Source organism: Hyperolius riggenbachi, chromosome 7 (assembly GCF_040937935.1).
Source record: "Hyperolius riggenbachi isolate aHypRig1 chromosome 7, aHypRig1.pri, whole genome shotgun sequence".
Taxonomy (NCBI): Eukaryota; Metazoa; Chordata; class Amphibia; order Anura; family Hyperoliidae; genus Hyperolius; species Hyperolius riggenbachi.
In genome coordinates this window covers 301,228,842-301,373,020 of record NC_090652.1, presented here as the reverse complement: position 1 = coordinate 301,373,020, position 144,179 = coordinate 301,228,842, and the positions used below count along the sequence as shown (strand labels likewise).

The window sequence follows — 144,179 nt, the reverse complement described above, 5'->3', positions numbered from 1 at the left end:
GTAAAAAATATTGTGTTTGGTACTTATTTATATTTATTTGAATATTTTGTGTATTACACAACAATCGCAAAAAAAAAAAAATCGGAAACATGTGAAATACATATAAATGTAGGTTTCTCTCAGAGTAAAATACTCTATGAATTACTTTTTTGGGGTATGCCCCTGTCACTTACAGTAAACGGTGAAAATCTGACAGTTTTTGGACTAGTCGATATCCTCATGGGAGATTCTCGGCTATTTATTTATCTACAAAAGCACTTACTTAACTGCAGTTACTAAGTCCAACTGCCAAAGTAGTGTGTAAATGAGTAGGAAAGCTGCCTAACATCCTTTCCAGGGAGGCTTTTGTAAAGAATAAAGGTGATACTGTGAATCTCCCTTGAAAAGATGGACTAGTAAAAAATCTGTCAGATTTGACAGCTTTTTACTACCAAATGTAAGGCTAGGGTCAGTACCTATTCAGTAAGAAGCTCTTGGGCAAGGCTCCCTAACACTGCAGAGTGGCCTCTTGAGCGCGCCCTAGTGGCTGCAGCTCTTGAGTACTTTGAGTCCAACAGGAAAAAAGCACCATACAAATGTTAGGATTATTGAAATGGACTCATTTATGGCAACAGTAAGGCCTCTTCCCCACATGTGCGATGCTGTCGATTGCGTTTCCAGAAACGCACAGTGTGTGAGATACACAAGATATCAAAAGTGCCTAGACAGCGTCTGTCTTGTGTTTCCAACCAAATGGCCAATATGAGGAGGTCACCTCCCATTACAGAATATTTTGTTTGTGTTGGAGGCCTTCTGAAGCTAAACAAGAACATTGGATACTTTGCGAAATCCAGGAGCCCTACAATGACCTTTCAGTACAGCTCCTGCAACTCCTAGGATGAATATTTATGAATTAATCTACCAAGCCTCCAGTGATGTGAAATCCAGACCAGGCACCACAGACTGATAATGTGGACATATATCGATGGCAGATGGAAGGAATTCTTGCAGACTCTTCTACACAACTCCATCAGAAGCCAAAACAAAGGGTGGGCAGCACACACCATACAATAAAAAGACTACATTGTACGCCCTTTCAACAAAAATGATCAGTTGAACAGAAAAGTGCATATTTTGATGATAAGTGATTAATCCTAGCTGCAGAGATAATAGTTTTATATATGTATATTCAGTGAAACCCCCATTATCCGGCTCCAACGGGTGGAATTTGCACATTGTAGCGTCCTGCTCAGGATCCCTTTAAGACTCAATGTTAAAGTGAACCAGAGACGAAGCACCCTGATGTATTTTTCCATATATATCAATGGAAGCATTAGAGAAAACACCTACCCTGCTCTCTGTTTCATCCTTCACTGCTCAGCCTGCTTGTTATCAGCCTTGATAAAATCCCCGACCGAGCATTCAGTCTGGCTTTGCTCAAGAATCATTATAGCTGAGTCATTACAGCAGAGCCAAAAGGGGGCAGGCTTGGGCTTGAAAAGATATCAGAGAAGACAGACTCATCTATAATGTTTCCTGAGCAAATCTGACTGAATGCTCAGTCGGGAATATTATCAGGGCTGAAAAGAAGCAGGCTGAGCAGTGAAGGATGAAGCAGAGAGCAGGGTAGGTGTTTTCTCTAATGCTCCCACTGATATATATGGTAAATACATGAGGGTGCTTCGTCTCTGGTTCACTTTAAAAATAGGCCTAGCTAAAAAAAACAGTCCTATACCCCATACTGTATACTTACCATAAACTCTGTATTCATGTTGAAATACAGAAATTAAAAACAGACTTAACTTAATGTAACAGAGGTTTATTACTGTATAGAGAAGTGTATAAGTAGATTTGTGCATCTTGCAAGGCCAGCCCAGAATTTATTTTTTCTGGTTGCTTGAGAATTCTGGTTAACTGAGTTCTGGATAATGGGGGTTTTAGTGCACAAAGTGACCAAGCGAGACATGAGGACAGCTTTTGGAATAAATATTATAAATATTTCCTACAATGCAACAAGGCTCCCACAGTGTGATGTCAGGACCATGGTCCTGACATCACACTGTGGGAGGGGTTTCACCACAATATCAGCCATACAGAGCCCCCTGATGATCTATTTGAGAAAAGGTAACGATTTCTCATGGGAAAGGGGGGGATCAGCTACTGGTTGGGATGAAGTTTAATCCTTGGTTACAGTTCCTCTTTAAAGACTTGAGCCTTGTTTTAACGTGGCCTGTATGATTGGCTCACAGTGATCGTCTGTTAAGGGGCCAATGAAACTGTCTCGTTACCGATAGAAAAAAACCTTGATCCCCTGAAGACGCAAGATTGCGAAACCGGTTGGGAGGAGACAGGCGACACCTTTTATTGCCTTTTAGCTGTTGACCAGCACATACGCGCAAATTCATATCGGTGTTCCCAAAATCTTGGGCCCGTATGTAAGTTCTTATTCTTTTATCCATTTATGGTTTACACATATGTTTTTTAAAGAGACTCTGAAGTCTCTTTTTTTCCCTTCTTTTGTGTAACTATCCTCTTCAGCTTTAATGCCAAAGTGAAATCCCTGCATCCCCAGCTGCAGAGAAGTGATTTATTACTAGAGATAAGCCCTGCAAAGCCCCAGGGACTTCCTCAATGAGGCAGAGCTTTAGGCGGTAGCTCTGCCTCCTCCGCTCTCAATCTCTGCTGATCGCCGCCTCTCCCTGCCCCTCTCAGTCTTCTTTCACTGATAGGGGCGGGGAGGAGGCGGAGAGGGGCTTCCTCAATGAGGCAGAGCTTTAGGCTGTAGCTCTGCCTCCTCCGCAGTCAATCTCTGCTGATCGCCGCCTCTCCCCGCCCCTCTCAAACTTCTTTCACTGAGAGGGGTGGGGAGGAGGCAGAGATCTGCAGAGATTGATTGCGGAGATTGCTGAGCTACAGCTGAAAGCTCTGCCTATCCAGGAAGAGAAGCAATGCATGTCAGGGCAGCATGATCTGCGACCTGCAAAGTCCTAGAACTTTGATGGTCGTTTTCTAAGTAATAAATCACTCCCCTGCCGTTGGGGATGCGGCGATTTCACTCTGGCATTAAAGCGGAAGAGGAATGTTAAAGAGAACCCGAGGTGGGTTTGAAGAATATTATCTGCATTCAGAGGCTGGATCTGTCTATACAGCCCAGCCTCTGTTGCTATCCCAAACCCCCCTAAGGTCCCCCTGCACTCTGCAATCCCTCATAAATCACAGCCACGCTGCTGACAAACAACTTGTCAGAGCTGGCTGTGTTTATCTCTATACTGTCAGTCTGCTGCTCTCCCAGCCTCCTGCAGAACTCTAGTCCCCGCCTGCATTCCTTCCCTCCCTGCTGATTGGAGGGAAGGGACGGGGGCAGGGACCAGAGCTATGCAGGAGGCGGGGGAGCAGCTGAGACTGACACTACAGATGTAAACACAGCCTCACAGCATGGCTGTGATTTATGAGGGATATCAGAGTGCAGGGGGACCTTATTGGGGTTTGGGATAGCAACAGAGGCTGGGCTGTATAGGCAGATCCAGCCTCTGTATGCAGATAACATTCTTTAAACACACCTCGGGTTCTCTTTAAACAAAAGAAGGGGAAAAAAAGAGACTTCAGAGTCTCTTTTAAATAAACGGTTTACACTTCGAGTTGCCATTTGTTTGTTTTTCACGTTAACCTTCTGGATACTATACCCGCTTGCATTGAGGGACAGGAGGTCGTGTGGATCCCCAGTGGACTGTGGCCCGTGCCTTCCATCATTGAAAGTGATATGTACAACCTTATAATGTAGGTTGTTTGGAGCTGGTAAACCCCTTTTATTCCTTTGGGTGATGGCGAGTACAAGAATAGTGGAGGCCTGTATACCACTGTGGTGAAGTCTTACAGACTGTTTATTATGTTACACTGTATTTGAATATCTGCGCTGATTTGTACTATACTACAATAGGAAAAAAAACTCGGCTGTCACATGACAGCTGAGTTTACTTCCTGCAGCGAGCAGCGATCGGCTCAGGACCACTGAAAGCCGCGGTGTACAAGCTACATTGTATCAGAACGGAAAGCCGCGGTGTACAAGCTACATTGTATCAGAACGGAAAGCCGCGGTGTACAAGCTACATTGTATCAGAACGGAAAGCCGCGGTGTACAAGCTACATTGTATCAGAACGGAAAGCCGCGGTGTACAAGCTACATTGTATCAGAACGGAAAGCCGCGGTGTACAAGCTACATTGTATCAGAACGGAAAGCCGCGGTGTACAAGCTACATTGTATCAGAACGGAAAGCCGCGGTGTACAAGCTACATTGTATCAGAACGGAAAGCCGCGGTGTACAAGCTACATTGTATCAGAACGGAAAGCCGCGGTGTACAAGCTACATTGTATCAGAACGGAAAGCCGCGGTGTACAAGCTACATTGTATCAGAACGGAAAGCCGCGGTGTACAAGCTACATTGTATCAGAACGGAAAGCCGCGGTGTACAAGCTACATTGTATCAGAACGGAAAGCCGCGGTGTACAAGCTACATTGTATCAGAACGGAAAGCCGCGGTGTACAAGCTACATTGTATCAGAACGGAAAGCCGCGGTGTACAAGCTACATTGTATCAGAACGGAAAGCCGCGGTGTACAAGCTACATTGTATCAGAACGGAAAGCCGCGGTGTACAAGCTACATTGTATCAGAACGGAAAGCCGTGGTGTACAAGCTACATTGTATCAGAACGGAAAGCCGCGGTGTACAAGCTACATTGTATCAGAACGGAAAGCCGCGATGTACAAGCTACATTGTATCAGAACGGAAAGCCGCGGTGTACAAGCTACATTGTATCAGAACGGAAAGCCGCGATGTACAAGCTACATTGTATCAGAACGGAAAGCCGCGGTGTACAAGCTACATTGTATCAGAACTAGTGAGCCACAGATGCTTCATAGATAGATTTTACCTACTGCCGTCCTGAGCCAGTTAAACAGTAACACTCAGTGGCGTAGCTAAGGAGCTCTGGGCCCCGATGCAAGTTTTACAATGGGGCCCCCCAAGCACTCTATACATAGCAATTAATACGGTGCACCAAAACCTGCCAATGGCAACTACAGTGTCAGAGGTGTAAGAAGGGGATGGGGAACAGTTTGTTAATGATTACCACTACTCAAAGTATCTATAGAAGTGATTATTATGAGCACAGGACCAATAGAGAGCTAATACTGTAGTTGAGGGAGGGCCCTTCGGGGCCCCTCTGGCCCAAGGGCCCCGATGCGGTCGCTACCTCTGCACCCCCTATTGCTACGCCCCTGGTAACACTAGTGGTTGGAGGCATCCAAATATAGTAAAACAAAATAAAGGAGAGGCAGTGCGTTTCAAGGGCGTTCCCCGATTCCTTGTGTCAATAGAACTGACAAAAAAAGTGCTTTTTTTGGCTAGCAGTGACAAGACTCGAGCGGCTCAGAGCTCTCTATCAACAGGAGAGATAAGCAAAGCATTGCCTCTCCTTTTTAAACTTTCTTTAATTGTTTTATTATTTTTGGGTGACTCCACCCACCATATTACTGGAAAACTGAATGCTGTTTATGAGAGAAAGGAATCAGAACACTCGGTGTATGGCAGCTTGCTGTGTAGCCACAAATGCTTCCATGCTGACCCGTCTACCATTGAAAATACACTCAATGGGCACATGAGCATCAGAACTACACCATGGAAGAAGGTAGCCTGGTCTGATGAACCCAATTTTCTTTTAAATCATATGGATGGCGGGATGCCCGTGCATTTTATGTTTGTGGGATCTGCCAGAGGCGTAGCTAGGGTTTTTCGGCGCCCGGGGACAAAGTGGGCGTGGTCACGCATCAGAATGTTTGTGGTCATGGGTGGAGTCAAATGTACAAATGCTGTTTAGATAGCCAGATGTGCCCTCGTCCTGCTTTTTATGCTGCTGTTAGTGCTTCTGTACTCATCTACAGAGGGAGGGAGAGAAGCAGGGGCATTTCAGGCAGCCAGCAAACCACCTCTCACACACATGGCTGCACTGAGCACCCCCACGGTACTGCACCCGGCGACATATGTCCCCACTTGCCCCCCTACAGCTATGCCTCTGGGATCTGCTGGAAGAAAATCCAATATTTTCCATGGAGGCCACCACACCTCGCAACTTTCAACTTCCCATTTGGCAGTAGGACTCCCCAGAAAATTCCTTATACTGTACTACACCAAGAAGGTTCCTGCTTCCCCTCTCCGAGATTCCTCTAAAACATACATGTCAAACTCTGGCTCTCGGGCCAAATCTGGCCCTTAGAGCCATACAATTTGGCCCTCAAGTGGTTTCCCTACTTTGCATTATGTTTGGCCCACTCTAGACCACCAGGGAAGCTATATTGAAGGTGAAGTCCTAGAAGACCAGGGAAGCCATATGGGGGAGGTAAGGGGAAAGCACTAAACACTAGGGAACTGTATAAGGGAGAGTGGGGCCTCTAAACACCAGGGAACTGTATAGGGGAGGGTGGGGGTCTCTAGACACCAGGGAACTATATAGGGGAGGGAGAACCACTAGACACCAGGGAACTGTATAGGGGGCCATTAGACACCTGGGAACTTTATTAGGAAGAAAGGTGGCCAGTAGACTTTGAGCTTGGCCCGCGGCTTGGTCCCAGTGTACAGTTTCGACACACTTAGTATTGGAGTTTGACACCCTTGCTCTAAAAGAAAAAAGAATCATCAATACTGCAGCAAAGGACACAGTTGTGATACCAGAAAAATCACTAAATTACCACTATATCCACAACCACCTAAAAGATCAGGCAATACAATGCAACAGTCTAATGAATAATAAGAAACATCAGTGAAAAAGGTCCATTTCATTTTAACTGTAGTAACATACAGTGGGATGCGAAAGTTTGGTCAACCTTATTAATCGTCATGATTTTCCTGTATAAATCGTTGGTTGTTACGATAAAAAATGTCAGTTAAATATATCATATAGGAGACACACACAGTGTTATTTGAGAAATTAAATGAAGTTTATTGGATTTACAGAAAGTGCGCAATAATTGTTTAAACGAAATTAGGCAGGTGCATAAATTTGGGCACCACAAAAAAGAAATGAAAGCAATATTTAGTAGATCCTCCTTTTGCAGAAATTACAGCCTCTAAACGCTTCCTGTAGCTTCCAATGAGAGTCTGGATTCTGGTTGAAGGTATTTTGGACCATTCCTCTTTAGAAAACATCCCTAGTTCATTCAGGTTTGATGGCTTCCGAGCATGGACAGCTCTCTTTAACTCACACCACAGATTTTAAATTATATTCAGGTCTGAGGACTGAGATGGCCATTCCAGAACATTGTACTTGTTCCTCCACATGAATGCCTTAGTGGATTTTGAGCAGTGTTTAGGTTTCTTGTTTTTTTTTCTAAAGATCCAGCCCTGGCACAGCTTCAGCTTTGTCACCGATTCCTGGACAATGGTCTTCAGAATCTGCTGATACTGAGTGGAATCCATGCGTCCCTCAACTTTGACAAGATTCCCAGTCCCTGCATTGGCCACACAGCATGATGAAACCACCACCATATTTTACTGTAGGTAGCAGGTGTTTTTCTTGGAATGCTGTGTTATTTTTCCTCCATGCATAACGCCCCTTGTTATGCCCAATTAATTGTGCACCTTATTCCAAAATGAAGCTGGCTTCTCCAAATGTGCTTTAGCATACCTCGAGCGGCTCTGTTTGTGCTGTGGGCGGAGAAAAGGCTTCCTCTGCATCACTCTCGCATACAGCATCTCCTTGTGTAAAGTACGCCGAATGGTTGAACGATGCACAGTTACTCCTTCTGCTGCAAGATAAGGTTGTAGGTCTTTGGTGCTGGTCTGTGGGTTGACTCTGACTGTTCTCACCATTCGTTGCTTCTGTTTATCCGAGATTTGTCTTGGTCTGACACTTTGAGCCTTAACATGAACTGAGCCTGTGGTCTTCCATTTCCTCAATTTATGTTCCTAACTGTGGAAACAGACAGCTGAAATCTCTGAGACAGCTTTCTGTATCCTTCCCCTAAACCATGATGGTGAACAATCTTTGTCTTCAGGTCATTAGAGAGTTGTTTGAGACCCCCATGTTGCTACACTTCAGAGAAAATTAAAAGAGGAGGGAAACCTACAATCTACCCCCTTAAATACTCTTTCTCATAATTGCATTCACCTGTGTATGGAGGTCAGGGGTCACTGAGCTTACAAAGCCAATTTGAGTTCCAATAATTAGTTCTAAAGGTTTTGGAATCAATAAAATGGCAACAGTGCCCACATTTATGCCCCTGCCTTATTTTATTTAAACAATTATTGTGCACTTTCTGTAAATTCAATAAACTTCATTTCACTTCTCAAATATCACTGTGTGTGTCTCCTATATGATATATTTAACTGACATTTTTTTATTGTAACAACCAATGATTTAAACAAGAAAATCATGACGATTAGCAAAGTTGCCCAAACTTTCACCCCACTGTAATTTAAAAATGTTCATTTCATTCAATCGATAATAAAATTGTGAAAGGACAACTGTAGCAAGATAGATATGGAGGCTGCCACATTTATTTCATTTTAAACAATGCACATTGTCTGGCTATCCTGCTGATCCTCTAATACTGTACTTTTATAAGCAGCTATCTTCTCTGACTTTCATGAATTTCTTTTATACACCACAAGATGGCAGTATACTATTACAAATGGAATTACTAAATCCAGATTTAACTCAAAGGAAAGAAAAAAAAGGATAGAAGTTTTGGTTGCCCCTGTTGTAATTTGGGTGCCAGGTATAGCCGCTAGTAGAACAATGGTAAAATTACCGATATTGTACTATTGGGCAGAGGTAATTCCGATAGGAAAATATCTTATTTTTTACTGATATTTTACAATTGCCTAACCTAATCCTGTTCTCACATTAGCCCTCCCTCTATCAATGCCTAATTGTAATTGAATACCCCCCCCCCCCCCCCTGCTATATATATACAGTTCATGCAGCACCCATTTTACCTGCTTCAGTTTTGGATAGTGTGGTGCGGAGATTACAACTTCTTTTTTGGACTTTCAGTGCTGTCCTATGTACCCATCTGTGAGTTTACATCACTTCCCGTCCAGAAATGAAGTAGTGAAACCTTCCAAGAGCAACAAAGAAATTGGCAGCATGTTATAAGATGGAACCGCTTGCCGCAAGACTGCAGGGCAATATGGGCTTTTTTTTATACAGTCTGGGGCGGTTCTAGACTTGGGACTGGAGGTAGTTGTTGAGATTCTTGATTTGCTGCCTTAGTTATATATATTTTACAGAGACGCATATCTATGCCCCTGATCCACAACTAAAGTTTTCAGGGGCATAGATATGCATTGCAAGCATCAGGAAGTGGTTAAATATGAATCTGCTTTCTTAATAAACACGCTCAACAAAAGTCTTTCAAATGCACAATTATCACAACTTGAAAAAGTTGGACAATGTTTGTCAAGACGTTATCACTGATAAGAGGTGACCAACGACTAATAAGACACAGCTCAAGTCAATCCAACTGTTGGAATGACTTGATGAACAACTGAGAGAAGTTGTGTCCAACATGGCAATGTGTACAGAAGTCTGCTATGACTTTTCAATGACTTCCATTACTAACTAGACCATATTAGTCGTTCACCAGTTGAGTAACAATATGTAAATTTGTAGTTGTTTGCCTAGTTGTCAAGTTCTGTGTGTATTTGTAGTTGTTTGCACGCCAAGACGTGTCTTTTAAAACAGAATGCATTTGCAGTTATTCAGCTTTATCTGAGGAAGAAAGATCTCCCATGAAGCATCAAAGCTGAATATGCAAATTATCATTACTGTAGTCAGTTTATTTACTAAATTCCCTACACAAAAATCTACAGAACTACATCTAAATCTCAGAATTGAATTACAAAGTTCTGTAATGCTGGCATGTAATAATTTATTATCAAATTATATTGAAAATATACTAAAGGTAGCCATACACTGGTCGATTTGCCATCAGATTCGACCAACAGATAGATCCCTCTCTGATCGAATGTGATCAGAGAGGGATCGTATGGCTGCCTTTACTGCAAACAGATTGTGAATCGATTTCAGCCTGAAACCGATTCACCATCTGCTGAGCTGCCGCTGTCGCCTGTCCTTCAACTCGGAAGGAGGAAGTGTTTGTAGTCACTTAACTCACCTAGGTGAAAAAGTGAATTGCATATGGGCCCTGCCTCTACATATGCATATTGTATATTACCCCACCCAGGTGCGTAACAATAGAGGATGCGACCCCTGCACCTGTGGGGGGGGGGGGGGGGGCTAGGGACCCCCTAGGGCCCACTCAGGGCCTTTTTGGGGGACAGGAGGGGTCGCAACATGAGAGGAAAGTGTGGCCGCACACCGTCCGGGAGGGGGAATATCCCCCCCCTCACCTCGGGCTCTCCTCTCAGCGCACTAACGCGTAAAATGTATTTGTTAATGTTCCTGCACTGGCTGGAATGCGTAAAAAGTTTACGCAATGCGTCCCGCCGACCTCCGAGGTCGGCAAGCTGCCAGATGGGGACTGGAGCAGCAGTGAGTGACTACGAGGGCGCAGGATGGCTGCATGGGGCTGGTAGAAGCACCAGGTAAGTGACCACTTACCACTGTCTGTATTATTATGTATCCCATGTTTGTTTCTTACTCTGTACAGCACCACGGAATATCTTGGCACTTTATAAATGAATAATGAAAAAAATAATCGACTGTTTTGCTTTCTGACTTATGCATAATATATCAATCATACCACAAGATGGCAGTATACGTCTATTACAAACTGATAATGGCAAAAGAAAATATGATACAAACTGATTTGTTGGCAAGAATGAAAAAGAACGTTTGGATCCTGTGCAAAGCTATGGAATCCGTTTCCATCAGTCCGTTCATAACAGATCTGTGTATTCCGGTCCATCGAGTGGAAAGCAAGGGGGTGCGGTCTGCAGTTTGCCGATGGAATCAATGGTAGCCTATGAGAATGGAGAGTGACTGTTCTCACTAGGCTGGTTGTCGCATATGATTTGTGAATCTATACTCACCTGCTGCCATCACATTAAAGTCCTCCCCTGCTGCTGCCACTGCAGCTCGGGTCCATTGTACGGGAGAAGCAGCGGTATACAGATCTGAGCCCCATCAGAAGCATCAGGCTCCCAATGGATTGCAAGAGACCAATAACAATCGTTCCTGATTTGGGGGCGCATTCCCATTGGTCTGTTGCAAGCCAATGGGGAGTCTCAATGGCTCCTATCTGTATTTCCCATACAGTGGGTCTGGGCGTGGTGCCAGCAGCAACATGGAACGCGAATGTGGCGGTGACAGGTATACCGAGCGTCACGGAACGGAAACAACAGATACAAATGTCATGCCAATGTAATAAACTGTACTGTGCAGCACGGTGGCGTAGAGGTTAGCTCTCTCGCCTTGCAGCGCTGGGTCCCTGGTTCGAATCCCAGCCAGGGCACTATCTGCAAAGAGTTTGTATGTTCTATCCATGTCTGCGTGGGTTTCCTCTGGGCACTGGGCACTCCGGTTTCCTCCCACATTCCAAAAACATACGGATAAGTTAATTGGCTCCCCCTAAAAATTGGCCCTAGACTACAGTACTAACACTACATAATATAGACATATGGCAATGGTAGGGATTAGATTGTGAGCTCCTTTGAGGGACAGTTAGTGACAAGATATATATACACTGTACAGCGCTGCGTAATATGTCGGCGCTATATAAATACTAAATAATAATAATAATACTGTTTGAAATGGAAAATGGATGAGTTTTTACAGGATCAGTATTCCATTCAGTACAGTGTGAACCTTGCCTTGTAGTCAGTGCTGGATTTTCCATAAGGCAGCGTAGGCATATGCCTACGGACACCTGATGATGGAAAGGCGGCTCATTCTCTGAGTGCCTCTCCTTCCTCCTTAGCTTAAAGAGACTCAGTACCAAAATTTTGAGACTTATTTCTTCTATCCTAGAAGTTCCTATACCTGTTCTAATGTGCTCTGGCATACTGCAGCCTTTTCTAGTTGCACTGTCTCTGTAATAAATCTTATCATCTTTCCTCTGTCGGCTCTGTTGGGCTCAAGCTGGAATGTGTGGAATGCGCAGCACTGCTTGTCATTGGCAGAAGCTATACACACCCTCTCCAAGCTCTGCATGAGTCACACAGTGACCTGTTCTCAGCATATCACACTCTGGTTAGAAGCCATGTTTTTTGTTTGTAAACACTGCCTAAAACTGGAAATTAAAAGCCAGGATCGCAGCAGGGAGTGGCAGAAACAGCACAGAGGGGCCCAGAACATAAGGAATAGAATGTTATGCTGAGTTCTTATGAGAGCTCTAGGCATTCCACTGACCAGATCTCCCTTCAGTCAAGGGCACCTCTTGCTGCTTAATACTGAGGCTCCTCTAGCTACCTAATACTGAGGATAGCTCTAGCTACTTAGTATTGGGTAGCCAGAAGTACCCTCAAATTGATACTAAGGGGCACCCGTAGTGACCTATGATGGACTAGAGAAGTAAGGGAGAAGTGACAGCTGGGACAGCCAGCACACTTGCTGTGCGGTTCCACGGGGGTTTATAGGTTTATGGAGGGCGGAGTCTAGGGTGCCAGGACATCTGTGCCTATAGGCTCCTGTGATGTAAATCCGGGCCTGCTTGCAGTATAGCATCATGCCTGAGAAAGACAGCTGAACTTTATGGTGGCCTTACAACCAAATATACCTCAAAATACTCTGTCTATGATTTCTTTTCTTTGCAGAGCGACTTACTGAAAAACATTGAAAGACTGTTACACATCTTTCTGCGATCCACGGCCAACCAAATCCAAGTAAGGGCTGCTCCACACCAAGAGTGCCTCTGAGCGCTTTTAAATAAGCCATCGCTTTGAAAAGCGCTTGGCTAATGTATTTGAATGGGATGGAGCACACCAGAGTGATGAGCTTTTTTCCCAAACTCGGGTCCTGCAGCATTTTTGCTGATTTCTGAGGCGACCCAGCCTCAATGTAAAGTATAGAAAGTGGAAAACCGCTCTGAAAAACGCTAGATCAGAGTGATTTTCCGGGCGTTTTTGTTACAGAAGCTGTTTAGTTACATCTCTACTGTAACAAAAAATAACAAATACTGCATCAAAACGCTCCAAAAATCGCTAGGCATGCTTAGAAAATCACTAGGCACATGCCTAGAATATCTTAGGAAAATCACTTCAAAAAGCACTAATCGTTTGCGATTACGCTTGCGCTTTTTGTTGTGCACTGGCCCTCAATGACAGTGAGCAGTTTGTTGTCAGATGTCTGGGAGTTGCTAAGTTTGCATTGGGTAATCACTCCTAACTCCCATTCTACTATCGTATTCCCATCAGGGGAATATGGAGAGGAAATTATTGTGCATACAATATTGACAAATAAGGTGTGAGAAACCAAAAACAGACCCCATCAATTACAGACCAAGTGTAAACCGAACCTCAGGGGGAGGTGCAGACATGGCTCGTGCTATACGTGGATGCCACGCCTACCCCTGACCTCACCTGTGCTATGCACCCCCAGCCTCCACAACACATTCACAGACCTCAGGGGGAGGTGCAGACATGGCTGGTGCTATACATGGATGCCACGCCTACCCCTGACCTCCCCTGTGCTATGCACCCCCAGCCTCCACAACACATTCACAGACCTCAGATCAACAACAATCAGAACAGAAGACAGCAATAGCTGGAAGCCGAATTACAGTGTTTTAAAAGTAACTTCAGCTCCGTCTTCTGACGGCGCCGAAGTTACACACTGAGCACCGCTATAGCCGTAATTCTTATTACGGTCTATGATGGCGCCGGCTGCACCCAAATCTCCTGCTCTGTTATTACAGAGCTTGACTGGAGAACAAGACAAGAGAAAACAAATAACATTTATATTGCGATTTTCTTCTGGTGGACTCATAGCGCCAGAGCAGCAGCCACTAGTGTAAGAATCTATACGTTGGTTGCTATGGGCAACAACACTATACAATACAATAACATTTCTATAGCGCTTTTCTCCCATAGGACTCAAAGCGCTTAGGCTCTCTCAGATTCAGTAGTTAGTAGGATGAAGTATTCACACAACAAAAGTTATATTTCTGCAAATGCCAAACTGAACAGGTGGGTTTTCAGTCTGGATTTAAACACGTCCAGGGATGGGGCTGTCCTGATCTGTTGAGGTAAGGAGTTCCAAAACGTAGGGGCAGCATGACAGAAGGCTCTGGGACCAAAAGTTTCCAAGTGGACTCTGGGTATGACTAGATTATTAGAACCTGTTGATCTGAGAATGCGGGGATTGCTACGCAGCTGTAACATATCTTTCATGTATCCAGGGCCTAGATTATTCAGGGATTTAAATGTCAGTAGGCCGATCTTGAATAGGACCCTCCATTCTATAGGTAGCCAGTGAAGGGAATGCAGGACTGGCATTATGTGGCAGTGACGGGGTTGGTTGGTTAGCAGTCTGGCAGCAGTATTCTGTATCAGCTGTAGGCGGTACAAGACCTTTTTTGGAAGGCCAGTGTAGAGAGCATTGCAGTAGTCCAGTCGGGATGTGATGAAGGCATGGACTAAGGTTGGCAGATCTTCTGGGGGTATGAGGTGCTTGATTTTTGCAATGTTCTTCAGGTTCTTCCTCGTTCGGCACCATATCACAGGAAGAGTGATAACTTGACTCTCATCACAGCAAGCAGCATAGGAGATAGAACTTCTTAGGCGTCATCACAGTTTCAAGTAGTTTATTCGGTAAACAGATATACAGATGCTTATCCCTACACAGCGGAGCAATTGTTCTCTAGTAAGTCCTCTTTGCGTTTCAGCTCTTGGTTCCATTGCATGGCAACCAGGTTTTCTCTTATGTTCCATCTATACTACGTAGCCCATAGGCCTATATACAGCATACAGTTAGATAATATGACAATACATTACAAATAAAAGTAAAGGGTGGAATTCATCAGCCAGACTCAGAAGAAGCAGCAGTAGTCAGAAGTGGCTCTCTGGAGCCCTTCAGCTGCTTTAGTACCAACCACTAAAGAGTTAAATGTGACATCATCTGAGCAGGAACTCATCGCCTGCTATTGGCTGATAAAACCTTGTGATATAATGACAGGCACGGTCTTTACTGCGCATGCCCGACATATCACCTAGTTCTAAGAACTGTCATCTTGTTCTGAAGAGGCCATTTGTTTAATGTTCTTGTGAGAATATTTTCATAACAATGGCTCATATTTATGTTGTTCGTCGCCAGCTGGTCTGGCCTCTGCACTGGATATCTCTGATACAGCCTTGAAAGTTCCTGTATCACACTGTTCTTAAGTGCTTCTAGAAATCCTCTTTAAAGGTATACTCTGCAAATCAAGTCTTTTAAATAACCTCAGTTAAAGTAACTAAAGCCTACAAATTCAATCATATAATACTTAAATTCTTACAACTAGGACCCGCACTATAGGCAGTAGCAGTGTTATGGAGTCTTACCTAAGGTCTATTACTGAATAGGTACAGGCTTACTAAACAGGAAGATCCAAGATTCAAAACCAGGGGGCTATCTAAACTGGGGGCTACATCTGGCTACCTACTTTTAGCTACCTATTTCTCTTTGAGGGGCGCATCTGTCTATCTAGTGTGGTTAAATGGGGGGCTCATTTTGGGAGAAAGAGAGGGGGAAGTGCTCTGCCTGTGGGACAAAGGTGTCTTAAAGGACACCTGAAGTGAGGAGGATATAGAGGCTGCCATATTTATTTCCAGTCGCATGGCAGACCTGCTGATCTCTTTGGCTGCAGCAGTGTCTGAATCACACAACTGAAACAAGCATGCAGCTTGAAACTGAAGTCTGACTAGATTAAGTCGGACTTCAGTCAGGAACACCTGACCTGCATGCTTGTTCAGGGTCTATGGCTGAAAGTATTAGAAGCAGGGGATCAGCAAGACAGTCAGTGAACTGGTAACTTGACCACCACCACCAAGAGTATCTACACAAATATAAACATATAAACAAATATAAACACTTGGTTCTGTTTCTATTTATAGAACACAGTTACTCTGTATCTCCATCTTGTGGCCAAAAAGTAAAACCACATCCAAGTACCCTATTATACACCTTCCCATAGAAAAATGAAATACATTTGCATTATTTTTAAAAACCCTTGGAGGTCAAGTGGTTAAAAAGAAAATAAATATGGCAGCCTCCATATTCCTCTCACTTCCGGTATCCTTTAATCTTGTGTGTGTGTGTGTGTGTGGGGGGGGGGGGAGGTGTAGATGGGTGTTGGGATCAGAGACGGCCTTTGGGGGTGGCAAGTGGGGCAGTCGCCCCAGGCCCCGCGCCTGAAGAGGCCCGCACCCTCTGCAGCGGTGGGGAGAGCGGGCATAGTAGCTAAAACTCACCTATCTTCGCCGATGCTCACAGCTTCCATCTATTTCCTCTCCCAGCATCTGACATATTGGTAACAGCGCCCCCTGTGATGACGTGACCGCATGTCACCACAGGGGGGCACTGTTACCAATACACAGATGCCGGGACAGGAAGGAGATGGAAGCTGTGAGCATCGGCGGAAGACAGGTGAGTTATAACTACTGTGCCTGCTCTCCCCACCACTGCAGCCAGCCAGCCACCTTCCTATCTAACCTGTACTGCGGGGCACCTACCTATCTTATCTATACTGCAGGCACCTATCTAACCTGTACTGCAAGGCACCTAACTATCTAATCTATACTGCAGGCACCTATCTAATCTATACTGTGGGGTACCTACCTAACTAATCTATACTGCAGGCACCTATCTAATCTATACTGCAGGCACCTATCTAATCTATACTGCAGGCACCTATCTAATCTATACTGCAGGCTCCTATCTAATCTATGCTGTGGGGCACCTACCTATCTAATCTGTACTGCAGGCACCTATCTAATCTATAGTGCGGGACACCTACCTATCTAATCTATACTGCAGGCTGGCACCTATTTAATCTATACTGCGGGCACCTACCTATCTAACAGTGGCATAACTAAGGAGCTGTGGGCCCCGATGCAAGTTTTACAATGGGGCCCCCCCAAGTAATTATACATAGCAATTGATACGGCGCACCAAAACCTGCCAATGGCAACTACAGTTTCAGAGGTACAAGAAGGGGGTGGGGAACAGTTTGTTAATGATTACCACTATTCAAAGTATCTATAGAAGTGATTATTATGAGCACAGGACCAATAGCGAGCGAATACTGTAGTTGAGGGAGGGCCCAAGGGCCCCGATGCGGTGGCTACCTCTGCAACCCCTATTGCTACACCCCTGCTATCTAATCTATACTGCGGGGCACCTACCTATCCAATCTATACTGCAGGCATCTATCTAACCTATACTGCGGGGCACCTACCTAACTAATCTATACTGCAGGCACCTATAATCTATACTGAAGGGTGCCTACTTAACTAATCTATACTGCAGGCACCTATCTAATCTATACTGCAGGGTACCTACCTATCTAATCTATACTGCAGGCTGGCACCTATATAATCTATACTGCAGGCACCTATCTAATCTATACTGCAGGCTGGCACCTATATAATCTATACTGCAGGGTACCTACCTATCTAATCTATACTGCAGGCACCTATCTAACCTATACTGCAGGGTACCTACCTATCTAATCTATACTGCAGGCTGGCACCTATATAATCTATACTGCAGGCACCTATCTAATCTATACTGCAGGCACCTATCTAACCTATACTGCAGGCACCTATCTAATCTATACTGCAGGGCACCTACCTATCAAACCTATGCAGAGTGTGTGTTTCCTGTGTGTGTGTGTGTTTCCTGTGTGTGTGTGTGTGTGTGTGTGTGTGTGTGTGTGTGTGTGTGTGTGTGTGTGTGTGTGTGTGTGTGTGTGTGTGTGTGTGTGTGTGTGTGTGTGTGTGTGTGTGTGTGTGTGTGTGTGTTATGACACTCGCCCCAGGCCCCGCATACTCTAAGGCCACCTCTGTTGGGGTGCTCTGCTCTTACAGGGGAAGGAGTCTCTACTTTTTTTTGGGGGGGGGGGGGGAGATTTTCAGTGTTTGCTATAGGAGCTATTTTGGCCAGATAGCTGCTGCCGAACTTAAATAAACTCCAGTGTGTGATTTAGACTTATGCAATCTCCAGACATCTGCAGTGAAGTATCACCTCTCCCCCTCTGAGCTGCTCGTCTGGTTTTCCCAAAATGCCGCGGGCTACAGATTTGCGGGGACGGCATGTAGGATTATACGGATTCAGACTTGTCGGAGAAGCTGAGGTGCAGCTTGTCAGATCTCAGCAGCATCAAGGCACACAAAATAACTCTGGTCTGTTCCAAAATTAAACTCCAGGTGCGAATGTCTCCCAAGTCCTGTGCACACTGCCGATCTCGCAACAATGGGGCCCTGGGCAACAACGACATGGGGCCCCTCTAACCCTGCCCCACAGTAAGCAGCATTAGCCACCTTTGTTTCTGATCACGTCCTCCCTTAGAGTTCCCTGAGGGTCCCAGAGCTGGCAAATGGACTTCTTAGTTTATAATGGTCTCCAAGGACCCCTGCAGAGTACCCAATAGGAATAAAGTGTTGCCAAGGTTTCACGTGGCCAAGCCCACTTCCTCAGAGCAAGCCGTCCAGACAGGTAGGTTAGTCCTCTGCCAAAAACTCTGCAGCAGCCCCGGGGACCACTATATGGTTTGGAAGAGACCTGGGTCAGCCTGTGGGCCCTAGGTAATTACCCAGTTGCCCTTATGGAAGCGCTGGCCCTTCCTGTGTTGCACTTATTTTCATCAGAAGCTCCTTGATTATCTGGTGTCAAATAAACCACTTTTTAAAGAGAACCAGAGATGAAGCACACTCTTGTATTTTACCCTATAAATCAGTGGGAACATGACAGTAAACACCTAATCTGCTCTTTGTTTCATTGTTCTCTGTTTAATCTTCCTGTTATCACCTCTGATAAGAATCCCCGACTGAGCACTCAGTCTGGCTTTGCTACAGAAAGATTATAGCTGAGTCTGTCTTCTCTGGTGTCTTTTCAAGCCCAAGCCTGCCCCCCTGTGGCTCTGCTATAATGACTCAGCTATAATTATTCCCTGCAAAGCCAGACTGAATGCTCAGTCTGAGATTCTTATCACAGCTGCTAACAGATACTTTTAGCAGTGAGGATGAAACAGAGAGCATGGTAAGGGCCCTTTTCCACTAGCGGCATTTGCGATGCTGAATCGCAAAATCGCAAACCGCTAGTGATTTTGAAATCGCTACGGTTTGCTTTTTAACATAGGAATCGCGGTAGGTAATTTCCACTACCGCGATTCGTTTTTGACTCAAACGCGATCGCACCGCGGAGCGATCTTTGCTATGCAGTGCATTGCATAGCAAAACCGTGAACGCAATCGCCGGGAAGTTTCCTGCACTTGCGATTCAGCAATCGCTAGCGTTTAGCGTGAACGCTAGCGATTGCTAGTGGAAAAGGGCCCTAAGTGTTTTCTCTAATGTTCTTACTGATATACATGGTAAAATACACAAGGGTGCTTCGTCTCTGGTTCCCTTTAAATAACCCAGTTAGGAGACCCTTATTAGCCACTTTCTGTGGCACAGACTTTCAGTGCTACAGTCCTTGATCTTCTCAGACGCCTCGGTCTTTGTCCCGCCCCCACCTTGCCATCAAAGCAACATAATAATACATAACTATGCAGACAGCTCCGCCCACAGATTCCATGATTTCCTTCAGCTGGGTTGCTTTATGTTTCATGGCCACCTTTTTAACCACTTCGCCATATCTGGACGCATATATCCGTCCAGATAGGCAGTGGTGCTGCAGCCGTGTGGTGCGCGCAGTCGGGCGCGCGCCCGCGCGCTCCCGCTGCCCCCTCGATCAGTGAATGGGAATATAATTCCCATTCACCGATCTAAGTCCCCAGCAGAAATGCCGACGCTTTCTCATCAGAGAGCGTGGTATTTCTGCCCCCAGGAAACTTCTTCTCTTCATTTTAGATCCTAGATGCGACATCGTTCGCATCCAGGAATTTTTTGAATGTGACCATCTTGTGGCCAAATAGTAAACTGCACCCACATACCTGTATTGAATAAAAAAATACATTATATTACATCTAAAATTGGCTATTTACCTCCCAAACTAAAATTACCCAAATACATTTTTGTATTAAAAAAAAAATAAAAAAAATTACAATAAAAAAAAAAAAAAACTACATAAATAGTTACCTAAGGGTCTGAACTTTTTAAATATACATGTCAAGAGAGTATCTTATTAATTTTTTTTAAATTATAAGCTTGTAAATAGTGATGGACGCAAATTGAAAAAATGCACCTTTATTTCTAAATAAAATATTGGCGCCATGAATTGTGATAGGGACGTAATTTAAATGGTGTAATAAGCGGGACAAATGGGCACATAAAATGCATGGGTTTTAATTACTGTAGCATGTATTAATTTTAAACTATAATGGCCAAAAACTGAGAAATAATGATTTTTTTCCATTTCTATCTTAATCTTCCTGTTAAAATGTATTTACAGTAAAGTGGCTCTTAGCAAAATGTACTACCTAAAGAAAGCCTAATTAGTGGCGGAAAAAACGAGATATAGATCAATTAATTTTGATAAGTAGCGATAAAGTTATTAGCGAATGAATGTGAGGTGAACATTGCTCGGATACATAAGATTTTCGAAGCTGTAGGCTGAAGTGATGGCATTTTTAGTTTCCAAACCTTTGAGGGGCACAAAAGGGTAGTACTAAGATCTTCAAAAATATATTTAGATCTATGTTTTGCTTTAGGTTTTTATGTGGCTTAAAGGATACCAGACCCGAGCAAGACTACCTGAGATAAGCACAGAGGTATGTTCATGCTGGACCCACATACCATTGTAAGTTCTCCATTCCTCTTCTTATTTCTCCCGGTCCCCGTAATAACTCCTTCAAAAAGTTTGACTTTTGGCTAAAGCCAAACTGTCAGACAGGAAGAAGTAGACTTGCCATTCTATCACCCTCCCACATTCTTCTTTTAAGGGGAGTGAATGGGGCGGGGAAGAGGTGAGAATGGGAGGGTGTTAGGAGGGAACATCACATCAAGCCTTTCCTCCTCCTGTCTGAAATTTTGACTTTAAAGTGGATCCGAGGCAAACTTTTACTCATTGCATAATTGTGTTCCTTTCATATGGTTTATAGTCCAAATACTTTTTTGTTTTGTTTTAATACTCTAATTCCCTTTAAACTAAACAAGCCTCGCCCACAGCTCCTTTTGTGCCTTGGCACTGTAGCAAGGGCTTGTGGGAGCTCAGTCTGGGCAGGAGGAGGAGGAGGTTACTAGCCATTGATTTCAGAGGCAGAGGGGAGGAGGGAGGAGGAGAGGGGACTGAATTTACACACAGCCAAGCTGATAGCATCTCCAGCCCTCAGTCTGTGACATTGTGAAAAACAGAACATGGCTGCCCTCATTTTATTACAGGAATAAATAATTATAAACTTTTGAAGCTGTTTGCAACTAGATTTGCTATGTAAACTATCTAAACTTTAGATAAGATATATAGACAAGTTACTTGTTTTTCTTTTTTTTTTTTTTTAGTTTTTCATCTCGGATCCGCTTTAACCAACAGTCACATTTTTCAAGGAGCAATTAGGAGGTCCAGGGGGAACTTTAGAAGAAAATGTTTATCACCAGAGATGGTCAAATTCTGTGCGTACTTCTTGGTTTGTCCAACAGAAGCTTCCTGGACCCATTGAGTGTAAGCAGGAAGAGTCCATAAACACCATTTAACTGCTGCAGCAGCCCTTGACTATTGTTAACTGGAACTTCTACATATTCAGATTATGGTCTTAATTATTTTTTCTGGAGAAAGGTCAGAAGATTACTCCATTTAGGTCAAAAAGCTGTGTAACGTAAAGCATCACTATAGGAGTCATTTGGTAACCAGATGCCAATAAAGATTTTTGTCCATGTTCAGCCTGCAGTTGCCAGAATATGTTTTGCTGGAAACCATGGCACCAGTTTATAGTTTGGTGTGAAAGTTACCCAGAATTCTTTCTCTGTTTGGTATAGAAGTCTGAACAAAGCAGAAACAAAATGCGTTGCTCCCTCTTCCCGTTTTGCCCAACTTACTGCAATGGCGCTATTTTGGGGGATGCCGGGAATGCATATGCAGCAGATGGACCATCACTTCCTTCTCAGTAACAGCTGTCAGTGATGCAAGATGGCTTTTCCAGAGAGCATATGCATTGGAGGAGACTGGTGACCAAAGAAAAACTTCAGTAAACACAGGAAGGTCTCACGCTTTGTACATACGGTAGAGAAAACTCGTCTGAAGTTGCTGATAACGACCGCCTCTGCCCCGACCCCTCCCGATCGCTTCAGCCAAGCAATGGCCTCCAGCATTGTTCTCCCCAATTGACACCTGATGCCACTCCCACATCACTCCGTTGACCCCCCCCCCCCCCACTACACACATGCACGCACGCACGCACGCACGCACGCACACACACACAGCAACAAAACATGTTGCTAGCCTGAAGGCTAGCAATGGATCTGTTCAGCCTCGGCCAAGCAATGTCCCTGAGGGATTGAGCGCTAACATGTCTCATGTGTGTGTACGAGACTTTAGGGTAAGTGGAGTTATATTTTAAGTAGAAGTACATAAATACCTTAATAGCCCTATGGTTTTTTACAACTGGTATAATTAAAGTGTACCTAAAGCTTAAATTAAATAAAAAGTTAGATACTTACCATAGAAGTGGAAAGCCTCTGGATAGTCCTGAGGTTTCCAAAACTCTCTTACACCAAACATTTTAGTGAAGGGTCCCTTTAAAGGGAACCTAAACTGAGAAGGACATGGATTTTTCCTTTTAAAATAATACCAGTTGCCTGAATCGCCTGCTGATCCTGTGTCTCTAATACTTTTAGGCCCAGCCCCTCAACAAGCATGCAGATCAGGTGGTCTGACTGAAGTCAGACTGGATTAGATGCATGCTTGTTTCAGGTGTGTGATTCAGCCACTACTGCAGCCAAAGAGATCAGCAGGACTGCCAAGCAACTGGCATTGTTTAAAAGGAAACATCCATATCTCTCTCAGTTAAAGGACCTCTGTAGCAAAAAACTCTTAAAATGTATACTATATGTAAACATATAGAATTAAGAAGTATGTTTCTTCCGGAGTAAAATGATAAAATGCAGTATGTAGCAGAAAGCTGACAGAACGGACAGGTTTTGGACTAGCCCATCTCCTCATGGGAGGTTTACAGGGATTTCTTTATTTTCAAAATGCACTTAGTGAATGGCAGTTGCTCCGTCCAAAAGCCAAAAAAGTGTACGGTAAGCAGGGAGGCTGGCCAGCATCTTTGTATAAATCTTTTTCAGGGAGTGTCTTTATAAAGAATAAAGGCCATGCTGAGAATCCCCCATGAAGAGATGGACTAACCCAGAACCTGTCAGTAATGTCAGATTTCTACTACTTACTGTAAGTGACAACAACATAGGAGAAAAGTAATTTATGGCTCATTTTTACTCAGGAAGAAATGTACTTCTTATTTGTATGTGGGGGGGGGGGGGGGGGGGGAATAAAGTCACTTGTGCACACTTTTTCTACCCAGCGTACACAGGCCTTATCTGCGCATGCCCAGTACAGGGAAGCTCATACTCGGACTGGAGCGTGGTCACACGTAAAAGGGGGTTCCGGGCAGCAACGGATGGCTAGATGTCCTGTGGAGTCTCTGGACCATCAACAGGCTTTTCACTACACTAATGTATGTATTATTATTATTATTATTATTTATATAGTGGCAACATCTTCCGCAGCGCTGTACAGAGTATATTGTCTTGTCACTCACTAACTGTCCCTCAGATGTGCTCACAATCTAATCCCTACCATAGTCATGTGTGTATGTATATCGTTGTCTAGGGCCAATTTAGAGGGAAGCTAATTGACTTACCGTATCTATGTTTTTTTAGGATGTGGGAGGAAACCGGAGTGTCCGGAGGAGATCCATGCAGAGATTGGGAGAACATACAAACTCTGTGCAGATAGTCCTCTGGCTGGGATTTAAACTGGGGACCCAGTGCTGCAAGGCGAGAACGCTAACCCCTACACATTTTAAACCATTCCTAGACACAAATTTGCTGTAAACCATACATGTCAAACTCTGGCCCGCGAGCCATATCTGGCCCTCAGAGCCATCAAGTTTGGCCCCCTCAAATGGTTTCTCCACTTTGCATTATGTTTGGCCCACTCTAGGCCACCAGGGATGTTCTATTGGAGTTAAAGCCCTAGATCACCAGGGAAGCCATATGGAGAGGGAGGGGGAAAGCACTAGACACCAGGGAACTGTATAGGCAAGGGAGGGGCCACTAGAAGGCCAGGAACTGTATAGGGGAAGGAGGGGATCACTAGACACCAGGGAACTATTGGGGAGGGAGGAGGGCCACTAGTGAAATGTATAGGTAAGGGAAAAGGGCCACTAGACACCAGGGAACTGTATAGGGGAGGGAGGAGGGCCACTACACACCAGAGAACTGTATAGGGGAGGGCCACTAGACACCAGGGAACTGTATAGGGGTTGGAGGGGGGCCACTAGACACCAGGGAACTGTATAGGGGAGGGAGCAGGGCCACTAGACACCAGGGAACTGTATAGGGGTTGGAGGGGGGCCACTAGACACCAGGGAACTGTATAGGTGGAGGGAGCAGCGCCACTAGACACCAGGGAACTGTATAAGGGTTGGAGCGGGGCCACTAGACACCAGGGAACTGTATAGGTGGAGGGAGCAGCGCCACTAGACACCAGGGAACTGTATAGGGGTTGGAGGGGGGCATTAGACACCAGGGAACTTTATAAGGGATGGTAGCCATTAGACTCTGAGGTTGACCTGCGACTTGGTCTCAGTGTTCACCTTCGGCCCCCTTTGTATTCGAGTTTGACACTCTAGCTTTAAACAGATGAAGAGACAACACAAGACAAAAGCAAGATTTCTTTTTTTTTTATTGAGCAATAAACAAGAGTGACAATCTTATTTTTATACTTATACGTATAACAGGTCCAAAGATACTGTCCCTCACCTACTGCTATGTTCCAGTGAGGAGGTACGTAGCTGGAATAATATATAACAATCACTTTTAGCTGGTGACCCGGCGGGTTGCCCATTGTTGATCTGAGGCATAACGGCAACCCTCCCCCCCTCATAATATGTCAATACATAATAAACAATACAACAACAAAAAGAGATGGTATTATGGAAGTATAAAAACACAAACAAAAAAGTTGCACAATGGTGAAGCCGATGATAGCGGCACAGAAATAGGTATTCCTTGGCAAAAAAAATTCCTTGGCGACTTCCGCTAACCCGATCAGCAGCAAATCAGTGGAGGCAATGTTGGGCATCACGGAACTTCAAATACAGAACTCCAAAACTTCAGTACAGGCAAATGGAAATCAAAGAAGGCAGCAAAGAGAAGCGAAGAAAAAAATTCTTACACTCTTACCCCCCCAAAAAATAAAAAAATTGATCCTATTCCTTGGAAAAACTAGAATGGAAAAGTAGAACTGAAGGCTAAAAAGTGGTGAACAAGTAGTGTGAAATTGGTGAGCAGAAGCCCCACTGGAGATAAATGCTTTAAGAGAACCAGAGATGAAGAATAAATACATTTATACATACCTGGGGCTTCCTCCAGCCCCATAAGCCTGGATCGCTCCCACGCCGCCGTCCTCCGCTGCCTCTATTGCCAGTACAGGGTCCCGTAATTTCAGCCAATCGACGCAAGCGCAGTGCGCTCCCTCCGTACTGCGCAGGCGCATGCGTACAGAGCCGGAGGGAGCCCCTATGCATGCAGTAGACTGGTTGCGTCCGGAAGTGATGGGACCCGGTACTGACGATAGAGGCAGCGGAGGACGGCGGCGTGGGAGCGATCCAGGCTTATGGGGCTGGAGGAAGCCCCAGGTATGTATAACATCTTTTTTTATTTTTAAGGATCCCCTCGTCTCTGGTTCCCTTTAAAGTGATTGAGAATCTCACCTGAAGTTCTCCATCATATTCTTTGGCGTTCATCAAAGTGGCAGAAAAAAATAACCCCCACCCCCCTTTTGTTATGTTTTTGCAGGTTTGTACCTTCTCAAAAATGTGTTGGTAAATATATATATATATATTGTTAGCGAATGGGGCTTCAAAACGCCACTTTAGGGCCCTTTTCCTCTTGGAAACGCGTCTGCAATTTCCGTCAAGAGACAAAAAAAAACCTGTAGGGAAAATAGTTTGAATTGTTGAATGGTGGGACAAATCGCATAACTGCACAATTGCTATGCGGTTCTCATGCGCTCCTTCTCTTTGTAAGCGCACCAAGAACGCAGCATGCATGCCGGCGATTACGAATCAGAAAAAAATCGAATCACACTAGTGGAAAAACAGCACTGAGATTTACATGTTAATTAGTGATCGGCAAAACGCAAGCGAAGCAATCCAATTTTCCGATTGTCGCGCACCTAGTGGAAGAGGGCCCTATTAGAGTATTCAGAAAGACGTCCTTATAGCTCTTCCATTGCTGGTAAGATTTAGGGACATCTAGTGGTCAAAATTCAGATTGCGGATCACGCAGCAACCCACTAATCTGCAGTGACAGGTTACCCAGAACAGAAGGAGAGGCAGGAGGACGCAGAAGGCAACCAGTTTCAACCTTCCCAAACATTGCTGAGATAGCATCCAAAAGCTGCAGACACATAATGATGCAGATGTGCACAGACAGGAGTCTCGACCAATAGGGCGGTTGTGTGGAAGTAATTATTATGGGCTGGGTCCCTGTTGTATAATCTTCCCTGCAGGGACCTGTACGAGAGTATTTAATAAAAGTGATGCACCAAACAGAGGCAAAAGAAGAAGCATTAGTATTAACTGAGTGTGCTTAAAGCAGACCTGAACTCAGAACTTCCCCTCTGCTCTAAAAGATACACAACAGCACAATAACCTTCAAAGAAAAACATTTCTTTGTTACAGTTGATACAAACACTGCAATAAATCTGCAGTGTCTACTTCCTGCTTTCATGGAACCAGACTTACTGTTAACATCCTGTGTTTACAAATTAGCTGCTTTGCCATGGCAGAGGAGTTTCCTGAGCTGACACTGCTGAGAGATCAAATTACACCGATTAGTCACAGATGAGGGGGAATTAGACAGGCTAAACTCTCTAAATACATACATTAAAAGGACAGTTTTCACACACTCCTTACTTGCACGGTTACACCTTCTCATTGTCACAATGAAGCATTTCCAGGATGATGTTTACCGTATTTAATGGAAGTGCCGAAATACATTCCTATGGCCCTCACTGGATTGTTGTGCACATCAGACATGCAAAAGTCTTCATTACAAGTTGTGATATTCTCACTGTGTTTCAACATGAAACCAGGGCCGGGCCGAGGCAGAGGTGAGAGAGGCTCCAGCCTCAGTGTAGGACGGGCGCACAACTCACTCAGCCATCATTCCTCTACTGAGTTTGAAGCAGAGAGAAATAAGAAAAGGGGTTACATGGCAGTGACTGCAAGCCAGATAACTAGAGATTAAGGTGTTGGGGGGGTTGGGGGCCCTGGCCTGGGGCGCCTCTTAGTCTAATAGCAATCAGTGTGTGACGGCTGGGGTGGGAGGGATGGAGGGGCGCACTTTGGTGTCTCAGCCTTGGGTGCTGGAGGACCTTGTCCCAGCTCTGCATGAAACTCCCATCTTTCAGCGCAGAGGGAAGAATACAAAGCGGATCTATGGTCAGGTGTCATGGTGGAAAACTACAACTGCAGGGAACCGTCTCCTCCGTCACCCTGAGTGACTGCAGAAGCTATGCAGCATAGACTGGGACAGTACCAAAACACCAGAACGAAGCATTACTAAGAAGGAAGGGGAGGAAGAGGAGAGGGGAAGGGAAACAGGAAGTAAGGAAAGATGGAAAAGGAATAAAGAAGGAAGACAAAGAAGAGGACGGGAGGACAGAGGGGAAAGAAAGAAAGAAAGAAAGAAAGATGGAAGGAAGGGAGTGAGTGAGTGAGAAAGAAAAAAAGGGAGGAACACCGAAATAAAGAAGAAGGAGGAGATGGAGGAGTGAAAGAAAAGGAAGGAATAGAGGAAGGGGGGTGGAAGGAAAATGAAGGATAGTCCCAGAATGATTATAGCTGAGCCAGTCTTCTGTAATGTCTATTCAAGCCCAAGTCTGCCCCCTTGTGGCTCTGCTTTCCTGCCATTTATTCTCAAAGCAGCAAATCAGAGCCACAAGGGGGCGGGCTTGGGTTTGAAAAGACATCACAGAAGACTGACTCAGCCATAATCTTTCCGGTGAAAAGCTACACTGAGTGCTCAGTTGGGGACTCTTATCAGAGGTGATAACAGGCAGATTTAGCAGGGAAGAATGAAACAGAGAGCAGGGTAGGTGTTTACTGTCATGTTCCCACTGATATACATGGTAAAATACATGAGGGTGCTTCGTCTCTGGTTCTCTTTAAGTAGCTAGAGGTGCCACCAAGTATTAAGTAGCTAGAGGCAGAAATCAATTAAGATGAAATATGGCCCTAGGCAAGATAACAGTTTTTGCCCACCACTGATAGTCACCTGGCAATTTTAATAAGATGTGGTAAGGGCATCCACCAGGTCCTAGACTCTCCACAGGCCCTAGGCAACTGCCTAGGATTGCCTTGTGGATGATCCGGCTCTGGCTAGAGGTGCCCCCGACCGAAGGAAGATCTGGTTTGTGGAATGCCGAGAACGAGGTGAGCAATCTCTCATTTATGCTCTGCTCAGGACTCTGAATAGGTAAGGCAGGAGGGTTGTACTTGGGGAGGGCAGTGAGACACCTTTCCATCATCAGGCGCCTATAGGCACGTGCCTACAGTGCCTTATGGTAAATCCGGCCCAATGTGGAGCAACTCTGAATGCTGAAGGCTTCTATTCAGGGTAGGTTTGAGATTGTGGAGCTACTTAGGTATGCAGAAAAGGATTTGAGGTTCAACAAATGTTCTTGCAGACATCTTTTGATAACCTCAGTTAAACTGACACTTTACTTACAGCGTAAAGTTGGTTGAGATGTTTTAACAGAAGACTCTGATCAATTATGTGTTATGCTGCTTTTGGCCCTGTCTTTGTGGCAAACTGTTACTCTAAAGTACCGATAAATTCTGCACAAGGAGGATAAGCAGCTTAAAAGGCACATTTTCAAAAAAAAAAAAAAAAAAGAGCAAAGAAAAAGAATATGACAGAGTGTAACTATTCAAGAGCAAGAATTAACACACACTGCAGGTGGATTACAATCAGTATAGGCATAGAGTAAATTCGTATATTACACATACCAGGGGTGACATCGCAGTATTATAACAAAAAAGGAGGTAAAAGCAGTGACACAAATTTATTGCATTATTGATCAGGAACTCTAGCACAGCACACAATGAAAAGTCTTTATTCCACATATAGTTGGTGAATAAATTCACTGATTTGTGTTTCTGTGTTCAGTTTACTGAGATTTAAGAGTCTAACTAGTTTTCCTCAGTCTGTGAATAGACTGCAGGAGTTCTGCTGAGGCAGCTCTTTCCCCCTACAGTTGGCTGAGGCTTAACCCCCTCAGTGCTTCCTGAAAAGTGAAACCAAGTTCTAAACTTCAACATTTTTAGGATTACTATACATTGTAATGAAGAAAAAAAAACAGTTATCATGCTGTGGCTTAACTTTTAGAGCAAGGAACTTTTAGACAGGAAATTATGAGTTCAGTTACACTTTAAAGGGACTCAGAGCTGACAAAAGGAAAAAGATTTATACATACCTCGGGGTTTCCTTCAACCCCATCCGCTCGGATCTCTCCCCCGCCGCCATCCTCCGCTGCCTGCAGCTTCGGAAACCGGCTCCCGTCACTGACGTCAGTCGGCTCCAGTCTACACATGAGAAGTGCGCTGTTTGCTTTCCTCTACAGCAGCTGCAGGAGAATGGCCACGGATGGAGTAAGTGACGGGACCCGGTTCCCGAAGCTCCGGGCAGCGGAGGACGATGGCGTGGGAGTGATCCAGGCGGATGAGGCTCGAGGAAGCCCCGAGGTATATATAAATATTTTCCTTTTGTCAGGTCCAGTACACTTTAATGTTAAAGTACAGTATATTTATTTTGAAACTTGAACCTGCAGAGCAAACCAATAGTGTGTCAAAAGGTTACTAAGTAAATAAAGTACTACGTTTTTGACAAATCTACCCCTAGCCTGGATGGATGTTACAAGGTATTATTATTGGCTACAGAATTAGAGATTTAACAGTTTCAAAGGAATTATGTCATTTGAGATAAATGAACTGCTGCTTTTGACCCCAGCCGACGGAACTTGTTGTGCTGTAAATTCTTGGTATGCTTTGATGTCTACCTGCTAGCAGAAAATATAGAAACTGAATGCAGAAGTCCCCTGTTATTGTCTCACACTGCCCCCTAGGGACAAGTGGCCATAAATAAACATTACAGCGGTACTAATTATTAGCAGGGAAATGTCACCAATATGAAATTAAAAAAAGTGCTAAAAAATTGGCCTGAAGCACTTGCAAGCCTCTAAATACTTTGGCTGCTGAAGGGTTAAAGTCTTAGTCCAGGCAATTGAAAAAAAAAAAGTTTTTATATACCTATTACCCTAAACGATTACAAAAAAATTCAATTGTAAAAGAGTAGCCGGGTGCTATACTGATCGATTATAATTCTGCTCACATGATCTTTGTTCCCCTGCTTTTTACCTAAAGGGGAACTTCAGCCTAAACAAACATACTGTCATTAAGTTACATTGGTTATGTTAATTAAAATAGATGGGTAATATAATCTCTTACCCACCCTGTTTTAAAAGAACAGGCAAATGTTTGTGATTTCATGGGGGCAGCCATCTTTTTGGTTGAAAGGAGGTGACAGGGAGCATGAGACACAGTTCCAACTGTCCTGTGTCCTGATCACGCCTCCCAGCTGCGCGCTAGGCTTCAAATCTCAAATTAAAAAAACAAATGTGCGCCAAAACAGCAGGAGGAGAACAACAACATCAGAAATCCCATCATGCTTTGCACAGCATCAGGGGAAAAATGCCCGGGCAGATTTCTTCGATGGGGTGGAGCTTAGCTTCTGTGCGGCTAAAAATGAGGCTTGGGTAAGAAAAACAAAGTTCTGATGCTATGAAACTGTTAAAGAAACACCAAGCCTTTTCAGTGCTGCTGAGTAGATTTTTAGTCTGGAGGTTCACTTCAAATGACATAATCTAGGAGGAGGGACTGTGTGTGCAGTCAACAGGCAGCCTTCACATCTGCTTCAGGCTGGGAATGGGGTTTCTCAGGCTACTGCCACACACACAATGATGGCCTCTGGGGGGAGCTGCTAAGCTCCGGCCCATAAGAAACACCCACTACTTCCTAATACTCCACCCTCCTACCATGCTTTGCAGTGTAACAATTGCAAGCCTGACCAATCACATCATCATTTACTGGCGTCGCAAGTCTGGAGGTTTGGAGGCGGAGGCGGAGGCAGTTGAGACACTGGGGGAACCTTGAGTATTTTTTTTTAACACTTCAAGACACCTAACAATGTTGACGACAATGGATGAACAAATCATATGTTACGTTTTGTGTCTGTGTTAACTTGGGCTTTAAATCACCAAAAGCCACTGATTTTCCACTGCTGAATATTCAGACATTACAGCGGGACTATAGAAATGAAAAAAGGTGATTTTTTTTCCTTTTTTTTTGCAGTGATCTTGCTTGACATGGGACAGAATATCAATTTAAGACCAAAAAAAACTTACGTAGCAACAGACATATTTTTAAGTTATTGCATTCCACTTGTACAGAACAGATCAAAACTTGAGAAGTCAACGTCACATGACTTCCTGGATGCGTGATTGGCTGTCCATAGGCTCCCAATCTGTCAAGGTCAAGTTTTGAAACTGGGATAGTTTTTTTTTCTTTTTCATTATTAAGAAGATAAACTCATTGGCATGTTGCAAACGAACGCCAAACAGTGACGGGTCTTGTCCTGGTGGTAAATTGGCAAAACTTTCAAAGACAAGATTTAATCAAAAGAGCTTACGCTTTAACTAGCCCATTTTCAAAACTGTCATATTATGTCAGTTAAACCCCCATGAGTATAAATACAGACATTGTGATATTAGCTGATAGTACGCCGGTTAAGGCGGCAGGCTACTGGGCTTTCTGCTTGCGCTCTTCCTCGTTGCCCGGGTAATAGAGGTGGCATTCTGGGTCTCCTCGTACTAGGGGGGCTGCAGGGATCGTCTTCCCGTTGGTGGGGTTTACGCACCAGCATTCCCCACGCTGGCCGTTTACAGACATTTTGCACTATGGGAAAGAATAAGAACACATTATAGCAGAGATGCAGCAACTGCCCCACTCCAAAGGCAGCAACTGCCTCACTACACACGCAGCAACCACCCCACTCAACATGTAGTAATCGACCCACTCCATGTACAGCAATGGCCCAAATCTATGCCGCAACCACCCTGCTCTATGTGCAGCAACAGCCCTACTCTACATGCAGCAACTTCCCCACTCTACATGCAGCAACCGCCCTCACTCTACATGCAGCAACCGCCCCCACTCTACATGCAGCAACCGCCCCCACTCTACATGCAGCAACAGCCCCCACTCTACATGCAGCAACCGCCCCACTCTACATGCAGCAACAGCCCCACTCTACATGCAGCGACCGCCCCACTCTACATGCAGCAACAGCCCCACTCTACATGCAGCAACCGCCCCCACTCTACATGCAGCACCCACTAACTCTACATGCAACAAGTGCCCCACCCTACATGCAGCAACCACCCCACTCCACGTGCAGCAACCATCCCACCCTACGTGCAGCAACCACCCCACTCCACGTGCAGCAACCATGCCACCTTACGTGCAGCAGCCACCGCACTCTATGTGAAGCAACCATCCCACTCTACATGCAGCAATCACCCCACTCTATATGCAGCAACTGCCCCACTCTACATGCAGCAACTGCCCCACTCTACATGCAGCAACTGCCCCACTCTACATGCAGCAACCGCCCTCACTCTACATGCAGCAACCGCCCCCACTCTACATGCAGCAACAGCCCCACTCTACATGCAGCAACAGCCCCCACTCTACATGCAGCAACAGCCCCCACTCTACATGCAGCAACAGCCCCCACACTACATGCAGCAACAGCCCCACTCTACATGCAGCAACCGCCCCCACTCTACATGCAGCAACCGCCCCCACTCTACATGCAGCAACCGCCCCCACTCTACATGCAGCAACCGCCCGCACTCTACATGCAGCAACCGCCCTCACTCTACATGCAGCAACCGCCCCCACTCTACATGCAGCAACCGCCCCCACTCTACATGCAGCAACAGCCCCCACTCTACATGCAGCAACAGCCCCCACTCTACATGCAGCAACAGCCCCCACACTACATGCAGCAACAGCCCCCACACTACATGCAGCAACAGCCCCACTCTACATGCAGCAACCGCCCCCACTCTACATGCAGCAACCGCCCCCACTCTACATGCAGCAACCGCCCCCACTCTACATGCAGCAACCGTTCGCACTCTACATGCAGCAACCGCCCCCACTCTACATGCAGCAACCGCCCCACTCTACATGCAGCAACAGCCCCCACTCTACATGCAGCAACAGCCCCCACTCTACATGCAGCAACAGCCCCCACTCTACATGCAGCAACAGCCCCCACACTACATGCAGCAACAGCCCCACTCTACATGCAGCAACCGCCCCACTCTACATGCAGCACCAGCCCCCACACTACATGCAGCAACAGCCCCACTCTACATGCAGCAACAGCCCCCACTCTACATGCAGCAACAGCCCCCACTCTACATGCAGCAACAGCCCCACTCTACATGCAGCAACCGCCCCACTCTACATGCAGCACCAGCCCCCACACTACATGCAGCAACAGCCCCACTCTACATGCAGCAACAGCCCCCACTCTACATGCAGCAACAGCCCCCACTCTACATGCAGCAACAGCCCCACTCTACATGCAGCAACAGCCCCCACACTACATGCAGCAACAGCCCCACTCTACATGCAGCAACCGCCCCCACTCTACATGCAGCAACAGCCCCACTCTACATGCAGCAACAGCCCCACTCTACATGCAGCAACAGCCCCACTCTACATGCAGCAACAGCCCCACTCTACATGTAGCAACAGCCCCACTCTACATGCAGCAACAGCCCCCACTCTACATGCAGCAACCGCCCCCACTCTACATGCAGCAACCGCCCCCACTCTACATGCAGCAACCGCCCGCACTCTACATGCAGCAACCGCCCCCACTCTACATGCAGCAACAGCCCCCACTCTACATGCAGCAACAGCCCCCACTCTACATGCAGCAACCACCTCACTCCATGTGCAACCGCTGCCCTTCTGTACCCTCAAACATGCTATGTTTCCCCCACTAGGCCAAAACCTTACTATCTGAAGCAAAACATATTTCAAAAACTCAGGTTTACTGGATAAATATGTTCTTCAATGACAGCCAGCTCTGCTGAACCTCAGCAAATGGTGTCCTGAATATCTATCTAACGAATTTATTGTACCACCGACTGACCTGCTTGAGGTTGAAGAGGCCATTCTTGTCGCAGTTGGGGATATGGAGGGCGTAAAGATGCTCTAGAGGGCCTTTTTCATCCGGAAGGTTCATAGAAGAAATTCTCTCCAACACCTGATCCAGCTGCTGCTGACACAGACTCTGCGCAGAGAGGAAGAGACCATTATACATTACCCCCATGTCCCAGCATGCCTGTCTACAGACTGCGCAGAGAGGAAGAAACCATTATACATTACCCCCATGTCCCAGCATGCCTGTCTACAGACTGCGCAGAGAGGAAGAAACCATTATACATTACCCCCATGTCACAGCATACCTGTCTACAGACTGCGCAGAGAGGAAGAAACCATTATACATTACCCCCATGTCACAGCATACCTGTCTACAGACTGCGCAGAGAGGAAGAAACCATTATACATTACCCCCATGTCACAGCATACCTGTCTACAGACTGTGCAGAGAGGAAGAAACCATTATACATTACCCCCATGTCACAGCATACCTGTCTACAGACTGCGCAGAGAGGAAGAGACCATTATACATTACCCCATCTCACAGCATACCTGTCTACAGACTGTGCAGAGAGGAAGAAAAATTGTATGTTACCCCCATGTCACAGCATACCTGTCTACAGACTGTGCAGAGAGGAAGAAACCATTGTACATTACCCCCATGTCACAGCATTCCTGTCTGCAGACTCTGTGCAGAGAGTAAGAGACCTTTACACGTTACCCCCATGTCACAGCGTCCCTGTCTACAGACCCTGTGCAGAGAGGAAGAAACCATTGTACATTACCCCCATGTCACAGCATGCCTGTGTACAGACTCTGCGCAAAGAGGAAGAGACCATTATACATTACCCCCATGTCACAGCATTCCTGTCTGCAGACTCTGTGCAGAGAGTAAGAGACCTTTACACGTTACCCCCATGTCACAGCGTCCCTGTCTACAGACCCTGTGCAGAGAGGAAGAAACCATTGTACATTACCCCCATGTCACAGCATGCCTGTGTACAGACTCTGCGCAAAGAGGAAGAGACCATTATGTGTTACCCCCATGTCACAGCATCCCTGTCTACAGACCCTGTGCAGAGAGGAAGAAACCATTGTACATTACCCCCATGTCACAGCATGCCTGTGTACAGACTCTGCGCAAAGAGGAAGAGACCATTATGTGTTACCCCCATGTCACAGCATCCCTGTCTACAGACTGCGCAGAGAGGAAGAAACCATTGTACATTACCCTCATGTCACAGCATCCATGTCTGCAGACTCTGCGCAGAGAGGAAGAGACCATTATATGTGAACCCCATGTCACAGCATCCCTGTCTACAGACTCTGCACAGAGAGGAAGAGACCATTATGCATTACCCCATGTCACAGCATCCCTGTCTACAGACCCTGTGCAGAGAGGAAGAGAGCATTATGTGTTACCCCCATGTCACAGCATCCCTGTCTACAGACTCTGTGCAGAGAGGAAGAGACCATTATACATTACCCCATGTCACAGCATCCCTGTCTGCAGACTCTGCGCAGAGGAAGAGACCATTATGTGTTACCCCCATGTCACAGCATCCCTGTCTACAGACTCTGCGCACAGAGGAAGAGGCCATTATGTGTTACCCCCATGTCACAGCATCCCTTTCTACAGACTCTGTGCAGAGAGGAAGAGACCATTACACGTTACCCCCATGTCACAGCATCCCTGTCTACAGACTCTGTGCAGAGAGGAAGAGACCATTACACGTTACCCCCATGTCACAGCATCCCTGTCTGCAGACTCTACACAGAGAGGAAGAGACCATTATACATTACCCCATGTCACAGCATCCCTGTCTGCAGACTCTGCGCAGAGGAAGAGACCATTATGTGTTACCCCCATGTCACAGCATCCCTGTCTGCAGACTCTGCGCAGAGGAAGAGACCATTATGTGTTACCCCCATGTCACAGCATCCCTTTCTACAGACTCTGCGCACAGAGGAAGAGACCACTATATGTTACCCCTATGTCACAGCATCCCTTTCTACAGACTCTGCGCAGAGAGGAAGAGGCCATTATGTGTTACCCCCATGTCACAGCATCCCTTTCTACAGACTCTGTGCAGAGAGGAAGAGACCATTACACGTTACCCCCATGTCACAGCATCCCTGTCTACAGACTCTGTGCAGAGAGGAAGAGACCATTACACGTTACCCCCATGTCACAGCATCCCTGTCTGCAGACTCTACACAGAGAGGAAGAGACCATTATGCATTTTATTTTTTTTACAATATTTATTTATAGATTATTTAGTCATTGTTTGCCCACTGTAAAATATTTCAGATCCCTGAATTGCATTGTGAAGTTTATGACAGGTGGCGACATCTTTACTGCTGTCAGGTGCAGCTCTGTGGAATGTTTGTTTTTGAGAATTCCAAAGCCAGTGAAAATAATGCCTAGTCTCCCAGAATGGGAGGAGAATTAGCTAAATAGCCTAGGATAACCATCACTGGGAGGCTGGAGATACATACTGTACCAATATATAGTAATATATAGATATAGGATGTGTAGTGTACCAGGATACCGTATTTTTCAGACCATAAGACGCACTCTTTCTCCCCCTAAAGTGGGAGGAAAAGGTGCGTGCATCTTTATATGATCCGAATAGTAATTTTTTGAATGTGCCAGGTGTCCCACCCCCCTCCCACGCACACACACACACACACACACACACACACACACACACACACACACACACACACACACACACACGTACCACACACGCCCACACACGTACAGTACACACACACACACACACGCGCCCACACACGTACAGTACACACACACACACGTACAGTACACACACACACGCCCACACACGTACAGTACACACACACACACACACACACACACACGTACAGTACACACACACACGTACAGTACACACACACACACACACACACACACGTACAGTACACACACACACACACGTACAGTACACACACACACACACACACACACACACACGTACAGTACACACACACACACGCCCACACACGTACAGTACACACACGCCCACACACGTACAGTACACACACACACACCCACACACGTACAGTACACACACACACACACGCCCACACACGTACAGTACACACACACGTCCACACACGTACAGTACACACACACCACACACGTACAGTACACACACACACACACACCACACACGCCCACACACGTACAGTACACACACACACGCCCACACACGTACAGTACACACACACACCACACACACACACACACACACCGGCTGCCCCCCGCCAAGCATCCTGTCACCCCCGGCAAAGGTAGAATTGAAAAAAAAAAAACTTTACCCACGTGGCTACTCCCCCCCCCGGTTAAGCTTCCAAACAATGATTGGAGGCTTTTGACAGAAGGAGCATCCACGTGGGAAAAGTTTTTTTTTTTTATTCTACAGTTTCCGGGGGTGATTGGAGGCTTAGCGGGAGGAGCGGCAACGTGGGAAAAGGTTTTTTTCAAATTCTACAGTTGTAGGGGGTGATTGGAGGCTTGGCAGGGGGTGCGGCCATGTGGGAAAAGGTTTTTCTTTTATTCTGCACTTGTGGAGGTGGTAGGAGGGTTGACGGGGGCAGGGGACACCCTGAAAAATGTTTTTATTAGTCTGCAGGTGTTGGGAGAGACAGAAGGGGGAATGAGGGGGGGGGGGGGGTCCAAGGAGAAGCTTTTTAAAAAAAAAATCTGCAGTTGCTAGGGGATAAAGGAAGGGCAGAGGGGCCACCACAGAAAGGATTTTTCTTCTATGCAGTTGTGGGAGATGCAGGAGCTGGGCAGGGGGAAGGGGGGTAGGGGGGGGTCGCCGGTGCTGCACTGGAGTTCTTTTTATAACCTAGGGAGCAGGAGGCAGTGTAGCTGAGAGGCAGTGGGGATTATTGTACCTGGAGGGCAGAGGGAGTTACTTTAGCTGGACAGTAAAGCTTGGGTAGCTTGGGGGAGAAAATGCCTCTGCACCATGGATGTACCAGGTTTACTATATTTTTTTTCCCCTGGCTTTTGTCTTCCAAATCTAGCTGCGTCTTATGGTCAGGTGCATTTTAGGGTCCAAAAAATATGGCAATTACCATACTACTATGTGTCACTACAGTGCCTCTTTAACACAACAAACGCTGTGGCAAACGCCAGCTTGGTCATGCAGCCAGACCTGGCCTAAAAGGCAATGTACTCACCCGGGGAGTCACAGGCCGTGTGGCCTTCTTCTCCTCATGAATATTTTTGAAGTTTTTCGATCTCTGCTGTTCGTTGACTCTCTCACGTGTTAAAGCCAGTTCTTTCCCTGGCGATCGCAGGTGCGGCTTCCTTGGTGGGTGATCGCCATTCCCCATTGGCCCTGCATCGAGATTGTTGTCCACAAGTGTGTTGTCCAGTCGTTCCTCTGGAACTTCTGCTATAAGAACAAAGGACTCTGGGTGAGGGACAGTACTTTGTGTGAGGCACGATAGATACAAAAGACAGACAGTAGGTAAGCACATTTCTGCACTCCTAGATTTCTCAGTAGATCCATCTCAAGTGGTGCCCTCAAGACCTTTATGCTGAACCTATTTCTGTATATGCTTTTTAACTGTTATATATACTCAGTGTTGCTCCTCGACACATCACTTAACACACAGAGAAGTAGTGTTGTCTCTGCACACAGAAAGCAGACAGCATGACTCATCAGAGGGGAGGAGACAAGGAGAGAGTCAAGCCTTATACACACATTTATACACACATACCAATGCTGTTGTTCAGCACAGATAGGTACTTGCTCTAACAGGCTACAGTTTGGGGCTAAGTCTATACAGATGTAGGCTATCAACACATCGATAGCCATGTGGCTAGGAACAGCCATGAGCTGTCAGGAGCATCAATCTCTGCAAATACTATATAAAAATTCTGTGAAATCCAAATGTGGACAGTGAAATGCATATGTAATGTAAGTACAGCCAATATTTAGCTACTGATATATGTGTTTTTTTTCTCTCAAAACCCTATACCTAACAGCTCCTCTTTAATGCAGTAGGATCAGCCATACTATGCCCGGGGAAAAAAACCACATATAATATATAAGTAGATAAATACTTGATCTACTTACATAACATACACATGTATTATAATGTCCACTGTTTTGATTTCAGTGAATGTTATATAGTAAATGACGAGAATTCTGTTAGTGGTGGGGGCCATGTCTTTTGCCCACAGTTAAGGCTAACTCGTGATGTCATTTCTGCCCTTTACTTTTTTTCTTGTCTCCTCCAATCGCTGAGTCACCTCAGCCTTGCTTGTAAACACAAGTGATTAGGGGATTAGGTTTCAGATAAGAAGCTGGCAGGGAAATAAAGGGAAGATGAGGAATAGATTATAGATAAAAAGAACCCCCAGCATGCAATTCTTTGGCACCGACTACTAAAGGGCCAGTACTCCTTAAGTATGTGATAACTCCAAATCATAACAGCAGAAAAAGTTTTGCACGTTTTGAATGCAGGATTAGCATCTTTATCACTTAATACACTCAGACCAGTTGCTGTTGAAATTTGATTTTTATGGTGACGATACCGCTTTAAGGGAATAGTTGCCTGAGACAGACACAGAGGAACAGGCTGGCAATATCTCAGGTTCTGTCCTTGGTCCTGAAGGAAACACAGCAAGCTCCACAGGCCCTGGTTAAAGTGGCTTTTGAAAGTGGGTAAAGTTTATGGTTGGGGTGCCACGCCCCTAACCATATACTCCACCCACTTCCAAAAGCCACTTTAACCAGGGCCTGTGGAGCCTGCTGTGTCAGGGGCCTAAGTTAACCGTTAAATAAGCGCTCATTACAAATTACATGTTCAGAATGTATAATTAGTCTAGACTCTTTATGTAGATATAATTTACGGGAAATTCTGCAGGTACTAAAAGTGGAACTTAAAGAGGAACTTTACTGAATATACCTCAATGAATAGAAATTGCTTATTTTTTACAATGTTACTTAAGACATTATTTAGTCAGAGTTTGACCATTTTAGAATTTTTTTTCTCCTCGAGTTACACTCTAAAAGTGAACCAGAGACGAAGCACCCTCATGTATTTTATCGTATATATCAGTGGGAACATTAGAGAAAACACCTACCCTGCTCTCTGTTTCATTCTGCACTGCTCAGCCTGCTTGTAATCAGCCCTGATAAAATCCCCCACTGAGCATTCAGTCTGGCTTTGCTCAGGAATCATTATAGCTGAACTGTGTTCTCTGGTGTCTTTTCATGCCCAAGCCTGCCCCCTTGTGGCTCTGCTCAGGAATCATTATAGCTGAGTCATTATAGCAAAGCCAGACTGAATGCTCAGTCGGGGATTGTATCAGAGTTGATAACAAGCAGACTGAGCAGTGAAGGATGAAGCAGAGAGCAGGGTAGGTGTTTTCTCTAATGTTCCCACTGATATATACGGTAAAATACATGAGGGTGCTTCGCCTCTGGTTCACTTTAAATGTATCACAGCAGGGGCAAACGCAGGATTTTTAAGGGGGGGGTTCCTGAAAGGTCCAGAAGCACGTATGTCCCGAGTGCTTCCGAATACAGGTGGCTCCATACTGCCCATGCACAAAAGTGCGCTGGCGTATTACGGAGCTGCCTATCTTTGGAAGTACTCAAGGACACTAGTGTTTCTGAGGGCTTCTGGTAGCAGCAAATGTGAACGGGGTACAGCGCTGGAACAACTCCCCAAGAGAGGAACAGGAGATAGACTTAGTTTGGACAATTCAGTGGAATATGCTACATAGTTTCACATAGCGCAAGCGATACCCATATGATGCAGGGATATATGCATCTGCGGAAGATGGCGGCGCTATATAAATACTAAATAATAATATTTTGCCTCACCAGGATTGCACTTTTATTTAGCTTTCCTGTATGACAAGAAGACACAGCCAGCTCTAGGGGAAGAGGGAAACAAAGGTGAATGAGGGAGGCTGGTGCACACCAAGAGGGCTTCTGAGCGTTTTTTAAATCAACAGTGATTTGAAAAGCGCTTGGCTAATGTTACCCTATGACAGTGTTCCCACAGCAGCGTTGTGATTTTTTCAAAATCGCAGGTATACTGCATGTAGCATGTTTTTGAGCAATTCATTCAAAAATCGCTCTGAAAATCACTTCACAAAATCACACTCACAAATTGCTAGTGATTGCTATTGTCATTTTGGCGTGCACTAGCCCAGAGAGAGGAGTGGAGAAATTGAGAATAGCCTGAGATGGAGCAGAGAACTTATCTGTATTGCAGTCCCACATCACACAGGCTACTTGCCTGTAATCGGACTCCTGTCCCTGTCAGTCTCTCACACAAGTCAGAAAGAAGCCCTCCTGGAGTCTAGGGACTGTCAAAAACTTTTCAGCTTGTTATCCACACCTTATCCACACAATGCAGTCATTATAACAATGGGGAGAGACCAGACAGATGTTTGCCCACAGACCCTGAGTCCAGGCAAGCTCTGCATCATGCTGTGCATATTTACCAGCTTGCCTGCACTCTAATTTCATCATGTCGGACACTTCTGTGCTGTGGAGAGTCCAGGACTCCATAATCAACATTCTCTCACTGCAGGCTGCATCTTCTTGTGAGGGAAGCTGGGCTGCCTCTCTCATTCTATTAGCTGGAGGGAGGCACCAGAAGTAAGAAGGGAGGGAGAATGAGGCTGTTTATATTATGCGGGCTTCCCTGGCTGAATACACAGCTCAGTGCAGGGGGGAGGTTCCAGACACCCGGAATAGCCCCCTGAGTTCGCCAGTGCACAGGGGATGAAATCTTTACTGCTGGCAAGGTGCATCAAATTTGTGTTAGCAGAAACATCCGATCTCCCAGAATGCTCTGGCAGGAGAATTCCGCATAACTAAACAGCCTAGTCAAAGCATCACTGGGAGGGCGGGGCTCCATACCAGTTATACAGCAATACATAGGAAGTGTTTCTGATGTGGAAACCAGGAAAATTACTGTAAATAATTATCCTGAATTTTTTTTTTACTATATTCTACTAAATGTCGCTACAGGGCCTCTTTAACTGCTGCCTGCAAATAGGACACTTTAAAACATCCTGTTTTTGCAATTTTTAGTACAAATAGGACATTTCCATTAAATGTCTATTTTGCAGTAGCAAAGGTGCAATTACATCTGCAGGTGCCGACAGGGAGGCACGTACAGTGGTGTGAAAAACGATTTGCCCCCTTCCTGATTTCTTATTCTTTTGCATGTTTGTCACACTTAAATGTTTCTGCTCATCAAAAACCGTTAACTATTAGTCAAAGATAACATAATTGAACACAAAATGTAGTTTTAAATGATGGTTTTTATTATTTAGTGAGAAAAAAAACTCAAAACCTACATGGCCTTGTGTAAAAAAGAAATTGCCCCCTGAACCTAATAACTGGTTGGGCCACCCTTAGCAGCAATAACTGCAATCAAGCGTTTGCGATAACTTGCAACGAGTCTTTTACAGCGCTCTGGAGGAATTCTGGCCCACTCATCTTTGCAGAATTGTTGTAATTCAGCTTTATTTGAGGGTTTTCTAGCATGAACTGCCTTTTTAAAGGGAACCAGAGAGGAAGCACCCTTGTGTATTTTACCATGTATATCAGTAAGAACATTAGAGAAAACACTTATCATGCTCTCTGTTTCCTCCTCACTGCTAAAAGTGTCTGTTAACAGCAGTCACAAGAATCCCAGACTGAGCAATTAAATCTGGCTTTGCTGGGAATGATTATTGCTGAGTCATTATAGCAAAGCCACAAGGGGGCAGGCTTGGGCTTGAAATAACACCACAGAAGACAGACTTAGCTATAATCTTTCTGTAGCAAAGCTAGACGGAGCAGCCTGACTTCTCAGTCGGGGATTCTTATCAGACGTGATAACAGTCAGATTACACAGAGAACAATGAAACAAAGGGCAGATTAGGTGTTTACTGTCATGTTCCCACTGATTTATAAGGTAAAATACAAGAGGGTGCTTCATCTCTGGTTCTCTTTAAAGTCATGCCACAACATCTCAATAGGATTCAGGTCAGGACTTTGACTAGGCCACTCCAAAGTCTTCATTTAGATTTTCTTCAGCCATTCAGAGGTGGATTTGCTGGTGTGTTTTGGGTCATTGTCCTGCTGCAGCACCCAAGATCGCTTCGGCTTGAGTTGACGAACAGATGGCCGGACATTCTCCTTCAGGATTTTTTGGTAGACAGTAGAATTCATGGTTCCATCTATCACAGCAAGCCTTCCAGGTCCTGAAGCAGCAAAACAACCCCAGACCATCACACTACCACCACCATATTTTACTGTTGGTATGATGTTCTTTTGCTGAAATGCTGTGTTACTTCTACGCCAGATGTAGCGGGACACGCACCTTCCAAAAAGTTCAACTTTTGTCTCGTCGGTCCACAAGGTATTTTCCCAAAACTCTTGGCAATCATTGAGATGTTTTTTTAGCAAAATTGAGACAAGCCTTAATGTTCTTTTTGCTTAAAAGTGGTTTGCGCCTTGGATATCTGCCATGCAGGCCGTTTTTGCCCAGTCTCTTTCTTATGGTGGAGTCGTGTACACTGACCTTAATTGAGGCAAGTGAGGCCTGCAGTTCTTTAGATGTTGTCCTGGGGTCTTTTGTGGCCTCTCGGATGAGTTTTCTCTGCGCTCTTGGGGTAGTTTAGGTCGGCCGGCCACTCCTGGGAAGGTTCATCACTGTTCCATGTTTTTGCCATTTGTGGATAATGGCTCTCACTGTGGTTCGCTGGAGTCCCAAAGCTTTAGAAATGGCTTTATTACCTTTTCCAGGCTGATAGATCTCAATTACAGTACTTTTGTTCTCATTTGTTCCTGAATTTCCTTGGATCTTGGCATGATGTCTAGCTTTTGAGGTGCTTTTGGTCTACTTCTCTGTGTCAGATAGCTCCTATTTAAGTGATTTCTTGATTGAAACAGGTGTGGCAGTAATCAGGCCTGGGGGTGACTACAGAAATTGAACTCAGGTGTGATAAACCACAGTTAAGTTATTTTTTAACAAGGGGGGCAATCACTTTTTCACACAGGGCCATTTACATTTGGAGTTTTTTTTCTCACTAAATAATAAAAACCGTCATTTAAAACTGCATTTTGTGTTCAATTATGTTATCTTTGACTAATAGTTAACGGTTTTTGATGAGCAGAAACATTTAAGTGTGACAAACATGCAAAAGAATAAGAAATCAGGAAGGGGGCAAATAGTTTTTCACACCACTGTATATGCACTCGCGTAGCCATTTTGTATTGTCCATGGGTGGGCGGGAAGGGTTAAAGTGAAACTGTATTGCTTATTTTTAATAATATTACTTTAGGAATTATTTAATCAGTGTTAGCCTGACTGACGTTCTGATGTTTATCACAGCCGGCGACATCTTTACTGCTGTCACGGATTATAAATAACAAGATCTTGAAATATCCAAAGAAAACAAACAAGGTTGATTCAAGCAGAAAACTTTTTGTGTTCAAGGTGATATTTTGAGAGCTGAAAAAGTTTCATGTTCCGGTGCTGAAACACCTTCTACAAGAAGGTAACTTCTTTAAACCGCTTGGCTGTACCACGGCGTGGATGATTCAGATTTCCGAACATTCACAGAAAAATATTTCATAAGCGTTCTCCATAAACCCGCTCTTGGGAATTGGGAGCTCTCAAGGGCCGATGGGAAGAACATGCGCGGATATTGTGATAAACTTCTGACCGGGCTACAGAAATTCAGAACATTCCAGAGATATTTTTTTCCCCATTCTTTTTTGTGATGGGGGGGGGGGGGAATTTGTGGGACAACAACAGATTAAGTAACTCTGCGGTGTTTATAAGCCCCTCGTAATATTCATCTGAGACCCCTTGGGAGATAGTGTAATGTGTTGGGACCAACTCGAACCAGTTATTCTGGGTTATGCAAACGGTTTCCCAACAACTTTGGCAGCGTGTTGTCCCCAAAGTCATGTCCCCAGTCTTCTTCTGCTGGCCATGCTAGCCAAAGTTTTTTAAACTATTTCTCCTGAGGGGACTTGCTAAAGAGAGACTGCGGAACGCCGGTTTTCTGTCCATTCTAATTATTTTTGTTTTTGTCAAGTTTGAAGGTTTACAAACATTTGCATATGAGGCCGGGTCGCGCGACTCTGCAGGGATTATATAGATTAGCGTATGTTTATATAACGAATCCACGGCCAGTTTACATTGTTGAACAGACCCCATGTCTACGCTACACACAAAACAGCCTTAAAGGGGTTCTGTGGTAGTATAAAAAAACAAAAAAGTGTAACTTACCTGGGACTTCTAACGGCCCCCTCCGATATCCTGTTCTGCGCTGTCACTCAAGAATCCTCTTTTCCCCGCCGTGGGTCACCTTCCAATTATTCATCTAACTAGACAAATGTCACTGCGGCTGCACGTCCGTGAGAACCCTCGCTCATGCCGCCGAGAAAACTTTGTACTGCTCCTGCGCAGTAAGCTCCCGGCAGCGTGAGCGAGCGCGTGCGCGACCACGTAGCCACAGTGACATTTTCTAGTTAGTCGCAAAAACCGCCTCTCCCGCGGGCCGCAATGGCGCACTTTCACTTTCGTGACCTCTGGGTCATGCCGCTGCACTGAGAGACTGCGTGTCTCTCATAGCATGCAGGGAGGCAGCTCAGGAAAACCTGCAGGAACGCCTCTACCGGGCATTTTCAACAGGGAATTCCTCTCACCTGTGTTTACCAACCAGTTAACGACAAATTTTGTCGATAAACTCAGGGAGCTATAGCGTGGCGGTGGGAGGCGGAGAGCGGCGGTTGGGGGACACAGAGCCATATTATTAGGCAGAGAACATGCCTATGTGTTCCATCTGCCCCTCCCAAGAACCACCTCAGGTTCTCTTTAAATCTAAATAAATATGTCAGCCTCCATATCCCTCTCAAGTCAGATTCCTTACAAAATAAAAAGACAAATGTGGGATTTCAAAAAGAGCGTTTCCTCTCATTGTGCTACACGCCAGTTTGGGGGTCACCTCAAGTTTCCAAATCTTTTGCGCTCTACAACCCAAACCAACCAACCAGCTGTCGGGAACGCCAATAATCGTCATTATCATTTAACTGTTATTATTACTATCTGGCAGTTACAAAAATTCTGAACTGGCTGCAACTCAAGATGAAAAGGTCATTTTTAATCACACGAAATGACTAAATTGCTTCCCAGCAATTATATTTACATCCATTTGAACCCGAGGTCACGAGGTGACAATAAACCAGTGAGTTAAACAATTATATTAATCCTCCTACTTCTAAAAAATGACTTTTTTTTAAAGGGATACTGTAGGGGGTCGGGGGAAAATGAGTTGAAGTTACCCGGGGCTTCTAATGGTCCCCCGCAGACATCCTGTGCCCACGCAGCCACTTACCGATGCTCCGGCCCCGCCTCCAATTCACTTCTGGAATTTCAGACTTTAAAGTCTGAAAATCACTGCGCCTGCGTTGCCGTGTCCTCGCTCCTGCTGATGTCACCAGGAGTGTACTGCGCAGGCCCAGTATGGTGTGTGCCCGCGCAGTACACTCCTGGTGACAGCAGCGGGATCGAGGACACGGCTGTGCAGGCGCAGTGGTTTTCAGACTTTAAAGTGTGAAATTCTAGAAGTGAACGGGAGGCGGGGCCGGAGCATCGGTGAGCGGCTGCGCGGGCACAGGATGTCTGCGGGGGACCATTAGAAGCCCCGGGTAACTTCAACTCATTTTCCCCCGATCCCCCTACAGTATCCCTTTAAGTATCCCAGGGTTTTCTTTTATATTTAAACATTTAAAAAGTAGGTTGAATGTTTTACTGTCTCTACTCAGTGGCAGCTTATTAAGTGTCCCAGAATTAGAAAAAGGTTAATAGTTCATGTATTTTATCTCTCCCTGCCCTTGGAAGTTGTATTCTGCCAGGGAAACTTTTATGGCTGTAATTTGCTTATCAGTGATGCTTACTATATTCCTGACAAGCTACAGACAAGACAGAACAGAAGCTGTCACTTCCATGCCTAGAAATTAACTCTTTCAGGCAGAAAAATGAAACAAGTAAAACAGCCTGGTTATTAATGTTTTGTACTGTACATGTTTATCTCATGTCACATATTGCCTCGGGCACACTTTAAAGGACCAACTTCATGAAAAATTGTAAAATGTAACTACTTACTGCACCAGGTGCAGTATAATCACGTCCTGGGAAACTTCATTTGAAGTCCAGGGACGGGAAAATTAGCCAATGGGAGCAGGCGGCCGCGGGACGCTACCGTTACTGCCGGTTAGCAGGGAGATGAATGAATGGGAACACATTAATTACATTAAAAAAAATAAAATACATACATAGTTGCCTTAGGGACTGAACTTTTTAAATAAATATGTCAAAGGGGTATATTACTGTTATTTTTTAATTTGCGGGCTTATAAATAGTGATGGACGCAAAACTGAAAAAATGGCCCTTTATTTCCAAATAAAATATTGGCGCCATACGTTGTACTAGGGAAAAATTTTAACCGCAAATAAAATGTGTGGGTTGTATCCACAGTAGAACGTTTTATTTTAACACTATAGTGTGAGAGATCGCGGAAAAGCCGCCGCATGTGCTACTGAGCAGGCGCCTGGTTCCGCGTCCAGTGCGGCGGTTTGCACGCGGCAGCATGTGTGTCTGGTGTGGCTGAGTCTGTTAGTGCACATAGACTTAGGAATACACGCGCGCACGCTGAGAGGCAGAATTCTTATACTAAGCAGGAAGAGTCAGCCGACCACGCCGATCAGCTGACTCCTGAGCTGGATACTATTGGTTGAGCAATTAGGGGTGGTGCTGGAGAGCACTACTCCATATATAGTTCCTGCTGGTCACTTGCAAGTTGTCTGCCGTTGCGATCACTACGTGGAAGCACTCAGACCTAGTCAGATCCTTCAGTGTGTTTGAACCAGGTGGACCTGGGAATTCACACTTAGTATTCTGTTTATGCTTAAGCTAGTTCCAGGGTGTAGAGACCAAGGACCTTACACCCAGCTTAGGGAACTGTGTTATCATCTGTGTTATACCTCAAGCTAGTTCCGGGGTGCTGAGACCAAGGACCTCGCACCCAGAATAGGCATTGTTTGATATATGTTATGACTTATAGCTTTTCTGACTACTCCTCTCTCTTCTGATTCGGTACCTCTGATATTCCGTTGCCAGACCCTGCCTGACTTGGATACCGAATCAGCCTTCTGTCTTTGTACTTATCTGTCAGTGTGTTGCCGACCCGGCGTGCCCGACCTCGAGAGCTATTTCTCCCCTTAAGAGATAGTCTCCAGATCAGATAGTGACATCCACCTTTAGGTGTCACTCACTCTCTGGCCCTTCCTGTCTCCAGCCTGACTCCTCCCCTTGGAGAGCCTCAGGCTGCTGGAAGGTTCCTGTGCTACCAGAGCTGTGTCTCTTTACTGTTATATTGCCTGCTCGGCAGGTGCATCACCCAAAGTATTACTGTTACACTAAACACTTACATACCATTAGGTGTCCAGAGGTTAGCAATATATCTGTATTATCGGTGATTCTGCAGATCATCAATAATCGGGTATATATCTGCATTCTTGGTGATACTGCAGATCACCAATAATCAGATTCTCTCTGCGTGCTGACACCAATTGTTACATATAGTGGCCGAAAACCGAGAAATAATTTTTTCCATTTTTTTCTTATTACGACAATTAAAATGTGTTTAGGATAAAATAATACTTAGCATAATGTACCTCCCAAAGAAAGCCAAATTGATGGCAAAAAAAACCCACGATATAGATCATGTCGTGATTAGATGTCAAGTGGTTAAAATACTGTACATGTAAACACAGGCAAATAAGAAATATGTTTCTTCCAGAGTAAATTAGCTATACATTACTTTTATCCTACGTTGCTGTCACTTAAAGTAGTTAGTAGAAATCTGACTGAACTGACAGATTTTAGGTTACTCCATCTTCTCATGGGGGTTCTTTTCTTTATTATTTACAAAAGCCCTCCCTGGAACCGATCTATTCAAATATGCTGGCCAACCTCCCTACTCACTTCCACACTTTTCTGGCAGTTACAGTGGGTTGCAAAAGTTTTCCACCTTTTGTCATATTACTGCCACAAACATGAATCAATTTTATTGGAATTCCACGTGAAAGACCAATACAAAGTGGTGTACATGTGAGAAGTGGAACGAAAAACATACATGATCCCAAACATTTTTTTACAAATAAATAACTGCAAAGTGATGTGTGCATAATTATTCGGCCCCCTTTGATCTGAGTGCAGTCAGTTGCCTATAGACATTGCCTGATGAGTGCTAATGACTAAATAGAGTGCACCTGTGTATAATCTAATGTCAGTACAAATACAGCTGCTCTGTGACGGCCTCAGAGGTTGTCTAAGACAATCTTGGGAGCAACAACACCGTGAAGTCCAAAGAACACACAAGACAGGTCAGGGATCAAGTTATTGAGAAATTTAAAGCAGGCTTAGGCTACAAAAAGATTTCCAAAGCCTTGAACATCCCAAGGAGCACTGTTCAAGCGATCATTCAGAAATGGAAGGAGTATGGCACAACTGTAAACCTACCAAGACTAGGCCATCCACTTAAACTCACAGGCCGAGCAAGGAGAGCGCTGATCAGAAATGCAGTCAAGAGGCCCATGGTGACTCTGGACGAGCTGCAGAGATCTACAGCTCAGGTGGGGGAATCTGTCCATAGGACAACTATTAATCATGCACTGCACAAAGTTGGCCTTTATGGAAGAACGGCAAGAAGAAAGGCATTGTTAACAGAAAGCATAAGAAGTCCCGTTTGCAGTTTGCCACAAGCCATGTGGGGGACACAGCAACCATGTGGAAGAAGGTGCTCTGGTCAGATGAGACCAAAATGGAACTTTTTGGCCAAAATGCAAAATGCTATGTGAAGCAGAAAACTAACACTGCACATCACTCTGAACACACCATCTCCACTGTCAAATATTGTGGTGGCAGCATCATGCTCGGGGGGTGCATCTCTTCTGCAGGGACAGGGAAGCTGGTCAGAGTTGATGGGGAGATGGATGGAGCCAAATACAGGGCAAACTTGGAAGAAAACCTCTTGGAGTCTGCAAAAGACCTGAGACTGGGGTGGAGGTCCACCTTCCAGCAGGACAATGATCCTAAACATAAAGCCAGGGCAACAATGGAATGGTTTAAAACAAAACATATCCATGTGTTAGAATGGCCCAGTCAAAGTCCAGATCTAAATCCAATCGAGAATCTGTGGCAAGATGTGAAAACTGCTGTTCACAAACGCAGTCCATCTAATCTGACTGAGCTGGAGCTGTTTTGCAAAGAAGAATGGGCAAGGATTTCAGTCTCTAGATGTGCAAAGCTGGTAGAGACATACCCTAAAAGACTGGCAGCTGTAATTGCAGCAAAAGGTGGTTCTACAAAGTATTGATTCAGGGGGGCTGAATAATTATGCACACCCCACTTTGCAGTTATTTATTTGTAAAAAATGTTTGGAATCATGTATGATTTTCGTTCCACTTCTCATGTGTACACCACTTTGTATTGGTCTTTCATGTGGAATTCCAATAAAATTGATGCATGTTTGTGGCAGTAATGTGACAAAATGTGGAAAACTTCAAGGGGGACGAATACTTTTGCAACCCACTGTAGACTGATCAACTGTGCATTACAAAGTGCTTTTGAAAATACAGAAAACCCTGAGAATCCCCATGAGGACATGGACTACCCCAAAACCTGTCAGTTCTGTCAGATTTCTACTGCCAACTGTAAGGGACAGCAACATAGGAGAAAAGTAATCTATACCACATTTTACTCCAGGAGAAATGTACTTTTTTGTTTATGTGTTTTCAGGAATTTTTACATTTTAAAATTTTTCATGATATAGTGGTCCTTTAAAGGAAAGTGGAGCAATCCTTGAACCTTTTTTTTCCATCATGGTGGAAGCTGGACCCTCCTTGTCAGAGGACTGGAGCGCTATAGGATGATGGCGCATGCACCCTGACATTCCGCAGCTGCTGGGTAGGGAAGGCTGCATTCCTCCGGGCGCTCCTCTATAGGATCAGAGCCTGCAGGAACCTGCTCTCTGCCATGTCTCCGTCTCCTCCACACAACATCTCGTGAGTTCCTAAAAGTACAGCTAATCGCCGGTTGCTGCCAATACAATCCTTGGATTATCCTCTGTTTACACAGCGATTACAGGATATGCTCTTCATCCATCGCCATCAGCACATTTAAAGCATTCCTGCGCGAGATCGACGCTCTAAGCCCAGGGACTCCGCAGAGGAACATGCACTCCATTTGTCAAAGCAAGAGCTCAGGCGTGTGACTTCTTGTTTAAGGCTTTTGTCCCCGTTCTGCGATTTCACTGTGCTCCCCCCCCCCCCCCCCCCTCGATCCTCAGAGGGGCGAGGAGATGGCAGGGCAACTACAGCATCTAAGACAAGTGCCCAGCTGCCCCTTGCAGATATCTGCTCTGTTGCAAAAAGCAAGATCTGAAGGGGCCCATGCACTCGGGCAGATTTCGATCAATCGACTTGGTCGATTGCAAATCAATTGACCAATCGACCGATTTGCGGCCGATTTTCGATCGATTTCAAACGATCTGGCAGGCTGGAAAATCTAGGTCGAACTGTTGAGATTGCTTATCATTTTGCATTGGCCCTAATGGAAATCTGATGGCAAAAAAATGCCATCAGATCGATTTTCAATAGATTTGAAACTGAAATCTATTGGAAATCTGTTCCTAGTAAACAATGTTCCTAAACACATCAGATAGATCAGAAATCTATCTGATGATCTATCTGCTGCTAATCTAACGAGTGTATGGCCACCTTAAAGTGAACCTCCAGACTAAAAATCTACTCAGCAGCACTGAAAAGGCTTGGTGTTTCTTTAACAGTTTTACAGCATCAGAACGTTGTTTTTCTTGCCAAGGCATCATTTATACCTGCATTTTTAGCTAAGCTCCACCAATCAACCTTTTTTTCCCTTATGCTGTACAGAGCATGATGGGATTTCCTATGTTGTTATTCACGTTGCCTAGCAACTGGGAGAGGTGCTCAGCACACAGGACAGTTGGAACTGTGCCTCATGCTCCCGGTCACCTCCTTTCAACCAAAAATATGGCTGCCCTCATGAAATCAAACATTTGCCTGTTCTTTTAAAACAGGGTGGGTAAGAGATTATATTACCAATCTATTTTAATTAACTTAACTAATGTAACTTAATGACAGTATGTTTGTTTAGGCTGGAATTCCTATTTTAAGAAGAGTTGGGGAAACCGTTTTAACCTCATCTTCACTTCCATTTGTGGCGGCCATTTACCTGCAGACGGTCCAAATTACCGTATGTTCTTGCACGTAAGGTGGATTTTTAGGACCAAAAAATTGTCACAAAAGATAGGCAGATGGCTGTCAGGAACCAGAAGGCATTGAAGCTTGGAGTGGACCTCTAGTGGAAAGTACCGAACTGTAAGGACAGGAGACAGGAAGATGGCTGTCAAGAACGAGAAGACAGTGACTGGCTATCTAACTTGGGGAGGGGGCTACCTAATACTGGAGGCTCATCCAGGGTCGTAACTAGAGGGGGCAGCACCTGCATAGCAGGGGGGCCCGGAGCTGTTTTGAGGCCCCAACTACCAACCTTTGCTTTCTCCGATACAGGGGACTGTACACCAGATCAGGTGTTTTTGTGGCTACACTTGTTATGGGTGTGAAGATCCTGATGGCCATACTTGGTTTTATGAGCCTTGTGAGACGGGCCCCCCTGCTGTAAAGGTCACCAAGGGCCAGGGGAGGGGTGTGAACTTTGGGGGTCCCCATAAAAGTTTTGTTGGGGGGCCGCGTGATTTGTAGTTACGCCATCGGGCTTATCTTGGGGCTTCCAGGGAAGAGGAGCTCATTACTGCTGATGAAAATGGACTTATTTTCTCTTCCTAAGTTTCTCTTAAATGTCCCAACAGGGATCATAAGTAGAGATGTAGGTGAACAGCTCGCGTGAATAGCGGGCCCTGTACTACTTCCAGGTCGCAATGTCCTGGAGTAGTACGCCTGCTCGTGTCTGCACGCGTTCTTTATTACGCATGCCCAGGCCCGGCGGTGCGCATCGTTGCAATAAGGGACGCGCACTGCAGGACGCGTGCAGACACGGGCATGTATATGCTACTCTGGGACATTGCGACCCGGAAGTAGTACGCGGCCAGACTGCACATGGAGATTCGCTGGCGAGCTGTTTGCCAGCATCTCTAATCGTAAGTAGCGGGAATATTTACTGTTGTCATGAAGGGACACGCACGGCGGGAGGCTTGCAGAGACATAGAGAGAGCGTTATACGAGATATAGGTGTGGTGTTTACAGATGCTCCGAGCCTCACAATACCCTCATGCGGGCCATATTTATTCACGGTCAGCGCTGAACAACAGGCGGGAACCGTGTGCCAGGGGGGAGCGCCATGCCCGTCTTACTCCGCAAATTTACAGCCCTGCATTTACCTTACAGCCTGAGTGCAGGCGGAGAGAAACAGCATCTGCTGCTGTCTGCATTCTTAAGGGCTCTTTCACACCAAGACGTTGCCTTTCATACGACGTTCAGGTCGCATAACGTGCCCCTAATGCAGCGCATGTTAGTATTGAAGTTGGACGTTATATAGAGGCGTGTTATGCGTCTCTTGATGTGCCCGTGATGCGTACTTTTTGACGCATACTATCAAATGAAAACGGCGCATGCGGCAAATTAAAAAAAAAAAAAAACAGTACGGAGCATGTGCAAACATCCGAACGCAGCCACATACGAGTATAACGCACAGCATGCAGCACTTTCATTGAACGTGCAGTAGTGGTGCTCAGCAGAGCTCGAATATTCGAGTAGCTCGAATATTCGAGCTCTTTTTCAGCTATCCGAGCTCGGTATTCGAGCTCCGAATAGCTGTAGCTATTCGAATGGGCTATCCGAGTACACTCGAATAGCCCATTCACTATTCGAGCTATTCGAGCAAACGGCGCTATTCGAGCTCGGTACCGAGCTCGAATAGCGTCATAGCCCAGATTGATGTCCTTAGAGCCAATCAGAGGGCTCCCAGGCCCTCTGACGGCAGCCAATCACAGAGGGGGACCCTGGCCAGCCCCTACCCTATAAATAGCGGCCGCCATGTTCCGTTTCTCCATGCTTGCCTGAGACTTGTACAGAGAGAGAGTTGCTCCTTTGTGCTTTGGCTTAGCAAGTGCTCTATTGTGATCATTTACCTAGCGTTTTTGCTCACCTACACCTGCCATATACACCTATATTGTTGTTAGTTAGATAGACATTGTATTTTAGTTAGTAGCTTGTGTGTTACATTAGAGACAGCCAGGCAGCTGCTGCAAGCTTACAGGTTTAGGCCTCAGGGGGGCCTTGCCTCTGTGGGCAGCTGTCCTCTGTTTATTTCTCTCATCTATACCAGTATTTCTGCTGTCCTTTACTAATAGTATTGTAGTTATACTGTACTAGGAGTAGGACACTCACTGACTGTCACTGTTTATAGGCTACTAGCTAGCTCCTGCGTGTGTGCACTCACTCACTGTGTGTACATACTACACACACTCTATTTCCTTCTGATTACTGATAGATTATTGTTAGTTAGTTGTACTTACTGTTACTACTTACTCTTACTGTACTAGGAGTCTAGGACACTCAGTCAGACAGTCACTGTGTTCATAGGCTACTAGCTCCTGCGTGCGGTCACTCACTGTCTGAGTGTACACACACCACCCACACTCCATTTCCTTCTGATCGCTGATTGATTATTGTAATTAGTTAGTTCTACTTACTGTTACTACTTACTCTTACTGTACTAGGAGTCTAGGACACTCAGTCACTGTGTGTTCATAGGCTACTAGCTCCTGCGTGCGGTCACTCACTGTCTGAGTGTACACACACCACCCACACTCCATTTCCTTCTGATCGCTGATTGATTATTGTAATTAGTTAGTTCTACTTACTGTTACTACTTACTCTTACTGTACTAGGAGTCTAGGACACTCAGTCACTGTGTTCATAGGCTACTAGCTCCTGCGTGCGGGCACTCACTGTCTGAGTGTACACACACCACCCACACTCCATTTCCTTCTGATCGCTGATTGATTATTGTAATTAGTTAGTTCTACTTACTGTTACTACTTACTCTTACTGTACTAGGAGTCTAGGACACTCAGTCACTGTGTGTTCATAGGCTACTAGCTCCTGCGTGCGGTCACTCACTGTCTGAGTGTACACACACCACCCACACTCCATTTCCTTCTGATCGCTGATTGATTATTGTAATTAGTTAGTTCTACTTACTGTTACTACTTACTCTTACTGTACTAGGAGTCTAGGACACTCAGTCACTGTGTTCATAGGCTACTAGCTCCTGCGTGCGGGCACTCACTGTCTGAGTGTACACACACCACCCACACTCCATTTCCTTCTGATCGCTGATTGATTATTGTAATTAGTTAGTTCTACTTACTGTTACTACTTACTCTTACTGTACTAGGAGTCTAGGACACTCAGTCACTGTGTGTTCATAGGCTACTAGCTCCTGCGTGCGGTCACTCACTGTCTGAGTGTACACACACCACCCACACTCCATTTCCTTCTGATCGCTGATTGATTATTGTAATTAGTTAGTTCTACTTACTGTTACTACTTACTCTTACTGTACTAGGAGTCTAGGACACTCAGTCACTGTGTTCATAGGCTACTAGCTCCTGCGTGCGGGCACTCACTGTCTGAGTGTACACACACCACCCACACTCCATTTCCTTCTGATCGCTGATTGATTATTGTAATTAGTTAGTTCTACTTACTGTTACTACTTACTCTTACTGTACTAGGAGTCTAGGACACTCAGTCACTGTGTTCATAGGCTACTAGCTCCTGCGTGCGTGCACTCACTGTCTGAGTGTACACACACCACCCACACTCCATTTCCTTCTGATCGCTGATTGATTATTGTAATTAGTTAGTTCTACTTACTGTTACTACTTACTCTTACTGTACTAGGAGTCTAGGACACTCAGTCACTGTGTGTTCATAGGCTACTAGCTCCTGCGTGCGGTCACTCACTGTCTGAGTGTACACACACCACCCACACTCCATTTCCTTCTGATCGCTGATTGATTATTGTAATTAGTTAGTTCTACTTACTGTTACTACTTACTCTTACTGTACTAGGAGTCTAGGACACTCAGTCACTGTGTTCATAGGCTACTAGCTCCTGCGTGCGGGCACTCACTGTCTGAGTGTACACACACCACCCACACTCCATTTCCTTCTGATCGCTGATTGATTATTGTAATTAGTTAGTTCTACTTACTGTTACTACTTACTCTTACTGTACTAGGAGTCTAGGACACTCAGTCACTGTGTGTTCATAGGCTACTAGCTCCTGCGTGCGGTCACTCACTGTCTGAGTGTACACACACCACCCACACTCCATTTCCTTCTGATCGCTGATTGATTATTGTAATTAGTTAGTTCTACTTACTGTTACTACTTACTCTTACTGTACTAGGAGTCTAGGACACTCAGTCACTGTGTGTTCATAGGCTACTAGCTCCTGCGTGCGGGCACTCACTGTCTGAGTGTACACACACCACCCACACTCCATTTCCTTCTGATCGCTGATTGATTATTGTAATTAGTTAGTTCTACTTACTGTTACTACTTACTCTTACTGTACTAGGAGTCTAGGACACTCAGTCACTGTGTGTTCATAGGCTACTAGCTCCTGCGTGCGGTCACTCACTGTCTGAGTGTACACACACCACCCACACTCCATTTCCTTCTGATCGCTGATTGATTATTGTAATTAGTTAGTTCTACTTACTGTTACTACTTACTCTTACTGTACTAGGAGTCTAGGACACTCAGTCACTGTGTTCATAGGCTACTAGCTCCTGCGTGCGGGCACTCACTGTCTGAGTGTACACACACCACCCACACTCCATTTCCTTCTGATCGCTGATTGATTATTGTAATTAGTTAGTTCTACTTACTGTTACTACTTACTCTTACTGTACTAGGAGTCTAGGACACTCAGTCACTGTGTGTTCATAGGCTACTAGCTCCTGCGTGCGGTCACTCACTGTCTGAGTGTACACACACCACCCACACTCCATTTCCTTCTGATCGCTGATTGATTATTGTAATTAGTTAGTTCTACTTACTGTTACTACTTACTCTTACTGTACTAGGAGTCTAGGACACTCAGTCACTGTGTTCATAGGCTACTAGCTCCTGCGTGCGGGCACTCACTGTCTGAGTGTACACACACCACCCACACTCCATTTCCTTCTGATCGCTGATTGATTATTGTAATTAGTTAGTTCTACTTACTGTTACTACTTACTCTTACTGTACTAGGAGTCTAGGACACTCAGTCACTGTGTGTTCATAGGCTACTAGCTCCTGCGTGCGGTCACTCACTGTCTGAGTGTACACACACCACCCACACTCCATTTCCTTCTGATCGCTGATTGATTATTGTAATTAGTTAGTTCTACTTACTGTTACTACTTACTCTTACTGTACTAGGAGTCTAGGACACTCAGTCACTGTGTTCATAGGCTACTAGCTCCTGCGTGCGGGCACTCACTGTCTGAGTGTACACACACCACCCACACTCCATTTCCTTCTGATCGCTGATTGATTATTGTAATTAGTTAGTTCTACTTACTGTTACTACTTACTCTTACTGTACTAGGAGTCTAGGACACTCAGTCACTGTGTTCATAGGCTACTAGCTCCTGCGTGCGTGCACTCACTGTCTGAGTGTACACACACCACCCACACTCCATTTCCTTCTGATCGCTGATTGATTATTGTAATTAGTTAGTTCTACTTACTGTTACTACTTACTCTTACTGTACTAGGAGTCTAGGACACTCAGTCACTGTGTGTTCATAGGCTACTAGCTCCTGCGTGCGGTCACTCACTGTCTGAGTGTACACACACCACCCACACTCCATTTCCTTCTGATCGCTGATTGATTATTGTAATTAGTTAGTTCTACTTACTGTTACTACTTACTCTTACTGTACTAGGAGTCTAGGACACTCAGTCACTGTGTTCATAGGCTACTAGCTCCTGCGTGCGGGCACTCACTGTCTGAGTGTACACACACCACCCACACTCCATTTCCTTCTGATCGCTGATTGATTATTGTAATTAGTTAGTTCTACTTACTGTTACTACTTACTCTTACTGTACTAGGAGTCTAGGACACTCAGTCACTGTGTGTTCATAGGCTACTAGCTCCTGCGTGCGGTCACTCACTGTCTGAGTGTACACACACCACCCACACTCCATTTCCTTCTGATCGCTGATTGATTATTGTAATTAGTTAGTTCTACTTACTGTTACTACTTACTCTTACTGTACTAGGAGTCTAGGACACTCAGTCACTGTGTGTTCATAGGCTACTAGCTCCTGCGTGCGGGCACTCACTGTCTGAGTGTACACACACCACCCACACTCCATTTCCTTCTGATCGCTGATTGATTATTGTAATTAGTTAGTTCTACTTACTGTTACTACATACTCTTACTGTACTAGGAGTCTAGGACACTCAGTCACTGTGTGTTCATAGGCTACTAGCTCCTGCGTGCGGGCACTCACTGTCTGAGTGTACACACACCACCCACACTCCATTTCCTTCTGATCGCTGATTGATTATTGTAATTAGTTAGTTCTACTTACTGTTACTACTTACTCTTACTGTACTAGGAGTCTAGGACACTCAGTCACTGTGTGTTCATAGGCTACTAGCTCCTGCGTGCGGGCACTCACTGTCTGAGTGTACACACACCACCCACACTCCATTTCCTTCTGATCGCTGATTGATTATTGTAATTAGTTAGTTCTACTTACTGTTACTACTTACTCTTACTGTACTAGGAGTCTAGGACACTCAGTCACTGTGTGTTCATAGGCTACTAGCTCCTGCGTGCGGGCACTCACTGTCTGAGTGTACACACACCACCCACACTCCATTTCCTTCTGATCGCTGATTGATTATTGTAATTAGTTAGTTCTACTTACTGTTACTACTTACTCTTACTGTACTAGGAGTCTAGGACACTCAGTCACTGTGTGTTCATAGGCTACTAGCTCCTGCGTGCGGGCACTCACTGTCTGAGTGTACACACACTAAATTTACTTGTGATTACTACTGATTATTGTAACTGCTAGTTGTACTTCCTGACTGTTACTACTTACTTACTGTACTAGGGGACACTCACTCAGTCACCTCACCAACCAACCCACTCCATTAAAGTACCCCACTTTTCACCCGCCCTTTTAAAAAACTTTTGTCTATACGCCCAAAACATTGAAGATGTCTGGAAGTGGCAGCCAGCGCGGTTTGGGCAAGGGGAAGGGCAGCAAGGGAATCAGGAGGAGAGGGAGCAGCATTGTGGCAAGCCGCGGCCGCGGGCGCGCCACCATGCACAGTTCCGCAGCAGCAGCAGCAGCGTCAGTGGCTAACATTCCTCCCATAGCCACTGGCCGTGGACGCCTTGGGCGCCGCCCAGCAGGAGCATCTGCAACTCACGCTGCAGAGACACAGCAGCAGCAGCGTGTAGCACCTGCTCCCATTTTCCTCCAGCCGGGTCGGAAACGTCCCATTGAGGAAAAGGATGCAGACACTGTGGTGCAACTCATGACGGAGGATGAGCAGCCCGCCATCAGCTCTGCATCCGAGGCCTCCACCCTCACCACCACCACCACCCCTGTTCGCAGCAGCCGCCCAGCAGGGTCTGGGGAGGAGGCCAGTTCACCGTCACTCGCCGACCTGTCATTCAGCAGTCTTTTGACCCCAGGCATCATGAGTAAATTGTCTGCTGTTGTTGGCGATCTTGAGGAGGAGATGCTGATGGGCACTTTGGGGGATGAGGGATTGGACAGCAAGACTGTGGCGACAGTCAAGCAGCCCATCCATGCATCAGGAGAGGAGTTTGGGGGGTCCTCATCCCAGCAGGACATGTTTCAGGAGGGGGAGGATGATGATGACCCGGTGACAGACAGAGACTGGGTGCCACCACCTCCAGGGGATGTCGTCCTCAGCAGCTCTGAGGAGGAGGAGGAGGATGCGCTTGTGGGCCTTGCAAGGAGGCGCATCATTGCAAGCATTGGCAGCGTCCCACACCCTGCTGGTGTCTCAGGCTCAGCAGCAGCAGCATCAGCCAGTACCACCACCAGCCGCACCCAAGCCCCCCCCCCAACCACCACAGGGAGACAGGCAGCAGCGCTTCCATGCCGTAGGGGGATGTTTAAGTCACCAATCTGGCGATATTTCACCATGCCCACTGTGTACAGCAAGTACGCCACTTGCAACCACTGTCAGCGGAAGTTGAGCAGAGGTGCAGACCCCTTAAAGTTCTGCACCAGCTCGCTCATCAACCACCTTGCGGCTAAACATTTCCACCAGCATGAGGAGTTCCAGAGGCTGAAGGCATCTGGTGCTGGCAGTGGCACCACACCCATCACTGCACAGCCTTCAGCAGCAGCAGCAGCAACAGCAGCCACCCGCCCTCCTGCTCCTCCAGCAGCACCAGCAGGAGTGCGGAAACGCACTGCTCCTCCCCCCTCTGCAACTCCTGCCGCCGACACTGAGGCCTGTTCTGGCAGCCAGTCCTCAGTGGCCTCCTCTGCTGTGTCTGCTGATTCCCGTGTCAGCAAAAGGCCACGCCAGAGCCTTTTGAGCGAGTCCTTCCAGGGGGTGGTTAGGGCTCTGCCTCCCAGCAGTCGTCGCGTGCGGCAGCTGAACGGCTTGCTGGCACGGGCCATGTGCTCCCAACTCCTGCCGTACACGCTCGTGCAGGAGGGGAGCGACATTCATGCGCTGCTTGCTTGCGCAGCCCCAGACTGGCAGCTCCCCAGCAGACACTTTTTCTCCCGCAAGGCCATTCCTGCACTGCACCGCTTTGTGATGGCCAATGTGGAGCGAGGGCTGGAGCACGCGGTTGGTGAAAGGGTCCACGTCACCATGGACTCCTGGAGCAGCCGCTTCGGGACAGGCCGCTACCTGTCCTTCACTGTCCACTGGGTCAGCTTGGTGGAAGGGGGTGAGGATGGGAGAGCAGCAGCGGGCACAGCAGCAGCAGCAACACAGTGGGTGGTGCCACCCCGCAGGCTCAGGGGAACTGCAGCAGGTTCCTCCGATCCTCTGCCATCCTCCGGCACACCTGGCCAAACCCCCCGCCTCAGCAGCAGCGTGAAGGCCCGCCACTGCCAAGCGCTGCTGCACTTGGTCAGCCTTGGGAAGACCAAGCTGACGGCAACCCATGTGTTGGCCAAACTCCAGGAGCAGGAGAGGATTTGGCTGACCCCCAGAGGCCTCAGAGTCGGAGAGGTGGTGGCCGACAATGGGGCCAATCTGGTTGCCGCAATACACAGGGGAAACCTGACCCACATCCCCTGTCTTGCCCACGTGCTGAACCTGGTGGTGCAGAAGTTCCTGCGCACCTACCAGGGGATGGGCGAACTGCTGGAAACGGCAAGGAATGTTGTGCGTCACTTCCGGCGCTCGGCTGCAGCCTGTGCGAGCCTGGAAGACGTGCAAAAGGAGCTGGATCTGCCACGCCATCGGCTGATCCTTGACGTTCCGACTCGCTGGAACTCCACCCTGGCGATGTTGGAGCGTCTGGTTGAACAGAGGCACGCTGTCAAACAGTACCTTGCCCTGGCCACTGTTTCCGCAGCTCTGAGAAGGGACAAGACCAGCAACTTCCCGTCCATCGTCCCCGATGATGACTGGAGGCACATGCAGCAGGTGTGCTTAGTGCTGGCTCCCTTCCTGCAGGCCACAAACATGGTGAGCAGGGACCATGCTATGGTCTGCGAGTGGGTGCCCCTGGTTTCTCTGCTGAACAGGGCCCTCGATGCTTTGCTGGAACAGGGAGCGGCAGCCTTGGACCAGCAGGAGCGGCAACCAGCTGCGCAGTCCACCTCTGAGGGGGAGGAGGAGGAGGACTTGGTGGAGGTCCCTGACCTGGCTGCTGATGAGGGGGATCAGCACAGCGCAGCTGAGTTGGTGCGGGGGTGGAGAGAGGATGAGGCAGCAGAGGAGGAGGATGAGGACAGCACTGACGTCGATGTGCCAGCAGACGTGGCCCGCCTCTTCCCAATGGCAGCGCACATGCTGACGTGCCTGCGCAGGGACCCCAGGGTGATCCAGATGAAGCAGAGGGAGGACATCTGGATCAGCATGATGTTGGACCCACGCCTCAAGGGGAAGTTGAGCCAGTTCCTGCCGCCTGCAGGAGGAGACCCAGCGCAACAAATAAGGAGCTTGCAGCAGGCCCTTGTTGAGCGCTTGGAGGAAGCCTTCCCCCAGCCTTCCACCCCCACTGTCCAGCAGCCAGCACAGAGGCAGCAGCAGGTGCCTGCATCCAGCAGCAGCAAGCGCCCCACAGACCTGCTGTCTCTCAGCCACGAGCTCTACAGGACTGTAGAGGCTCCGGCAGCAGTGACTAGAGAGGAGATGCATGCAGCAGCATCCTCCTCCGGTCACAGCCAGCGCCTGACCCGCATGGTGGCTGACTACATGGGGTCGTACAGCGGGCTTGACAGCGATGCCCCTGTTGATCCCATGGAGTATTGGGTCAAGCGCATGGAGATCTGGAGCGAGCTGGCGCAGTACGCCCTGGAAGTGCTGTCCTGCCCCCCTTCCAGCGTGCTGTCCGAGCGCTGCTTCAGTGCAGCTGGTGGCGTGGTCACCGAGAAACGCTCACGTCTGTCTCACAAGTCTGTGGACAGACTGACGTTTCTCAAGATGAACCAGGCGTGGGTGGAAGGCGAGTTCCTGGCCCCTGTTGTCGGCGAGAGGGGGACATGAACTGGCTGCCGGAACCATCGTTAATGTGCCTTACCACCCTTTACCACCTCCTGGCTCCTGCTCACTAAGCCAGCCTGGTTCACTTTGACTATTACGTCGCCTGCAGCCACACATTTTACACCTACAGTGGGCTGCTGTGTACTGCCCTTCTGCTGTCTGTCTGTGTTTCCCACTGCCAGGGTACACAGATGATTTACCTTCTGCTGCCACTCTGCCACCAGCTATTACGTCAAACAATAGCTATATTGGTTGCAAAACCAAAAACCAAAAAACCATAAAAAAAAAAAAAAGGTTTAATTTTTCTGAGGTGCCCGGGTTGAAAACTGTGTTGTCCCAGTTGTGTATTGGACACAATGTGGGCTGCACGACCGCTGTCTGGGACCTCCTGTTGTGTTTATTTACAGCCCTGGTATCACCGCTAGGTACCAGGGCTATTATGTCACGCTGCCTACCTGCTGCCACACTCACACTGCTCCTCCATACCTCCTCCTGCTGCTGCTGTCTGTCTGTGTTTCCCACTGCCAGGGTACACAGATGATTTACCTTCTGCTGCCACTCTGCCACCAGCTATTACGTCAAACAATAGCTGCTCGCCTACTCCTCCATTCCTCCTCCTGCTGCTGCTGTCTGTCTGTGTTTCCCACTGCCAGGGTACACAGATGATTTACCTTCTGCTGCCACTCTGCCACCAGCTATTACGTCAAACAATAGCTATATTGGTTGCAAAACCAAAAACCAAAAAACCATAAAAAAAAAAAAAAGGTTTAATTTTTCTGAGGTGCCCGGGTTGAAAACTGTGTTGTCCCAGTTGTGTATTGGACACAATGTGGGCTGCACGACCGCTGTCTGGGACCTCCTGTTGTGTTTATTTACAGCCCTGGTATCACCGCTAGGTACCAGGGCTATTATGTCACGCTGCCTACCTGCTGCCACACTCACACTGCTCCTCCATACCTCCTCCTGCTGCTGCTGCTGCTGTCTGTCTGTGTTTCCCACTGCCAGGGTACACAGATGATTTACCTTCTGCTGCCACTCTGCCACCAGCTATTACGTCAAACAATAGCTGCTCGCCTACTCCTCCATTCCTCCTCCTGCTGCTGCTGTCTGTCTGTGTTTCCCACTGCCAGGGTACACAGATGATTTACCTTCTGCTGCCACTCTGCCACCAGCTATTACGTCAAACAATAGCTATATTGGTTGCAAAACCAAAAACCAAAAAACCATAAAAAAAAAAAAAAGGTTTAATTTTTCTGAGGTGCCCGGGTTGAAAACTGTGTTGTCCCAGTTGTGTATTGGACACAATGTGGGCTGCACGACCGCTGTCTGGGACCTCCTGTTGTGTTTATTTACAGCCCTGGTATCACCGCTAGGTACCAGGGCTATTATGTCACGGCGAGCTGCCTGCCTCATTGACTGCCTGCTGCCACACACTCATCCTCCTCCTCCTGCTGCTGAATTTACCTCCTGCTGTCTTTGTGTTTCCACTGCCAGGGAGCACATACAATGGCGCTTCCAACATGCGTGCGCCCACCAGCTATTTGTTACGCTCAAAAATAGATGCATTTCTTTAAAAAAAAATTGAAAAGAGAAATACGTGAAGAAGAATAAGACTATATTGAAAAGGAAGGAGAAGAAGAAGAAGAAGAAGAAGAAGAAGAAGAAGAAGAAGAAGAAGAAGAAGAAGAAGAAGAAGAAGAAGAAGAAGAAGAAGAAGAAGAAGAAGAAGAAGAAGAAGATATAGAAGAAGACGATATAGAAGAAGACGATATAGAAGAAGACGATATAGAAGAAGAAGAAGAAAGATAAAGAAGAAGAAGAACAAGTATATACAGTAACACTACTGAACAAAATTAAGGACACAACTTCTCTTTCCACATTTTTTTTTAAAGGAACATCCCCACATAATCACTTGCTGTTGTTACTTGGAAAAAAAGAGGTTTCTTGCATCATTCACCCTCAAAACAAGTGTTGGAAGCTATTTAAGGCCAATTCGAATAGTCAGCTCGAATAGTTAGCTCGAATACCGACTCGAATAGTGAGCTCGAAGTCCGAGGTCGAATCGAATAGTAAAAATTATTCGACTCGAATATTCGAATGACCTCGAATAATTTACTATTCGAATTCGACCAAACTCGAATTTTAAAAAGGGGTATTTGAGCACCACTGACGTGCAGCGTTGCAATGTAACACAACGTGGGCACTGTGAACAGCCCATTGATTTTTCATTACTGTGAGTTGGGCTGCGTTACAGGATGGACAAAATTCATGTCACTTTTGGCATCACAGAGAAACAGTAAAGATGGAAACCAGCAGGCATGAGGGTTGAGTCACTATAACAAATAGTGTGCCTTATCAGGGTTAACACGCCTTATCAGAGTAGCACAGCGAGCGCTACAAACTTATGCCTACTAATTGGCAATGATGAGAGCTCCACTCGTCCTGCCCTGACCCCCTGCAGGTCCAATCACTTTAAAGGACATTATCCCCGCACTTTGATTGGCCCAATAGGCTGCTTGTCAAGTTTCCTGTCAAGTGACAGGCAGCCTTTTGGGCCAATCAAAACAGTGCGGGGATAATGTCCTTTAAAGTGATTGGACCAGCAGGGGGTCAGGGCAGGAGGAATGGAGCTCTCGTCATTGCCAATTAGCAGGCATAAGTTTGTACCTCTCACTATGCTACTCTGATAAGGCACGCTAACTTTGATAAGGCACACTAACTCTGATAAGGCATGTTAACTCTGATAAGGCACGTTAACTCTGATAAGGCACGCTATTTGTTATAGTGAATAAACCCCAAATTATTTTATTTTTTTTCTTATCAGTGGTCTCCTAAATCTGACAGTGAGCACTAAAACAACAGGAAAGGTAAGCAAAATAAGCAATTTCTTATTGGATGATTTTATTTTTTTCAGTTAATATGGAGTTACATTCCCCTTTAAGTAGCTCTCTTTATCATATGCTGTGAAGCCATTCCTAAAAGATTTCCCCACTTGGGGGTGCTGCATTTCTAGTTATGATGCCCCCAGCCCTATGCTGGTGTGACACAAGCACTGATAAGCCGAAGGCAGGCGGGGGAGCCATACAGCACAGCCAGCGTGATAACAGCCAAGCGGCAGGGGTGACTGGACGCGGATGTCAGGGGCTCTACGTGAACTGGCAAACAGCGAGACACTTTGGTTAAACAATAACAAAACAAAGAATTTGTCTGGGATTCAGGCTACTTTTGCAAAAGAGCTGGCAGGATGCGTTTTGGCAGCGCAGGTCCTTGTAACACCTCCTCTAAACCTCTCTGCTCATGGCCCCCTCCTGCAAACAGAACTCCAGCCAGCTCTCGGTTTAAGAACAGCTCCACTCTTCTTAATGAAATCCACAAAGCGTGCCCTACAAGCTATTCTTTAATTTTCTGTTAACAAAAATGTCCATTTTCATATTCAGCCACCCATGATTTCCTAAAATTTCTGCAAACCTCAGAAGACTTTCCTTTTTCAACCATGACAACAGTACAGTGTTTGGAATACTTCTTTGCAACCATGACAACAGTATAGTGTTTCCATACATCTGCCTTTAAGGTTATTCAAAGTTGTAATTTAAGACTAAAGGTGCATACACAAACGCAATTTTAATTGGTTAATCACTGGACAATTTTAACACCTCTCTGTAGTATCAATGGATTTTGAATACTATGAACAGATTGCGTAAGTAAGCTCTCATACTGCATTGAAATAGGAACATTGGCCAGGCATTGGTCAATCAAAATTGGATGTGTGTACCACGCTTAACATACATAAAACTCCAGTTTCTTCTTTAACATGTAAGCAGTGAAATTTGAGATTTCTGTGTGTTAATCTGGCCATACACTTAAGGTGTTCATTAATGATCCAATTTCTCAATTGTTCGAAAAGCCCACCAACAGAAGGGAAAAGGAAAGCAAATCAATCAGACTGAAAGAATCGTTCTGACAATCATACGGTTGATTGTTTGGGAGATTGTATTGTTAATGGGCACCTTATAGATTGCCACCCGATGTGGCAAAATAATTGATTTCTCTCTAAGAGGAATGGATTCAGGAAAGAAGCGATTCCTACCACACATTGATCATCGACTTTTAATAGCTTACAGTAATTAAAATGAACCGGAGGTGAGAGTGATATGGAGGCTGCCATATTTATTTCCTTTTAAACAATACTAGTTACCTGGCAGTCCTGCTGATGTATTTGGCTGCAGTAGTGTCTGAATTACACCAGAAACAAGCATGCAGCTAATCTAGTCAGATCTGACAACAATGTCAGAAACACCTGATCTGCTGCAGGCTTGTTCAGAGTCTGTGGCTGAAAGTATTAGAGGCAGAGGACCAGCAGGACAGCCAGGCAACTGGTATTGCTTAAAAGGAAATAAATATGGCAGCCTCCATATTATTCTCACCTCGGGTTCCCTTTAATTCATTGTAAAACGATCGAAATGCATCATTGCAAAATTCAAGGCAGAGCCACACTATGGGCCGCCAATCTCCTCCCCCGATCAACCTAGATCTTCCATCCTGTCAGATCGATACTTTCAATCGCTTTTTAGTTGAAATTGACCAGTTCACCGGAAGACGATCAATCATACTTTTCAAGGGAATCATTTCCCTGCAGATCGATCACCTCGATTGATCAACTCTATAGGGAATAAATGGGGAAAATCAATAGGTGTATGGACACCTTTAAAGTGGCCATACATCATTTGATTTTCCTGTAAGATTGACCGATCAATTCGATCATTTTAGCAGATCGATGGAGAATCGATTATGTTCCATTCTTGGCCAATATCTGGTCGAATCGACCAACTTACTCGATTGAGCAGGATGGAAGATATCGGTCGATGAATTGGCTACTGTATTTAATACACATATTTTGATCGATATAGATAATATAAGCGTGAACAGAGGCGCCAGCAGGATAAAAGGTACTAAAAAGTTTAAAATTCCTCAGGAGTTGGTGGTGGACTCACCTCCTTGCAGTAGACAAGACACTGTCAGCTTTTTAACAACAACAGGTTTATTTATATACTCCAGACAACCATGCAACGCGTTTCGCAGGTATATTCATGCTTCCTCAGGCAATAACAAATAGGAGTACACACGGTACAGTCTCAAGGTCACGATAAGCGCTTCTGTGCGCCTTTGTTGATCGATATAGAATCGATTTTTGGTTTCAGAGCATGGAGGCACGTCTTTCAGCTTAATTACTGAAGGGGATTGCATAGGATCTCACTTGCAGTGTGTGGGCTACTAGTCGATTGATAGTCGATTTCCACATTACACATCTGAAACAAGCATGCAGCTAATCTAGTCAGACTTTAGTCAGAAACAGCTGACCTGCTGCATGTTGTTCAGGGTTTATAGCGAACAATATTAAAGGCAGAGGTGCAGCAGGACAGCCAGGCAATGAGCATTGTTTTAAAGGGAATACATATGGAAGCCTCCATCTGTCTCTCACTTCAAGTGACCCTGAGGCTAGGAACACACATAGCAGAAATGCTAGCGGTGTGGAAAACGCTGCGTTTTTGCCGCTAATGCAAGTCAGTGGGCCACATCGAAAAATGCATATAAAAAACCGCATATAAGTTTTGAAACATGCGTTTTTAAAACCGGTGGTATTGTTGCATAATTTTCAAAAACGCACATAATGAGTTTTTTTAAATTTTTATTGTTTTCTGATGTATTTCCGCTTCCTGTTGTCTTCCTAGTGATTTGCATATAACACAATTAAAGAACGCATGGAAAATGCATACAAAATGCATATGCAAAAATGCGCATATGCGATCTGCAAGCGCATAAAAACGCCCGCAAAGCGCTAGAAAAACGCATATGCGATAAAAAAGAACGCAACGCGAACACACTAAAAACGCACACAAAAAACCCTGCACATGACAAAAAACGTGACCTTTCATGCTCTGTTATGTGTGCACCCAGCCTTAAAGGGGAACTGAAGTAAGAGGTATACAGAGGCTGCCATATTTATTTCCTTTTAATCAATACCAGTTGCCTGGCAGCCCTGCTGGTCTATTTGGCTGCAGTAGTATCTGAATAACACCAGAAACAAGCATGCAGCTAATCTTGTCAGATCTGACAATAATGTCAGAAACACCTGATATGCTGTATGCTTGTTCAGGGGCTATGGCTAAAAGTATTAGAGGCAGAGGATCAGCAGGGCTGCCAGGCAACTGGTATTGCTTAAAAGGAAATAAATATGGCAGCCTCCGTATACCTCTTACTTCAGTTCCCCTTTAATGTTTATCCAAAGGAATGCTCTAATAGCCATATCGCAGGCCCCTCCCATCGCGGCGTGCAAGTCGCCTCAGGACCTGTCTGTCGCGGGGGAGCGAGTTAAAAGTAACCCACTAATTTGAGGTGTAACCGTTTCCCCGTCTCTGGCTGTCGGGACACGTCGGCCGCGCTGTAAATCTGCCTTGCGGGCTGGAATCCCTTTGGCAAATGAAGCAAAACATTTTTTTTTTCCATCGAGAATCATCACCCAGGTAAATACGGCCTTCGGCGCACATCAGCTTGACAGGCCAATGACAATTATGGAGGAGTTCCCCTTCTCAGACGCAAAGCTAGAGATCCGAACCTGCATCAATGTCAAACGCCGCCAGACAACAAAACACCGAATTATAACTCTGAAAATAATCAAGTCAAGAGTCAAACTTCAAAACTCATCTCAGTTACTCTTCTCAGGGCTGCTGCACACCAAGGGCACTTCTGAGTGCTTTGAAAAACGCTAGCGCTTTGAAAAGCACTTATACAATACAATACAATAACATTTCTATAGCGCTTTTCTCCCATAGGACTCAAAGCGCTTAGGCTCTCTCAGATTCAGTAATTAGTAGGATGAAGTATTCACACAACAAAAGTTATATTTCTGCAAATGCCAAACTGAGCAGGTGGGTTTTCAGTCTGGATTTAAACACGTCCAGGGATGGAGCTGTCCTGATCTGTTGAGGTAAGGAGTTCCAAAACGTAGGGGCAGCATGACAGAAGGCTCTGGGACCAAACGTTTCCAGGTGGACTCTGGGTATGACTAGATTATTAGAACCTGTGGATCTGAGAACGCGAGGATTGCTACGTAGCTGCAACATATCTTTCATGTATCCAGGGCACAGATTATTCAGGGATTTAAATGTCACTTGGCTAATGTATTTGAGATGGAGCACACCAGAGCGATGTGATTTTCTCCCAAACGCAAACTCGTGTCCTGCAGCATTGAGGCGATTCAGCCTCAATGTTAAGTATAAAAAAGTGGAAAAATCGCTCTGAAAAGCGCTAGATTAGAGCAATTTTCCAAGTGTTTTTGTTGCAGAAGCTATTCAGTTATAGCTCTAAGGGCTGGTGCACACCAAGCGGCTTTTTCAGCATTTCTGCAGCCGCTTGCGGCTGTGGATACGCTTGGTCAATTTATCTCAATGGGCTGGTGCACACCAGAGTGGGAGGTGTTTTGCAGAAGCGCATACTCCCGAGGTGAGGCATTTTTTGGATTGCGGATGCGGTTCTGCCTCCAATGTTAAGTATAGGAAAAACGCAAACCGCTCTGAAAAATGCCAGTTCAGAGCGGTTTTGCCAGGCGGTTTTGTTACAGAAGCTGTTCAGTAACAGCTTTACTGTAACAATACATGAAATCTACTACACCAAAACCGCTACACAAAACCGCAAAACGCTAGCTGAAACGCTACAGAAAAATAAGAAAAAGCGTTTCAAAATCTGCTAGCATTTTGCGGATCTGCTAGCGGGTTTTGGTGTGCACCAGGCCTAACAAAATATTAAAAACGCGACACCAAAACACTCCAAAAATCGCTACTTATGATTAGAAAATCGCTAGGCAAATGCCTAGAATCGCCTAGAAAAATCACTTCAAAAAGCGCTGAGCTGTTTGCGATTACGCTAGCGATTTTTGGTGTTCACTGGCCCTCAGTGAGTGAATAGAGTTGGTGTGATAGATAGAAGAGGGCTTCTTGGCAGAATCTGAAGAAAGGTTCCCCAAAACGTATAAAGATCTGTTTAGTTACATAAAATCCATTTCAGGTAACCCAGCTACACCGCAGACCCAACTCTCTGAAAAGCCTTTCCTACTCAGCAGTAGAAAAAAACACAGCACAGTCACAGCCCCTCCCACAATCCGCTGATTGGACAGCAGCACTTTTATGAGGTCATCATTCTACCCCTCCTCCTGTGACGAGTCTCCCATGGATTCTGAGCTCTCTACAAGCAGCCAATGAGAAATCTGGGGATGGAATGACATCTTGATAGTGTTAAAAGTCTAGTGAGCACGCAGGAAGCCATAGTTATGTCGAGGCCCCTGAATTTGCTGGGAGCTAAACTAAGGCTATGTACACAACTCAGACATCCATCACCACAAATGAGCATTGGCGATGATTTTGGATGAAAATCTAGTGCAAGTGCACCGATTGCTCCAATAGCTCCTGGTTTCACACCAGGACGTTGCATTTTAGGGGACGTTATGGTCGCAAAACGTACCCCTAACGCAACGCCTGGTGCTCTCTGATGTGGACGTCAGAGTGAGCCACGTTGTGCAGCTCACTCTGGCGTCCGTGATGCCGTGATGATGCGTCCTCTTGGACACATGCGGCATCACGTGGTCCAGCCCGGCCAATCGCCGCACAGAGCGGCCGCTCCAGGAAGTAAACACTGCACGTCACACCGTGCAGTGAATATTAATTAGCCATGTGCCTGGCCGCTCTCTGCTCCTCCCCAACATTACTGCGCATGTGCAAACAGTCTAACGCGGCTCTGCCGCTTATAAAGTACTGCATGCAGTACGTTCTGTTATGGCGCAGCGTTACTGAGTAACGCAACATGGGCACTGTGAACAGCCCATAGATTTTTCATTGCTGTGCGGTGGGGTGCGTTACAGGCTGCTCTAATGTGCGCCTGTAACGTCCCACTGTGAAACCAGCCTGAGGGGACCTAGTGGGAAACCTCATAAAGACAAACAAACACATATAGCGCTTTTCTCCTGCCGGACTCAAAGCGCCAGAGCTGCAGCCACTAAGACACACTCTATAGGCAGTAGCAGTGTTAGGGAGACTTGCCCAAGGTCTCCTACTGAATAGGTGCTGGCTTACTGAACAGGCAAAGCCGAGATTCGAACCCTGGTCTCCCATGTCTATCCAGCCACAGCTGTAGACCAATGGCCACTCCCTGCTGATGGCAATTTGGTCATGATCACTAATTTGTAAGAAACAGGAGCCAGCAGGAAAGACTGTCTATGCCGAGTTTGTGCTTCCCGCTGGGCCCCCTATTTCTTACAGATTGACTGCTCACAACCAAATTGTCACCAGCATGGAGAGGCTGTCGGTCTATTCTTTTAGCCCTAGCCCCTGTACAGGTATGCCGAGATCAGGTGCTCTGACCGAGGCGAGGAACACACTGGGCCGAAATGCTAGCGTTATCAGGGCCAGTTTTAGCAACAATGGGGCCCCAGGGCAAAATAAACCTGGGGGCCCCCCCAACAGATACCCCGGAACAAAAATCGGCATTGAGGGGCCTTTTTGCAGCTGGTATAGTCAGGGTGTGAAGTCACAATCGGTCAGAGCTCCACATTCTGGCTACCCCAGCCTGCATGGGGGACAATGGGTTAAAAAGTTTCAGGAGGGGGGATCCCGCATCATTATTTTATTTTTATTTTTAAACCCACACTCTAAACATAAAAAAAAATAAAAATTAAAAAAAAAAGGGAAAATAGGAAAAAATGCCAGGGATCTTCATGCAGCCATATTGCGGCTGTATAGCGATCCCTGGCCAAAGCGCTGTGGCTGCGTATGGACCCCCTGGAAACCCCATTAGGAAATTTATTGCTCTTTCTTTTGATACATGTAAAATTACACTACCGTTAGGTTTGCTACTAAATGTGACATATACCACATTTAAAAGTATACTTTTTTCCTTCAAAACTTTAAAATCGAGTTTCTCAAAAACTAGAAGGTCTTTTTGAAAAAAAAAAAATTTTCCCTCTTATTCCCAATGATCTCCTTAACATATCCTGCAAATTTATGGTTTCTAGCATTTAAGATGGATTTGCTATTAACCATTAAAGTCGGCGGGTTTTTAAATGTGTATTTTTTTCCTTTGAAACTTTAAAATCGATTTTCTCAAAAACTATAAGGTCTTTTTGAAATAAAATTTTCCTCTTGTAGCCACTGAGGGCCCCTACAGGCTCTGTGGCCCTGGGGCAATTTCCTCCTTTGCCTCTATGGTAGCGCCGGCCCTGAGCGTTATGGGAAAAAAGGCATATGCAGATAGGTGTGTTTTAGGGCTCATTCACACTAAAGGCATTTTTGCCCTTTTTTCAAGCGCAGGCGTTTTTCAAAATTGCCCATAAAACGCTTGTGCAATGAATTTCTATGAGAAGGTTCATATCAGCACATTGCGTCCACTTTGCAGTGGGCAAAGCCTCTGTACCATTTTTGTGGCGTTTAATAATGGAAGGTATAGGAAAATCGCAAAACGCTCACAAAATCACTTTGTGCAGCGATTGCGTTTGCATTTTTAAGAATACACACATTGTATTTATTCTTTTCCGGGTCAAAGAGTTCACTTTCTGACTTGCGTCAGGGAGTGAATGACAAAACCGCTCTGGAAAATCGCTTTGAAAAGTGCTTTTACCAGAAATGCAGCGGGCAGTGGAGCGCCGGGAGGGGGGGAAATAAGCGCACAAAAACGCAAAACGCTTGCATTCTCAATTTTAGGTGTGAATGAGGCATTCAAAGCCCAAAAAATGTATCTAAATGGAGACAAAAATGAATATGTTTGTTACATGCGTTTTTTTAAACAAATATGATACTGTATTTTGCTCTATTGATAGAGGTAAAATATTAAAAACCGCAAGTGCATCAAAAACACATGAAAAAAACGTGACTGTGAAACGCAAATGCATACAAAAAAAAGGACCAAAACTGCACAAAAAAAAAATTAAAAACGCATGGGGTTCTGCACTGCCTGGTGTGCTCCCAGCCTTAAGTCTGACTAGATTTTGTGTGATTCAGCCACTACTGCAGCCAAAGAGATCAGCAGAACTGCCAGGCAACTGGTATTGTTTTAAAGGAAATAAATATGACAGCCTCCATATCCATCCTACCTCAGGGTCTCTTTAAAGCAGACACAAACTCAGCATTTCCTCTCTGCTCTAAAAAGTAAGCAACAGGATAATAACCTTTAAAGAAAAAGCTTTTTTTTTGTTACAGCCGATACAAATCCTGCAATAAATCTGCAGTGTGTCTACTTCCTGCTTTCATGGGAGCAGGCATAGGGTTAAAATATCGTGTTTACAAATTAGCCCCCCTGCCATAGCAGAGGAGATTCCTGAGCTGAAACAGCTGAGAGATCAAATTACAGAGGTGATAAGTCACAGATGAAAGGGGGGGGGGGGCTAAACTCTCTAAATACATACAGGGTGCATTTCTCTCTGGTTTTCTTCTGTCCTGTGCAAGAGTTCAGCCTCACTTTAAGGGTACGTTTCCACTTGTGCGGTGGGAATCGCCGCCGGAAAAAATTTGCATGCGGATGCTAATTTCGTATGCGGTTGTATGCTAATTTTCACGCAAATTCGCATACAATTTTGCATGGATGACTATGTATGCGAATTTAACCATGGCAGTGCCCGGTGCTTTTCCATTATTTGTGTGCGAAATCGTATGCGAATTCGCATGAAAATTCACATATCAAAACCGCATGCGAATTTCCTATTAAATACATTGTAAGCGATTCGCATAGCGGTATGCGGTATGCAAATTCTGATGGCTGCCGTGCTGATTTTTCCTGCACAGAAAAACGCTCAGAAATCCTGACAACTGGAAACAGTCCCATTCATTTGTATTGTCTATGCGAATCTGCATGCAGGAAACCCATGCGAATTCGCACTAGTGGAAACAGGGGCGTAACTGGACATCACTGGGCCCCCCTGCAAAGCTTTGCATGGGGCCCCCTCCCACCAAGGGGGCTGGGCGCTGTACACAAGAGCCTGATGCACACTGAATGGGGACTGTCTACAGATCTTTATCTGCAAACTTTGTAATATTCCTTATCAGTGGCTGAGCAGATGCAGTCATTAGAACAATTGTGTAGAGAGTAAAAAGCTTCCTTCTTCTTGCCCTTAGTTGTCAGTCTATCAGGATGGGCCCCCTGTGGCTTTTGGGCCCCCTTGCAGCTGCATCCCTTGCAGGGCCTATTGTTACGCCCCTGAGTGGAAACGGGCCCTAAGACCTGCCCACAGCAGTACAGCTCACATCAGGTCATTAGAGGTAATCCCACCAAAACTACACAGGGACCAGGCCGGCTGCGCAGTTTCCGGAACTGAGGCGGTGACAGCGTGTCTGTTTGTTTTGTATCTTTGTTTTTCCTCAGCGAGGAGGCAAAAGTCACACTGACCACTGTGAGGAATTCGTACAGAACAGCTCGTAAAATACAAATCCTATCGCTGATGTCTGTGCATCATCAGTGTTCTCACAAGTGGATAGTAATAAAGTTTCGTCTAATGCAAAAAAAAAAAAAAAATGTCAGCACATCTGTACAGCAATCCCTGAGCACTTATGACCCCTCAGGGCCCATTCCCACTGGGGCGTTTACAGCTAATCGCCGGCGATCGCTAGCATTTTTAAAGGGCTGGTGCAATATTCACTATATGACAGTGATTTCACTGCTGCGATCTCGCCGGCCGTTTGCGATTAGTGGCGATCGCAAACCGCAATACATGCAGCATTTTTCCTGAATTCCAGAGCGATCCCGATTACAATGCTAAAAAAGCGCTAGTCACGATCACTCCAAAAGTATACAGTGATATTTACACATTACTCGCGTAAATATCACCGGTGCAAAACGATTTGCGTTTGCCAGTATGAATGGGCCCTTAATCCTGGGTCCCACCAGAAGTGCTTTTCTAAGAAAAGCTCTCGCTAATGTAATGCTATGGGTGTGATCACACTTTAGGGATGTGATTTTATATAAAAATCCCCCATAGCATTGCATTAGCAGGAGCTTTACGCATCACTAGCTCTTAGGCCTGGACCCCACTACAAAACGCAGTCGCTAATCTCAATCGCTAGCGTTTTGTATAAGCGGTTTGTTGGGCCCTTTTCCACTAGCAATCGCAATCACAAATCACAAACGCCAGTGATTGCGATTTTCATTTGCATTGCATTATTATTGTAAAAATCGCTCCAGCAAGCGATTGCGATTTGCGATTAGCGATTTCCAAATCGAATCACTGTAGTGGAAAATACTTCTCGTGATTTCTATGATAAAGTAACAACTCTAGCGATCTAAAAATCACTAGCAATTTGCGATTTTGTGATTCAGCATTTACAATCGCTCTAGTGGAAAAGGGCTCTCAGCGATTTCGTGAGTGATTTTGGTAGTGTTTTTAAAAAGTGTCCGTTTTTCCCCAGCGAATGTGTTGCGATTAGCGGTTTTAAATCTGATTTGTCCTTTCAATTAATTAAAACATTTTTTACAGTGTGCAGTAATGAAAAACCGCTACCAAAAATTGCTCTGTGTAGGTTTTGACGAGCGATTACGCCAGCGTTTATATACTTTACATTGCAGAAACGCTAAAAATGCTGCATGTCCTGCGTTTGCGATTTTGGTCATCGCAATCGCTCCAGTGGAATTTGGCCCATCCATTAATATTAGCTGAGCGTTTAGGGAAATCGCTAGCATTTTGAATCGCTCCCTAAACGCTCACAAAATCATTCCAGTGGGTTCCAGCCCTCAGGGCTGCTAGTGGGTGCCAGGCCTAATCCAATCCTGATTGTACAATCTTACCACTTCTACATCACATGAAGGACAAACGAAATTATCCTTCCAAACTTTCGTCGTTCAGTTAACCCTTCAACTACAAACATTTAGTAAGGTTGTACAATCAAGATTGTGTTGCGTCTGGCCCTGGAATACGACAAGCGTGCAGAGCGGCGTCCTGCGCAGGAGGAAGCGGGGGTTAATTAAGTCAAATTAATAAGTCATCTCAAAGCCACACAATTCCCACAAGAGGCGGTGGTGTCGCACGTGGACGCAGCACGCCACAGACATAATAAAGAGCCCACGTGGTTTTGTTTACGTAGCGGTCATCGGCTGCCATTCTTCTCGTAAATCCCCGTTAAGCGCGATGCCTGACGTTCTTTTATCTGCCTCGGTTATCCCCTGCAAGCCTTTCATTGATATTAATGTCAGATTAAGCCCATGCTCGCTCGGCTATACATTTATTTATATGCAATATCAGAGAAGTGTTTGTTTACATTTCTCACTTGATACAATTGAACACAAGATAACAGTGGCCTCAATTCACTAAGATCATGCTGGAGATAATGAGGCAAGAGAAAACTTACCTCCACACTGTGGGCTTGATTCACAAAGCGGTGCTAACAGCACGCTGGTGAAAAGCCCCTTATCACGCCTAAACTCTGTTTAGGCATGATAAGTTTAGGCATGATAAGTTTAGGCATTGATAAGTTTAGGCATTGATAAGTTTAGGCATTGATAAGTTTAGGCATTGATAAGTTTAGGCGTGATAAGTTTAGGCGTGATAAGTTTAGGCGTGATAAGTTTAGGCGTGATAAGTTTAGGCATAATAAGTTTAGGCATTGATAAGTTTAGGCATGATAAGTTTAGACGTGATAAGTTTAGGCATTGATAAGTTTAGGCATAATAAGTTTAGGCATGATAAGTTTAGGCATGATAAGTTTAGGCGTGATAAGTTTAGGCATTGATAAGTTTAGGCATTGATAAGTTTAGGCATTGATACGTTTAGGCATTGATACGTTTAGGCGTGATAAGTTTAGGCATTGATAAGTTTAGGCGTGATAAGTTTAGGCGTGATAAGTTTAGACGTGATAAGTTTAGGCGTGATAAGTTTAGGCATTGATAAGTTTAGGCATTGATAAGTTTAGGCGTGATAAGTTTAGGCGTGATAAGTTTAGGCATTGATAAGTTTAGGTGTGATAAGTTTAGGCATTGATAAGTTTAGACGTGATAAGTTTAGGTGTGATAAGTTTAAGCCTGATAAGTTTAGGCATTGATAAGTTTAGGCGTGATAAGTTTAGGCATTGATAAGTTTAGGCGTGATAAGTTTAGGTGTGATAAGTTTAGGCATTGATAAGTTTAGACGTGATAAGTTTAGGTGTGATAAGTTTAGGCGTGATAAGTTTAGGCATTGATAAGTTTAGGCGTGATAAGTTTAGGCGTGATAAGTTTAGGTGTGATAAGTTTAGGCATTGATAAGTTTAGGCGTGATAAGTTTAGGTGTGATAAGTTTAGGCATTGATAAGTTTAGACGTGATAAGTTTAGGTGTGATAAGTTTAGGCGTGATAAGTTTAGGCATTGATAAGTTTAGGCGTGATAAGTTTAGGCGTGATAAGTTTAGGTGTGATAAGTTTAGGCATTGATAAGTTTAGGCGTGATAAGTTTAGGTGTGATAAGTTTAGGCATTGATAAGTTTAGACGTGATAAGTTTAGGTGTGATAAGTTTAGGCGTGATAAGTTTAGGCGTGATAAGTTTAGGCATTGATAAGTTTAGGCGTGATAAGTTTAGGCGTGATAAGTTTAGGTGTGATAAGTTTAGGCGTGATAAGTTTAGGCATAACTATAGCACCAACTGGGTTAGCACCGCAGTGCACAGCTGATCAAAAGTTTTGTGCTAGCAAAGTCTGGTGTGCGAAACGTCGCATAGAGTTTAATGGCGCTGCTTTGCGCGCGGGACTTTGCGATCTAAACTTATCTAAACTTATCATGCCTAAACTTATCAATGCCTAAACTTATCACGCCTAAACTTATCACGCCTAAACTTATCAATGCCTAAACTTATCACGCCTAAACTTATCAATGCCTAAACTTATCATGCCTAAACTTATCATGCCTAAACTGAGTTTAGGCATGATAAAATGGTTATCACACCTAGGGCTCGATTCACAAAGCGGTGCTAACCCAGTTAGAGACTTTAGGCATGATAACCATTGCACCACTCTGGTGAAAAGCCAGTTTAGGCGTGATAAGTTTAGGCATGATAAGTTTAGGTGTGATAAGTTTAGGCATGCTAAGTTTAGATAAGTTTAGATCGCTTGCAAAGTCCCGCACGCATAGCAGCGCCATTAAACTTTATACGAAGTGCACCAGTCTTTGCTAGCGTAAAACTTTTGATCAGCTGTGCACTGCGGTGCTAACGCAGTTGGTGCTTAAACTTATCATGCCTAAACTTATCACACCTAAACTTATCATGCCTAAACTTATCACACCTAAACTTATCACACCTAAACTTATCATGCCTAAACTGAGTTTAGGCATGATAAAGGGCTTTTCACCAGGGTGCTAACTGTTAGCACCGCTTTGTGAATCGAGCCCCTAAAGTCTTTAACTGGGTTATCACCGCTTTGTGAATCGAGCCCAGTGAGAGAGTTATCTTACCTCTTCATTGTACTGCGCCTGCGCGAGCAGCGCTGTCAATCACCGCTACGTGGGCCGGAGCAGACTGCGCATGCGCAGAACTACGGCGCAGAACTACTGCGCAGTACAGGCCGACCTGGAGGTCGCCCTGACGTCATCGCCGGGGACTGGGGCGGAGCTGCGGCGAACGGCTGAAGGGAGAGCTGCAGCGAGGGACATGCTGGGAGCTTGGGGCTGGAGGAAGCCCCCCGTAAGTAGTACTTATTTCCTTTAGGATTGCCTGATGACTCCTTTAAAGAAAACCCGAGGTGGTTTCAAAAGGTGCGTACACACGCACTACTAAAGAGAACGACGGGTCCATCAGACCCTTCCGCTGGGCAGTCGTTCACCTGACAGTAGTGTGTGTGTACAGTCTGTCTGCAAACTGATAGGGCCCTTTTCCACTAGCAATCGCTAGCATTCGCGCTAAATGCTAGCGATTACGTTTCAGCAAAAGTACAAGTATAAGGCTGTTTCTGAACGATCCGCTGAGCCTTATCAGTCTGCAGACAGATTGTACACACGCACTACTGTTGGGAGAACGACCGCCCAGCGGGAGGGTCTGACGGACCCGTCGTTCTCTTTAGTAGTGCGTGAGTACGCACCTTAAAGGGATACTGTAGAGGGGGGTCGGGGGAAAATGAGCTGAACTTACCCGGGGCTTCTAATGGTCCCCCGCAGACATCCTGTGTTGGCGCAGCCACTCCCCAATGCTCCGGCCCCGCCTCCGGTTCACTTCTGGAATTTCTGACTTTAAAGTCAGAAAACCACTGCGCCTGCGTTGCCGTGTCCTCGCTCCCGCTGATGTCACCAGGAGTGTACTGCGCAGACACAGACCATACTGGGCCTGCGCTGTGCGCTCTTGATGACATCAGCGGGATCGAGGACACGGCAACGCAGGCGCAGTGGTTTTCAGACTTTAAAGTCAGAAATTCCAGAAGTGAACCGGGGGCGGGGCCGGAGCATCAGTGATCGGCTGCACGGGCACAGGATGTCTGCGGGGGACCGTTAGAAGCCCCGGGTAAGTTCAACTAATTTTCCCCCGACCCCCCTACAGTATCCCTTTAAGAATGATATCCACACACAGAGGCTGTGTCTGCCTATACAGCCCAGCCTCTGTTGCTATGTAGTGTCCCCCCAGGCCCCCCCTGCGCTCTGCTATGCCCCCATAAATGACAGCGGCGCTGTCGACACACAGCTTGTCAGAGCGGGCTGTGTTTACCTCTTTACTGTCACTCTCGCTGACAAGGTCCTTCAGCACCCAAGGCTGAGACAGCAAAGTGCGCCCCCCCCATCCCTCCCACACTGATTGCTATTAGACTAATAGGTGCCCCAGGGCCCCCAACCTCCCCAACACCTTAATATCTAGTTATCTGGCTTGCAGTCACTGCTATGTATCCCCTTTTCTTATTTCTTTCTGCTTCAAACACAATTGGGAATGACAGCTGAATGAATTGTGCATCCCCTCCAACACTGCGCCCTGAGGCTGGAGCCTCTCCAGCCAGGCTGGAGCCTCTCCAGCCTCTGCCTCGGCCCGGCCCTGTTCGCTAATCCCCCCACCTCCTGCATAGCTCTAGTCCTCGCCTGCGTCCCTTCCCTCCCTGCTGATTGTAGGGAAGGGACGCGGGCAGGGACCGGAGTTTATTGTCAGAACTAGAAGGGATCACTGTAAGAAGAAAATGGTGAGCTTCTGAGAGCAACTGACTATGAGGTTAGTATGTAGTATTCATTTGCAGCTACGCCATGTGTTTATTTTAAATAATTTTACTTGTTTCAGGTTCCCTTTAAGTTACCTCCTCTGCAGTTATTTTCACATGCAGTTAATTATCAGCCTGTCTTTACCTTTAGAATTCTGAAATTATTTTAAGCATTGAAGAGTTAACTTAAAGGAGCACTATGGCGAAACATTGTAAAATTTAAAATATGTGCAAACATAGACAAATAAGTAGTACGTTTTTTCCAGAGTAAAATGAGCCATAAATTACTTTTCTTCTATGTTGCTGTCACTTATAGTAGGCAGTAGAAATCTGACAGAAGTGACAGGTTTTGGACTAGTCCATCTCTTCATAGGGGATTCTCAGCAAGGCTTTTATTCTTTATAAAGATATTCCCCAAAAGGATTTAAACAATGATGCTGGCCAGTTTCCCTGCTCACTACACAGTTTTTTGGCAGTTGGACAGTGCAACTGCCATTCACTAAGTGCTTTTGAAAATAAATAAATCCCTGAGCATCCCCCCATGAAGAAATGGACTAGCCCAAAAGGTGTAGCTTCTATCAGATTTCTCCTACCTACTGTAAGTGACAGCAACATAGGAGAAAAGTAATTTACGGCTCATTTTACACCGGAAAAAACGTACTTCTTATTTGTATATGTTTGCATATATTTTAAATGTTACAGTTTTTCGCCGTAAAATGTTTCCTGAATACTACATGCCTCATCACCATGGTGATAACTCTAGAAACGTTCTTTTAGGCCTAGTGCACACCAGAACGTTTCCGCTGCGGTTTGCGATCCGCCTGCGGGTGCGGATCCGCTAGGGTAATGTATTTCAATGGGCTGGTGCACACCAGAGCGGGAGGCGTTTTGCAGAAACACATACTCCCGGGCTGCTGCAGATTTTGGATTACGGGTGCGTTTCTGCCTCAATGTTAAGTATAGGAAATACGCAAACCGCTCTGAAAAACGCCTGTTCAGAGCGGTTTTGCCGGCGTTTTTGTTACAGAAGCTGTTCAGTAACAGCTTTACTGTAACAATATATGAAATCTACTATACTGAAATCCGCTGCAACAATCCGCAAAACGCTAGCAAAACGCCATAGAAAAATAACAAAAAGCGTTTCAAAATCTGCTAGCATTTTGCGGATCTGCTAGCGGTTTTTGGTGTGCACCAGGCCAAAGACAGGGGATAAGCTTAGTGAATTAAGGCCATTATCTCTAGTTTGGATTCGTCCAGCTTTCCCGGCAATGAACTTTTCTGTCCTGTGTTTAACCCTTTGAATGCTGTTCTAGTAAAAAAAAATGCTGATAGTATATAATATGCTGTAAATAATGTTTTAGAGCAAAGAAGAATTGCTGGGTTTCATTCCGCAGTAAGAAAACTTTTAAATTCATGAGCTAACAAAAAAAAACAGGCATGAACTCGGGTTGAATTCCATTTTCACACACAAAAAAATTGTTATAAATACGCAGCAGTTCTGCACAAATAGTTTTGGAACTCAGTGTTATTAAAAATGAACTCTTCATCCCCGCTGGCGGCCAGATATGACCGCTCCAAGCTGAGGGTGAGCACACTTTGCACTTCTTTCCAAGCTTGGAACTTGTACTCTTGTTTTCCTGTACAGCATTATGTCCTGATATTTCCTCTTCCTGCATGAGTACTAATAAGCTGCACAGAACAGGAACATTTTATACACAGCTGAACTACACGGCAGCGTAGACCCTCCCACTCTGACAGTCACATTTACCAACACTACAAAATGACTGTCAGTTTATATGAACAAAATCAAGGTGAGAGCAAGCAGAAATAATGTTTGCTGTGAGTTTTAGGAAAGAGCTGACCTTAAAGGACAACTGAAGTGAGAGGGATATGAAGGCTGCCATATTTATTTAATTTTATGTAATACCAGTTGCCTGGTTGTCCTGCTAATCATCTGCCACTCAGGGCTCATTTCCACTATCGCGAATTCGCATGCGTTTTTCGCATACAAATCCGCATAGCAATACAAGTGAATGGGACTGTTTCCACTTGTCAGGATTCCTGTGCGTTTTTCTGTGCAGAAAAAATTCGCATGGCAGAGCCATCAGAATTCGCATACCGCATACCGCTATGCGAATCGCATACAATGCATTTAATAGGAAATTCGCATGCGGTTTGGGTATGCGAATTTTCATGCGAATTTTCATGCGAATTCGCATAGAAACAATGGAAAAAGCACACCAGCACTGCCATGGTTAAATTCGCATACATTGTCATCCATGCGAATTCGCATGCGACTTCGTATGAAAATTCGCATACACCCGCATGCGAAATTCGCATCCGCATGCGAATTTTTACAGCGGCGATTCGCACCGCACAAGTGGAAATGCAGCCTAATACTTTTAGCCATAGCCCCTGAACAAGCATGCAGCAGATCAGATGTTTTTGACATTGTCAGATCTGACAAGATTAGCTGCATGCGTGTTTCTGGTGTTATTCAGACACTACTGCAGCCAAATCGATCAGCAGGGCTGCCAGGCAACTGGTATTGTTTAATAGGAAATAATTATAGCAGCCTTCATTTCTTCTCACCACTGTTGTCCTTTAAAGTGTACCGAGGCAGACCTTGGGTCAGAAAAAAATAATAAATAAAAAGATACTTAACTGAGAAGGGAGAAATCTCCAAATCCTGTAAAGACCTCCCCACCCCTGCTGCAGCTCACTTCAATTATCCTTTAAGGGTTTGGCGATTTTTCAATTGAAGCGGAGACGCGCTTTAAAATGTATCTCCAGCGACCTCTAGAGATGGGCAACGAGGCGCAATAATTACGACTTGCGTGCAAATTCAATGCAAATTCTTTGCAACTTGGCACCTATTAAAATCGTACAAATCTGACAAGATTAGCCGCATATCTTATTTCAGGTGTGATTTAGACACTACTGACCAAAAAGATCAGAGGTAGGTGTGGCCTCAGCAGAGACAGCCGCCCACCCCCATGACTGCCAGTCAGCAGGGAGGTGTGGCTTCAGCAGGCACAGCTGACCACTCTCATGGCTGTCAGTCGGCAGGGAGGTGTGGCTTCAGCAGGCATAGCTGACCACTCTCATGGCTGTCAGTCAGCAGGGAGGTGTGGCTTCAGCAGGCACAGCTGACCACTCTCATGGCTGTCAGTCAGCAGGGAGGTGTGGCTTCAGCAGGCACAGCTGACCGCCCTCATGGCTGTCAGTCGGCAGGAAGGTGTGGCTTCAGCAGGCACAGCCGACCACTCTCATGGCTGTCAGTCGGCAGGGAGGTGTGGCTTCAGCAGGCACAGCTGACCACTCTCATGGCTGTCAGTCGGCAGGAAGGTGTGGCTTCAGCAGGCACAGCTGACCACCCTCATGGCTGTCAGTCGGCAGGGAGGTGTGGCTTCAGCAAAGAGCAAGGAGGTACACAGCAAACTGGGATTTTGCAGCAAGGAGACCGTCAGCGATAAAATGCGGCAACAACCGTTTCACACATTTTTTTGATTGCAAAAAACTGAAGGGTGTTTAACCACTTCACCTCTAAGGGGTTTTCCCCTTAAAAGCCAGAGCAATTTTCACATTTCACCGCTACGTCCATGCATCTGCCAATAACTTTATCAGTACTTATCACACTGACATGATCTATACTTTTTTTTTTGTCACCAATTAGGCTTTGTTTGGGTGGTACTTTTTGCTCAGAATTATTTTTTTCTAACTGCATTTTAATGGGATTAATAACAAAAAAATGGAAAAACTGCATTATTTCTCAGTTTTCGGCCATTATAGTTTTAAAATAAGAAGTTCTACTGTGGATAAAAGCCACATATTTTATTTGCCCATTTGTGCCGGTTATTACAACATTTAAAATCTTTTCCTAGTACAATGTATGGTGCCAATATTTTATTTGAGAATAAAGGTGCATTTTTTTCAGTTTTGCATCACTAATCACAAGCCCATAGCTTAACCATTTACCGCCATCCTAACGTATTAAAACGTCATGCTTACCGCTATTAACAGCAACATGACGTTTTAATACGTCGCGCATTCCCGCCGCTGCTACCGCCGTGTGCGCGCCGCTACCGCCGCCATTACCGTCGGGATCCCGTGCTGGGTGATTGGGGAAGAGGACCGAATGGTCCTCTACCCAATCGCAGTGCCTGGAGTGAATGGACGTGACCGCGAACAGCGGCTACGTCCATTCACATAAACAGGAAATGTAACAGTTTAATAAAGTGTAAAAAAAAAAAAAAAAAAAAAAGAAGTGAACACGTCCTATGAGTGTTCACTAGCGCCATCTTGTGGCCAAAAAGTATATTACACCTACAAAATACATACATTTTCAAGTATATACACATCATTAATAAAATTACACTTCCAACCCTCCCCCCCCCCCCCCCCCCCCCCCAAAAAAAAAAACACTTGTAAAAAAAAAAAAAATCAGCTTAAAAAAAATAAATAAATAGTTGCCTTAGGGACTCAGCTTTTTTATTCTATATTTTATGGGGGAAAATTAATTTTAATTTATTACATAGGGGCTTGTAATTATGGCCAGAACAAACAGAAAAATAACCACTTATATTTCAAAATAATATACTGTCGCCATACATTGTGATAGGGACATAATCTAAACGGTTTAATTATCGGGACCACTGGGCAAATAAAACGCGTTTGTTTTATCCACAGGAGAATGTTTAATTTTAAAACTATAAAGGCTGAACACTGAGAAATAATGATTTTTTTTCTTTTTTTTCTGTTTTTCTCATTAAAATGCATTTAGAATAAAAAAATTCTTAGCAAAATGTACTATCCACAGAAAGCCTAATTGGTGGCGAAAAAAACGAGGTATAGATCATTTTCTTGTGATAAGTAGTAATAAAGTTATTAGGGAATAAAAGGGAGGAGCACTGACAACTGAAAATTGCTCTGGTCCGTTAGGATAAAAACCCTTGGGGGTGAACTGGTTAAAGAACAAAAGTAATATACCTTCTTGACATACAAATTAAAAAAGTTCAGTCCCTAAGGTAACTATTTATGTATTTTTTTTTTAATTGTATTTTTTTTTTTTTTTTACAAAAGTTTTATTTGGGTAACTAAGGGATAGTGTGGGAGGGAAGGGGTTACTTTTAAATGTAAGTGTGGGTATTTTTATTTTAAAAAAATGTATGTCCTCGTACATAATTTTCCTGCCCGTACTATTAGTATGCGAACTGGAAATAATGCGTAGATGTGTTACTTTTGGTTTAGTCAATGACCGTGGCATCTCATTGATGCCGGCAATCACTGACACAGGGACTTAGATCAATGAATGGGAACTGCGTTCCTTTCACTGATCTCCCCTCTAACAATCAGCAGCGTGAATGAGCGCGGGAGCGAGCGGGATTGCTTGGCGGCAATGGACGAGTATCTACGTCCCTGAGAGTTGTAGAGGTATTTTGCTGGGAAGTAGATACTTGTCCCGGGGAATTGGTTAATAAAATAGTTAAAAATATAAAGTGCTTTGCGAATAAAATTCACCGGGAGTATACAATGGGATGCGAAGTTAATCGTCATGATTTGCCTGTATAAATCGCTGGTTGTTACGATAAAAAATGTCAGTTAAATCTATCAAATAGGAGACACACACAGTGAAATTTGAGAAGTGAAATGAAGTTTATTGGATTTACTGAAAGTGCGCAATAATTGTTGAAATAAAATTAGACAGGTGCATAACTTTGGGCACTGTTGTCATTTTATTGATTCCAAAACATTTAGAACTAATTATTGGAACTCAAATTGGCTTGGTAAGCTCAGTGACCCCTGACCTACATACACAGGTGAATCCAATGAGAAAGAGTATTTAAGGGGGTCAATTGTAAGTTTCCCTGTTTTAATTTTCTCTGAAGAGTAGCAACATGGGGGTCTCAAAACAACTCTCAAATGACCTGAAGACAAAGATTGTTCACCATCATGGTTTAGGGGAAGGATACAGAAAGCTGCGCTGCCTCAGAGATTTCAGCTGTCTGTTTCCACAGTTAGGAACATATTGAGGAAATGGAAGACCACAGGCTCTGTTCAAGTTAAGGCTCAAAAATCTTGGATAGACAGAAGCAACGAATGGTGAGAACAGTCAGTGTCAATCCACAGACCAGCACCAAAGACCTACAACATCATCTTGCTGCAGATGGAGTCATTGTGCATCGTTAAAACATTCGGCCACTTTACACAAGGAGATGCTGTATGTAAGAGTGATGCAGAGGAAGCATTTTCTCCGCCCACAGCACAAACAGAGCCGCTTGAGGTATGCTTAAGCACATTTGGACAAGCCAGCTTCATTTTGGAATAAGATGCTGTGGACTGATGAAACTAACATTGAGTTATATGGGTATAACAAGGGGCGTTATGCATGGAGGAAAACGAACACAGCATTCCAAGAAAACCACCTGCTACCTACAGTAAAATATGATGGGGATTCCATCGTGCTGTGGGGCTGTGTGGCCAGTGCAGGGACCGGGAATCTTGTCAAAGTTGAGGGACGCATGGATTCCACTCAGTATCAGCAGATTCTGGAGACCAATGTCCAGGAATCAGTGACAAAGCTGAAGCTGTGCCAGGGCTGGATCTTTCAACAAGACAACGACCCTAAACACTGCTCAAAATCCACTAAGACATTCATGCAGAGGAGCAAGTACAACGTTCTGGAATGGCCATCTCAGTCCCCAGACCTGAATATAATTGAAAATCTGTGGTGTGAGTTAAAGAGAGCTGTACATGCTCGGAAGCTATCAAACCAGGGGCGTAACTAGACATCACTGGGCCCCACTGCGAAACTTTGGATGGGTCCCCCCCACCCCACCCCCCTCGCTTTCTGCACAGGAAAACCAATGTGTTTTCCCCATGCAGATAACACTTAGACTTAAAGGAAATGTCAGGCAATCTATGCTACCCCCAGATCTACTTACCCGGGGCTTCCTCCAGCCGACAAGTCCCTCATCGCAGCTATGCTCCCAATATATACATACACACACAGCCGTTTTACTACATGAGAGCACATGATATATGGAGGAATAACAATGACATTCACTGTAACTTTGGCAAAACATTCAGAATGTCACTGATTGATACTGTTATTACGGGATCCTGGACTCAGTATGAGACAACAAGCTCTCAGTGAGGCAGCAACAGTCAGACATCAATCTTACCCACGCCACTGTGTCCGTAATCAGACACCATAAGGTCCCTAGCCTGTGTGTGATAAGAATCTAGGATCTCTTCTGAGAGATTGCTGAATAAGGGTCAGTCTACAACTTTTTTCAACCTATGACTCCTTTGTTTGTAACGTTTTACATGAAGTCATCAGAATTTGCAGCAGTGATACACAGATGTTTTTTACGAACCTTAGGGAGCAGGGACAGTGTACAAATTCCAAAGTGTGTATGATTCCTTATGTGTGTGGTAGACACATGCAGTCAATAGAACAAGAGAGCAGAATACGTTTTCTCTCCATGCCCTTAGTTGTCTAGTTGTCAGTCTCTCAAACTTTACCCCCCACGGGGCCCCCTGTGGCTTCTGGGCCCCCCTGCAGAGGCATCCCTTGCAGGGTCTATTGTCACGCCCATGCATCAAACCTGAATGAACTAAAGATGTTTTGTAAAGAGGAATGGTCCAAAATACCTTCAAGCAGAATCCAGACTTTCATTGGAACCTACAGGAAGTGTTTAGAGGCTGTAATTTCTGCAAAAGGAGGATCTTCTAAACATTGATTTCATTTCTTTGTGTGGTGCCCAAATTTATGCACCTGCCTAATTTTGTTTAAACAATTATTGCGCACTTTCAGTAAATCCAATAAACTTCATTTCAATTCTCAAATATCACTGTGTGTGTCTCCTACATGATATATTTAACTGACATTTTCTATCGTAACAACCAACGATTTATACAGGAAAATCATGATGATTAACAAGGTTGCCCAAACTTTTGCATCCCACTGTAAATGTTGTTGAACTTCGGCTTGAAGGATTCTACAAGCGAGGAACACATGGCTGGAGTAAAGGGTGGGTCTGTATACAAGCCTGGCGTAAACGTGTTAATGGGGGCCGCACGTGTGATTGGCGGCCCAGCCGGGAGGACAGAGAGTACCTCACAGGGTGAAGCACAGGGACACATATTGGAATGCTTTCCTCGAGGCTGGTTTGTTGTTTCTGCTCAAAGTCCGTGCTTGCAGGGTCACCCGGCCTCGCTGTCAGTTGGTCCGGCGCTCAGTCCAGGCCCCACACGCCCTCTTCCTAGAAAGATTTACGAATTTATCGAGCAGAACCAACCCGGAAGGCGTCAATCATTAATATACAGTTGTGCGCGAGGGAAAGTTAGCGTTTTGCAGAGGTTGGCACTGGCAGATGTAAACAGGGGTGAGAGGCAAGGAGAAGAATGTGGCGTTACCCACAAGCCGGGCAGCTCACCCTCAACAGGTTATTTGTGGGGAATTAGCTAAACTTTTAGGAAGGCCTCTGAACAGGATAGACTCTAAATCTGCCCATTAACGGTACAATATTCTCCTCAGATGCGATCATTCGATCAGTTTTGCGGGATTGTAAGCGATGATGGGCAGATTCGACCAAGAGACAAAACTCTCTCTAATCAAATCTGATAAGAGAGAGATCTGTCGGCTGCCCACACACTGCAGGCCGATTCCTGATCAATTCCATGCTATTGATCCGGAATCGGCCTTGTGACGCCACCTTGCCGACATGACGCTGTCCCCCCAATGTGTAATGAGAACTCCCCACCAGTGGCAAGTAAAACTATACATTACCTCTCCGTGGCCACTTGTCCTCCGCTGGCCCCGGCAAACTCCTTGCTCCATACACACCCACCACGTGGCTGCCGGCGGGCGGGAGTGATGTCACACACGCGCCCTCGTTACTCTGGAAGCAAGGAGTGTGCCGGGGCCAGCGGAGGACAAGAGGCCACGGAGAGGTAATGTATCGTGTACTGGGCACCAGAGGGCACATTACTCATTGGGGGGACGGCGTTGGGGGTTCCATCGCTCGTCATTATCACCGAAAACACGATCGAGCAAATCAGCCCTACATCTTGAAGCATGTCTGACCAATTAATGTGACCAATTTTGGCCCAATTCGGCATCGATTTTCATCCAATTCCAATAATCAATTTGGATTGTCGATCGGCCCCAAAGTCACCTGATGTATGGCTATCTTAAAGAAAACCTGTAACTAAAATAAGTTCCCCTGGGGGGTGCTCACCTCGGGTGGGGGAAGCCTCTGAATCCTATTGAGGCTTCCCCCGTCCTCCTGTGTCCCACGGCGGTCTTGCTGTGCCCCTCCGAACAGCGGGGATGTAAATATTTACCTTTCCGGCTCCAGCGAAGGCGCAGTATCGGCTCTCCGCTCGGAGATAGGCGGAAATAGCCGATCGCTGTCGGGCCGCTCTACTGCGCAGGCGCAAGTCTCCTGTACCTGTGTAGTAGAGCGGACCAGACAGAGATCGGCTATATCTGCCTACCTCCGTGCTGAGAGCCGCAACAGCGCCACCCGCTGGAGCCGGGAAGGTAAATATATCAAGCCTTGTGGAGGGAGGATTGCGGGAGAATTCGGGGGAACCAGCGTTGGATTCCCTGCAGCTACAGGGGAGGGGTAGCCTCATTGGCACCCTGAAGCTTCCCCCGCCTGAGATACGTTTTTTTTATTACAGAGTCTCTTTACGTCATCGGAAGGTAATTATCGATTGTTCCCATAAAGAGGTCGATAAGAACAGTTTTTCTCTTCAAATTCGATAATAAAAATCCAACATTCCGATCCACAAAAATCTGTATTCCGTTCGACCACAGAAATAGATGTGAAAATTTGCATTTGAAAGCGAAAAATCGTATACACGTCATGCGAACATATAGAACAGGCTGTCAGTTTTTCACACATACAAGAAATGGAAACTAGCTCATTCACATTCATACAAATGTAACTTTTCATTGCGAAAATAAGCGGAAAAATTGCACAAGTGAAAACCTATTCTAAGGGCCCTTTTACACATAATGCATTGGTATGCGTTGCGTTTCTTTTCTACACAGCACTACATTGTGAAAGAGCTTTAGTTTTTCAGCATATCGTGTGAAAGAGGCCATAGGGAAACATGGGCATTACCTTGCACATCAGTTGTCCTTTCAGTTATAACTGGCAGCAACTGATAATAGTGTAAAACGGCCCTAAGGGTTTCTTGGCCTTCCTCTGGATCAACTGGGATACGTGAGGGTGCAGGACAGTGATGTACAAATAATTTTTTATATTTTTTTCCTTTTTTCCTTTTTTGTTTGCTTTTTTCCTGGTGGTAAGTGATTGGACAGATGTCTCATCCGGACCAGCTATGTAAGTATGAAAATGGAGCAGCAACGACTGGTGATAAGAATGCGCAATCTGGCCGCCACCATCGCAGCTTGCGGTCTTCCTGGAGAGGGCCGAGGCATCGAGGGGATTACGCTGGAACCTTTAGCAGCATTCTCTGTGGTCGCGCGTTAATTCTCCAGAAATAAACACAGCTCCTGGGATGTCTGAGAACAGAACTGGCTGCCTGCTTCCTCCTCTAAAGAATGACCGCTGCACGGGATCAACCATGTTTATAGAACGCTTTCTTTTTTTAGTCCCATTTCCCTCTGACTGTTAAACAAAATAACAATAATAATAATAATAATATGAGGCCGTCATTCTTGGCACCAGATCAAATCAGCGTGGTTCCGCAAGGCATGAATTAGGGCCACTCCACATTCTCCTAGGTAAATATTGTTACAGTTAGGCTGCATTTGCACGGTTAAGGGGAGGGTCAGGTAACAGGGAGAGGTTAGTGGGTAGAAGGTTAGGTTGCGTCACATCAGGCCAAAGATTTAGGGTGCCTGCCTATACATTCCTCGATTTTGTAGCCGATCTACCTTTTAATCCGATATATATCTATCAAATCAGAGGATAATCGATGCCACAACTATCGATTTCCATCTGAAATCGGTTGAGAGCATCGATCATGTTAGCGGAGAGCTGAGAGACTGGTCACAAGGGCTCAATCTAGTGCATGGCGGTAACAGCGCTTATTCTCCCGCTATCCGATGGTCCTCCTGGCCGGTGTCCCCGTGCTGTGTATACAGTGCTACCCATAATTACTCATACCCCTGGCAAACTTTGACTTAAAGGGAAATAACAGGTGTCTCCCAAAAGATAATAAGTCGATGTACAAGAGGCATTATTGTAGTAAAAAAAAAAGTCTCAGCTTTTATTTATATTTGAGCAAAATGTGTCCAGTCCACAATTATTCATACCCTTCACAAACTGTCACAGTCTGTGGGAAAATCCAAAGTTCTCTACCAGTGAACACTAAAATAACATAATAGGTAAGCTAAATAAGTAATGTCTTATTAGACGTTTTTATTTTGTTTTTTTCAGTTAATATGGAGTTCCATCCATCTTTAAAGCGGACCTGAACTCAGAACTTCCTCTTTGCTTTAAAAGATAAGCAACAGCATAATAACTTTTAAACAGAAACCATTTGTTACAGCTGATAGAAATCCTGCAATGAATCTGCAGTGTGTCTACTTCCTGCTTCATGGGAGCAGACATAGGGTTAGCATCCTGTGCAAATGAGCTCTCTGCCAAGGCAGCCAGCTGCCACAGCTGAGGGAACAAATTACAACTTGTGATTGGTTACACATGAGGGGGAATTAGGCTAAACTCTCTAAATACATACAGGCTGCATTTATCTCTGTTTTCCTTCTGTTCTGTGCAACAGTTCAGGTCCACTTATAGGGCTCGTTTCCACTATTGCGGTGCGGAATCGCCTGGATTCCACCGCTGATGAAATCGCATGCGGATGCGATTCCGCATGCGTTTTTTGCCGCGAATTCGCATGCGAATTCGCATAGGTGAGGGTATATGCGATTTTAACCATGTCACTGCCTGTGTGAATTTACATTGGTACCTATGCGAATTCGCATGCGAATTCGCGGCAAAAAACGCATGGGGAAAACGCATGCGATTTCTCTATTAAATACATTATGTGCGATTCGCCTGCATTCCACACGCAGGCGAATTCTGCAGGGTGTTCCGTGCAGATTTTCTCTGCACAATAAAACGCTCCCGCAGACGCATAAGTGGAAACAGGCCCATTCACTTATATTGTCTATGCGAATCCGCATACGCAAGACGCATGCGGATTCGTGATAGTGGAAACGGGGCCTAAGGCCCCATTCACACTTAGAAACGCAAAACACCAGGGATTTTTGCCGGAGTGATTTTTCCGCGATTTCACGTGGAAAAATCACTGAACACTGCGGCAATTTTGCCGTGATCGCGTTTTTGCACTTCTATAGCACTGAAACACGATTGCCGGTAAATCGCTTGAAAATGCTGCAGGTGACCCGTTTGCGTTTTGCTTTTTAGTCGTTTTTGGCCGATTAGAGCAAATCGCCCAAGTAAGAACAGGCCCATAGGGTTTCATTACACTAGCGCTTTTAAAAAGCGCTAGCGTTTGAGCGTTTTGCTGAAATCGCGGCAAAACGTTCTAGTGCGAATGGGCCCTGAAGGGATGAGGGTGACATCGAACTCTTGTCCCAACCCCCGCACAAGACAAGATCTGGCGACTGACCGAGTTTGCCGCCGAGGAACCTCCCCCCACCTGCTGTAAACGGAGTGAGGTGAACAAGTTTAAACAGAGGAAGAGAGAGGGATGACTGAGCGAAATTCTGACAGTAACCAAACATACACTTATATCTCGGCCGACCCCACAATTATCAGCTTAGGTGTCCTGTTAATGGTACGGTTCACCGCTGCTTGTAAGAGATACATCAGCATCCCCGCGCTGCAACACTCCGCTGCTTATCTCAGAGCGCAGAGGGATCGCTCCAGATAATGAAGTTTCAGTTTAAAGAGGAAGTGTAGCAAAAAGAACATGATGAAAAAAAATGCTTATTGTCAACAATATTGATTAATAGATTTTTTAGTTAGTGTTTGCCCACTGTAAAATCTATTCAGTACATACTAAAACTTGATTTATTCTTTTTTTTCTCTTGATTTTTCTAACCAACAATTTTTTTTAGAGTTTACGATCTTTTATCCCGAAATTGTGGTAAACTCGAAAATACAGTATGTGTGTGGCACCTCGAAGATTCTGATCGTACACTTCCAATCAATCGAAAAATTGGATCGGGATGCTCGAATTGAATAAAAAAAAAAAAATGGTATGATGTGTGGCCATTTTAAGGCTAATTTCACTATATCGCCCAACTTTTTGAAGACCCACGCCCCTAATCATGCCCCCAGCACGCCCCTAATCATGCCCCCAGCACGCCCCTAATCATGCCCCCAGCACGCCCCTAATCATGCACACCATAAGAAAAATAAAGTTTCACTTACTTGGGGCTTCCCCCTCGCCCCCTGCAGACGTCCTGTGCCCGCACCATCACTCATCAGCCACCCGGTCCCACGCCATGGCTCAGTTTTGATTTCGGCGACTGATCAGTTGCCGAACAGTGCACCTGTGCGGCTCTGGCCATGCGCATCCTCGAACGTGCTCCAGTCCCTGTAGCCGTCTTGCGCCTGCGCAGTACGCGTATTTACGTAGTATTACATATTACATGTATTGCACAGGCGCAAGACAGCCAAAGGCACGCAAACGCGATTGAGGACGCACACTGCTGAAAACGAAACCGAGCCACTGTGAGTGACAGCGCGGGCACCGGACGTCTGCAGGGGGCTGGGGGAAGCCCCAGGTAAGTAAAACTTTTTTTTTGGGGGGGGGGGGGGGAACTCTGTTAAGGGTCTTTTAACTACTTCACGACCGCTCCACGCCAATTGGCATGGATGCCGCGGCAGCCCCAGGACCGCCTAACTCTGATTCGTGTAAGGACCTTGGGGCGGAGTTCACAGGGGATTGCGCGCGCCGATGTGCACACATCCCTGCTCTGATGGTGGAGCTCCGCTACATCTTCAGTCTTCCAGTGGCGATCGCTGCTAGGAGACTGTTAGACGCCGTCTAAATAACCTGTACATCGATGCGATCTAAGACAGCGCTGTACTGGGGACAGCCTTGTGACACGGCTGTCCCCTCTGTAGCTGCGGAAGTGATCCACTGTCATAGGCTGCAGCCTATGACAGCCGATCACGCTGATTGGCTGGCGGGGGAAGGGAGGGAGGGGGGAGTAAAAAAATTAAATAAATAGTAACAATTATTAAAAAAAATAATAGATATTTGTAAAAACAAACAAACAAACATCTGGGGGGCGATCAGACCCCACCAACAGAGAGCTCTGTTGGTGGGGAGAAAGGGGGAGGGGGGAATCACTTGTGTGCTGAGTCGGATGGCCCTGCAGCGAGACCTCAAAGCTGTAGTGGCCCATTTGTTAAAAAACGGCCTGGTCTTTGGGAGGGGTGGGGGGGGGGGGGGTGTTAACACTGCGGCCCTCAAGTGGTTACATTTTTATAATTCAAACCACACTAGTCCTTTCTATCCTGGTTCATTTTCCTTCATATTAACATTTGAAAATAAGAAATATATCAATTTAAAGGATGGGGATTGGGGATAAACACATTGAGAGCATTTTTTGCATATATTTACACAGATCTGTACATTAGTCCTGGAAGAGGGACGAATGAGGAAGAAAGAGGGACAAAGGGATCGGGTTCCCAAAGAGGGACTGTCCCTCCTAAAGAAGAACAGTCGGAATCTATGAATTTTACACTTGGTGCAGGAGAGACCCCCGCAGGACAATCGCAGGGCACCATTACCTATTTCATGCACCCTGAGGCAGACAGCACTGACAGGGTGATTTGTGTAGCTCCACCCCCCGCTCAGTGACGTGCTTCCTGCTGGACAGGAAGTCCGCCACTGAAATTTGAATAATCTGCGCAACGCCCCAGTACCATAACAATCTAAGAAGATTGTTGCAGTGCCATTGACTCTAATGCGTCGCCTCTGCGTCATCCGTCGCATCACGTCACACTAGTGACTAGTGTGGCCAGTCCTATAGTGACTAATAGACACTGCGACGGGGGAGCGTACCACGACACAAAGTGCCGCAACATGCGTGAAAGGGGCCTAAACCATAACACAAGCTTTGGCCAATCCCGCCATGCAATCCGCCATATGGCAATCTAAGACCGCAGTGCTGTACTGGGGACAGCCGTGTGACACGGCTGTCCCCCTGGGGGACAAGAGAGCGATTGACTCTCATAGGCAGAAGCCTATGGCCTCGATTCATCATTGTCTTTGAGATAACTTTTTCCAGTTTGTTAAATTACCGAATTCGAAGTTTATCGATTTCTAGTTTTATTCATCAAGGTTTTTCCGCATTTGGCGTGAATTCGATAAAATATCAATAACAATTCGGTAACGTGTCGCTATTTCCATTTTACAGCGGTAATTTAACACAAGGACATAATATTCCCATGGAATTGTGGGTAGAAGGCAGTCCTTTCAACACTACGTAGCAACATTCTGAATAAGGCTTAACACCTGGACCAGGATTCTGGAAGTGGCTTGGGACAATCCCACAATTTCGCCAGCTACGGCTTGATAGGAGCCTTTTCTGAAAAAAAATGTAGTGCAGCTAGCAAATTAGTTACCCTGGCACTGCCTGTGTTCTCTTACAAGATGATTCAAGAGAAATGCAAATAAATCTATTCTCTTGCAAACTGATATGGTTGCAGACCTTATTCTTGCCCTTCTGCGCCTTTGAATCACTCTCAGCTGATACATAACCACTTCAAATGGCTCCATCTTCTCTGTCAGCAATCATCTGACAAGAAATAACGACAGAGCAGTGAAGGAGATAACTAATCCTAAATGTAACGCTAAACCACGCCCACTTTCATTTTCATGAATTGCACTTTCTTCCGTTTTAACGCATCACTAACAAATGATTACCGAAATATTACCGAATGCTCGCTAACAGCTGTAGACAAATTTGATGAATCCTGAAATCAACTTAACGAATTCGGTATTTTACCGAACTGTCGTTAACCAATTCGATAAGTCTTGATGAATCGAGGCCTATGACAGCTGATCGCCAGGATTGGCTGGCTAGGGGGAGGGAGAGGTTTGAAAAAAAAGAAACAGTACAAAATAATAAGAAAATGCGGACAAAGATATTTATTTAATAAAATATAAACACTAGGGGGGTGATCAGACCCCACCAACAGAGAGCTCTGTTGGTGGGGAGAAAAGGGGAAGGGGGGGAATCACTTGTGTGCTGTGTTGTGCGGCCCTGCAGCTTCGCTTTTAGCACTGTGGTTCTGAAGTGGTTAATTTCCAATGCAACTGAAACCCATTTTTGGGCACATAAAAACCATCATCCAAGGTACAATGTGCTGCACAGAATCATTTTCTGGCAGCTGCAGCCATCGTACATCATCATTTTTAACAGGAATCGGAAGCTTGAATTCCAATTCCTGTTAAAACGGCTATAGGTGTTAGAGGTGAGTCATTGTCACCTGGGGCTCAATGTCATGTCATCGCCGGAGTACAGAGGAATGGTGAGGATGATGGATGAGGCTGCAGCCACTCAACCGGTGTTCCTGTACATTTCTCAAGACCTGAAGTTGTAGAGGACGAGCTATTAACAGTGATAAGGAGGTGAAAGGTGTTTATATCTCTAAAGGTACCCATACTTGGTACAATAACGTTACATTTTCCCGTTTATTCAACTAAAACGATCAAATCGAATGAAAGTTTAAAATAATCTCTTCTCCTGCCCTACTCCCACCGCTGGGAAAATCCTCCGGCTGCACACTCCTGGCCACAGGAGTGAGACAGGTGAGCCCGCTTGGCCGCACTGCACCTGCGCTGACTGGCCGTGGAAAATAAGGGTGCTACCAGAGCAGAGGAGTAGCTAGGGTTTTCAGCGCCCAGGGACAAGGTTTTTGAGTGTCCCCCCTCCCCCCCCCCCCCGGACAAAATGGGCATGGACACGCATCAGAATGTGGGCGTTATCATGGGTGGAGACAGAAGTACACATGCTGTTTAGATAGCCACATGTGCCTCCTCCCCCCCATAGATAGAGGTCCTCCCCTTTATATAGCCACATGTGCCTCCCCCTCCCCCCCATAGATAGAGGTCCTCCCCTTTATATAGCCACATGTGCCTCCCCCTCCCCCCCATAGATAGAGGTCCTCCCCTTTATATAGCCACATGTGCTTTTTATGTAGCTACATGTGCTCCCCTTCCTCTGCTGCTAACACTTCTGCACTCCTCTGCAAAACGAGGAAGAAAAGCAGAGGCACTTTGGGCACCTAGCAAGCCATCTCCCATGCACGTGGGGGTGCAGCGGCAGTGCTGAGTGCCCACACAGTGCTGCGCCCAGGGACACAAGTCCCCCCTTACCCACCCATAGCTACGCCTCTGTACCAGAGCATCTAGGAGGATTTAGACCACGGCTAGGGAACAATCTGCCCGGAAGGGGCTGGAGGAGGCCCAAGGTATGTATAAAACTTCCCCCTCGTCTCAGTTACACTTTAAAGGAGAACTGTAGCAATTGGGATATGGAGGCTGCCATATTTATTTCCTTTTAAGCAACACCTGTTGCCTTGCTATCTTGCTGATCCTCTGCCTCTAATACGTTTTGACCAGGGGTCAGGAACCTGTTTGGCTGAGAGAGCCATAAACGCCACATATTTTAAAATGTAATTCCATGAGAGCCATACAATATGCTTCAAACTGGGATAGTGCGCATGCGCAGCAGAGGGTTTACGTCCCTGTTGCCATGGTGATGTGTATACAGTTGATCCACTGGGCAACAGAAGAGTCAGACTCTTCAGCTTCTCTTGGGTTTCTGCAAAATCAGCAATTTCCCTGAGAGCCAGACAGGGGAAATACCGACTAACAGCTTGTACAATTAGCTAGCTGACTTGGGTGTTGATTCACTTTGTAGGACGAGATCCCGGCACTTTGGCCCAATAAGCTGCTAATCAAGTGACAGGCAGCCTATTGGGCCTATCAAAGTGTGGGGATCTCATCCTACAAAGTCACTGGACCTGACAGGGCCCAGAGTGGGACAACTGGAGAAGCCATTAGATTTGGGGGGAGTGCGAGTAAGTTAGTAGTGCATGTTACAGCAGTAGCAAGCCTACTGAAAATTTTACTTGTGCTGCTTGAGCAGTGTAGCTTGGTGAATCAAACCTACTGATTTGTATGTGAGCCAGATGTAGCCATCAAAAGAGCCACATCTGGCTCCCGAGCCATAAGTTCCCTACCCCTGCTTTAGACCCTGAACAAGCATGTAGCAGATCAGGTGTTCCTGACCTTATTGTCAGATCTCACAAGATTAGCTGCATGCTTGTTTCTGATGTGATTCAGACACTACTGCAGCCAAATAGATCAGCAGGACTGCCAGGCAACTGATATGGTTTAAAAGGAAATATATATATATATATATATCTATATATATATATATATATATATGACAGCCTCCATATACATCTCACTTCAGTTGTCCTTTAAGTTTAGCCCCAAATAAATACATCATTTGGTAGATAAATACATCTATTTGGGGGTCTATAGATCAGACCTTACAGAGGAACAGATGAGGGGAGAAAGGAACAGCAGGATTATGCTTCCCAAAAATTGACTTTCCCTTCGAATTCAGGGACATTTCTGGAGCTCGGCTGATATTCAGGCCAGTTCAGCGATTATAAATCTGTTTCTCACCAGGCAGAATCCTATTACTGGCTCCTGATACAGTATCGGTGTCTCTGGCACCCAGCAGGACTGTGAGGACTGGATGGGGGGGGTTATCTGGGCACCGGCGTGATTCAGCGATCTGCAGACACCTTCCTGGAGGCGGCCAGCGAGGAATCTGCTCTCCAGACGCTGAAAGCGCATCCAGACATCTGAAGGGAAACAAAACGCTGGCCAGACCGCCTGCTGGCCGTACGGCGGAAATCACTGGCTGCCGCCACACCGAATGTAATTACTAAAGCTCTGTACATCAGCTGGACCGCGCTGGGACGATTCTCGGCCTACACATTGTTTATTTCCAACATCCCTGGTCAAGCGCGTGTACAGAGCTTAAAGAGGAACTGTCGCGAAAATCTTAAAATACAAATAAGAAGTCATTTCTTCCAGAGTAAAATGAGCCATACATTACTTTTCTCCTATGTTGCTGTCACTTACAGTAGGTAGTGGAAATCTAACAGAACCGACATGTTTTGGGCTAGTCCATCTCTTCATGGGGGATTCTCAGCACGGCCCTTATTCTTTACAAAGACACTTCCTGAAAAAAATGTATACGAAGATGCTGGCCAGCCTCCTTGCTCACCAGGAGCAGTTGGACAAAGCAACTGCTATTCGCTCAGTGTATTTTGAAAATAAAGAATTCCCTGTAAATCCCCCATGAGGAGATGGGCTAGTCCAAAACCTGTCGGTAATGTCAGATTTCTACTACCTACTGTAAGTGACACAACATAGGAGAAAAGTGTAATTTATGGCTCATTTTACTCTGGAAGAAACGTACTTCTTAAAGTGGACCCAAACTAAAAATACAAGAATTCAGAAATAAAATCTATTTTCTAAATTATAATAATAAATAGCAGCCTTTTTTCAGCTGCATGATGACAAATATGAAATATTTTACATTTATTGGAGGAACCTCTCCCTTCCTTTCAAATTGCCGGGATTTTTCCGGCAAACTGGTGGAGTAGATGGTGTCCGGCAATGGAGGAATTGCTAATGGCTGCCCCCAGTATAACCCTAGCTATGAAAAGAGAAGGGTGAAAAGCATGCACTGAAATGATCATAGGTTTGAAGGAGTGTTTATTTATCTTTGTATGTGTAAAGCTGAGTACACACGTACGATAACGATCGTTCAAAAACGAACGATAACGACAATCGGAACGATAATCGTGCGTTCAAAAAGTGTGAACGATCGTTTTTGTGAACGATAACGATCGTTATCGTTCAATCGGACCGATCCAACCCGGCGGATTTTTTCGAAAGATAATCGTTCAATCGTTGCAGTGTGTACAAAGATCGTCCGATAACGCATGTTCTTATTGCCTGTCATAACGTCACTTCCGTTTGCGCACGCATTTTTTTATCGTTCGTCGTTCAGTACTTTATACTTATATCGTTCACGTGTGTACACAATCGTTCATTACGAACGATCTTTTCAGTCTAATTTGAATATCGTGTAAACGTCACGAATCGTTCGTAACGAACGATCTTTATCGGACGTGTATACGAACCTTTAGAGTGGTGCAACTAAATATTTTTAATTAAAAAAATGTTTGGTTTGGGTCCACTTTAACTGTATAAGTTTACATGTATTTTAAATTTCAAGATTTTCGTGACAGAGGTTCCTTTAAAGTGAACCTAAACCCAGTAAAATTATTTAAAATTAACAAATGATTTACCTGCAAATGAATATTACATACTTACCTCGCCCTCAGTTCCTTACTGAAGCTCAGTCATTTCTTCTAATGGTGCCCATACATGGTACAATAAAAACGTTCAATTTTCACGTTTATTCAACTAAAACGATCGTATCGAATGAAAGTCAAAAAGAATCTTGTTTTTTGATCAATAAAAACTAATAATTATCCTATTTTTTCAATAAAAATCCGATCGGACATGATGGAAAAATCTTTATATTTGATCTAAGGGAATAATTGAACAAAATTATCTGATAGAAAAAAACTGTACCGTGTATGGGCACCGTAACAATGATTCCTTCCAGTTCTGACAGGATTTTGTCAGAACTGAAATAGGCCATTTGATGTCAGTTATATATCAGTTGCTGTCAGTTATAACTGAAAGGACAACTGATGTGCAAGGTAATGTCCATGTATCACTATGGCTGAAGTGAGCGATATTACAGTTTGCCGTACACGTGTCCCTGAGTGCGTCCGAAGACGGCCGCATCCGTACTGCGCATGCACGAGCCCTGTATGTTTTTTTCCTCCTGCTCAGGTGCAGGCCGTACTGGCCACGTGCCTGAACACGAAGAAGAAGGTGTCCTGGGCAGCGGCCGTGGGGTTGAGGAAGGCCTGGGAAGCTGCTGGACATCTTGGCTTCTCACTACTATGGGAAGTATGTCATTTTTTAAAGTGTAACTGTCGGGCATAAAATAAAAAAATAATTATTTATTTATATCTGGTAAACAAGTAATAAGGATGCTAACCAGGCAATCCAAACGTTAAAATCACTATTACTTTTCTTGTTAATGAATGATCATTCCCCAGTTTCCCTGTCTCTTATTTGATACACACAAAATTTGGTACACAAAAAGGAAGTTGCAGGGCATGCTGGGTTGTCATTTTTTGCTCATCTACTTCCCCCTCACACTTAACTTATGCAGCCTGATTGGCTGAATTCCCTTTCCCTCCTGTTTTCCCCTCTCACACCTCTGTTCCTCTCTGATTGGTCAATATTTATCATGCTGAGACAATGTGCTTTGTATAGTGAAGGGCGGGCAATGCAGAGGAGAGTAAGGGAGGAAATGACATCAGGATTGGCTTCAAAGTAGCCACAGTTAACCACTTGCCGACCGTGCACTCATACCGCGCGTCGGCAAAGTGGCAGCGGCTGCAGGCTAATTAATCAGGAAGCAGCCGCTCGCGCGAGGCTCAAGGCCCCCTCCTGCAAACAGAACTCCAGCCAGCTCTTGGTTTAAGAACAGCTCCACTCTTCTTAATGAAATCCACAAAGCGTGCCCTACAAGCTATTCTTTAACTTTCTGTTAACAAAAATGTCCATTTTCATATTCAGCCACCCATGATTTCCTAAAATTTCTGCAAACCACAGAAGACGTTCCCTTTTCAACCATGACAACAGTACAGTGTTTGGAATACTTCTTTGCAACCATGACAACAGTATAGTGTTTCTAATACATCTGCCTTTAGGCTTCTTGCACACAGGGACGTTACAGGCGCACTTTAGTGCAGCCTGTAACGCTCCCCCAACGCACAGCAATGTAACACAAGTGGGCTGTTCACACTGCCCACGTTGCGTTACATTGTAACGCAGCAAAGTGCTGCATGCTGTGCATTCTCCGCGGCTAAGCCGCGTTAGACTGTTTGCACATGCTCAGTCATGTTGGGGAGGAGGGGAGAGCGGCCGGGCACATGGCTAATTAATATTCACTGCACTCAGTGACGTGCAGTGTTTACTTCCTGGAGCAGCCGCTCTGTGCGGCGATTGGCCGGCGGGACCACGTGATGCCGCATGCGTCCAAGAGTATGCATCACGGCATCACGGACGCCAGAGTGAGCTGCACAACGCGGCTCACTCCGACGTCCACACCAGAGAGCACCAGGCGTTGCGTTAGGGGCACGTTATGTGCCCTATGCCGTCCCCTAAACGCAACGTCCTGGTGTGTCACTAGCCTTAGGGTAAATATGTGTTAAATAAGCTAGCATGGAGACAGGTTATTACAGATTCTTTAGAGCATTTAAAGATCGAGGTCAATGATTAGAAGTATCGGCTTCTAAATTTATAGAACAACATTGTGTAAATGTTTACGGAAAAAGGACAAAAAAAAAAACACAAAGCAAACATAAGCAAATACATAAGATAAAAAATACAGTGCATAAATATTTACAGAAAAAGGGCAACAAGTGGGTAAATGTTTACAGAAAAAGGACAAAAAAAAAAAGCACAAAGCAAACAGAGCAGAACAATGAGCTAATGGTAAGAACTAACTTTACACAGCCGTACTCTGACGTTTTTCTATTTTGGAATATCAGGCGGTGCCCAGTTTTTCCACCAATCACAGCGTACATGCAAAAATGGCGCCAGGGAAATTTGGGTGCCCGAAAACCTGATAGTAGAATATCGGTAAAATTACCAACATCCTACTATTACAGTGCAAATGATGATAGCAAAATATTGGTAAAAAATACAGATATTTTACCATACCTCCCAACATTTTGAGATGAGAAAGAGGGACACATAAGCCACGCCCCTGCCACACCCCTGATCACGCCCCTGTCACACCCTTAGTCACGCATACCATAAAGTTTCTATGAGAAAAATATGTTGATTTATAATTCAAGCCACACTGGTCCTTTCTATCCTGGTGCATTTTTCTTCATATTAACATTGGGAAATAAGAAATATACAAATTTAGAGAGATCTACTTACCTGGGGATTTTTCCAGCCTCTGGCGGCCGATATGTCCCTCACCGCAGCTCCGGTGTTCCGGGATCCCCTCCGTTGGAGATGCTGACCATCCACTCCACCTGCGCAAGAGCTGCTGGTGCCTGCGCTCACGTGGTCTGGAGCGTTCTGCACAGGCGCAGTAGTACTAGACATAGCAAGGTCGGCATCTGCACCAGAGGGGACCACAGTACACTAGCTGGAAGCAGAGGTGTGGCCAGGGCACAGGACGGCTGCCGGGGGCTGAAGGAAGCCTCATTTAAGTAGATTTTTTAAAATCCTCGGATGTTTTCTTTAACCAACCTCCTCTACACCTAACCTTATCCACCCACCACAAGCCTAGCCTTAACCCCCCCCCCCCCACACACACACACACACATCTCACCACCCCTAGCCTTAACCACCCCCCCCCCCCCACACACACACACACACACATCTCACCACCCCTAGCCTTAAGCACCCCCCCTCCACACACACACACACACACATCTCACCACCCCTAGCCTTAACCACCCCCCCCCCCCCACACACACACACACACACACACACACATCTCACCACCCCTAGCCTTAACCACAACCCCCCACGTCTACCCTTAATTGTCTTCAGACCCCCGTTATCATGAAAAACACAATTTTTCCACCATAAGTGCCCATTGAGAAACCGGCATTGAGGGGTAATCTTGGGGGTATGGCTAATTTGATACATGAAATTTCAAGCATATAAAAAAAAAGTTTATACAGTTAAAATCAGAGCTGGGACAAGGTCCTCCAGCACCCAAGGCTGAGACACCAAAGTGCGCCCCTCCATCCCTCCCACCCCAGCCGTCACACACTGATTGCTATTAGACTAAGAGGCTCCTCAGGGCCCCCAAGCCCCTCAACACCTTAATCTCTAGTTATCTGGCTTGCAGTCACTGCTATGTATCCCCTTTTCTTATTTCTCTCTGCTTCAAACACAGTAAGGAAATGATAGCAGAGTGAGTTGTGCGCCCCCTCCTACACTGAGGCTGGAGCCTCTCTCGCCTCTGCCTCGGCCCGGCTCTGGTTAAAATGGAAGGAGTCAGATATGGTAAAGCTAATATTTTTATTGTATGTCTTTTATATAAATGATACCATATATATGTTATCCGGCGCCCAAATTTCCACTTCGGCACTCGCTTGCAGCTACTTTATATTAGTGTCAATGGTGGCAGCGGCCATTTTGTTCACTTGCGGCTGGCGTCCAAATTGTCTGCTTCCCTTCATCGGGCCAGGGGTGTGTTTGCGTGGCTTATGAGGCTCAGTGAACACTCCTGTAATGCTATTAAGCTTGCTAAGTTTATATTTCAGCTAGATTGTGTGTTACAATCAGCAAACCAGTAGATATCATCACTCATTAAATTACAACCGTGGTTAGGATTCCTAGCCCCACAATGAAGCTATCCAGTTAGACTACTTTTATTTCTACAACAGTTAATCAACCCATTAACAGCTCATGTGAGATATGTGCTGCTTTTTGAGCTCAGCCTGCAGAACTTCTTGAGCTGTAAATTCTTGGCATGCTTTAATCTCTCCCTCTACTAGCAGAAAATATAGAAACTGAAAGCAGAAGTCCTCTGTAAATGTCTCACGCTGCCCCCTAGTGACAAGTGGCCATAAATACATATTACAGCAGTACTAATTAGAAGCAAGAACATGTAACAAATAAAGAAATAAAATAATGTACAAAAATACATTTGGCCTTGAGCATTTGCAAGCCACTAAATACATTGGAAAATTGGCTGCTAAAGGGTTAATTATGCAAAATGAACTGCAAACAATGATGATATGGACCTGCGGATCCCCCGTCATTGGTCATCAGGATATGTTGGGACTTTGGGGTCTAAACTAGCTTGAAAACCTCGTATTCCTAAAGCCGGCTAATATGAAAAGGGTTCCCAAGATTTAAAGAGGAACTGTCGCGAAATTCTTAAAAATTTAAAACACATACAAATAAGAAGTACATTTCTTCCAGAGTAAAATGAGCCATAAATTATGTTTCACCTATGTTGCTGTCACTTACAGTAAGTATTAGAAATCTGACAGAAGCGACAGATTTTGGGCTAGTCCATCTCCCCATAGGCAGGGCCGGATTTACCATAAGGCACTGTAGGCACGTGCCTACAGGCGCCTGATGATAGAAAGGCGACTCACTCCCCTCCCCAAGCTCCTCCCTCCTGCCTTAACTATGCAGAGTCCCAAGTGAAGTGTAAATGAGAGGTTACTCACCTAGGTCTCAGCATTCCACTGACCAGGCCTCCCTTCAGTCGCGGGCACCTCTAGCTACTTAGTATTATGTAGCCAGTGCTATCTTCAGTATTAAGCGGCACCTGTAGCTACCTGTGAAGGGCAAGGGAAGTAATGGAGAAGTGACAGTTGGGCCAGGCAGCACACTTGCAGTGCGGTTCCGCGGGGGTTTGTAGGCTCGTGGAGGGCAAAGTCTAGGTTGCTAGGACGTCTGTGCCTATAGGCTCTTGTGATGTAAATCCGGGTCTGTCTATAGGGGATTCTCAGCAAGGCCTTTATTCTTTATAAAGACATTCCCTGAAAAGATTTATACAATGATGCTGGCCAGCCTCCCTGCACACTTTTTGCCAGTTGGACGTAGCAACTGCCATTCACTAAATGCTTTTAATAATAAAGAAAACCTATGAGAAGATGGGCTAGTCCAAAATCTGTTGGTAATGTTAGATTTCTACTACTGACCGTAAGTGACAGCAACATATGAGAAAAGTAATTTATGGCTCATTTTACTCTGGAAGAAATGTACTGAATTTGTATGCGTTTACATGTATTTAAAATTTGTAGGTTTTTGGCAACAGAGGTCCTTTTTAAAAAAGTGTCTCTTGGAGCCAGAGCGCTCGCTGCCAAAGCCGGGCTTAAGCAATTCCGTTCCGCGCTGCAGAAACTGGATTATACTGCCCGATTCCCACTTCCTCTCACCCCACCGGCGCTGGACGACCCCTGTCTGCGCAGAGTCTCCCTTCACTTCGTTACTTCGTTAACCAGTCTCTGAACTCTGGACTGAGATTTTTCTTTCCAAATAAAATGATCCGTTTTATTACCCGTCCTAAACTAGCCCAGACCAGGTGTCCGGCGTGTGTTGTGCCGCCAAGTTCATGTTTCCAGTTACTGCAGCATGAGAAGTTCTGCACAAACACACTTAAAGCGAGACTCCGCAGGGAAATGAGCTCTACGCATAGCTGGGATTCGCAGCAAACCTCACTGCAGCCCACATTTAAAAAAGTTGAACTCTAATTTAGGCGCAAACAATTTAATTGCAGTAGCAGAATATCAGTAGTTTTATCGATATTCTACAACCTATTTCACATAGTAAAATATCAGCAATATTTGCCAATATTTCACTATAACCTAACCTCTACCTACTCTCACACAGAACCCTCCCCCTGGTGGTGCCTAACCCTCAGAGCCCCTGGTGGTGCCTAACCCTCAGAGCCCCCTGGTGGTGCCTAACCCTCAGAGCCCCCTGGTGGTGCCTAACCCTCAGAGCCCCCTGGTGGTGCCTAACCCTCAGAGCCCCCTGGTGGTGCCTAACCCTCAGAGCCCCCTGGTGGTGCCTAACCCTCAGAGCCCCCTCTCGCTTTTATTAACTGTTTTTCTGCATATGGACCAACAGCCCTTACACAGTGATCCTGACGGGGACTATCTGATTGGGGGAGTTAACAACAGTCAGCTGGTGCAGAATGTGGAAAACAAGTAACAAGGGCTTCTTCTCCTACAAGTTGTTAAATAGTGGTGCTCATAAGGACTCATAATTAAAGAGTTTGTAATTGGCGGTTATGAACTCTTAATTGGACGTTCGTAATCAGTTGAAATTAAGAATGCCAGTCACGGATGTACGCAAAATTGGATTAGTGAGTTCTCGAAATTTTGGCGGGTGTGGCGGCGGGTGCACGGAGATATTCAATTAAGCTCGTAGGGGATATTGGCGTGTGATCATTTCTGAGGATATTGGCGTGGGATCATTTCTGAGGATATTGGCATGGGATCATTAATTAAAGGTAAGTATTTTAATTGATAACTGGCCACCAAGTTCATGTTTCCAGAACATTAAAGGACTTTATTCATAGTTTCATATTTGTTTACTTTTAACTGCTTCTGGAAATGCGCCCCCCCCCCCCCCCTTGGAGGTGGGGAAGAGCTCCTTATCCATGGATTGGATTGGACAAGGGCTCTGCGGGAGAGGCTTGATTGCCCCCCATACCATGGACCATGCAGGCTGGTATAGCTAAGGGTGCGGAACCCCACACACCGTCCCAATGCGTCACCAGAAGACTTGACCAGGGGCATTCTTCCCCTCCATATCCCACCTGCCAGAGGCACATTTATTGTCCACCTCGCTGCCCACCGTCATCTTTTCTCCATGGCAACAGAGCACACCGCAAAGCTGTAACCTGGCAACGCCTCTGTACTGCACGGGGCATAAACTGTTGCCTAAGGAAAGGAATCTCCGGACCTGCCAGCAAAAATATCTGTGTGTGTATACGCTATACATTTTTATACTGGAAATACTGGAGATAACAGAGATCAGCACACTGATCAGAACACACTGCAACTAGTTTACTATCAGTACAGGCACAGAGTAACAGCTCATACTATACATACTGGAGGTAGCAGAGATCAGCAAACACTGCTGCTAGTTTACTATCAGTACAGGCGCTGAGTAACAGCTTGTATTGAACATAATGGAGGCAGCAGAGATCAGCACACACTGAAGCTAGTTTGCTATCAGTACATGCACTGAGTAACAGCTTGTATGAACATAATGGAGGCAGCAAAGATCAGCACACACTGCAGCTAATTTACTATCAGTACAGGTACAGAGTAACAGCTCTTACTGTACATACTGGAGGTAGCAGAGATCAGCACATGCTGCAGCTAGTTTACTATCAGTACAGGCACAGAGTAACAGCTTATACAGTACATACTGGGGGCAGCAGAGATCAGCACACACTGCAGCTAGTTTACTATCAGAACAGGCACAGAGTAACAGCTTATACTGTACATACTGGAGGCAGCAGAGATCAGCACACACTGCAGCTAGTTTACTATCAGTACAGACACAGAGTAACAGCTTATACTGTACATACTGGAGGTAGCAGAGATCAGCACACGCTGCAGCTAGTTTACTATCAGTACAGGCACTGAGTAACAGCTTATACAGTACATACTGGAGGTAGCAGAGATCAGCACATGCTGCAGCTAGTTTACTATCAGTACAGGCACAGAGTAACAGCTTATACTTTACATACTGCAGGCAGCAGGGATCAGCACACACTGCAGCTAGTTTACTATCAGTACAGACACAGAGTAACAGCTTATACTGTACAAACTGGAGGCAGCAGAGTTCCCTCCTTCAGCCTGTCTTTCCGCCGTCACCCTGGCCATAACCCAAAACGTACGCACGTAACACGCAGGAGAAGAGGCGTCCACAAGGAATAAGACAGGACAGCCAAGTTTGCTTCTCTGCAAATACTATTCAGTTGACTGGCGGAGACATGGGGGGCCCTTCAGTGGATCTGGGACCCTGGGCAATTGCACGGTTTGCCTTTATGAAAGTGCCAACCCTGGAGGAGAAATAAGCAGGAGGCATCCTCTCCCTTCTCGCTGCAGGAGCTGCAATAGTGTTTGGCGTCAGGGAATACTGAAAACAGTAATAAGAGTATCTCATTGGCTCTCAGCCTGGCCACATATGTCTGTGAATATAACGACTATGGGCTGGGTACAGGAGCTACTATCACCAGTCATTAATGCCAGTTGCCCAGCTGCCCGTTGTCCGGCAGTGGTGCTGATTTTCTGGCTTCGGTGGTCTAATCCCCACCTTGCGGCCAGCGCAGTCAGAGGGCCTGATAGACTCATTCTACATCAGTGACTCATAAAGCGCATATTGGAAGCAGATGACAAGCCAGCTGCCAAACAAGTGGCTTTACATGCAGATTAAATCACCTTCTACCCATCTGCCTAAAATCTATACCATTTCTCTGACGTAGGTCACACACGGGTCAATAACGACCCAATCTGTTCAGTGATCAGTTGGAAATTCTTATGCTGCATACACACTTGAGATAAAAGTCTTTGGAAAAGGCAAGATCACAGACCAATTTTACCCCCTTCCATGTAGTATGAGAGCCATACCTACACAGTCTATTCTATGGAGCTGAACTCCCCATCAGATAAAATCTTTGCAAGATGCTGCACACAAAGATGCCCGTACACATTCAAAAGATCATTATCTGCAAAAGATCTCTTCCTGCAATAGATCCATTCCTGCAAAATGCATTCATAGTCTATGAGATCTGCAGATCATCATACACACCTTGTTTAACAGGCAATCATCTGCAGATCATCTGCAGATCAGATCCACCAGGATGGATTTTCAGATCTGCAGATGATTGCCAGATATGCAGATGAAGTCTGTTAAACAAGGTATGTAGATCTCATAGACTATGAATGCAATTTGCAGGAATGGATTTATTGCAGGAACAGATCTTTTGCAGATACTGATCTTTTGAATGTCTACAGCATCTGTGTGTGCAGCATCTTGCAAAGATTTCTATCTGATGGGGAGTTCAGCTCCATAGAATAGACTGTGTAGGCATGGCTCTCATACTACATGGAAGGGGGTAAAATTGGTCTGTGATCTTGCCTTTTCCAAAGACTTTTATCTCAAGTGTGTATGTAGCATTAGGATAGTATTGATCAAGGCACTACTATTCCCAACTTGATTTTTTATTAGATTTCAGTAGAAATTACTAGTTAAACTTATACCTAGAGATGTCATGAACGTAGAATCTTCCGTTCACAAATGGCGATTACGAACTTCCGAAAATGTTCGCGAACAGGCGAATCTGGCTAACCGCCATAGACTTCAATGGGCGGGCGAATTTTAAAACCTACAAAGACTGTATCTGGCCACAAAAGTGATGGAAAAGTTGTTTCAAGGGGTCTAACACCTGGACTGTGGCATGCCGGAGGGGGATCCATGCCAAAAGTCTCACCAAAAATTACAGAGTGGACTCAAAGTCGGGTTTTAATCCCTAAAGGGCAGAAATCACATTATGCACAGCTCTGGGTGTCAGTGGGCTGTGGAGTGTCTCACACAGAGAAATGCAATAGTACTATCAGAATACAGTGAAATAATAATGCATTGGAGTGGTTCTGTGCCTGCAACTTAATGTGGCAACAGCAGTAGTGTGCACACAGCTCTCGGTGTCAGTGGGCTGTGGAGCGTCACACACAAAAATACAAAGAAGACCGATGTGATAGCCTTCAAAAGGGCTATTTGGGGTGCTTCCACAGCAAGTAAGGAACACAGGCCTAGCTAATGCTTTCCCTACCTATCTGCAGCAAGTCTGGCCCTGCTCTCACTAACAGTCAGCAGCCAGCAGAGAATGAATCCAATATGGCCACCGCAACTGCTTTTTGATAGGTAGGTGGGGGTCCAGGAAGGGGTGCTAGCTGATTGGCTGCCATGTGTCTGCTGACTGTGAGGTAAGGTTCAAAGTTTAGCTGAATGATGTATAGGGGGCAAATCTAACACGTCAAATGTTCCACTACGAACGCGAACAGCCGATGTTCGCAAAATACTGCTCGCCGACGAACTGTTCGGGCCATCTGTACTGATACCACTGCTAACACCGTCCCACCTGGCGTCATACAATGAGAGGGATCCTCTACAATAAACTACTACTTACTGCTGTTCCTGGCCATTCTTTCAATCAATAAGTTGATTGATTGGATCTGTTGTGGTCAATAAATCATGACCTGATTCGATCAAATCGATCAAACTAGACGAAGGATAGACCCATGTTTAATAGTGTGGGGAAGCTTTCTGTTCCCTGAAAATCTGAATTTGCCTGACATATGTATATCCTTATGAACAAGGCCCATTGCCTGGCTGTCCTGCTGATCCTCTGCCTCTGAGCCCCATTCACACTTACAAAACGCTAGCCCTTTTGCTAGCGGCTAGCGTTTTGCTCCGGCGTTTGACAATTAACGCCATTCACACTTAGGGCAATTTTCCGGGATCACGATTATTTGGGGGGGGGGGGGGGGGGGGTAAGAGTTGTTTTTTACTTTCTAGGTGTGATGCTGGGAATACACGATGCATTTTTTTTTCGATCGATTTTCCACTAAATCAATTTGATTCATTTTTCCACTCGATTACTCGCTCAACTCTCTTATTTTTTCTTATCAATTTCCATTCACTTCTTTCAGAAATCTAGCGGTTAAACGACCGAAAGTAAGATCATCGGACATGTCTGAAATGATCTATCGAACCACCTATCTGCCAAAAAAACGCATCCTGTATTCCCAGCATTACTTTCAGATAGATGGGAAAACTTCCCCTGCGACTACTCAACTCTATGCTTATCCAATTAGGGAGCTAATGGGCTAAACATTTGGCAAATCCACCAGGAATGACCACCAGATCGACTGCAGATCTGGATTTACTCTAATCAGTTCTGCACAGCATGGTCATTGAGATGCTAATAAATCAGAGTTGATGCAAATATGATGTAAATTTACATATATAAGAGGAAAACAAAACTGGAGCCAAACCCTGTGAGAGGGGCCCCTTAAAGGGGAACTTCAGCCTGAACAAACATACTGTCATTAAGTTACATTAGTTATGTTAATTAAAATAGACAAAATAGTCTCTTACCCACCGTGTTTTAAAAGAACAGGCAAATGTTTGTGATTTCATGGGGGCTGCCATCTTTTACATGGGGGCAGCCATCTTTTTGGTTGAAAAGAGGGGACAGGGAGCAGGTGACACAGTTCCAACTGTCCTGTCTCCTGATCACCCCTCCCAGCTGTGCACGCTAGGCTTTAAATCTCAAATTAAAAATTAAAAAAAAAATTGCTCCAAAACAGCAGATTGAGAACAACAACATCAGAAATCCCATCATGCTTTGCACATCATCAGGGGAAAAATGCCCGGGCAGTTTTCTTCTGTGCAGCTAAAAATGAGGCTTGGGTAAGAAAAACAAAGTTCTGATGCTGTAAAACTCTTAAAGAAGCACCAGGCCTTTCCAGTGCTGCTGAGTAGATTTTTAGTCTGGAAGGGTAACTTTAACACAATGTTGATGAAGGGGCCTGGGAGGACACACAGTGACAAATACTAGAGTTGGGGGTATGGAAAATTAATAGCATATATTATATTTGCATGAATTTACCTAATGCTTTTATCACCTGCATAGATCACTATTCAGCCACACAACACTAGTCCCCCTAGACGAGTACCGTAGTCAGGTTTCATCCGTGTAGAAGAGGAGGCAGCAAGGAATAACAAAATAATTTAATTAAACAACAGAGGGTCATTCACCTGGCGAGCCAAGGGCAAATTGTTTGGCAGATCCAACACCCAGACAGGGGTCACAATTGGGAGAAGCACAGGTGATTTCACGCAATGAGAAAAATCGCACTGCAAACCGCAAATGATATGTTTGCCTACAATTAAACACAAGCAATCCTGGGGTCTGTACCTATTCAGTAAGAGGTCCTTGGGCAAGACTCCCTAACACTGCAGGGTGGCCCCTTAAGTGCGCCCTTAGTGGCTGCAGTTCTCGAGCACTTTGAGTCCAAAAGGAGAAAAGCGCTATACGAATGTTAGGAATAGAATAATTAATTGTTCAGCAGCTAATTATTTTCGATAACAAATCTCCCGTGATAAAGTAGTACATGTGCTCAGTTTTGAAATGCACCAAAAATCGCACCCTTAAAATGCAGAAGTCTTCCTGAAATCGCAGGTTCATAGTAAAACCTTATGTGCTTTTTCGCATGCAAATCTGCCAAGTGTGACCTCAGCTTCAATCTCCTAGTATAACACGGGTTATACAGTGTTCAGATTGAGAATAATCGCAGAGGCAACAAGTTTGGAAATCGAATAAACGCAGAGAGGCAGTGTGATTCCAGTTAAGGTGCGTACACACATGCGACTATAGACGTTTGAAACGATCGTTCCCCGATCGTTTCACACGACGATCGTTTAAAAAAAAACAGCCAACGACTATTAAGTCTAACGACGGACGAGCTAGATCGTTAAAAACGAATGATCTAGCTTGGCGGATTTTTCCCAACGACGATCGTTTGCAAAAGTAGTTCATCGTTGGAAACGGTGGTTCGTACTAGGCTTGACATGTGCATTTCACTATTTCTCCATGGAACTTTTCATTTTTATGCGCAAGCGCAATAGTTGCTTTACGGGATGTAACGTTCGTTCTAACGATCAGATCGTTACACACATTTGAAAGCTAACTTTACTGAGGTCGTTCTTTCCTCAATTAAAAGATCGTTCGTCGTTCACAACGAACGATCGTTGTTGCATGTGTGTACGTAGCTATAGACTTCAATGGTGATCCAATCAAATACAATCAACCAACTTATTTGCTACTTTACACCTTTTTGTACTGATAAAAGCAATCTGCCTGATCAGACCCCGAGGCCTCGTTCACACCTAAAAACGAAACCGCAAGCGGTTTGCGTTTTTGTGTGCCTTTTTTTTTCTCCCTCCCGGCGCTCCACTGTGCTCTGCATTTTGGAAACAGCGCTTTTCTAAGCACTTTTCCAGAACGGATTTGAGATTCACTCCCTGACGCAAGTCAGGAAGTGAACTCTTTGACCCGGAAAATAATAAATACAATGTCTTTACTCTAAAAACCGCGAACGCAATCGCAGCATAAAGCGGTTTTGTGAGAGTTTACCACTCTTCCTATACCTTCCATTATACGAAAATCGCCCCAAAAATGGTACAGGCACCGCTTTTCTGAACGCACAGCGCACGGACCGCGCTGATATGAACCTTCTCATAGAGATTCATTGCACAAGCGTTTGTGGGCAATATTAAAAATCGCCTGCGCTTGAAAAAAAGGCCTAAAACACCCCTAGTGTGAATGAGCCCTGAAAGTCGACCCCCACACCAACCACATTTTGAATTGGTGCCCCACTACTTGTACCCATGCACCTCCCTGCCACCGCCAATCCAAAACGTTCCCATGCAAATGCTCCCAATAGTTTTTTACAGCAGCTAATGAAGGTCAATGATAATTTGCATGTGATGTGCAACATTATGCTGTAAGATGTAACGGTTTTTGTTTTTTTTTGAATTGTCAATGATATGCAAATAATTTTGAGTTGATACAGTATTATGCAAATGTTGTATGCAAATGTATCCCGCTTGAAAATGAACCAATCAAATCCTGCTTGGGTGAAATTCAATTGGTCCATTTTCAAGGTGCATACATTTTCCTACAGAATTTGCATAATCCTGCATCAACTCAAAATTATTTGCATCACATTGACCATTCCTATTTCGCGCCTGCAAAAACGCAAAGCAAGTTCGTGAATTTTAGCAGAAGTGCGATTCTTTATGGACTTTCCATAGATGTGTAGCGAACGCATTGGCGCTAGTCTAGTTTACCGGACCCAGCAGGAACGCTCATAGGAAACAGTTCTCCAATCACAGCACCCTCTACAGCATGAAGCGTTGTGATTGGCTGAATAGTGTGGGCGTAGTTTGCCGCCCACCCAATCATATTTGTGGATTTTCCCTCTGAGGTCCTGCTGGATCCTAGCGCCAACACCTTTTCTCACGTTCGTAAATTCACATGCAAAATCTCCCTTGCTTGCAAATTTCATACAAATTTTTTGGAGTTTGGAACTGAGACAATCAAATACCCTTCCTGATGATTTTGATGAGCCCAGTCCCAAGCTGCATAGAATTTGTGGAGTTAGTCTAGTTGAGGGAACCCAGCAGGAAACCTCATAGACCAACGGCCACTTCCTGTTCGCGGCAAACTGGTCGCGTTCACCAATTTGTAAGAAAAAGGGGACCCCAGGGAAGACAAACTCTAGAATTGCAAACCAGGACCTGCAGCCTTTTGGCAAAGCACTCCGTTCGGCTACTGCCCCCCCCCCCAACTTTACTCAACGTGGCCACTAACGATACCATTCCGCGAACAATCGTTTACACAAACGGACTAAAACCTGCTAACCAATTCGACCAGATTAAGGCAACCACTCCAGCAAAAAAAGTAGGCAGTTAAAATCTGACAAGACCGACAGCTTTTGGACTAGTCCATCTCCTCATGGGGGATTTTCAGGTTTTTCTTTATGGCAGTTTAACTGCCAAAATAGTAAGATGCCAGCCCTCCTCCTCATTTTCACACTATTTTGTCAGTTAAACTCCGTTCAGAACATGCTTATGAAAACAAAACTAAAAACCCTGAGAATACCCCATGAGGATATGGACTAGTCCAAAACCTGTTGGTTCTGTCAGATTTTAGCTGCTTACTTTTTTTCGCTGAAGTGGTCCTTTAGGGTTGAGCCCACTGATGCAGTTGTGTCCGCTTTTCAACATCTGTAACATTGATGTGTAACTGAAAAGCGAACACAACTGCGTCAGTGGGCTCAGGCCCCGAGTGGAATTGATCCGTTTTTCGGATTGATCCCATCAATCTAATTGGATTGGTTAGCGGATTTTCGGCTGTTTCCGATCAATTAACTAGGTGATCAGAAACTATTGTATCGTTAATGGCCAACTTAAAACTAATTAGGCTGGGTGCATACATAATATAACGTGAGTTATGCAATTGCATAAGGCTGCGATTTATGTCATGTTAATGATGTTGTGTGCGTTTTTACTGCATTTTTGGTGCGTTTGCGATGCGTTTTTCAAGCATTTTGCATGCGTTTTAATGCATTTGCGTTTCGTATGTGCATGCGTTTTGTATGCGTTTTTATATTTCCATTTATGCAAATCACTAGGGAGACAACAGGAGGCGGAAATACAGCAAACGTTCATTATGTGCGTTTTTGCTGTGTTTATGAATATTCTGCAACGAAACCTGCGTTTTTGAAAACGCAGGTTTGAAAACACATAGACAATACATACGTTTTATATGTGTTTTTTCTTCCCCTGCAGCCCATAGACTTCTATTAGCAGCGTTTTCCGCAAGGCTAGCGTTTCTGCTATGTGTGCACCTAGCTAAAAGATACGTACACACATATGACAACGATCGTTCGTTGTGAACGACGAACGATCTTTTAATTGACGAAAGAACGACCTAAGTAAAGTTACCTTTTACAGGTGTGTAATGTCTGATCGTTTGTTAACGAACGATCCGGAACAACGTCACATACTGTTCCTGGAAGTGACATCATAGCAAGTTCCGCCCACACGCAAAGAACGGTTCAAAACATACGTTACACTGTAAAACTAACGTTACGCTCATTACATTACAGTAGCAGATTTCATACTGTAGGTATGTAGGTAGACCATTTACATAATATAGCGTTGACAAAACATACAAAAATACACTCTGTCCTGTTAAAATGACAATTATGGTATAATCATGTAGCAATTAACATGTCACAGGACACATTCATAGAACGAACATTACATCACGAAAAGCAACTGTTACGCTTGCACATAAAAATGAAAGGTTTTATGGAGATATAACGAAATGCGCATGTGAAGCCTAATACGAAAGACCGTTTTCTAACGGTGTACTACTTTTGCAAACGATCGTCGTTTAAAAAAATCTGCCAAGGCAGATCTTTCGTTTTTAACGATCTAGCTTGTCCATCGTTTGACTTAAAGGGGAACTGAAGAGAGAGGTATATGGAGGCTGTCATGTTTATTTCCTTTTAGACAATACCAGTTGCCTGGCAGCCCTGCTGATCCTCTGCCTCTAATACTATTAGCCATAGCCCCTGAACAAGCATGCAGCAGATCAGGTGTTTCAGTGGTTCAGACTTATAAGTCTGATCTGACAAGACTAGCTGCATGCTTGTTTCTGGTTTTAATCAGATACTACTGCAGAGAAATAGACCAGCAGGGCTGCCAGGCAACTGGTATTGATTAAAAGGAAATAAACATGACAGCCTCCATATACCTCTCTCTTCAGTTCCCCTTTAAAGGGAAGGTTCAGGGACACCTTGAAAAAAATAAAAATCGATATCCACTTACCTGGGGCTTCCTCCAGCCCGTGGCAGGCAGGAGGTGCCCTCGCCGCCGCTCCAGAGGCTTCCGGTCGTCTTCGGTGGCCGACCCGACCTGGCCAGGCCGGCTGCCAGGTCGGGCTCTTCTGCGCTCCAAGGACGGGCTCTTCTGCGTCCCACGCGGGCGCGCTGACGTCATCGGACGTCCGCCGGGCTGTACTGCGCAGGCGCAGAACTACTGCGCCTGCGCAGTACAGCCTGGCGGACGTCCGATGACGTCAGCGCGCCCGCGTGGGACGCAGAAGTGCCGGGCCTTGGAGCGCAGAAGAGCCCGACCTGGCAGCCGGCCTGGCCAGGTCGGGTCGGCCACCGAAGACGACCGGAAGCCTCTGGAGCGGCGGCGAGGGCACCTCCTGCCTGCCACGGGCTGGAGGAAGCCCCAGGTAAGTGGATATCGATTTTTATCTTTTTCAAGGTGTCCCTGAACCTTCCCTTTAATGATTGTTGGATTTTTTTTTAAAACGATCGTCGTTTGAAATGTTCGGGGAACAATCGTTTCAAACGATTATAGTTGCATGTGTGTACGCACCTTTAGATCGGTGGCATGTATAGTGTTTCCCGCTGTTTCCCATTTCTGACAATTTAATGGTTGTGACCATATTGTCCCCTCAACTAGACTAGCGCCCAATCTGCATGCAAGACGGTGTATCATATTAATCAATATCTCCTTCCAATGAGGACCATTAATAATTCATACGCAAAATATTTTCACGTTTTCAAAGGATGATTACACACTTCGGGCTGGAACCCACAGGAGCGCTTTTGGCAGCGTTTTGGCAGCACTGCGATACGCTAGCAGTTTGCCAAAACGCTGGGCTAATGTTAATGGATGGGGCAACTTCCACAGGATCGTTTGCGTTTCTCAGAAACGCAAACGCAGGACATGCAGCATTTTGGGAGCGTTAGCGCTTCAATGTAAAGTATTGAAACGCTAGCGGAAACGCTCAGCAAAACCTAAACTGAGCGGTTTTGCTAGCGTTTTGCGGTTCAGCACACTGTAACAAAATGAAAAATAATTCACAGGACCAATCAGGATAAAAACGCAAAACGCTAGGCACCCGCTGGGGAAAAAAATACAATGTTGCAAAACACGACCAAAAACGCGCATGAATCCGCTTGCAAACCGCTCAGACAAAACGCTAGCGGTTGCGTTTTGCGTTTGCGGTTTTCAGTGGGTTCCAGGCCTAAAGCCTGGTACAAATCTTTCAATTTTGATTGGCTAAGGATTGCCCAATTCTACCCCGTCCATATAGTATAACGTCCAACAGATATTGAATACTATGAGCAGATTATCTAGGTAATATCTCATACTACATGGAGGTGGTAAAATTGGTCAGTGATTGGCCAATAAAAATTGAAGGTGTGATTACAGTACAAACTTGTAGCAGTAAAATAAAAGGCATTGAGTTTAATAAATCAATCAGACAGACAGAGAGCACAGAGTGATTACATCACAAGCATGTCATGCAGGTATGGGTCGCCCCCAGCTGCTGGCAGGGCATGCAGAGACTTGTAGTCCCCCCACATCCAGCAGCTGGTAGCACCATCCCTCTCCTTACCTGGCCAGCGCTCCTGGCTGCTGCCGTACTCTGCGTCTCTCCTCTTGGCACACGTGCCCTGCCCCTGCACCAGGGCCTGCAGGGGGAGCTCTGAGCCGGGGTTGGGGTAACAGCGGAGCCCGGCGGCACAGCGCGCAGTGTACACCCCGCAGGACTCGCCCTCCAGCCGGGCACACACGGAGCAGCAGCCGCAGCCCGGGGCTCGCACCAGCTCCGCGCAGGGGGGCCGGGAGGAGGGGCAAGCGGCCAGGCGCTCAGGGGTGCACTGCGGGCAGCGGAAAAGGACCTCGCTGCTGGAGGGGGCGCAGCACAGGGCGGCCAGGAGGAGCAGCAGGGGCGCGGTGGGATGCATCCTGGGAGGCGGCACAGGTGAGATGATGAGGCTCCGCTTCTGCCTTTTCCAAGGGATCTGCTGACCCTGCCTGGGGGACTTCAGGTGTCCTTTGTAATCTACAGCTCCGGTGCTGAGGACTAACTACCCCTCTGCCTCCTTATTGCCCCTGACTGCACCTGTCCCTGGAAGCTGGGATCTGTATAACCCTCTGTGATTCCTGCGCCAGATCTAGTCCAGACTGAGGATCTACTTCCCCTGTGCTTGGTATATGCTGCCCCTCTGATGGGTATTTGCTGCCCTTCAGATGGCTATGTGCTGCCCATGTACTGAGTATTTTCTGCCCCTCTGATGGCTAGATGCTGCCCCTCTGATAGGTTTTTTTTCTGCCCTCTGCTGGGTATATGCTGCCCCTCTGATAGGTATTGTCTGCCCCTGTGCTGGCTGGATGCTGCCCCTGCCTGGGTTACTAGCTAGATATTCCTCTGCTGCACTTTCCCTGCCTTTTTTCTCTCTGCACCTTGTATTATATTCCTCCCCCCTCTGATCTCTCCTCCTCCATACCGCCCTCTGTCTGCCTCTGCTCTATTTAACTGCCCCCTTGCTCTGTATTATAACCTATGGATGCTGTGCTGGGCAGGAGCTGTCTGTCTCCAGCTGGACTCTTCTATATGTCTGGCTCCTACTGCTTTGTTATACCCTATAGATAAAGATGCTGTATTGCTATTAGGAGGTTATGTATATATCTGACCTCCTCCCTTTTATTGCAGCCTATAGATGTGGACCCTGTACTGAACCTGTTTCTCCACATCTCTGTATATCTTCCCTCTTGCTATTATTATAACCTATGGATGGTATGCTGTGATGGGCAGGATTTGTCTGTCTGCAGCTGGATGTTTTCTATATGCTTGTCCCCTAGTTCTGTATTATACCCTATAGATTCTGTATTGTGGTGGTGAAACATGTTTATCTGTACTTTAGCCATTTATTATAACCTATGGATACTGCATTGTGATGGTGAGGTGTGTGTATATGTATAAACTCCTCCACCACTATATATAGATACCGAATCTGTCATTCTACATCTATCTATATACATATAGATACTGTAGTGTGATAAGGAGGATCAGTGTCCTCTGCTGCCTGTTCCTATACATCTATAGTGTATACATTATGTATAGTGTATATATAGGGAGGACATGTCTGTCTTGTGCTATTTCTTTACATTTATCTGCTATAGATAAAAATAACCCAGCATCTCTCCATCCACAAGTGTCTGCTGATTGATATCTGTCCTCTCCCCTTTTTGATAACCTATAGATACTGAACTGTGTAGAGAGGACCTGTCACTCTTCAGCTGCCTGATCTACGCATCTACCTTCTCCTCTGTACCTTTATTTTAAAGAGGAACTCCAGTGAAAATAATGTGATAAAAAAAAGTGCTTCATTTTTACAATAATATGTATACATGATTTAGTCAGTGTTTGCCCATTGTAAAATCTTTCATCTCCCTGATTTACATTATGACATTTATCACATGGTGACATTTTTACTGCTGGCAGTCAGTGGAAGGAGATGCTGCTTGCTTTTTTGCCAGTTGGACACAGCTGTAAACAAGATGAAATTTCCCACAATTCAATGAGGTTCACAGACAGGAAACTGTCAGAACCATGGTCCTGACATCACACTGTGGGAGGGGTTTCCCCACAATATCAGCCATACAGCGCCCCCTGATGATCCATTTGAGAAAAGGTAAAGAATTCTCATGGGAAAGGGGGTATCAGCTTCTGATGGGGATGAAGATCAATGCTTGGTCACGGTTTCTCTATAACCTATGGATGTAGATAGTACTATAGTGTGATGGGAAGACCTGACTCAGCTGCCTGCTTCTATATATTCCCCCACCCCTTACAGTAACCTATAGATACCATAATGTTATGGAGAGGACCTGTTACCAGCTGGCTGCTTCTATGTACTTTCTTCTTTCTCTTATCGTAAGATATACATATATACTGTATACATATTGAACTTCAAAAGAGAAGACCGGTCACCTCTCTGCCCAGTACCTCTGTGTGTATCCATGCCCTTTCCCTAACAATCTAACTTATAGAACCTATACATCCAGACAGGGCACTGTCATATGGAGGACCTGTCTTTTATCAAATGTATGTCTGTATAGGTCTCCCTGCCCCCCTATTACATCATAGGGCTGGTGTACACCAAGAGCGCTTCTGAGCGTTTTTAAAAACTCTTGTGATTTGAAAAGCGCTTGGTTAATGTATTTCAATGGGATGGAGCACACCAGAGCGGTTCGTTTTTTTTCCGCAAACGCAAACGCGGGGGCTGCAGCATTTTTGCTGATTTCTGAGGCGATTCTGCCTCAATGTTAAGTATAGGAAAGTGGAAAATCGATCCGAAAAACACTGGATCAGTGCGGTTTTCCAGGCATTTTTGTTAGGCCCGGTTCACATTAGCGGTGGCCGTCCGGAATCGCCGTGCCGGAGCCGGACCGCTTGCAGAACGGACCGAACGGACGCACGGCATGGCAATGAAAGCCTATGCGTCCGTTCACATGCGTCCGTTCTGCCGGACCGGAGCCGGACCGGATCCGGGCCGGATCCGGACTCCGGCGTCCGTTCCAACATGCGCTATTTTTGGGTCCGGCTCCTCCGGCAGCCGTATCCGGGGCGGAGCCGGACTGCACCATCCGGCCAATACAAAGCAATGAGAACCGGAGAGCGCACAACACACTGGCTAAAAATCCGGATGTTCTACCCCACTTCCTATGCGGATTGTAGCGGCGATTTTGGATGGGGACACATGGGCAAGCATTTTGGAGTGGAGCAGCAGTGACTTTACACGAGCTGGAGATGTTGGCAGTATGTCGGAGGTGGAGGTGAGTGCTAAACAGCGGAGGGCCTGATTCCACAGGTCCCCCTTCTGCTGACCTCCCAGACCCCAACATTTTATTTGGTTTGTACTTAACTTTTGCCAAACGGATCCGGATCGCATCCTGATGAACACCTGATGCAACCTGACCGGATCGGATCTGGATCAGAACCGTACGGTTCCGATCCGGATCCGGTCAGGTCATCCGGTCCGTTTGGCAGACAACCGCAAGTGTGAACCGGGCCTTACAGATGCTGTTCAGTAACAGCTTTTACTGTAACAAAATATAAAATCTGCTACACAAAAACGCTCCAAAAAATGCTAGGCATGTTTAGAAAATCGCTCCAGATTCTCTCTGAAAAAACGCTTCAAAAACCTCTAGCGTTTGCGGATACGCTAGCGTTTTTGGTGTGTACTGGCTATTACAGATTTTCTACGCCAAGAGAAAAAATAATCTCTTTTTTACAACTTCGTGCCTCTATCCTACCTAATAAAAGGCAAGTGTCTCTGCCCCCCATGTCCCTGTGTGTTGTTTTTTGCATTGCGCATATGCAGAGACGCAGAGACACTGAGCTGGGGGAATGACGCGCAGGACGACGGGGCCAGGAGAGGCGGGCGTGTGCACGTGGCGGGCGCATGTGCTGTTGACAGACCAAGAGCCCGTTTTAAAACGGGCTAAGGTTATTAGTAATAATATAATCCATACATGCATACATAACAAGGCATGGGGTCCTTTAGATTGTAAGCTGGCAAGGGCAGGGCTCTCTCCCCTTTTGTGTCCTGGAAATCATTATACACTTTATACATCATGTTACTTTTATCGCCGTCATTACCAATCCTGTGTCTTGTATTCTGCATTTTGTATTGCTTTTGTATCTTGTCACCAATGATGTATTTTGTATATTGATGTACGCCATTGTCTGTATTATTATGTACATCATGTTCGTTTCTTCCTTTGTACAGCACCACGGAATATGTTGGTGCTTTATAAATCAATAATGATAAAAATGGGGGTATCTGTCTTCAGCTGTTTAAAAGATGAACTGTAATAAAAATAACATAACAAATAACATTGCTTATTGTTTACAATATTCATTTTTAGATGATTTAGTCAGCGTTTGCCTATTGTAAGATCTTTCATCGCCTTGATGAACATTGAGAAAGTTCTCACAGGTGTCTGGAACATCTTAAGACCTGCCAGTTGATCTGTACGGAATGTTCGGTACTGAGAGTTCTATGCACAGAGGGCAACACTGCTTGCTTGGCAGCTGGAAAAAGCCGTTATTTCCCACAGTGCAGTGAAATTCACAGACAGGAATCTGTCAGAACCATGGCCCTGACATCACACTGTGGGAGGGGTTACCCCAATATTAGCCATAGACCCCCCTGATGATCCGTTTGAGAAAAGATAAAGATTTCTCGTGGGAAAGGGGGTATCAGCTACTGCATAGCTCTTTGGGAGGGACAGTCCCTCTTTGGGAACCCAGTCCCCCTGTCTCTCTTTCCTCCTCATTTGTCCCTCTTTCTGGACGGATGTACAGATTTATATAAATATATGCATTTTTCTCTTGAAAAAATGTGTTTTATTGACTCCAAACTTTATTCCCCTCCTTTAAATTGAAATATTTCTTATTTTCAAATGTTAATATGAAGAAAACTGAAACAGGATATAAAGGAATAGTGTGGTTTGAGTTATAAAACAACATCATTTTCTTATGAAATCGTTATAGTCTGCATGACTAGGGGTGTGTCGGGGGCATGATTAGGGGTGTGACATGGGCGTGGCTTAAAGTGAACCAGAGACGAAGCACCCTCATGTATTTACCATACATATCTGTGGGAACATTAGAGAAAACACCTACGCTGCTCTCTGCTTCATCCTTCACTGCTCAGCCTGTTTGTTATCAGCCTGTAACGATTGGTGTAGCACACATACGTCTGATTATTGTGTGATCTGCAGAATCACCAATAATACAGACTCTATACCCGATTATGTGGTGATCTGCAGTATCACCAATAATGCAAATACAGACGGCTGAGAAACAGAGGTGTAATGTGTTTGGTGCAACAGTAGATTAAATGGATAGATCTCACCAGAGAAGCTGGTGAGTACTATCTGAAACAACAGTGCTAGAGCTCACCAGGGGAGCTGGTGGGTACTAGCTGCAATAACAGAGCTAGTCCTCACCAGGGGAGCTGGTGGGTACTAGCTGCAATAACAGTGCTAGACCTCACCAGGCAGGGCCGGGCCGAGGCATAGGCTGGAGAGGCTCCAGCCTCAGGGCGCAGTGTAGGAGGGGGCGCACAATTCATTCAGCTGTCATACCTAATTGTGTATAAAGCAGAAAGAAATAAGAAAAGGGGATACATAGCAGTGACTGCAAGCCAGATAACTAGATATTAAGGTGTTGGGGAGGTTGTGGGCCCTGTGGCCCTCTTAGTCTAATAGCAATCAGTGTGTGACGGCTTGGGTGGGAGGGATGGAGGGGCGCACTTTGGTGTCTCAGCCTTGGGTGCTGGAGGACCTTGTCCCTGCTCTGTCACCAGGGGAGCTGGTGGGTACTAGCTGCAATAACAGTGCTAGACCTCACCAGGGGAGCTGGTGGGTACTAGCTGCAATAACAGTGCTAGACCTCACCAGGGGAGCTGGTGGGTACTAGCTGCAATAACAGTGCTAGCCCTCACCAGGGAAGCTGGTGGGTACTAGCTGCAACAACAGTAGTATAAATAATAGGTCTCACCAGAGGAGCTGGTGAAGTACTAACAACAGGAGTAACAACAAAGAGCTGGTAAGGTACTATCAGCACAAGCGACTGAATAGTTTAACTAGACCTTACCAGAGGAGCTGGTAAGGTACTATCAGACACAGGAGCTGTATAACTTAAACCTCACCAGAGGAGCTGGTGGGTATTATAATCAAAAGAGCACCTCACCAGTGGCAAGGGCCCACTGGTGAGTAGAGAGGTCAGACAGGCAAGGTTTGGCAACCGACAGGCGAATACAGTACAGAAACATGAGGCAGAAGAATAGTGAGTTATCAGGCAGAGGTTCAGTGTAACGATTGGTGTCAGCAAGAGGCACAAATATCTGATTAAGTGGTGATATACAGAATCACCACTAATGCAGATATGTTAGAGTGAAATAGTAAGTATCTTCCTGATGGTAAATCAGCGGAAGGCTCACTAACACGGTAAGTGCCTGAAATGATCTACTCAGACCAGTGTCACACCCCGAACCTTGATTATTGGGGATCCGCAGTATCGCCAATAATACAAGGATAGACCCGATTATATAGCAATCTGCGGAATTGCTAATAATGCGGGTAGATGTAAAGCAGTGGACACACGAACAACATGAAAATATACAAAGCAGTAAATATTCACAAAGTTGTGGAAATATCCACCACACGGCAATTCCTCAGAGGTGTGGTTACCTCTGAATGGGAACCCCGTGTGTGAGATCCCCCAAAGTGGCAGTGGAGGAATCTCGGCCTCTGGCAGTAACAGTCTGCTAGGGCCGGCGTCTCAGGGAGGCAAGCCTCAGATAATAACCCAACAGTAGGAGACGTTCCACTGAAGGGAGCAAGGTCAGACAGAAAGAGGTTCGGCAACAGTACAGGCGGCAACAGTACAGAGACGTGAGACGAGAGAATAGTCAGGAACCAAGCCAATAGTCGTTAACGGTACGGGCTGGCAGAGTACAGAATCAGGAAGCAGAAGAGAAGTCAAGACAGGCACAGAATCATACACAGAGAATCAATAACAATAATAATAATCTCCTAGTCTAGGTGTGAAGTCCTTGGTTTCAACACCTGGGATCTAGTCTAAGGTCTGAGTGCTGACACAGGGTATCGCAAACACAGACAAAGTGTGACTGAAAAGCACTTCCTTATATACTGCCTGGGAGAGAAGTCTCCACCCCAGGCAGCAACCAATCAGAGCAGGCTAAAATGTCAGCTGACCTCCAGGTCAGCTGACACGCTTTCTAAGAGTATAAAGGCGTGTCTGGTGTGCGGCCGCACCCCCTAGAGGCAAGATGGCAGAACCCTGGTGAACAGCATGTTGGTGAGTTTGGAGCAGAGTGCTCGGACGGGTGTGCGCAGCGGATGCGGACGAATTTCCGCATCCCGCGTTGGAAGGTCCGCTTGCCGGACTGGATGCGACCATATTTCCGCAATCCATCCGGCGTTGCAGATTTTTCGTTACAGTACCCCTCCCTCTAGGCGTGGACTCCGGACACGTCCCACCTGGCCTGTCAGGATGGAGCTCATGGAACCGTCTCCTAAGTTTATCAGCATGTAAATCACCTGCTTTGACCCAGGATCTTTCCTCTAGACCGTACCCTCTCCAATGCACCAAATACTGCACTGAACCCTGAACTCGTCTGGAGTCCAAGATCTCCTCAACCTCCCATTCAGGCTCACCATCAACCATGACAGGGTGAGGAGGGGGGGAATCCACCTGAACAGCTGGTTTCAGGAGTGACACATGAAAGGCTTTCCCCACCTTTAGAGACTGCGGTAACCTGACTCTGTAAGTAACACGATTAACCCTTTCGGAAATTGGATATGGTCCAATATACCTGGGCCCCAGTTTCGCGGATGGCTGCCTCAGAGCTATATGACGAGTTGATATCCAAACTCTGTCTCCTGGTTTAAACTCCCACTCCGCAGACCGTCTCTTATCTGCCTGCCTCTTCTGTATGATGAAAGCCTTTTTTAAATTTTCTCCGACATTAGCCCAAATCCTCTTGAAAGATTCCTGCCACTCCTCCAGGACAGGGAATGGAGAGGTCGACACTGGCAAAGGAGAAAATTTGGGAGATTTCCCATTGACAATTTGAAAAGGCGCATAACCAGAGGACTCATTCCTGAGATTGTTATGTGCGAACTCAGCAAATGGTAGAAACTCCGCCCAATCAATGTTCCAAAGATTGATTGGTCCTCTCTGTCTGGCCGTTGGTCTGTGGATGGTAACTTGATGAAAAGGACAACGACATACCCATCCCCTTACAGAAGGCCCGCCAGAACCTAGAGACAAACTGGACCCCTCTGTCTGAGACAACATTCTCTGGAATGCCGTGTAATTTAAAGATATTTTGAATAAAAAGATCTGCTAATTTTTGAGCAGTAGGGAAACCACTCAAAGGCACAAAGTGGGCCATCTTACTGAATCTGTCTGTGACCACCCATATGACAGTCTTTCCATTGGAATCTGGAAGTTCTCCCACGAAGTCCATGGAAATATGTGTCCATGGCTCCTGAGGGGAGGGCAGAGACTGCAAAGTTCCAACTGGAGCCAGTCGGGAGGGTTTGCTCCTGGCACAGACGGTACAGGTCTTAACAAATTCCTTGCAATCTTGTTGTAGAGATGGCCACCAGACAGATCTACACAACAATTCTTGGGTTCGGGTAATGCCAGGGTGTCCAGCATTCTTGTGTCCATGAAACAACTGCAGCACTTTGGGACGTAAAGTACAAGGGACATAAAGAACCCCTCTTGGTTTCCCTTCTGGCACTTCTAATTGAAAAGGACTTAAGAGGCTAGGAAGGTCTTCAACTATCTCAGTGGCTGCCAGGATGATCTCTTTCGACAGAATACTTTCTGAGGAAGGAGATGGAGCAGTTTCAGGTTCAAAACAACGAGAAAGGGCGTCCGCTTTAACGTTCTTACTCCCTGGTGTGAATGTAATTATAAAATTAAAACGGCAGAAAAAGAGAGCCCATCTAGCCTGTCTGGGGGTGAGTCTTTTAGCTTTTTCAATGTACTGTAAATTTTTATGATCCGTGTACACAGTAATTACATGCTCCGCCCCCTCTAACCAGTGGCGCCACTCCTCAAAAGCAAGCTTGATGGCTAATAATTCCCTGTTTCCAACATCATAATTTCTCTGGGCAGGAGAGAATTTTCTGGAAAAAAAAGCACAGGGATGAAGCTTGCCCTGAAGTCCTGAACGTTGAGACAATACTGCTCCTACTCCAACCTCCGAGGCATCCACCTCCACTATAAATGGGTAAGCAACATCTACATGACGTAATATGGGAGCAGAACAGAATGCCTCTTTCAGAGAGGAAAATGCCACAACTGCTTCTTCTGACCAATGAGTGGCATCAGCCCCTTTTTTTGTCAAATTAGTAAGCGGAGACACCACCGAAGAGAACCCCTTGATAAATTTTCTATAATAATTTGCGAATCCCAAGAATCTCTGTAGTGCTTTAAGCCCAGATGGTTGTGGCCAATCCCTTACAGCAGAGACCTTTTTGGGATCCATGGACAACCCTGATGTAGAGATAATGTAACCAAGAAAGGCAATCTCCTTTACCTCAAAAACACATTTCTCTAATTTCGCAAACAATTGATTCTCCCTGAGTCTTTGTAACACATACTTCACATGTTGGCGGTGTTCCGTGATATTTTTAGAAAATATTAAGATATCATCTAAGTAGACGATTACAAAGCGACCCAGTACCTCCCTAAAAATCTCGTTGACGAACTCCTGAAAAACTGCAGGAGCGTTACACAACCCAAAGGGCATCACCAAGTATTCGTAATGCCCCTTGGGAGTGTTGAATGCCGTCTTCCATTCATCTTCCTCCCTGATACGGATCAAATTGTAGGCCCCCCTTAGATCCAACTTAGTGAAAACAGAAGCCCCGGGAACCTGTGTAAATAAATCGTCGATTAGCGGTAGTGGATACCGATTCTTAATCGTGATCTTATTTAGACCCCTGTAGTCAATACAGGGGCGCAAACCACCATCTTTTTTCTGAACGAAAAAGAATCCCGCTCCTGCAGGAGATCTTGAAGGGCGGATGAAACCCTTCTGCAAATTCTCCTGAATGTACTCGTCCATGGCCAATTTTTCCGGGGACGAGAGGTTGTATAGGTGGCCCCTGGGTGGCATGGTTCCTGGTTTCAAATCTATTGGGCAATCAAAAGGTCTATGGGGGGGTAATTGATCTGCTGCCCTAGGACAAAAGACATCAGCATATTCCTGATATTGTGGAGGTACTCCTTCCACTTGAATCTTAGTAGAACACAAAACTACATTCTGTAAACAATGTTGTGTACAATAAGGCGACCAAGTAGTCAACTGCCCATTCCCCCAATCAAACTGAGGAGAATGTAATCGTAACCAGGGCAACCCTAGTATCACCGTAGAGGTAGACATCTTTAAAACGAAAAACTGTATGACCTCCCTGTGCAGAGCTCCCACTTGCAGCGAGAGGGGAGGTGTCTGACACAGTGGGGACTTTCCTTGCAAAGGAGTGTCATCAATCGCTGTAACATATAAATGTCTTCCTACCGGAAGTACAGGGATATTTAAACTTAAAGCAAAACTTAAATCTAAAAAGTTAGCTGTTGACCCGGAATCTACAAATGCTGTGGTAGGAAAGTTCTTCCCTTCCCAATTTAGGGAACAGGGCAATAAAATTTTTTCTTGTTTTGGAGGTAAAACAATTCCGCTTAGGGTGGTACCCCCTACCACACCTAAGCCGAGGAGTTTCCCGACTTCCTACCACAGTTTTGTGCAATGTGGCCCTTTTCCCCGCAGTACATGCAAAGACCCTCTCTGCGGCCTTTCCGCCTCCGTGAGGCGCCCGTGGCCTAACTGCATCGGCTCCTCAGTCTCAACTGCTGCCGAGCTACTGGCCCCAGAAGTCCTAGAGTACATGGGGTACCTGCCCTTCTTGTTGTACCTCAGACGCCTATCTATTTTAATAGACAGCGTAATAGCCTCATCTAGATCTTTGGGTTCCGGATGACTAACCATCACGTCAGTTACTGCTTCTGACAACCCATCTAGGTATCTATCCAAGAGTGCATATCGCTCCCATCTAGAGGACACAGCCCACTTCCTAAACTCTGACGCATACTCCTCAGCAGTACTGCGTCCTTGTCTAAGGTTTTTGAGCTTACGTTCGGCCGTGGCGGCACTATCTGGATCATCGTAGATGACCGCCATGGCCTTAAAAAACTCCTGGACAGAAGACAGAGCAGGATGCTCATCAGGTAAGCCATAAGCCCACGTCTGGGAATCTGCATGCAATAGAGTCTTGATAAGAGTGACCTTCTGAGCCTCGGTTCCCGAGGACACAGGTTTCATCTCAAAGTAAGACAGCACTCTGTGACGGAAATTCTGGAAATCTGACCTTGTGCCTGAAAATTTCTCAGGAATGTTCATTTTAGGCTCGCTAAGAGCCGGGGGAGGTAGAACGTTAAGTGGTGATTGCAACCTTTGGACAGTCTCATTTAACTGAGTAATCTGAGCCTGCTGTGCAGTTACAGTAATCTTCAGCTGTTCTAACTCTGCCCTTACAGTCTGAAGCTGGTTTATCACCCCCTCCATCTTACTTCTTTATGGTCTGTGTTTCTGTAACGATTGGTGTCAGCAAGAGGCACAAATATCTGATTAAGTGGTGATATACAGAATCACCACTAATGCAGATATGTTAGAGTGAAATAGTAAGTATCTTCCTGATGGTAAATCAGCGGAAGGCTCACTAACACGGTAAGTGCCTGAAATGATCTACTCAGACCAGTGTCACACCCCGAACCTTGATTATTGGGGATCCGCAGTATCGCCAATAATACAAGGATAGACCCGATTATATAGCAATCTGCGGAATTGCTAATAATGCGGGTAGATGTAAAGCAGTGGACACACGAACAACATGAAAATATACAAAGCAGTAAATATTCACAAAGTTGTGGAAATATCCACCACACGGCAATTCCTCAGAGGTGTGGTTACCTCTGAATGGGAACCCCGTGTGTGAGATCCCCCAAAGTGGCAGTGGAGGAATCTCGGCCTCTGGCAGTAACAGTCTGCTAGGGCCGGCGTCTCAGGGAGGCAAGCCTCAGATAATAACCCAACAGTAGGAGACGTTCCACTGAAGGGAGCAAGGTCAGACAGAAAGAGGTTCGGCAACAGTACAGGCGGCAACAGTACAGAGACGTGAGACGAGAGAATAGTCAGGAACCAAGCCAATAGTCGTTAACGGTACGGGCTGGCAGAGTACAGAATCAGGAAGCAGAAGAGAAGTCAAGACAGGCACAGAATCATACACAGAGAATCAATAACAATAATAATAATCTCCTAGTCTAGGTGTGAAGTCCTTGGTTTCAACACCTGGGATCTAGTCTAAGGTCTGAGTGCTGACACAGGGTATCGCAAACACAGACAAAGTGTGACTGAAAAGCACTTCCTTATATACTGCCTGGGAGAGAAGTCTCCACCCCAGGCAGCAACCAATCAGAGCAGGCTAAAATGTCAGCTGACCTCCAGGTCAGCTGACACGCTTTCTAAGAGTATAAAGGCGTGTCTGGTGTGCGGCCGCACCCCCTAGAGGCAAGATGGCAGAACCCTGGTGAACAGCATGTTGGTGAGTTTGGAGCAGAGTGCTCGGACGGGTGTGCGCAGCGGATGCGGACGAATTTCCGCATCCCGCGTTGGAAGGTCCGCTTGCCGGACTGGATGCGACCATATTTCCGCAATCCATCCGGCGTTGCAGATTTTTCGTTACATTCAGCAACTAAGGTCAGATAGGCAGAAGTACAGAATCGATGAGAAATAGCAAGGTCAGAGTATAGCCAGAATCATACACAGGTAATCAGTAATACAATATAACAATAGTCCTAGTCTTGTGTAAAATCCCTGGTTTCCTCCCAGATCAAAGCACACCGGATACTAGTCTAAGGTCTGAGCGCTAACACGAATGTATTCGCAACAGCAGACAGATTGCAAATGACCAGTGAAGGCTTAAGAAGCCGAGGAGAGCTCACAGCCGCGCCCACCACGTAATCAGCCAATCCGAGCAGCAAAAGTCACCTCTAACGTCAGCCGACCAGCAGGCCAGCTGACGCGCCTTCTTCCAGCATAAAGGTCCTGTCTCCGCGCGCGCCCGCACGATACAGCGACCCTATGAGCACGAGATAGCACAGTGCCCGGCGTGCTAGACGCCGACGGAACGGATGAGACCGGAGAACAGGGAACAAAGGCGGCTGCGGGTATACCCTGCATGTCCACAGCCGCCATAGTTGCAGATGTTACACAGCCCTGATAAAATCCCAGACTAAGCATTCAGTCTGGCTTTGCTCAGGAATCATAGCTGAGTCTGTCTTCTCTGATGTGTTTTGAAGCCCAAGCCTGTCCCTTTCTGGCTCTGCTATAATGACTCAGCTATAATGATTCCTGAGCAAAACCAGACTGAATGCTCAGTCGGGGATTTTATCAGGGCTGGGTTACAGTTCGGCCTCGTGCATTACGCGCATTGCCCTCCGTATTTCAGCAATTATCCCCTTGAGTCTTGATGACGAAACTGGTAGGGCAGATCCTGGAAGTGGCTGCGTGTGGACTGAAGCTTGGTGATATAATGGCGTGAGGGGAGCTGTGCTCGCAGCAGCCCGGATCAGCTAGACAGGACGCCAGGAGGGGATCCTGCTAAGCCAGCCCTGGCCACTGAGACGAGGGAGAGCCTGGATTTTACTGCGATCTATGTGAGTGCAATACGTTTTATATATATTAAAGTTATGCTATGGGAGATTTTTTATTTGAGGTTATATGTAGAGGAACAAATGATATCTAACAGTGAGCGGTTGTATGATATGGGATATCTGAAGAGAAGCATTGTGAAGAAGATAATTGGTATCTGAAGGAGATTTGGTCGTGAAAGGTTGGGGGTGACCTGGTAATTAGAGATGTCGCGAACAGAAGTTTCTATTCACAAAGCTATACGCAGCCAGCGGTGGTGTGTGACGTTGGGTGCGCGTAGATCATCAATCAATGTAACAGAAGATCGCAAGATAGAGGATATTAGCGTGGGACCTTTTCCGAGGATATTGGCGAGGGAACTTTTTTTTAAAGGTACAGGTAAGTATTTCTGGTTAAGGTAATTAAGAACAATAAAGTAATTTTATCGTTGTTGTGTTTTTATTTCATTTAACCCTTTATGTAAATGGGTAAGGGGTACTTTATACCCCTATACACCTTTTTCCTGGGAGGGGGTGAGCATCTGGGGGTCCCGTTCTTAAAGGGGACTCCCAAATGCCACCATGAACCCCCCCATGGAGTCGTCACCCCCACCTCCTCCTGGGGCACCGGAGGTGGGGAAGAGCCCCTTGTCCATGGATTGGACAAGGGCTCTTGGGGAGGGGGGGGGAGGGAGAGGCTTGGCTGCCCCTCCCCCCCCAGAGCCCCCCATACAATGGACCATGCGGGCTGGTATAGTTGCATTGTGACTATCCCAGCCTGCATGGGGGACAAGGGGTTAAAGGCTCGAAAGGGGGGACCCCACATGATTTTTTTTTTATTTCCCACCCTCTGAACATAAAAAAAAAATAGGAAAAGTTGTCAGGGATCTTTATACAGCCACAATGCGGCTGTATAGCGATCCCTGACTAAAGCATTGCGCCTCTAGAGGGGTTTCCAGGGGGTACATATGCACTACATACGTACACACTGCTGTTCAGGAAAATCTGTTGAAAATAGAAAACCCTGAGAATCCCCCATGAGGAGATGGACTGGCCCAAAACCTGTCGGTTCTGTCAGATTTTAACTGCCTACTTTTCATTTAAAGAGGAACGCCAGTGAAAATAATGTAATAAAAAAAGTGCTTCATTTTTACAATAATTATGTATAAATGATTTAGTCAGTGTTTGCCCATTGTAAAATATTTTAAATCCCTGATTTATATTTTGACATTTATTACATGGTGACATTTTTACTGTTGGCAGGTGATGTAGCTGCTGCTTGCTGTTTTGGCAGATGGAAACAGCTGTAAACAGCCATTTCCCACAATGCAACAAGGTTCACAGACAGGAAACTGCCAAGAGTACGTACTTAGAATTTCTTGTGGGAGGGGTTTCACCACAATATCAGCCATACAGCGCCCCCTGATGGTCTGTTTGTGAAAAGGAATAGATTTCTCACGTAAAAGGTGGTATCAGCTACTGATTGGGATAAAGTTCAATTCTTGGTCGGAGTTTCTCTTTAAGCATGATTTTTAGAGCTGAAAATTCAATAAACAAATAAATCACGTAAAAACAACAACACCAAATTAGTATTATAGCTAATAAAATGGAACAGCCAAGGCATGGGAATTGTTTAGAAACCACTACCATGTACTACTGGATAAATATACCTGTGCCAAGGGGTACTGGAGAGAACTTTTATCATAACAGAGGATTCTTTGTGAGCAAAGCCTTTCAGTGTTCTGGTTTATCACTGATGAGTAACAGGCTTTCTGTTCTGCCCATCACAAATTTAGTTTAAAAAGGAAGGCCCTGTTCACATTATGACCTGCAGATGGGCGTGCGATCAGAACGCAATGCGTACGATCGCACGCCATCTGCGCTTTTATGTGTTGCATGGCTGATTCCTTTTACTGTAGTGAATGGGTCAGTCACGTGTTGTGCTAAAAAAATCCGCGCAGCATACGTTCCCCGACCGCACTGGTACATTGTGCAGTACGCATCAAACAGTGCAGACTATGCACTTCTGATGTCATGCGTGTCGGCCTCCTGCGCGCATTGCCCTCCGTATTTCAGCAATGCGCGCAGGAGGCCGACACGCATGACATCAGAAGTGCATAGTCTGCACTGTTTGATGCGTACTGCACAATGTACCAGTGCGGTCGGGGAACGTATGCTGCGCGGATTTTTTTAGCACAACACGTGACTGACCCATTCACTACAGTAAAAGGAATCAGCCATGCAACACATAAAAGCGCAGATGGCGTGCGATCGTACGCATTGCGTTCTGATCGCACGCCCATCTGCAGGTCATAATGTGAACAGGGCCTTCCTTTTTAAACTAAATTTGTGATGGGCAGAACAGAAAGCCTGTTACTCATCAGTGATAAACCAGAACACTGAAAGGCTTTGCTCACAAAGAATCCTCTGTTATGATAAAAGTTCTCTCCAGTACCCCTTGGCACAGGTATATTTATCCAGTAGTACATGGTAGTGGTTTCTAAACAATTCCCATGCCTTGGCTGTTCCATTTTATTAGCTATAATACTAATTTGGTGTTGTTGTTTTTACGTGATTTATTTGTTTATTGAATTTTCAGCTCTAAAAATCATGCTTAAAGAGAAACTCCGACCAAGAATTGAACTTTATCCCAATCAGTAGCTGATACCACCTTTTACGTGAGAAATCTATTCCTTTTCACAAACAGACCATCAGGGGGCGCTGTATGGCTGATATTGTGGTGAAACCCCTCCCACAAGAAATTCTAAGTACGTACTCTTGGCAGTTTCCTGTCTGTGAACCTTGTTGCATTGTGGGAAATGGCTGTTTACAGCTGTTTCCATCTGCCAAAACAGCAAGCAGCAGCTACATCACCTGCCAACAGTAAAAATGTCACCATGTAATAAATGTCAAAATATAAATCAGGGATTTAAAATATTTTACAATGGGCAAACACTGACTAAATCATTTATACATAATTATTGTAAAAATGAAGCACTTTTTTTATTACATTATTTTCACTGGCGTTCCTCTTTAAATGAAAAGTAGGCAGTTAAAATCTGACAGAACCGACAGGTTTTGGGCCAGTCCATCTCCTCATGGGGGATTCTCAGGGTTTTCTATTTTCAACAGATTTTCCTGAACAGCAGTGTGTACGTATGTAGTGCATATGTACCCCCTGGAAACCCCTCTAGAGGCGCAATGCTTTAGTCAGGGATCGCTATACAGCCGCATTGTGGCTGTATAAAGATCCCTGACAACTTTTCCTATTTTTTTTTTATGTTCAGAGGGTGGGAAATAAAAAAAAAATCATGTGGGGTCCCCCCTTTCGAGCCTTTAACCCCTTGTCCCCCATGCAGGCTGGGATAGTCACAATGCAACTATACCAGCCCGCATGGTCCATTGTATGGGGGGCTCTGGGGGGGGAGGGGCAGCCAAGCCTCTCCCTCCCCCCCCCCTCCCCAAGAGCCCTTGTCCAATCCATGGACAAGGGGCTCTTCCCCACCTCCGGTGCCCCAGGAGGAGGTGGGGGTGACGACTCCATGGGGGGGTTCATGGTGGCATTTGGGAGTCCCCTTTAAGAACGGGACCCCCAGATGCTCACCCCCTCCCAGGAGAAAGGTGTATAGGGGTATAAAGTACCCCTTACCCATTTACATAAAGGGTTAAATGAAATAAAAACACAACAACGATAAAATTACTTTATTGTTCTTAATTACCTTAACCAGAAATACTTACCTGTACCTTTAAAAAAAAGTTCCCTCGCCAATATCCTTGGAAAAGGTCCCACGCTAATATCCTCTATCTTGCGATCTTCTGTTACATTGATTGATGATCTACGCGCACCCAACGTCACACACCACCGCTGGCTGCGTATAGCTTTGTGAATAGAAACTTCTGTTCGCGACATCTCTAATTACCAGGTCACCCCCAACCTTTCACGACCAAATCTCCTTCAGATACCAATTATCTTCTTCACAATGCTTCTCTTCAGATATCCCATATCATACAACCGCTCACTGTTAGATATCATTTGTTCCTCTACATATAACCTCAAATAAAAAATCTCCCATAGCATAACTTTAATATATATAAAACGTATTGCACTCACATAGATCGCAGTAAAATCCAGGCTCTCCCTCGTCTCAGTGGCCAGGGCTGGCTTAGCAGGATCCCCTCCTGGCGTCCTGTCTAGCTGATCCGGGCTGCTGCGAGCACAGCTCCCCTCACGCCATTATATCACCAAGCTTCAGTCCACACGCAGCCACTTCCAGGATCTGCCCTACCAGTTTCGTCATCAAGACTCAAGGGGAACTCTCGATTCTCTTGAGCCCCTGATGAGTCTTGATGACAAAACTAACAGTGAGCGGTTGTATGATATGGGACATCTGACGAGAAGCATTGTGAAGAGGATAACTCAGGTATAAATACATGTACACACAAGGACAAGTATACACATTAGTCCATAAGTAATACAGTCTCTCTTAGTATGCTTCAATCACTGCAATCTTCCATGTATGGTTCAATCTGCTTTTTGCCGGACAGTATAGCCTCCACCACACCCTATGTGCCGGACTCATCGTCCACTAAGACCCACTGGCGGGTCTAATGCAGCCTTGGGACCGTTACTGGGCCGTCCCCCACCTCTCTACCAACACCTGGATTACTTCAACAATGTCCAGAATCTTCCTTTCGATCATCAAACTTTTTCTAAAATCTCATTAAAATAGCCTCTCATAGCGTAAAAACGTCTTACATTTATTGAATTATAAAATCATATTGCACTCATGTGTAGGGTTGACAAATCAGCATAGAGTTTTTCTTGAAAACGGGCTCTCCCCCGCTAAGTTGGCCTGATTCCTGTAGTCCCACTGTGCTACCGCCGTTCGTGCGCACTCCTCGCGGCTTCGGCCGACGTGGAATGCCCACCTCTCCTTCCGTTGCCAGTTCCTGGTAGTGTGGTTAAGCTCCTCCCGACATAGACTAATGTGTATACTTGTGCTTATGTGTACATGTATTTAAACCTGAGTGGCGCTGCCTCTGCGTGTTGTACTTATAGAGGAGGTGAACCAGGAGTTACTGATCCATTCATTTATTCACTATAGGTGTCAGCGCGCTTGTGACGGACAAGCCATGAGAAAGTAGAACGCAATCGCAATGGGTTTACTGCAGCGATTGTCGTTGCATTGCCCGCCATAGATTGTATGTCTGTGGCTATCTGCAGTCAAGCCTGGAGTCCCTGTTGTCTTCATAGGTGTTAGCACAGTTCTTTTCATGAGAGCAAGTATGCTCACTGAAAAGGTCCATGTGGTTAATTAACATGAACAAAAGCGTTCCCTTCCTGGCAGTGACTTGTTAATTAGCCAGAGGTGTAAAACACCAAAAGTCCTTTCATCCAGAGGAAGCTTCCCCAGCCAGGGCTCAGACTTGCCGGAGCCAGGGAGCCAGTTTAGAAGTACATGGAGTTATGATTTTCGCCGGTTTAAGGAATACTGTTCATAGGAGAGATGTGAAAGTTATCTCATTCTGCTGGTCCGGATCTGGTGAATATTTTGCTATTACATTAAGGCCCCTGACATAACCAAAACCCGAGGTATTCCGCTACTTCGTAACCGGGCATGCAAAAGCACCCAAGTTTGACGTCATATGGACTGTCATATTCTGAGGAACCTGAATCTGTGGCCGTTAAGTGTGTGCGGGTAGCGTAAGGCGAGATATGGAAAATGTCATATTTGGAGCTCACCAGGCACCCACCCAGGGAGTTAACCGCACCCCTGGGCTGGACCTGAGACTCCCAAAGATGGGGATCAGTCAAAAGTGTTTGCGAGGGACTCCTCCCTCATTCCTCCAAATTCCACCTTCATGGTAGCATGCTGCCACTCTGAGGAACAGTGATGGCCATCTTGTCTGAACTTTGCTCCTGAACTGAACTAAAACCAAGAACTTTATGAGTTTTCCCAGAAGGACATATTTCCACGAACCTAAGTATTTTCTTCCTTTTATTTTCATACTGGTTATTAACGTTTCTATAATTGTTGATTTTAATGATTTTGTCTATATTAATTATTTATATTGCATTTTTAATAAACGACACTAACGTCCTTTATTTGTTCAGCTACCCTATTATTCAGCCGCACAAACTGAACCCTGGTTTCTGAAGAGTCGCTACTATTGTTGCTAGCTAGACAGAATAGAGTGTGTTTAACCGTTTTATTTGCAGGTCTTGAATCAGCCAGTCAGTGGGCTCCTCTGTCCCATGGTAACAGAGGTGGTGGCAGTTATACCCTGAAATAGTGTGTAAGTTGTATTACCGTAACTCACAGGCTCCCTTCTAGTCGGTCTGCTGCCAAAATTCCAGCTATTTCTGCGCACCGATTGCGACCACAGATTGCATGGTTTGTGTGAAGAAACCGATTGGAAGGCATTTTGCGTTCCGGCCAGCAGGGGTCCTGTGACAGCGCTTCTGTTTTGGTTTTTGTGAAGAGAATGATCGGTATTTGAAGGAGATTTGGTCGTGAGAGGTCGGGGGTGACCTGGTAATATCTCCAAGGCGTGTGAAGACCCTGGCGGTCTCATATATTTGGTGAGTGTCGTCATATCGGGTGTGGTGGAGGTGATTACAACTGTTTATCACAATAGTGCAATGTGAGAGTGCCGCTTGGACTGAGAGGAACATCTTTGAACAACTGTATTTGAGCAGGGGGCGAACCTCATTGAGTGCAGCTTTAGATAGAGGGGGAGTTTAAGCGCACTGATATAGTTCCCTTTGCCTTGGGCATCAGCTTCCCTTTTTAATTCCTTGCTCCCCATTTGTAGCCTTCTCTTTCATATGCCGAAACCCATCCATGTGCCCCCTTGTGCTGCAGCTGCCCAAGGCCCGAGCCTCTGTGGCCTTTCCAGACATCCAGCCCTGCTTGGTTGGAAGTACACCACACACAAGTTTTACCACGTCCATCTGAAGATTGTGCCTGCTTTTGGGAACAACCCAGAGAACTAATGGCTAGAAAGGTGGATCTTATAGGTCATTCTAGCCAATCTCTGCCAACATGAGAGAGGAAACTTAAAAACTTGGAACGAAAATCTATAGCCAAGTCTTTGTCAGTGTATATGTGAGGCAAACCTCGGGTACATAAAGACGAACTTTCCTAAGAAGAGTGAAGTCTCTGGATACTATAGAGGCTTCCCATGGCTCCCTCTGGGGTCCCCCATTGCTGAGCCCGGACCCCCAAAAAGGACCAACAAGGGCTTGTCTGTAATCAATGGGGGCCTTGCTCTACTTCAAGCACAAGTGTGGCTGAGTGGCCGTGCGGCACCTGCCCAAGTACAGCCACGCCTGCACAGAACGCTCCTGGCCACTGCATGCGCAGCAGCCACCGATTGGCGGCCGCAATGTAGGGGATCCCAGGAGACTGGCTGAGAGCAGAGCTGCTGTGAGGGACACATACCGTATTTTTCTGACCATAGGATGCACGCAAGTCTTATGGTCTGGAGGTGTCCTTTTTTTCCCTGTCCCCGTGTCCCTTCTGTCCTCCTTTCCCCTTGCCTATGCCCCCGGTGTCCCCCTTTGGCCTGTCCCCATGTCCTCCTCTTCCTGTATATGCTCCCGTATCCCCCTTTGGCCTGTCACCGTGTCCTCCTTTCCCCGTCTTTGCCTCCGTGTCCCCCTTTGCTCTGTTCCCGTGTCCCCCTTTCCCCCGTCTATGCCTCTGTGTCCCTCTTTGCCATGTCCTATGTCCTTCTTTCCCCATCTATGCCTCGGTGTCCCCCTTTGCCCTGTGTCCCCACAGTAGGTTACATACTTACCGTACCAATCGGCGTGGAGCAGCGGCAGGACTTGGGTCCCGCAGTGAGGAGCAGATTGATGCATGGAGACCTTCCATGTGCAGGAGGCGGCTCCAGCTTGACTGGACGTTCCTTAGCCTCCAGACGCTGTGCAGTCAATCCGGCAGAGAATCTGCAACAAAGCCGTCCAATTACCGCCACCTGCTGTTCTGACTGGAGCCGATGGTCTTGAAGGCAGTACCATGGCTCCGTCATTGGGGCAATCACTGCATTTGCTCAGTAGCAGGTGCGTCTTATGATCCGAAAAATATGGTAGGCTTCTAGGGGCTGGAGAAAGCCCCAGGTAAGTAAATCTGATTTGATTTTATTTGCCTCATGTATCCTTTAAGTTAACTTAGAGCATACATGTCAAACTCCGGCCCACGGGCCAAATCTGGCTCTCAAAGCCATTAAATTTGCCCCTCAAGCAGGCATAGTCGGAATAGCCGATTTCCGTTTCCGGCACAATTCCGCATTCCGACATATAGAAATTCCGTTACCGTTCCATTCCGACAGTATACCGGGTCAGTTCCGCGAAATTCCGATTTACACGGAATCCCGTCAGAAAAAATCTCTCTCTCTCTCCCTCCTCCTCCTCCTCCATCCATCCATCGCAGTAGGGAATTGCAGATTTTCAAAACAGCTTATATACCATAGCTGGGATTTGAACCCAGAACCTAGTGTGTAGTAGGTATGTGTCTTACCCTCTAGACCATGACCCACACTGCATGCTAAAGCTGCCGGTAGCATAAACCATACTTCCATTATGATCAATTCGATAGAAAAAGTAGCATGATTCAGGATTTGTACTTTTTGAAAAGCATGCTTATTTATATACCATAGCTGGGATTTGAACCCAGGACCTAGTGTGTAGTAGGTATCTGTCTTACCCTCTAGACCATGAACCACACTGCATGGAAGTAGGTATCTGTCTTACCCACTAGTAAGGCTGAGGCTGGAGAGGCTGCAGCCTCAGGGCGCAGTGTAGGAGGGGGTGCACAATTCATTCAGCTGTCATTCCCAATTGTGTTTGAAGCAGAAAGAAATAAGAAAAGGTGATACATGGCAGCGACAGCAAGCCAGATAAGTAGAGATTAAGGTGTTGGGGGTGGGGGGGGGGGCCCTGGGGCACCTCTTAGTGTAATAGCAATCAGTGTGTGACAGCTGGGGTGGGAGGGATGGGGGGGCGCACTTTGCTGTCTCAGCCTTGGGTGCTGAAGGACCTTGTCCCACCTCTGACCACACTACATGCTAAAGCCTGGCCCTGAGTGTGGTTGATGGTCTAGAGCAGTGGTCCTCAAACTAAGGCCCGCGGGCCGAATGTGGCCCCCTAAGGCTTTCTTACCGGCCCCCCACACAGAAAATGTATTGCTTATAAATGCAGTCAGCTACATCTTTAAATATTGGTGGTCCACATATGGAATAGCAGTGCAGCACCCCCCATCCACATGGAAGCCAGAAAGCAGAAATTTTGCTGGTTTCCAATCAAATTCCACATCAGGTGACACTGCTGTCCAATTGGCTTGCAGATTGTCACCTGGGTATGCTTCACTGTCTGGTCCGCAAAGACTTCTACATCATTTTATGTTTACTCCGGCCCACCAGCGGTCTGAAGTATGTTGACCCGGCCCTCAACCCAAAATGTTTGGGGACCCCTGGTCTAGAGGGTAAGACAGATACCTACTACACACTAGGTCCTGGGTTCAAATCCCAGCTATGGTATATAAGCATGCTTTTCAAAAAGTACAAATCCTTAATCAAGCTACTTTTTCTATCGAATTGATCATAATGGAAGTATGGTTTATGCTACCGGCAGCTTTAGCATGCAGTGTGGGTCATGGTCTAGAGGGTAAGACAGATACCTACTACACACTAGGTTCTGGGTTCAAATCCCAGCTATGGTATATAAGCATGCTTTTCAAAAAGTACAAATCCTTAATCATGCTACTTTTTCTATCGAATTGATCATAATGGAAGTATGGTTTATGCTACCGGCAGCTTTAGCATGCAGTGTGGGTCATGGTCTAAAGGGTAAGACAGATACCTACTACACACTAGGTTCTGGGTTCAAATCCCAGCTATGGTATATAAATAAGCATGCTTTTCAAAAAGTACAAATCCTTAATCATGCTACTTTTTCTATCGAATTGATCATAATGGAAGTATGGTTTATGCTACCGGCAGCTTTAGCATGCAGTGTGGGTCATGGTCTAGAGGGTAAGACAGATACCTACTACACACTAGGTTCTGGGTTCAAATCCCAGCTATGGTATATAAATAAGCATGCTTTTCAAAAAGTACAAATCC

The 144,179-nt window shown here is 45.6% G+C and overlaps 1 protein-coding gene across 3 annotated transcripts; it reads right to left on the bottom strand.

Moving 5' to 3' along the window:
* Window positions 1-29,345: 29,345 nt before the first annotated feature.
* Window positions 29,346-121,173, bottom strand: IGFBP2 (insulin like growth factor binding protein 2). 3 transcript variants are annotated; one of them, XM_068246090.1, is made up of 4 exons: window positions 120,360-121,173; window positions 38,813-39,030; window positions 34,590-34,730; window positions 29,346-32,311 (listed from the first exon to the last, which is right to left on the bottom strand). In XM_068246090.1, exons 1-4 carry the CDS (start codon window positions 120,709-120,711, stop codon window positions 32,156-32,158), a joined length of 867 nt encoding a protein of 288 aa, XP_068102191.1. In that variant the 5' UTR covers window positions 120,712-121,173; the 3' UTR covers window positions 29,346-32,155. The 3 variants fall into 3 exon arrangements, with proteins under 3 accessions (XP_068102191.1, XP_068102192.1, XP_068102193.1); XM_068246091.1 differs by having other exon boundaries at window positions 38,813-39,027; XM_068246092.1 differs by lacking the exon at window positions 120,360-121,173 and adding an exon at window positions 48,771-48,790.
* Window positions 121,174-144,179: the final 23,006 nt, after the last annotated feature.

Bases quoted from the DNA above. Each gene is read 5' to 3' on its own strand.
- IGFBP2 (XM_068246090.1), bottom strand. From the start codon at position 120,711: ATGCATCCCACCGCGCCCCTGCTGCTCCTCCTGGCCGCCCTGTGCTGC. The intron at 34,731-38,812 runs GTGAGTACATTG...CTCTCTGCGCAG, and splicing joins CACGGCCTGTGACTCCCCGG to AGTCTGTGTCAGCAGCAGCT. The intron at 32,312-34,589 runs GTCAGTCGGTGG...TCTTTCCCATAG, and splicing joins GCCTCTTCAACCTCAAGCAG to TGCAAAATGTCTGTAAACGG.